Source organism: Ursus americanus, chromosome 12 (genome assembly GCF_024610735.1).
Source record: "Ursus americanus isolate L20-20 chromosome 12, mUrsAme1.1.p, whole genome shotgun sequence".
NCBI lineage: Eukaryota > Metazoa > Chordata > Mammalia > Carnivora > Ursidae > Ursus > Ursus americanus.
In genome coordinates, this window is record NC_142138.1 from 11323223 (window position 1) to 11439736 (window position 116514).

A 116514-nucleotide genomic window follows, 5' to 3' on the forward strand; every position below is an offset into this window, starting at 1 on the left:
AGGAAATCAATAGAGAAAATCAAGGGAGTCAAAATCCAGAGGTTTATTGATAAACCTCTAGCCATGCTAACTAAGAAAAAAGGAGAGAAGACACAAATTTCTAGTATCAGAAATGAAAGATGGGACATTACTGCAGATCCCACGGACATTAAAGGAATACTATAAATGGCTCTATGCCCACACATGTGATAACCAACATAAAATGGGCTAGTTCTTTGAAAGACACAATGTGTGAAAACTCATACCAGAAGAAATAAACAACCTGAATAGATTTATATCTATTAAAGACATTAAATCTATAATTAATAACTTTTCAAAACAGAAAAAGCCCCAGGCCCAAATGGGTTCCTTGGTGAATTCTACCAAACGTTTAAGGAAGAAATTATACTGATTCTCTACAATCTTGTCTATAAATTAGAAGCAGGGGGACTAAGTCCTAATTCATTCTATGAAGCCAACATCACCCTAATACCAAAAACCGACTAAGACTTTACAAAAAAAGAAAATTACAGACCAATATTTTTCTTAAATAGAAATGCAAAAATCCTCAACAAAATATTAGCAAGTTGACTCCAACAATGTATAAAGAGAATTACACCCCATGACCAAGTGAGATTTATTCCAGATATATAAGACTGGTTCGGTATTCAAAAATGAATTAATGCACTCCATCACATCAGCAGACTGAAGAAAAATCACATGATTATAGCAATACATGCAGAAAAAGCATTTGACAAAAATCTAACACCCACTAATGATAAAAACGCTCAGCAAACTAGAAATAGAAGAAACTTCTTCAATTTGATAAAGAACATCTACAAAAAACCTGAAGCTAACATCATACTTAAATGGTGAGAAACTAGATGCTTTCCCACTAAGATCCAGAACAAGTCAAGGATGTACCTTGTTGGTTTACAACCTGGCCCTTTCACAGAGGGCAAGAAGAGACTGAAGAAAGAAGCAGACTATTCTAGTTTGGTAGGTGGCGGTTTCATTAAGCAAGGGAACTTACTTACGAGGCTTGTTTTGTCCAACCACAGGAGAAGTAGATCTCTATACCTGCCCACCAGAATCTTAAAACTTTGCATAGAGGCCTTAACTGGGTTCAGTCACGTATACCATCCAGATGGTCTCAAAAGCACATTACTATCTCAAGGCTGTGTCCTTGGGCAGCTTCGAGCACAGGAAAGGCAAATGGCACCCACATTCCAAGGATAGAGGAGGTGGTAAGGAGCTTCTGATTGCCCAGACCCAGCTCGTGGGTCAACTGGCAGTCATATCCTCCCAATAACCTCTGCCAGTGTCCCTTCAAACACCACTCTTTTTCAACATCATACTGGAAGTCCTAGAGATGCAATAAGACAAGGAAAGGAAATAAAAGGTATACAGATTGGGAGGGAAGAAATAAAACTGCCTTTGTTCACAGATTGCATGATTGTTTATGTAGAAAATCTGAATGAATTGGCCAAAAAACTCCTGGTACTAGTAAGTGATTATAGCAAGGTCATAGAATACAAGGTTAATACACAAAAGTCAATTGCTTTTCTATATAACAGCAATGAACAATTGGAATCTGAAATTAAAATCATAATACCATTTACGTTAGCAGCCCTCAAAATGAAATACTTAGGTATAAATCTAACAAAATATGTAAAAAACCTATACAAAGAAAACTCTGGTTAAATAAATCAAGGAAGAACTTTAAAAATGGAGAGATATTCCATGTTCATGAACAGGAAGATTCAATATTGTCAAGACGTCAGTTTTTCCCAACTTAATCTATAGATTCAACACAGTCCCAATGCAAATCCCAGGAAGTTATTTTGTGGGTGTCAACAAACAGATTCCAAAGTTTATACGGAGAGACAAAAGACCCAGAATAGCTAATGCACTATTGAAAGAGAAGAACGAAGTTGGAAGACTGACACTACCTAACTTCAAGACTCACTATAAAGATACAGTAATCAAGACAGTGCGATATTAACAGGAGACTAGACAAATAGATCAATGCAACAGAAAAGAGTGCCCAGAAATAGACCCACAGAAATAGAATCAACTGATCTTTGAGAAGGAACAAAGACAATGCAAAGGAGAAAAGACAGTCTTCAAAAAATGGTGCTGTAATGACTGGACTTCCACGTGTAAAAAAAAATGAATCTAGGCACAGACCTTACACATGTCATGGAAATTAACTCAAAATGGAACTTAGAACTAGATGTAAAACACAAAACTATAAAACTCCTAGAATATAACATAGGAGAAAACCTAGATGACTTTGGGTTTGGCAGTGACTTTTTAGATACAACACCAAAGGCACAATCTGTGAAAGGAAGACTTAATAGGCTGGACTTCATTAAAATTAAAAAGCTCTGCAAAAGGTATTGTCAGGAGACTGAGAAGACAAACCACAGACTGGGAGAAAATATTCACAAAAGACGTAGCTGATGAAGAGCTATTGTCTATAACAAAGAACTCTTAAAACTCAAGGACAGAAAAAAATGAACAAACTGATTTTAAAATTAGCAAAAAATTGGAACAGACACCTCAGCAAAGAAGATATATGGGTGGCAAATAGGTATCTTAAAAGATGCTCAGTATCATGTCATTAGGGAATTGCAAACTAAAACAGGAGTGAGATACCATTACACACCGATCAGAACGGCCGAAATTCAGACCACAAACACCAGATGCTGGGGAGGACATGGAACAACAGTAATTCTCATTCACTGCTGGTGGGAATGCAAAATAGTGCATCCACTTTAGAAAAGAGTTTAGCAATTTCTTTCAAAACTAACTGTATTCGTACCATAAAATCCAGCCATTGTGCTCCTTGGTATTTACCCAAGTGGGTTGAAAACTTACGTGCACATAAAAACTTGCACACAGTTGTTTATGGCAGCTGTCTTAACCCATTCCTGCTGCTGTAACAGAGTACCGCACCGGGTGCACCACAGACAACAGACATTTATTTCTCACAGTTCGGGAGGCTGCAAAGTGCGAGATTAAGGCACCAGCAGATTTGGTATCTAGTGAGGGCTCACTTCCTGTGTCTTCACACGGAGGAAGGGGTGAAGGAGCTCTGACCCATTCATTAGGGCTCCATCCTGATTACCTAATCACTTCACAAAGGCATCACAAAAAACCAAATACCATCACTCTGGGGATTAGGTTTCAACATATGAATTCGGGGCAGGGGCAGGGACACAAACATTCAGTCTATGGCAGCAGATTTACTCATAATTGCCCAAACTTGGAAGGAACCAAATAGATAAACTGTGGTACAGCCAGACAATGGACTATTATCCAATGCTAAAACAAAAGTGAGTTATCAAGTTCCGGAAAGACAGTGGGGGGTTCTTAAATGCATATTACTAGGTGAAAGATGTCAAACTGAAGAGGCTCCGTGCTATGTGATTCCAACTATACCATGTTCTGGGAAAGGTAAAACTATGGACACACTAGAAGATTAATGGTGCCAAGGGTTCGGGGAGAGGTAGGAATGAATTGGAGGAGTACAGAGGATAGAGGATTTTAGGGCATCAAAACTATTCTTCATGATACCATAATGGTAGATACTTAATATTTGTCAAAACCCACAGACTGTCCAATACCAAGAGTGCAGTCTAACCTATGGACTTTGGGATAATGATTTGTTAACACAGCCTCATCAGTTGTAACACCTGCACCACTGTGGTGAGATATGGATGGTTGGGGAGGCTGTGCGTATATGGAGATGGGGCGGGGGCGGTATTTGGGGACTCCCTGTGCTTTTGGCTTAATTTGGCTGTAAATCTAAGACTGCTTGAAAAAATACAGTCTATTTAAAAAAAACAAACAAAAATACTTTGTATGGCAAAATGCTATATATACGTGAGGCGTTCTTACTACTTAAAGAGGCAGGTGCTGTACTTTGGGGGCACGGCTTGGCGTTTACCGGGAGATGCTTAGAAACAGAAATCTTTTGGAGCTGTTTTTTTCTTCTCTGAATAAAGTTAGTGTACTAGAGGCCAAGGTTAACACGTTTATGACCGGCAGCCAGCTTTCCTGTGTTCCTTCCCTCTGCCCTAACACACAGGTATGCAATGCATCCAGGAGGGGTAAACTTGAAGCTAATTCCTGAGAGATTAGTTAACTGCAGTACTGGTCTTCAACCACTTCTCCTCTCTGGGCTTCAATTTCCCTGCTTGAAAGGAATGACATTTTAGATGTTTTCTAAAACACTTTCCAGCTCTGAGCTTCTATGAGTCTTCTTTTAATTTTTCCAGGGGCCCGTGCTTTCTCTGGCTTCAAGGCCTTTGGACATGCGGTTCCTTCCACTAGGACCACTGTCCCCACTTGCCTGGCTAACTGCTTGCTGTTCTGCCTTTCTGGTCTCAGCATAGGTAGCACTTTGGGGGAAGTCCTCTTGACCTCTCTACACAGAATTACTGCCCTTCTCCATGCTAGCAGACCCCCATTCATCCTCTGTTTCTGTGCTTAATATACTAAGTGATAACTTTCTGTCTACTTGTCTCTTCCCGGCTCTAGACCGCCACCCCGCTGAGTGCCGAGTGTTGTAGTTAGCACACACGCGTACAAACACACACACCACGGGAGTCTCAGGTCCAGATTTTCTTGGGGATGGCCCAGCTCCATCTCTTCCAGACTCAAATCCTCTGGGGAGGGCTATGGCTCCAGAAACACTCAACCACCAGCTAGAAGCTATGAGTGCGAAAAAACATCTTTCATTCACAGAGGAACGATTTACATTATTAAAAGAATCGTTACTGTTAGAACTTACTTGCAACAGAGCCTTTCTAAAGGACCACAGAGTCCCTTTAAGTGTGATCTTTTTACGTATTTGTTTATAAAAATTTATCAGAGGGAAGATTTAAGATCTGCAGTCTCCTAGTCCAAGCATCTCTCAAAGGTTAAGGCAAAGGATCAGAAATGATAATAATTAGAGCAGACCTTTGAGCACGTGGATTGGAATTTTCCATTGCATTGACAGGAAGGCAGACACCTTCTGCCCTGGCACCTTCTTGCTGTCCCGGGTTGGCTTCGTCCACCCTGCACCTTTGTTCAGCTCCGCCCAGCACCGCCTGGCTGTGGTCTGTCTGCCCGCTGGCCTCAGAGCCAGCTCTGGTTGTGCCGAGATGGGGCTGCCCAGGCCAGGGCTGTGGCTGAAGAGGCTCTGGGTCTTCTTGCAGGTGGCCATGCACGTGGCCGTGGGCAAAGTGCTCCTGATACTGTTTCCCGAGAGAGTCAAGCAACAAGTCTTGGCCATGAACCAGAAGAACCCCCACTTTTCCTATGACAACTGGCTCCCGACCTTCTACAGCATGCAGTATTTCTGGTTTGTCCTGAAGGTCCGATGGCAGCGACTAGAGGACAGGACTGAGCCCGGGGGTCTGGCCCCCAACTGCCCCGTGGTCCGGCTCTCAGGACAGAGATGCAACATTTGGGACTTCATGCAAGGTCAGGAGACTGTTACGAGCTTGAGATGTGCTTGGAATGGGGTTGCAGAGGTGGGTGGGGAGGTGGGTTGGAAAGTCCTGAATTCTCCTACTCTGGCTACTCCTTTTCTGGTTTCTTGTCCTCTTCTCACTTCCTGAAACTAGGACTTCTAGACTCTGTTCTTCTGAGAGGCATCACCACCTTCCGAGGCCCTTAATCCACAAGCCAGCCACACTGGCCTTCAGCTCCTACCACATGCTCTTCAGCTCTGCCTGGTCAGCCCCTGCTCATCCTTCAGACTGCTGCTCGGTGACACGTCCTACAACAAGCCAACCCTGGCTCCCCCAGGCTAGCTTAGCCCCTCGTCCAGGCTTAACGTCCTCAACTTCTCTTTTTCGCGCCTGGTAGGTCGTTACGTGTTGGGGTGTTTGGTTAATGTCTGCTGCCCTCACCGGCCTGCACGCTCTGTGCAGGGGAGCCCGTGGATGGAGCCCAGGCCCAGCCTTGTGCTCAAGGCCCTCCATGGACCAACTCCCGCTTCCCTTCCCAGTCTCACGTACAGGCTTCCCCTCAGCTCTAGCCTCCAGATGAACTCTTGAGCCCGGCACATCCCTTGTGCTCTCCCTTCTCTATCTATGTTGTTGGCTCTTCCCCTCTATCACCAACAGTCCAAAACCCCTCGTCAGCAGTGCCTGCTCTCATGCCTCCCCTTCCGCGAGGCCATCTTGGATCCCTACAGCTAGGCACGCGCTCTCTCTCCTGGGCTCATGGCTCTGCATCTGCCCCTCTCCTCGGACCCTGATTCTTCCCACCCGGCATCTGGCTGCCAAACACAAGGCTTTTCTTCCCGCCCGATAGGGAGCCTCGTGACAGAACTGTGACTGATTCATCTCTGAATTCCCAGGACCTAGACCCAGCAGATAGAGTAGAGAAGGTCCCTGAGGCAAGTCAGCTAACCTAGTGTTTTTCGAAGCATGTTCTTTGGAAGCCAAATCCCACAGACACGCTTTACCACATTGAGTTTCCTGGCTGAAGTAGTTTGGGAAACCCTGCACACCGTACCCTCCTCCTGGGAATTCATAGAGCACCCGAATATTTAAAAAGCTCCAAGAAGCCCTGAAGCTTAAAAACACACAAAACTTGAAAAAACTGACCAAACACTGACTGATCTTCCTAACACACAACCCCTGACTACTCTCCACCTGAGGAAATGCCCGGCATCATCACCCAGGTTCCAAAGAACACCTTTTGGGAAACGGCCTAATCCAGTCCTCTCTCTCTTCAGAGGGGAGATGGCCACTGAGAGGCAGAGGTAACAGCCGGTGAGAGACTCAGTCAGACCCAGAATCTGGACTTCCTCATCTCGTTCTTTCTAGCACACCTCAGCACACATTCCTGAGCACCCCCTCTGTCCCCAGCCCCCAGCTAGTTGCCAGGGACTCGGAGTTAGGTAAGAGCTTGCTCCTTCGCTCGAGGAGTTTATGGTTTCAGATAGATGTCATAAACAACTCCTCACAGTTCTGTGAGACGGGGGAGGCTGTAAAGGTATAAAGTTTGCCTGCAGGGCTTGGAAGGTTTCCTGGAGGAGGTGGTTTTGGAACGAGGCCTTGAAAAATGAGAAAGATTTTTGTAGGGTTGGAAGGGAAAAGTGTTTTGAGCAGAGGGAAGGGCAAGGGCTTTTAGCTCATGACTTTACAATTGCAGTACACAAATGACCTCCTTTTATTCAACATCCACTGAGTGACCATTGATAATAAGGGCAATGAGAATAACTGCTAACTTTTATTGAGCGTCTACTATGGGCCAAGCGCTGTGCTAGAACCAGGCCAGTTTGCCGAATATCCATCATCTAGTGACCAGTCCCATGAAAGCCAACTTGCCCCGTGGCAGTTCACAGAATGTACTTGCTTCTTTTAGTGGTTCACTGTTAGTGGACCGGTTTACGTTTTAAAGACTGTTCTATTTGTGCCTGCTCTCTGCTGTTGCACTTGAGACTGAAGAATGGAGAGAGAGGGAGACCAAGAGACAAAAGAAAACTCTTCCTGTGAAACAGAGTTGGCTTTTGGCACATTGACCCAGAAGTAATGGTACTGAATGGTCCTGAAATGATAGGCACTATACCACCAGTACCTGGTCTCTGCTCTGGAAGATCTCATAGCCTGGATGGGGATATGGTGTAGTGAGAGAGGGAACCAGAGGGTTCTGGAAGAAGTGGGATAGGGTAGGGAGGTGGTCAGAGGAAGGCTTCTTGGAGAAGAGGATGGTGAGTCGATTGTCTAGGCACAGTGAAGTCTTGGGATGGGTAGGGAGGAGGGGAGTGGGGAGCAGAACGGGCCAGAGGAGAGGAGCCACAGAGGACTGAGACATGGAGGAGTGTCGGTCAGTTTTGGTAGAAGTGGGGCTGTGGGAGGCATGAAGCTGGTGAAGGATGAGGCTGGACACGTCATCAGGGACCAGCGTTTGAGGGATCTTATGTGTCTTACTGAAGAGGGTAGACTTCCTCCTGAAGGTATTGGTGAATTCTAGAAGGATTTTCAAGGAGGGTGTTAACAATGACCAGATCTCCTTAATAGAAAGAGATCCTTTAACTGCTTTGGAAGCCCACCAGCCACTAAAAAGCTCTGATGTGGGCTTTGGGTATAAATCCGAACTCATTTTATAGCCGCAGACCAGAAGGTCTAGAAGGCTCTACGGATAATCTAGAGCAGTTCTTTCGTTTTTCACATGCAGAGGCCCAGAGAGGTAAATTACTTGCTCAGAGTCAGTCGTATGGCGAGTTCTCGTACAGCCTGAACTAGAATTTGTGGCTTCTGACTCTCAGCTGGTGGGACTTTTTGTTGTTGGATAAGACGACAGAGGCTCAGAGGAATTCCCGGCCACCTCCTATCCTCTGCGTGTTCACACACATGTACACACATGATGTACACACACTCCCAGACACACACCCAGAGCAAAACACTGATTTACTGGCGTGCTGTGGGAGAAGGCAAGTCCGGATCATTTATTTTCTAGGTACTTGGGAGTTAACAGGAAACCGGATTTATTTCAGCCCGTTGACGATCTTCTAAAATCCCTCCGAGTGTATTCAGGAGGTGTCAGCTAGTAACGATAAATGCGCTTTCTCTGCTGAGAGAGCCTGGTATGGGGGTTAATTTACTGGCTTGGAGGTCATGGTGGGGGTTCAAGTCCAGCTGCTACAGAGCTGTTTCCCCATTTCTACAGACAACTTGGACTTGACAGCACTAGCCCGATGTCTAGAATGGTGTTCTCTGCCCCGTGGCTTGTGCACATAGGCAGAGCGCCAGTCCTCTGTCCCGTCACCCCCTAGCACCCATCCTTCCTCTCTGCTATCAGGAAGGCAGGGAACGAAGTTTAAACTTTGCCCTCCATACTGATCACTGCACCCAACCACACTATAAATAATTAAACACATGGCTCTGTCTCTCCCAGTTTCCTAATCAGTGAGTGTTGAATGTTTTTTCCAATTAAAAACAAAATTCCAGATAGCTAATATTTAGCACTGGTCCTGACCTTAAGTCTTCAGGGGTTCTTATCTAAAGCATGACTCTCTGGGGTCATTGGAGGCTAATGGCTGGTCACTTGGCCTTGACTTGCCTCTGAGCCTACCCTGATGAGGCCTGGGCAGCCCTGTCACATGGGTGAGGACTTGTGTAATCATCCAAAAGGGACTGCGCCCCCCCTCAGTGCCCCGTAGGGCATCCTAAGAGAAAATCTATGAGCCAAGGACAAGGAGAGCTTTGTATCTCCCAGCCAGCTTTCTCCTCATGTACTGAAAAATGAAGACTCTATAATCAATTATTTCTCTCTCTACTTGGCCACCAGGAAACTCAGTCAAATATTAGTTCACTTATAATGAATACATGGGACCTTAAGACTGCTTTATTTGTTTTCTGTCTTTCCCTCCTGTTCTGTGCCTCCCAGAAGGGCAAGATTTTTTTTATTAAAAATATTTTACTATGTGTATAAGCTGCTTCAAACCCATTGCACAACGAGGTGAGGGTATAACTAACGAAATACACTAACAGCAAGTTAAGATGCCCTCGGTTCCCCTCCATCAGCAAGTCCTGTCACTTTCATCTTTCACCTTCTCCGCTGCCCACACCCTAGCCCAGGCTCCTATCATCTCTCACATGCATTTCTCTGATGCCCCTTGACTGGATCCTCCCCACTTCCACCCCATCCTCAGGCCTTTCTCCATAGCGTGATCTTCAGGTATAAATCCGTTCATGTTTCATTATACATCCGAACTGTTAAGAGTCAGGGTTCTGGCTTGCCAGCCACAGAAACGCACTCCAGTTTTCTTAGTCACACATATACGTATACAAAATAACGTATTAAGAACAAGCTGCAAGATCCCCAGAATCAACCACAGCTGGGGCACTGGGCCTAGACTGTCTTTTAGCATCAAAAGTCAGGCCTGGATCCTGCTGTCACTGTGGTTGCCTTGGGAACAGACTCCTTGCCCCCCAGGACTCCACCATCCCTGACAGCAGCACTACCACTGGGCCATGGATGAATTCAGCCGTCTCAGCAACTGCAGGATCTAAGATCTCTGTGGGAGGGTCCAATCAGCCCAGGCTGGGTCACTGCTTGTGCCTTGGCTGCTTGGGACAGAGAACAGACCTGGCCCCTCTTCCTCCATAGAGGCGTACTCTTGCATTAATAGCATACAAAATAGGGAATTCCAACTAGGAAGGACGGTTAGGAACTGGGCAGCCAAAACTGCAACAAATATCCACCATCCTTGCTTTATATCTCCATGATGTTCCATCGTACCTGGAATAAAATCCGGATTTTTCACCAAGGCATAGTAGAGCCTGCCTCCCCTGGCTCATACCTGCCTCTCCAGTCCTGCCTCTCATGACCCACCCTCCCCCACCTCCCACTCCCTCCCCAGACCTGGCTCTGGTCATAGCGGCTTGCAGGTCCTTGAACACACCAAGCTCCGTCCTGCCTCAGGGTCTTTGTACAGGATAGAGTCCTTTTGTCTGGAATGCCCTCCTCCTCCCTTTGCCCATGGCTGACTCTTTCTTAGCCTTCATTTCTCAGATTAAATGGCATGTCCTCAGAGGCCTTTCCTCCCACCTGTCTAAAGTAGGTCAGTCCTTTATAGACTGTTTCGTAACACTTATCACAAGTTGAAATTGCCACATTTATGTGTTTACTTGTTTTGTGCCATTGAATAGACCTCAAATTGCATGTGGGCAGAGCCTGGCTGGCCTTGTTCTCTGCTGAGCCCCCCCCCCCCCCGCCCAGTGTGCGGCAGAGAGCCTTGCACACTGTAAGTGCTGTGTAAATGCTTGTAGGTGGAATGAGAGTGTGCTTGGGGACATTGAGGGTGAATGAGGAGCAGGCCCTGCCCTCAAGGGACAACAGGTAGCCTAGGGACCCAACTCTCAAACGGGCCACGTCACGGTGCAACACCTGCCGTGTGCTGACAGATGTGAGGCGAGGGTTCAACGGTGTCCGCTCTGGCCACAGGGATCCCCCGGGCACTGGCAGCTCCCAAAAGCTACTCGCCGTCGAAGGTGGGGGAGTAGCAGAAGGCTCCCACCCAGGGCTGGTTTCATGGGTGTGGGACCAGTGAATCACACAGGGAAAGGCCCTGTGCTTGGGGTTTAAAGTTCTGCATTAGCTGTCTTGAAATCCTTAATCATTTTATCTTAGAATTTGCATTTTGTAAGTGAAGCCCGATGGGGTAATGGAACCTGCCAAGGGACCTGGAGCCTTGGCTCGTACAGGATCTGGCCTCCCATAGCCTTCTTGCTCCCGGGGACATGTCCTCCACGACCCGCTCTTCCACCCTCAGACGCAGGGCTCGTCCAGCCTCCTTCCCACTCCTACCCATGACTGCCGCCACCTTCTGATCCCAGAGAGAGCCTGGACACAGGTACAGGAGAGGCTGGGTCAGGTGCGTGCCTCCTGCGGCATCTCGTGGCAGGGCCTGGAGGCGGCCGTCCGCATCCTGGGCCACAGCGCCACGGTGCAGTGTGTCCGGTGACTGGGGTAAGGTGATGGAAGAAGCCTCTTGCCCGCCTCCCCTCCCCCATCAAGGAGCCTAGTGGCAGTTGTGCTACCCTGTGGGGGGGGGCATGTGGGGAGGGTAAATGTCGAGCTCAATTTCTGCGCTCCTGGCCGGGCATCGTGTGTTGTCTGCTGGCTGGAGGGAGAGGAAGGCTGGTAGCGGGTGGCCACAGTCACACAGGCATGTGCACACTGAGTTTTGGGGTTCCTGGGTGACTGCGAGGGGCCGCATTCGCCCTATGAATATCCCTATGGCTGTGAGAGCGAGACATTAAATAGTAGCTAGAAAATACGCTGCCAGCGCAAGAGAGAGACCACAGAAGCAAATCCTCTCATTTTCATAGAGTTAGTGGCACTTTTCCCCCCATTTTGTGACCAAGGGGCCCAGCATTTCATTTTGCACTGAGCCAGCAAATTATATGGCCAGTCATGCCCCCACGCTTCATTCCCCTTTGTGGCATCCCCTTTGCTGCCTGTCCCACTGCCTAGCTCGGGGGCGAGATAGCTGATAACAGCTTACATCTGTTGAGTACCTACTATGCGCCAAGCACCGTTTTAAGCCCTTATCTGTACTCCTTTATCTGTCCTACCTGTAATCCTCATAACAATCCTATAAGGTAAGTATTACTATTATGTCCATTTGTGAAGGAGGAAACAGGTGATCTGAATGAGAAGAGCTCTGAATTGAGAGTCTAGAAGCCAGAGTATTAATTTTAGCTCCACCCTTGACCTGCTATGTGACCCAGAGTAAGTCTGTAAACAAGGAGAAAAATTGCCTACCTTGCAGAATTCTAATCTCATCACATGAGAAAACAGATCTGTACCTGCCTTATAAACTGCCTGAGAGGGACTCTCATTATTTTAATTACCACCTAGTGGCTGCAGGTGGTCCACTGAGACCCCCTGATAAAATCCCCTCCTTGCGGAGAAGAGGAAACTGGCTCCAGCCCATGCTAAGTCATGCTCTGTAGGCTTCAGCCCTGGCACCCCACCCCTACCCCCCACCCTCCCTCCCCCGTGGCCTGGCTCCATCTTCGAGGGAAAAATAAAAGTAATAGAAGTGAGAGCATCTGGAGTGAAGATGGTGCTGACGAAGCGATGCTGTGTGTCGAGGATTGGTCGTTGATGATTCCATTGCTGTTTCAGGCAACAGGCCATTGGTGCTGAATTTTGGAAGTTGTACCTGACCTTCATTTCTTTTCAAATTTGACCAATTCAAGAGACTTGTTGAAGACTTTTGCTCCACAGCAGACTTTCTCATCATTTACATCGAAGAAGCACACGCATCAGGTACAGAGAGACTCCCTGCCCCTGACTCTTCCTCCCTTCTCTTTTCTCCCCCACTTCCCCCCAAGACTGGCTCAAGGTTGGGGAGGGGGAGGAAGAGGAGTGAGGGAAAGAGCTGCTACTCACTGAGTACCTGCCATCTTTCAGCCCCTGCTGTGTTTACCCACCACCTGCTAACTCCAGTCTGTGCTTTCAGCCCGGCACACAGAGCAGAAAACCTGGAGGGGGCGCCTGGGTGGCTCAGTCGGTTGAGCGTCTGACTTCGGCTCAGGTCATGATCTTGGGGCCCTGGCATCGAGCCCAGAGTCAGACTTCCTGCTCATCAGGGAGTCTGTTTCCTCCTCTCCCTCCGCCTCCCTCCCCCTGCTCCTTCTCTCCCTCTCTCTCTCAAATAAATAAAATCTTAGGGAAAAACAACAACAGCAACCTGGAGGGATGGGTCCAGTTGGCAGAGCACCAAGCATTTTGAATGGATACATAGGGAAATCAAGGGAGAGGAGCTAATAGGAGGAATTTAGACCTGAAATGTCGCAAGTGAAATGACCACTCTATAGCTGGGTGTGAGATCCCTCCTAAGACTCTCCAAGCTCAAAGGGACACTGTGGTTCATCTCAGTCGATGGTTCCCAAGCTTTAGTGAGCATCGGAAGCACCCAGAAGGCTTGTTATAACGGACTGCTGGACCCTGACCCCAGAGTTCCTCAGTTAGTTCTGGGGTGGGGCCTGAGAATTCACATTTCCGACAGGCTCCGGGTGACGCTGAGGCTGCTGGCCTGGGGACCACACTTGAAGACCCCTGCCCCAGGCTAGCTTTTGTCGGGGACAGGCATTCTTTCTTCACCCCGACAGGCGGTCACACATTTTCATTACTTCACGGGAAATCTTATTCCTTTGCTGGACAGCTCTGTCCCGGAGAGCTCTCCCTGAAACTCCTACAGCTTGTGGTCTAAGCCCCTTGAACTTAACGAAATGGTCAGACACAAACCTCTCTCCCCGGTTTTCAAGGGGATTGAACCCATGCGAGTGGCCCAACTCTCAAACCCAAAGACTGAAGAAGGCAGGAAGTCATGACTGAGTGGGACAAGTGTCATTTACTTGACCATCTCCCACACGGTTTGTCTGTCTCCCAGCACCTGGCAGAGCCCATGTCCCAGAATCAGAGCTCAGTGAAAGTTGGACGAGTGGGTTTAGGCCAGTATTGTATCAGGCTCGCTGGTTTATCCGCGTGTTAAGTGTAGGTTGCTATTCATTGTCAGCAAAGTTGGTCCAGCAGTGCTTTTCCAGTATGGTCCCCGGATCCCTGACGTCAGAGCCACAAGGTGGCTTGTTAAAAACGCATATTCCAGGGCCCCACCCCAGGCCCATTGCATCCTGATTTATTGCACCCAAAGGTTGGAGACCTTCTTTCAACTTAACACTGTGCTCACGTCACTGGCAGCTTCTATCCTCATGAAGACTCCGGGGGCCACTGAAACATTAGCATCGGGTACTAGGTACACAGAGGTTCATGATACTGTTCTCTCTACCTTCATGAACTTTAAAATTTTTCCATAATATGAAACAGCACAGGCAGCAGGAGCGCAGACGCAAGCACAGTGTATCCCTGGGGCAGACGGCCCTTCGGGAGAGCAGCCGCCATGAGTTACAGAAAGAGGGTTGGGTACCTTCAGGTGTCTGTGGTCATCATGGCTGAGAAGAGACGATGCCTTGAGGTCGTCACAGATGCCAGCATTTCTCCAACTCTAATGTGTGCTTTAATGACCTTGGGGGACCTTACTCTGGCTCAGCAGGGCGGTGGGGCAGCTCCCCAGGTGATGCTGAGGCTGCCGGCGCAGGGTCGCACTGGGAGTCACAAAATCCAGCTCTAATCTCTAAAGGAACGAGCTGTAAACTGTAACCAGAGGGGTGGATCATCACAGACAGTGTTTCTGTCCTGGTATCTGTCTCCTGACTCCTGGAGTCAGCCCAGGATGAAGCTTTCCACGATCCAGGGCTGACTACCTCAAGCCAATGAGGAAAGACTTCCTGACCCCGTTCTGACACAGACCAGTTCCTTGCCTCTGTGCTTTGCCAGTCCTGGTTCGGGCGTTTCTTCCTCCTCCCCACCTCCTTCCACAGGGTACTTGTTTCTGTCAATCAGACGAAGGTGGGCATGGCCTGGCCCACCCAATTCGAATGCACAGAGCTAGGGTCCCCCAATCCCACAAGGTCTGGGGCCTGCAGCCCAAACCTGGTTCCCACACGCCACGTTTGTCCAGGTAAATTATGGGGAGGGACGAGGCAGGATGGGAAGAACACGGACTTCGGGGTTTCCGACCTGAGTATGGGTCCTAGCTCCAACAGGTGCCGAACACGTGACCGTGGGCAACTTCCCTTCCATGCTCACTTTTGCGACAGTGAAATAGGATGACAACACCAACCTCACAGAATCCTCATTCGACAATACTTGACGAGTACCTGCTATGTGCCAGCCCTGTGCGGGGCCTAGGGATATTGAGACAAAAGATACACACAGTTCCTGTCCCTCGGGAGCTCACAGTTAAAGCTGGGGCAGTGAGCCACTGCTTCTCTCCGGCCCTCCGTGTCCTCAGCTGCAGGATGAGGGGGAGAATCCCAGCTTGGCCTCCCCCAGGAGGTCGTTGTGAAGCTCCAAGGAGCTAACGAGACGCCTAACAGGAAACAGGTCAGCAGGTGTTATTGTCATCTACAGAGCTTGGATGTCTTGGGGCAGGTGACAGTTACTTTACACTGTGGCCAGACCCTTGTATCTTGGCGTGAATTTCTCCCGAGAGCTGGCTTTTCTTGGAGGAAGCTTCCTGAGCAGGGGACTTTGAAGCCCCGAGGAGATGAAGCCATTTCTGCTGCTAGACTTAACCAACTTCTGCTACCCTGGGAGGCAGCTATTACTGTAAACACAGACCACGTGGCTTCCGAATGATCCCATGACCACGTTACCTGGGTCCCAGGCTCCCCAGAAATGGGACAAGTAGAAGGGCAAGGCCAGAGCACTTCGTGGTTATTTTTTTCAGCCCATTAACAGGAGTATCACTTCCTGTAAGTAGGAAGAAGGGCACCTTGGCAAATGAGGCCATTTGAAAATCCCCTTCCATTTAAACTTAAGCAGCCTTAAGTGGGTTTGGTTTTGGGGAATCTCCAGAGCAAAGTAGCAGAATACCTGTGGTATAGAAGAAAAACTGGGGGCGCCTGGGTAGTACAGTCGTTAAGCGTCTGCCTTTGGCTCAGGGCGTGATCCCGGCGTTCCGGGATCGAGTCCCACATCGGGGTCCTCCACTGGGAGCCTGTTCCTTCCTCTCCCACTCCCCCTGCTGTGTTCCCTCTCTCGCTGGCTGTCTCTCTCTCTGTCAAATAAATAAATAAATAAATAAATAAATAAATAGAATCTTTTTAAAAAAATTAAAAAAAAAGAAAAACTGGGTTCTTTCCTACCTGTGTGTTATTTGGGGGAGTCAGGCAAAATAAACCAGTATTTTTGAAGCAGCTTCCATGAATCAGGCAGAGTCCTGGGGATTCTGTACAAGTTACCTCACAACAGGTGCAACACTGGTCCTATTAATCCCGTAACAGATGGGGAAACTGAGAATTTAAAGGGATTTCAAAGGCTTGCCCAATAACACACAGCTGAGTGTGTCAGGGAAGGCTTCCTGGAGGAGAGGGGGTTAGAGCTGTGGTTCTCAACGGAGGGTGATTTTTGTCCCCCAAGGGACATCTGGCAACGCCGGGAGATGTTTTTGGTTGTCAAAAACAAATTGAAGGGAGGGTGGGGTGCTGGCGCTACTGCCGTCTAGTGAGCAGAGGCCAAAGATGAGGCTCGACACCCTGTGACATGTAGCCCTGGGCAGAAGGCACGTAGAGAACTACTGCTCTAGACCCTTGCCTCGCAGAGCATGGTCCAGGGACCAAGCGGCCTTGGCCTCCCCGGCACCAGCTAGACCCTCAATGCCACCCTAGACAGACTGAATCAGAATCTGCCTTTAACAAGGTCCCCATGTGATTCAAATACACATTCAAGTCCGAGAAGCACTGGCCTAGTGGCCTCTCCCATGCTGAAGAGCCGAGGTCTGGGAGTCAGGAGCCCCAGGCTTCCATTTGGGATCAGTCAGTAACTCCCTATGTGATCTCGTGCATTCACCCATAATAGGAAACTGGGCCAAATCATGGCCAAGGGCTCCTCTATCTGGGACCCTCAGTTAAAGGGGGTGGGGATGGGGGTATTTAATCTGTAGGAAATACGTCTGTGCCCTGCCTGTGAGGCCCACTGCCCATATTTTCTTTTGTAGATGGCTGGGCTTTCAAGAACAATGTGAACATCAGGACTCACCGGAATCTCCAGGAGCGCCTGCAGGCCGCCCGCTTGCTGCTGGACAGGACCCCCCAGTGCCCCGTGGTGGTGGACACAATGGAGAACGAAAGCAGCCAGCGCTACGCAGCGCTGCCCGAGAGGCTCTACGTGCTCCGGGAGGGCAGGATCCTCTACAAGGTGACCGGGGCACGGGGCCCAGGGCCCAGGAAGGGCACGGGCAGAAAGGGCTTTGTAGCAGGCAGACCTGCCTTCAAGTCACTGCCCAGCCTTTTACCAGCCATGTGACCAGGGGCGAGTCCTCTCCTCTTGTGGTGTTTCAGTTTCCTCTTCTGCAAAAGGGAGGTGCTGCCCCCCCCCTCACAGGGGGTGAAATCACGCACAGGAAAGTCCCTAGCATTTGGACTGTGGCTGCAGCCTCGGGCCCAGCCCTAGTTCAGTTTGGAGCTGAATGACAGAAGGTTGTTTCCATATCATAAACAATGCTCGGAGAAGGACATTGACTTGCCCAAGGTCATGCTGCACAAGGCTCTGATTCCAATTCTAAATCCTTTGTATGGGGTGGGCCAGGAGTGGGAGGGTCTGAAGACGCTCATCTCTGAGGCAGGCCTGAACCTGGAGGGGGTTGTAAGAGTGAGAGCGGAACAAACCCTACAGTGAGCAGCCGGAGATGCTGAAGCAGGGACTCATTCAAGGCAGGAATTGAGTCCTGGCTTGCTTTCCACTGATTGTGCCCCCCCTTGGGGCTTCCAGCCTGGCCAGGGTGGGGGACAAAAGCACAGCTTCTGGCCACTTGGGCACTGCTGGCCTCCCCCGAGAGGGCAGAATGTTTTATAGCTGCCGAAGGGATTTCAAACCTTGGAGAGCCCGTGGAGCCCAACCACGCGTCTGCTCCTCTGCGCACGGGTCAAGCTGCTGGCCCTACTTCTGCAGTGAAATGCGCAACAGATGCAGCCCCGAGGTGCCAAGGGTCACAGCACAAGGATTCAGGTCCTTCTTCCCTTCTCCTCCCCAGAGACATGGCTCTTAGATGGCATGATGGAGGCCAGCAGGGTGAGGCCCCGCGCAAGTACTGGCCACACAGGAACGAATTGAAAATGGCCCACCCCTTACTTGGAGTCTGAGGGATAAGGAAGACACACACAGTGTGCTCCAGTGTCCCAAGTACTAGGAGACTCCAGAGCAGGGATCGGCAAACTTTTTCTGTAAAGGGCCTGATTGTAAATATTTTCGACTTTGTGGGCCAAATAACCCCTGGTCACGACAACTCAGTGCTGCTGTTACAGCACGAAATCCGCACAGACGAGATATAAAGGAGCATGAGGCATTAGGACAGACTTGGCTCTCAGACTGCCAATTTCCTGACCCCTGAGGAAGGATGGGCTCTGTAGAGGTGGTGACAATTACGCAGGCCTTAAAGGCTAGGAAGCCAGCCACGTGGGCAGGGTGAGTGAAAAGCATTGCAGATATAGGGAAGAAGGTGGGCAAGGGCACTGGGGCATGTTACAGCAGAGTGTGAATGGAGAATCGGGGGCATTTAGTGACAGCGGTCTCATTATGGACCAAGTTCAGCCTACCTCTTAGGACAAAGGAGAGCCATTGACAAGTTTTGAGCAGGAGGGAGGCATGATCGGATCTCTATTTTATTTTATTTTTTATTTTTGTAAAGACTTATTTATTAGACAGCATGTGTGCATGTGAGTGGGGGGAGGGGCAGGGGAGAGAATCCCAAGCAGACTCCCTACTGACCATGGAGCCCCATGCAGGGCTTAATCCCAGGACCCTGAGATCATGACCTGAGCTGATATCAAGAGTCAGACACTCAACTGACTGAGCCCCCCAGGTGCCCCTGGACCTGTATTTTAGAAAGATCACTGGCTCCTGGGTAGGCGTGGACTGGAGGGAGCAGGGACTGAGGACTGGGGATGGTCAGGAGGTGGGACGGCTGCCCAAGCAGGAGATGAAGAGGACTGAACTAGGGCATTGGGACTGGAGAGGCAGAGGTGGGTCTGATTTAGAATGGGTGGAACTTGCTGTGAGCGGTAGAGAAAATAAGGCCTGTCTGAAGATCTAATTATGGAAGAGCACCTTATTTGTATAGACCCCTTTCTCCTTTTGAAACTATTTACCTTACCCCCTGTGGTTTTTCTCGTACTTCTGGGTCCCAGTCTGCCCCGTTAAATGTTGGTACCATTCCACACCCTCTCCCTGGGTGATCTCATCCACCTTATGGGAGCCTCTGCCATTGACGACACCATCATGACAAAGTCCCACATAGCTAACACTAGCCCGGTTCTGTCAACCAAGCTCCAGACCCCCCTATTCCTGCAGGTTGGAAATCTGGAATGCCGATTCATTTCTCTTGCAGGGTAAATCTGGCCCTTGGAACTACCATCCAGAGGAAGTCCGTGCTGTTCTGGAAAAGCTCCACAGTTAGTCTGGAAAGATCCCCCAGTTCTAGGTGATCAGCAGGAGGGCTCCTCAAGTCTTGGCTCGCCTCCCAGCCCAGGTGGCTTTGACCTCTGGACTCCTGTCCCTGCTGAAACACTAGCTCAGATTGGTCTGATGCAACCAAACAATTGTAATCAGAAAACAAAGCAGCAAGTAAGCTGAATGTTAAAGGCCATACAACCCAACTCTGCCCCCACGGTGGAGACCACGTTCATCGCACGACATCGCCACGTGAGAGAGGCCCCACTCCGTGCTGAGGTGTGCTCTCTCCTTCCAGCCACTCTGGTACCAAGTGGTCAGATACGGCGGTCCTTATGTTAGGCAAATTCATTTTCCCCAACTGGCCATGTATGGACTTGATCACCTAAGACACTAAACTGGCTTTTAGAACCAAGCATGGGGAGAACGCCAGTTGTTCAGAGAAAGAGATGAGGAATTGAAAGCTGTTGTTCATTTATGCAGAAGCTTGCATTCGAAATTGTTTCTCTGATTTCTTTGCAAGTCTCCTAATGGTCATTTGTGTTAGATTACATCAGACTAATGGATAACCATTGGTATTCATCTGTTTTAACTCTGCTTCTTTCCATATTTGTCTATGACGGCCACAGCCTAAAGTACACACAGCTGTGACTTGATTTGAAAGAAAATGTTTTAAGATGCAGCAAGCTAATACAGAATGATCAAACTATCTCAGGCTATTTGAGATGGCTTCAGTGTGATCTCTACATTTTCTTTTCCAATTTGTGTCAGCCTATTTTATCTTGCCTTATAGTCAGTGTAATCTGATCAGCAAAAATACCATATGCTTGGAAGTGCCTCATTTGGTGGGAAGAACATTCATTCTCCGTGGGTTACATATCAAATGTCCCTTTGTCTTGTGAACTCTCGCTGAAGAATGTTTCACAGTGGAATCAAACTACCTTCACAACATGACATAAAAGAATGGGCTTGGGAGACATTTTTCTAACATGAAAACACATCCTCCTTGGCTCTGCCTTCGTGGCTACAATGTTAACACTATTCATGTTGCTATTTTATTCTTTTTCAAAAACTTATCATTAATCATCTACCAGGCACCCATGTTCAGATATGTTAAGTCATCTAATCTTTATACATTGCAAAGAGGAGATTATTATCCCCATTTTATAGATGGGAAATCAAGGCTCGGAGGGGGGGTTTGTGGAAGGTCTCAGAACTAGTAATAAGCCAAGATTCGAACCCCATCTCTAACTTCAGCTTGCTGTGCGACTTCGGCTCGGCTGCCTTGGTCTCTCGAACTATAAAATGCGATACGAGCAGTGCCTGCTGCATGGGGGATTTGTGAGGAACACACTCAGAACCCCGCCTGCCTTGGAGAAAATGCCACGGACAGGCTGACTATTATTATTATGAGTCGCTCCAAACTGCCTCCTTGGGCCCCCTTTTTAGGGAGTGGGAGAGGGTGCGAAGGCACACAGTAGGGACGCTGAATAAAAATTCCTCATCCTGCCAAAGCAACTCAGGCATGAGTTTGCGCGGGCACCCCGAGAGAGAGTAGCTGAGCACACAGTGGGACTGCAGCGCAGCCGGGCACGGTCCTTCTTAAGCCCCAATTCCATAAAAGGAGACAGCGGATAAGCCCATGGTCCTCTGAATCACTCCTCAGATGGTCCCCCGATTCATGCCTATAAATGCACACAAAGCTCCCAGTTTTTGGTGGACAATAGCAGCTGGAACTGAGGAGTTTTCAGAATGTTAAAATAGACCCGAAGCGTTCCAAGTCAATTCTGTTCAGTTGAATGCTTCAGACGTTCATTGAGCACGGATCCCTTACTGGGTGCTGAGTAATGCACAGATGGACAAGGTCCAGCTTACCCTCACGGGGGACTAGGCATCCATGGCAATGACCGTAATGCAAAGCGAGTATGATGGGGGACAGCTGAGATAAAGACTCACTGCTCAGGGAGGACGGAGGGAAGGGCACTCCCGTGGAGCTGGGTGGGCCTGGGAAAGCCTGGTGGAGGTGGTGGCGTTGGGCTGGGGCTTCGAGGAGGCCCAGGCCTTCCACAGTCTGCGATGGGAACCTGGAGAGCATGGGAAGGGAAAAGGACATTTGTGGGGAAACCCGCATGGCAGAGGTGGAACAGAACTGTGCAGGATGCTTCGAAGGTTTGGACTCTAATTCTGCCAAACTGGCCGCAGACGATTTCATTTCTGCTAAGCTGAGCCATGAAGTTCACAGGTGTGCGAACTAGGCAGCGTGCTTAGCTGTCAACTGAAGGATTCCGGATACCTATTCTGCCATATAGATGACATCATTGAAAGTCTCAAGTAGTTTTTTCAAGAAGGGCACATGGGGGCGCCTGGGTGGTATAGTCGGTTAACATCTGACTTGGTTTCTGCTCAGGATGCGATCTCAGGGTTTTGAGTTCGAGCCCCACGTTGGGCTCCGCACTCAGTGGGGAGTCTGCTTGAGATTCTCTCTCTCCCTCTCCCTCACCCTTGTTCTCTCTCTCTCTCTCTTATAAATAAATCTTAAAACCCAGAAGGGCACATGGATGCCGTGCTTCCTGACGTCTGACATGCTTGCACCCGCGAGTCTGTTGTCTGGAGCCCGCAGGATCCCTGGCTGGGATTCAGACTCTTCTGTTTCGGCCTCTTTACCTCAGAGATTCGCAGACATTGCTCTGTTGTTGTCTAGCAATTGTGAGAGGAGGAGTCTGAGGCCAGCCTGGGTGATTTCTTCAAGCTCTCGAATTGCTTTTGTTCTGCCTGGAGACCTGTCAGATTCTTTCTTCATACTTGAGATTCAGTACCTTCACCAAGACCTAGTCCCAGTGTTGACTGTTCTAATATCAACATTTCCTGTAATACTGCTGTAGTCTGAGTATTTGTGTCCCCTCAGATTCATATGCTGAATCCTGAAGCCCAGAGTGATAGTATTAGGGTAGGACCGGGAGGAACGTTGAATGGATCACCCACTGCGAGGGACCCCTTAGGAATGAGATTAGTGCTGTTACAAAAGAGGCCCCAGAGAGCTAGCTGGCCCCTTGCCACCGGCTGAGGATACAAAAAGTCTGCAAGCCCAGAAGACGGCCCTCACCTGACCTTGCTGACACCCTGATCTCAGCTTTCAGGCTCCAGAACCCTAAGAAATACATTTCTACTGTCTATATGCCAGCTAGTCTATGGCATTTTTGTTACGGTGGCTTGAACAATGAAGGCAAATACAATATCCTCTTCTGGTCCTAAGATTTAATTTTTTTTTTTTAATTTCAGGGACATTCTCTTCAGTTGCCTTGAACATCTTTTCTATTGTACTTTATCCTACTCTCTTACTCAGGAAGGAGAATTATGGGTATGTTGTATCCCCTGTTCTTCCACAGCTGTTACCTTCTCTATAACTATTTTTTATTTTTTAAAAACAAATTTAAAGATTTTTATTTATTTATTTGAGAGAGAGAGAACACTAGCAGGGTTAGGGGCAGAGGGAGAGGGAGAAGCAGACTCCTTGCTGAGCAGGGAGCCCGACATAGGGCTCCATCCCAGCACCCTGAAGGCAGACCCTTAACTGACTGAGCCACCCAGGTGCCCCTCGGTAATTATTTTTAAAAATCTGCGTTCTTTTCCATTTCATTTTGTGATTTTTCTCAAGCTCTCTCCTCTGACCCGGATTCTTCTGAAGCTGGGTTTATTACTGTGCCAGACACAGTTTGGCGGTTCTCACCCAGTCCCATTTGCCCACTGTCTCCTCTGGATTTGAGGGAGCTGGAAGCCAGCGGGAAGCAGTGGGAGCTTCTGGCTAGGTTCTGCCAGTGGGAGCGTAGAAGGTGGATGGAAGGGAGAAGCCATTTTTTTCTGCTTCCGGCTGGAGAGATTGCAGGGGACTGGGTCCTGTGGCTGTGCTGTCACCAGCCAAGGCAGGGGGTGGCTTCAGTTCAGAGACAGTGATGGTGACTCCACTGGTCAACAGCAGGTGTGGCTCACGGGTGCCAACTCTGGGTTACAGCCTCACCTCCTATTTGTTTTCCCAGCCTCTTCAACATTTTGTAACAAATTCCCTGCATTAGTTCCCTCTCTACTTTAAATACAGATCTCGAGCCAATGTAGTTTTCCTAATTGAATGCTGACTGCTACAATTACCAGCATCATCCCTTTGCTTCTAAGTGGCTTTACCTCTGAGACGGTTTTCTTTTTCACTTCCATTTCTCCGTGCTGGCAGCTCGCTGTTCATCTTCTGTGCCTTATCGGTTTTTCTTTAAATCCTTGTATCTCTTCTTGGAGCTCTTTTTGTCTTGTTAAGAGATAACCATGAGCTTCAATTCTTGTGTTCTCTCAGTTTCTCTTGCAACCTACGTTGTGTATCCACTTACTTTTCTGTTTTCTTTCCTCCACTTCTGTTAGTTGCCAGTTACAGTTCCCTACAGTACAGTGGTTCTCAAACTTCGGCATGCATCAAAACCACCTGGAGGGCTTGTGAAACTAGATCCGTGGGTCCCAACCTCAGTATTTCTGAGTCCACAGACCTGCGGGTGGAATAGGAACTGTGCGTTTCTAACAAGTTCTCAGGTAAGAGGCTGCCGTTTCAGGGAGCACACTCTGCGAAGCGCTTGCCAGAGCGGACGCTGTTGGTGGTCCACCCGGACCCCGCAACCAGGCCGATGCACCCAGCTGCCAGCTGCTCTGCGTGTTGGCTGCTAGTGGCTCACAGACGCCCTTTTCCTGAGAAGGTTCCTCAACAAGAGCTACGCTACCCAGAAATTCCTGAGAGATGATGTTCGCCTGAGGGTGACCATGACTGCTGCATTTGTCATACAGAGTCCTGGGCCCCTGCCTCGGGTGGGAGTACACCTCTCAGGTGCCATTCATGGTCCAGAGCACCCTACGGGGTCAGCCTGGCGCTTCAGCTGAAGCTACAGCTTTTTCTTTTTTTAAGATTTATTTATTTATTTTGGGGGGAAGGGGCAGAGGGAGAGAATCTTGAAGCGGACTTCCTACCGAGCGCGGAGCCCAGTGCGAAACTCCATCCCACGACCCTGAGATCACGACCTGAACGGAAACCAAGAGTTGGACGCTCAACTGACTGAGCCACCAAGGCGCCCCTGAAGCCGTATCTTTGATTAACTTTCTCCCCTTGCCTTATCCTGCTTCCTGAGAGCACTCACTCAATAAATCACTCTTACAAGAGTCCCTATTTCAGACTCTGTTTCTAGAGAAACTGACCCAAAGCAGTCCACTTCTGGGTCTTTTCTGATTACTCTTTAACGGGGCTTATTATTTGCTGGAACAGAGTGTGGAAGGATGAGGAGGAGTAAGCTGGGGCAATCTGCAACTTTCATTTAGACTGGCTGTCTTAAATACCCTCTTAAGTTTATTACCTCCTTTGCAATGGAGCTCCTAGAAATCCCCTTCAGTCACACTCTCTCTGCTTCAACTGCCTTCTCACCACCTGCTATGCACTGAATTCATATGTTGTACCCACAATGTGACTGTATATGGAGGCAGGGCCTGGAGCTGGTTATTAAGGTTAGATGAGGCCAGACTATGGCACTGATACAAGAGGATCTGTCCTTTTAAGTAAAGACACCAGAGAGGGGCGCCTGGGTGCTTCAGTCAGTTAAGTGGCTGACTTTGGCTCAGGTCATGATCTTGGGGTCCTGGGTTGGAGCCCTGGGTCAGGCTCCCAGTTTGGCGGGAAGTCTGCTTGTCCCTCTCCCTCTCCTCTGCCCCCCACCCCCACTGGCACTCACTCTCTCTCTCTCTCAAATGAACAAAATCTTTAAAGAAGAAGAAGAAGAAGGAGGAGGAGGAGGAGGAGGAGGAGGGGAAGGAGAAGAGGAAGAAGAAGTGACACCAGAGAGTTCTCTCTCCCGCTCTGTGAAGAGAAGAGGTCATGTGAGCACGTAGGGAGATGGCACTCATCTCCAAGCCAGGAAGAGAGGTCTCACGGGAAACTAACTACGCTGGCACCTTGATCTTGGCCTTTCAGTCTCCAGAACTGTGAGAAAATAAATGTCTGCTGTTCAGGCGTCATAGCCTGAGGTAATTTGTTTCAGCAGCTCGAGCTAAGACAGCCTCCTTCACCATGCTTCCCCCAGCAGTCTCCTTGGTGTATCCTGCCTGTCTCTCCTTCAGCTCTGTCTCCCCAGCCATTCTGGGTTATTAACCTCAGCCCTCTGGGGACATTCCCCCTCCTCTGAAGCTACCTGCAGGCTGAGATGGCTTCAGTCTAATAAAAAAATTGCTGAAGCAGCCTTTCGTGTCTGTGACATGTTCAAGAAAGTCTCTAGTTCTGGGAGAGCATGGCAGTTCTCAGCTTCCTTTTTACCAAAATCCTGATTTCACAGTAATTAGTGAAAATCCTTTCCAGTGAGAGGCTGTAACTATTTCCTTGAAGATGAAATTCTTTTTTTCTTTCTTTTTATAATTCTTTTGTTGTGAATAATGAGTTTTGAGAAAGGGGATGAAGTAAAAATCCCTTTACTCCACCATCTTTACCCAGAAGTATCCATCTTATATTTACATATGATTTATATCCCTTTATAAAGTATCATCTTTGCTGTCTGTATATATGCTTTTTTTTTTTTAAAGATTTTATTTATTTGACACAGAGAGACACAGGGAGAGAGGGAACACCAGCAGGGGGAGTTGGAGAAGGAGAAGCAGGCTCCCAGCTGAGCAGGGAGCCCGATGCGGGGCTCGATCCCAGAACCCTGGGATCATGACCTGAGCTGAAGGCAGATGCTTAATGACTGAGCCACCAGGCGCCCCTGTATATATGCTTTCTAGTGTATGGATGCATAGTTGTTTCCAGTTTCCTGTCCTGTAAATAGCATTGCTATCAATCTTTCTGCACTTGTCATTTATCTGATTATTAGAATATATTCCTAGAAATGCAATTTGTGTCAAAAGCTATGTGTGTGTTTAAAACTTTGCACACTGCCACATGTAATTTTTGAGAAGGTTCGCTATCAGCTACAAAGGGCTATTGGAGCATCACCTAGAAAGTGAAGCGCCCAAAGGATGCCCCTCATAGAGGGGCCTTCCTGAGACAGGAGTCATAACAGCAATACTTTAAAAAAGTCTGTATAAATGAGTGAGAGACACAAGAATTTTCATTTGTGCAATATTTCTTTGCCCTGTTTGAGCACATGGTTAAAATGTCATTAGATATTTACTTTTTAAAAAAGTAAAAAATTGGGGTGCCTGGTTGGCTCAGTCAGTTAAGCATCTGCCTTCGGCTCAGGTCATGATCCGGGTCCTGGAATGGAGCCCAGTGTTGGGCTCCCTGCTCAGCGGGGAGTCTGCTTCTCTCTCTCTGCCCCTACCACCCCCATTTGTGCTTTCTCTCTCAAATAAATAAAATCTTTAAAAAATAATAATAAAAAAACAAAAAAGTAAAAACTTGATACAAGGCACTGTGGTAGGCACTGGCCCACAGTAAGTGATCCAAAGGTGTATATTTTATTAGCTAGCTTTATGAAAAACTCCCCAAGGATGTTATAGTATAAAGAGATACAGTCAACACATTTTAATTGAAAATCTACTATGTGCCAGGCACTGTTCTAAGGCCTGAGGATACAGTCAAGCAAAAGCAACAAATATTCCCTGCCCTTGTGGAATTTACATTCTAGTGAGGGAAAGAGACAATAAACACGATATATATGATAAAGAAGAAAAAAAATATGTGTTAGCAATAAGCAGGGCCATCCCTGAAAGGTTGTGGTTGCCGAGGGCGATTCAATCATTTGAGCCCCTACCCAAGATATTCACACTTGAAAGCAGACTGCACTGCCCCCATCTTTCACAGCAGGCTTGGGATATGATTAAAGGGAAAAAAGCTCAGTTGAATTTTAGTGGTAGTGAGAAAAGACGAGTAAGGTACCAGATGCCCTGAAGCACAGGACCTAGGGCGGCTAGTCCCAGAACAAAGGAGACAAACAACCGGGAAGGAAGACTGAATGTGTTTATGTTGCAATGGTGTGTGTGGGTGCGGACCGGCAAGGGTGATGAGACGCTGTAATTGTAGATACCCGGGGCCAGGGAAGGCCTCGCTGAGGAGATTCTGTGTAAGGATCTGAAGTTCGTGAGGAAGCTAGCTGTACAGATAGCTAAGGAAAGAGCCCTCTGGGCAGAGGAGGCAAACTCAAAGGTCTCCCAGAGCACACAGCACGCTGGGAGTCAGGAGTCAGTGGGTAGGTGGAGGTAAATCCAAATAGGGGATGAAGGGGATCGAGGAAGCCAACTGGGGACAAATGAGACTTTAAAAAGATGATGGGGTTTAGCAGTGAAGAAAAAAGAAAAAAGATAAAGCCACATTTTATTATACCTATTGCTGAAACGTGGAGAGGTTTTTATAAGGTGAAGTGAATCTTTAAAGTCCAGGAAAACGAAGGTGAAAGAATGCTGTTTTTAAGGATCATAACATGGTATTACAAGCACTACACTGATAACTTGTTCTCTGCATCCACAGAAGACAGACACAGAGAAAGAAGACTTAGAGATACTTTACCAGGCCTGTGCCAAAGAGATCAATCAGACAACCCCTGGAGATCCCTTCAGGCAAGCGCGAGCCTCAGCACTGTTTCTTACACAAAGAATCACCGACATTTCAGTTTAGGAAGTTGGCCAAAAGAAAATCCTTAGCATTTCATTTTATTGAACATGAACACAATTGCTCCAAGTCACCTTCCTTCTCAAAAGCCTTAAATGGCTCCAGTGTTAAGGGAAGATATTTGAAAGCATTAAAAGCTCTCTGTGATCTGGCTGTAATGTATGGTGTTAGTCTTATTCTTTGCCCTAGTCAGACTTAAATATTCATCACCCCCAAATGTGTCTGAGGACAGAGTACTCCTCACATCTTCGATCACACCAACATTGCTCTTCAAATACGTTACTCTCCTCCATTTATCCAAAACCTACCTTTCTGAGAGTAAATTTGTGCAACAAATCTTGGTAAGTGGTTTACCAGGAAGTATTAAGAACCTTAAAACTGTTCCTAACTTTGACTAATTCCCTTCTGGGAATCTCCTCTAAGGAAATCATCTGAGACGCAGGCAAAGATTTTTTGCACAAAGATGCCCTCAGCAGCATTATTGATTTTTATTTTTCTATTACGAAGAATGTCAAGCATACACAGAGAGGTGCATGCAGTGAGGTCCCATATATCCACCAACCAGATTTAATCCTTTACTGCCATACTTGTTTCAACTAACACTTTTTCCCTTAAAAAATATGCGTAAGAATTTTAAAGCAAATCCCAGCTATCAGGGCATTTTACCCCTTTATACTTCGATATACATGTCTGAAAAAATATGAGCATTTTCTTACCTAAGCTTAATGCCAGTAACACAGCTAGCAAAATGAACAGTAACACCCAATCCATAAGCATATTCCCTCAAATATGCTTGTTTTGCTCAAATCAGCAGCCAAATAACATCCGCACATGGCATGTGGCTTTGGGGGCTCTTATGTCTTTTTGAATCTAGAGTGGACCCCTTCCTTAATTAAATACCATTTTTCATGCCACTGATTTATGGAAGAAACCAGGTCACTTGTTCCGTAGGATAAGCCACATTCCAGATTTGTCTGTGAATCAGTCGGGATAGGCCAGGTTATAGTCCTAATTTCACTGGCTTAAAACAATGAAGCTTTATTTTTCCTTCTGTATGTCCAACTCACACTGAGACGTCTGCTCCCTGCTATCGCCAGCTCACTTCCAGACCCAGACTGGTGAAGCAGTTACTTTGCAGAACATCTTGCTGGCCGTTGTGACAGAGAAAGAAAAGAGCTTTGAAGCGTCTCATGCAGGCCTCGCTACCACTTTCCCCTCATCTCATTGCCCACAACTGGTCACATGGCCCTACCCAAACGAAGAAGGCCAGGAGGTCTATCTCACCACGTGCAGGAAAGGCACAGATCTGGGCATTTCGGTGAGCTACAAAATGGCTACTAGTCTGTTTGCTGCCCTGTGGTGTCATTTTACTTGCTTTTCCATCCCCAGTATTTCCCGAAAAATAGAAGTTAACTCTAGAACTTGATTCAATTCAGGCTCAGTAATTTTGGCAAAAGGACTTCAGAGGTTGGCCTGTGTGCCTGATATCGCATCACATCAGGGGCACAGAGTAATAACTGTAGCGGATTATAGCAGCAACAGCCACTGCCCCCTGCCTCCCACCGTATATATGCATATGCGAAGACCATGAGAGAGAGGCAAGAGTGAGAGAGATTGAGTTTAAGAAATTGCTCCTATGATTATGAAGTCTGGCAAGTCCAAAATCTGTAGGGTTGGCTGACAGGCTGAAGAGCTGTTGTTGCACAAGTCTGAGCGCCGTCTACTGGTAGAATTCCTTCTTGTCCAGGAAAGGCCAATCTTTGGTCTATTAAGGTCTTCAACTGATAGGATGGAGGGCAATCTGCTTTACTCAAAGTCCACCGATTTAAATGTTAATCTCATCCCAAAAATACCCCACATATAAACATTCAGAATGTTTGAACAAACATCTGGGCATTGTGACCAGTCTATGACACACATAAAATTAACTATCACAAACATATTTCACTAAGATTATGGTATGGGTTGAACTATATCTCCGAAAAGACATGTTGAAGTCTTAATCCCTGGTACCCGTGAATGGGACCTTACTTGAAAATATGACTGTTACAGATGTAATTAGTTATGATGAGGTCATACTGGAATAGGGTGGGCCCTAATTCAATATGACTGATGTCCTTAAAAGAAGAGGAGAAGATACACAGAAACAGGTACACACAGAGGGAAGATGATGTGAAGACACACAGAACGCCATATGATGATAGAGGCAGAAATTGGAGCTACAGTGCCACAAGCCAAGGAATGCCAAGGAATGCCAGAAACTAAGAGAGAGGCATGGAACAGATTCTCCTTCGGAACCTCCAGTAGGAACAAACCCGGTCAATACCTTGATTTCTGACTTCTAGCCTCTAAAACTGCGAGACAATAAATTTCTATTACTGTAAGCCACCAAGTTTGTAGTACATTATTATGGCAGCCTTAGGAAACTAAAATGAACGACATACACAAAATACTATGTTCTAATGTCACTGTTTCTTTTGTGTTTATCAACCTGTGATAAAGTTAGGTTCGTACATTTCTGTTTGTTTTCAAAATTCTGGACTTTCTTTTTTGTTTTAATGTTTGGCTACATTAGTTACTTATGTTTTCAAAAGTCAAGCTATATAATAAAGCATATTCAGAAAAGTTTTTTATTTCCCTCTAATCTGTCCTATCCTGTTCCATACTTCCCCAACATATACAAAAAATCAACTAATATCAATAATGGTTGTCTGTGGGAAGTCAGATTATGTTTTTCCTAATTCTTCTTTGAGATTTTCAAATCAGGGCAAAAATAAAATTAAAAGAAAAAAATAAAATTATTTGTACAAGGCCCAGCTCAAGTCCCATGGCCTCCACGAAACCTTTCCATAAGTACTTTCTCTTTTCTGAACTCATATATTTACTGTCTATATTGCTCACTTAGCTCTTTTCATCAGTCCAATCAATGAATTAAAAAATTAATGCACTGAACCTAAAAAAATTCATGCACTGAGATCTGACAGGCACTCTGTGAGATGCCGTGAGGACACAATGTATTATCAGTGAAGTTTTCATATATAGTCATTTCCTTCATTAAGTTGTATATCGAAGTGAGAGCTTTCTTATAGCCCACATGGTGGCCATCACTCCTGACTAATGAACCAAATTCCTTTGCACAAAATGTTGAAGAGAAAATAAAAACTAAAACAGATTGATACAAATCCTTTTAATAAAGCATACCAATGACAGCTTCATGTTTAAATAAATATATTGTTAAAAAATCATGCAAGAGCATTTTGTTATAATTACTAAGAAAGATTTGAGACTGCTAGTCCCTCTGCAGAAACACTATGCACAGATGCAAAATGATCAAAGGCTGATATAATAATGAATCTCAAGTAAGTGGCGTGGCCATCTCGTGTCTGCAAAGGAAAAATCAATATGGAAGCTTTTAGCAATTCTAGTTAACTGTTAAATAGCAGTTAGCAGAAGAAAGGGTTTGATGCAAAAATGATATCCTAAATATGTAATAATATATGAGATATAATATTCAGAGGAGAAGCCAGCTGCATATAACAGTACCGCTGCTCTTCTGTATCATCAGGCAAATATCAGCATTGGTTTGATGCAAAAATAGCAGGTGGAACTAAAAATCACCACTTTACATTTCTGAATAATTTTTTTAAAGTGTCTTTCTAAAGTATTTTTCATGTTAGGAGACTTCCTTTGTTTGATGATTCCTCTGACTATACTACCCTGACTATACTACATTTTATATTTTTACATTTATATAATTTCTCTGGAAAGCAATATGGCAATATATAAAAGCAGCTATAAATAAGTCTACACTGATGGATCCAGTAATTTCAATCCTTGGAATTTAATCTTAGAGAATAATTTAAAAGGTGAAGATCATGGTAGTGAGAACATGCGTAAGATGTCCCCTGTAGGATTACTTACAATGACAGAGGGAGGAAAAATGAAATTAGTGAACATTTGCTTATTTTCATACATTCATTTTAAAATTACAATTATGAAACTTGTAATATAATATTGTTTAAAAAGATACAAAGTTCTTCATTTTTACTATTATAACTATGTGACGCACATTGACAACTAGAAGAAAATAAGTGTAATAAAAGCTCTTGTGGCAGGATACTAAAATCATGGGTGACTTCCAGCTGCCCACTCCCCCTTACTACTTTCCAAATGTTCTATAATGTTGCAACGCTCCTTGATTCACAGTGAGTCCTGAAACAAAATACTTAGCAGAGGCTTACTAATCATAACCCATTAGTAAAGATGGAGAAAAACAGGCAGATAAAATTCAGTCTAATTAATCATTTTTCTGGCCCCCACTGGCCTCTCCAGTCGTTGGGCACATTTGGGTGGTGGGGAAGATAATTAATAGCATTCAAAAACTTCCTACAGAATCTTTTGAAGCACGGATTTCATAGCAGCACCCAGTAAGTTGTGAAGAAGGAAACTTAATGGACTAGGTTTCTCTTTCAGCCTCATTTAGAGAAACTTTAATTAAACAAACACTACCACCTAAAAAAAAAAAAAAAAGCCCACACATTCAGTTGTTTCACTTTTTTGTGTTTGTCTAAACCCAGGGCCTGATAAACTAGCAGGAACAGAGAAACTCCTGATGAGGCAGCAGCTTCCTCATCAACGGGCATTCATTCCACTTGACAAGCAAAGCCCAATGGAATGTTGTCGAAAAATGCTGGTTCTCTTTCCACCTCGTCTCTCTTTGGCTTATTTGTTGCTGATCCTATGCTCCAGTTCCCCTTATGTGAATCTCCCTTGTCCTTTCATGCTTAAATTAACATCCGATTTTGGCATCTCAACCTTTTTTGATTCCTATTCTAAAAGGCCTACAGAATCAAATGAAAGAAAGCAAAGCAAGTAAATACTTCAAAATGAACAAAATAAAAACAAATAAGTGAATTGTTTTATCCTTGTTGAATATCCTGTTATTCAATGGCAGATAAAAGCCTAGTTTATGCATGCTTTATTTAGAGTATAATATTGTTGAGAACGACCTTCTCTTTTGGTTGATTAGGTATAGAACCTATAATACATTAACTTTGTGACTAAGGAGATAGATTTAAAATGTAAATACATCGTGCTGGCTAAAGATAATGTTTATCTCTACAAAGTATTATCAACTTACCATAATTTCTTCATTTTGAAGCTGTCCCTCTGTGTGGACTAGATCTAAAAACACAAATTTAACAGAAATGAGTTAGGGTTCAAAACACATGAGGATAGCTACTGAAATTTATGTTCAGCAAAACACGCTGTCTGGTAAACTATAGTTAGATCAGACATACCAGGGTTTGGGGGTTAAAATTCAATATCAAAATAGGAATATTTGATATAAAAGGCATGAAAGATAAACTGTGGGCTCTAAAACATCTCTAGCGAGGATAAACTAAAGGAAATGTAAATCAGAGTAAGGGAATATAAAGTAAGGAATTGATAAAATGTGAACATCCCTTTTAAGGATCAAGCCACTCCCACTTATTAGAGGCCTGAAAGGAGCCATCTTATTGCCACTCTCATGGGTAATGACTACAGCTCAGTTTCTCACGCTGAATTTTTACTGTGATGTTGAATTATGTTGCCCGTGAATTGATCTTTTTTGGTATCCAACTTTAGAAAACCTTTACTTATATAATTTTAAAACAGATTAACTAAAAAACAAAAAACAAAAGCAGATTAGCTTAGTTGGTCACGAGTTAATCATATCAAACATTCTTTTGGAAACATGAATATTTGATTGATATAATAATAAATACTGACATTATTTAGAAATTAATTTTATTTGTATCAGAATAGTTAGTGCACATAATTTTTAAAGGCACATACACAAAAAGGGTGGTCTCTGGGAAGTAAGATGGTGCATGACTGTTTCCTAACCTCTCTCTGAGGTAATGAATAGCAATCCCCTGCTTGACCCTTTCTTTCTCTTCCAGTCCTGCTCCTGAGAGGCAAATGTTTTCAACTCCTTCAGCCTTTTTTCCTTAGAATTGTAACATGCTTATATTCCTTTTCTCGATTTATCAATGTTTTACAGACTTTATATTATGGTAGAGGAAAATTTAGGTCTCTTACATCAATATCTTCTTCCTCTTCCTACAACATTTCCCTCCTACCATCCTCTCAGTTTTGAAATTGGATTACATATTGCCTATGTAAATGTTATTTATGCTGAGATAAGTATTGATTATGATCCCATTTTCTTTCTTATACAACTCCTCCTCTACCAGGAGTTAATAATAACCTCTTGTTTCATTGCTTAGTTTTTTAATTATGAAAAATTAGAAAATCTCACTTACATCAAAGAAGACACAATATAATTCCTGTATATACCCATCATCTTGATTTTATAATTACTAACATTTCACTATACTTTCACTGATTTATGGATTTTTTTTTTTTGCTAAAGTATTTTATTTTTTTAAAGATTTTATTTATTTATTTGAGAGAGACAGAGAGTGAGCATGAGCAGGGCGGAGGGGCAGAGGGGGAGAGAGAAGCAGATTCCTTGTTAAGCAGGGAGCCCAACGTGGGGCTCGATCCCAGGACCCTGAGATCATGACCTGAGCTGAAGGCAGGCGCTTAACCAACTGAGCCACCCAGGCATCCCTTGCTAAAGTATTTAAAAGAAAATCTAAGACAACGTGACTTTTCACCTCCAAATATCTGATTATCCATTTCTCAATAATAAGGATATTTTCTTACATAACCATAATACTATTACCATACTAACATTAAAAATACTTTAATATCATATAATACCCAGTCCACATTCAGATTTCCCACTTGTCCCCAAAACATCTTTTTATAGTTGGTTTATTCACATCAGAATTAAGTCTCCTTTAATCTTGAACTGCTTTCTCTCCCCCACACACATTTTTTCCCATGTCACTGACTTATTGAAGAGACCAGGTCAGTTTTTCTGTAGAATGTCCCACATTTTGTCATCTTGCCTCTTCATGGTTTCATTACATTTATTCCTCTATCCTTTGTTTCCTATATACTGGAATTAGAGCTAAAGGCTTAATTATATTCAGGGTTTGAGGCCTTCATCAAATGTCTGGTGATCTTTGGCTATCTTTTGTTACTTATAAATAAATCATTTGAAAACTGTGTGCATGAACCAGGCTCACTGACTAGGACTTCAATAGAGTGACCAGGAATGAGCTAGCCTTTGTCAGTATCCATATATCTTTTTTTCTGGAGCCATTCGGTTTCTCCAAAAATATTTAGTCTCCTGGCCAGGGCTATATTCTTGAGTGCTGTCATAAATAGTAGAGCACAGAAGAGTTCTCGCCATTCAGTATGCAGGCTTCCACTTAAATACCCTGTTTTCAACTCCACATCTCACTTACCTTCTCTACTACGTCTGGTCTCCCTGAGTTCTGAGCCTCAACATTCAGTGTTCCTCGTTATCCCCTGCAGGTCGTTTCTGGGAGGAAGGAGGAGTCATCTAGCTTTGTGGGACAGGAGAACTTACCCTAGGGTCAAACACTCTGTATATAGATGTTCAACCAATCACTCTTGTTTTCTGGTCCATGTCTCACTCGCACTTTCCATGGTACCTCTGCCTTCAAATTCTAGACCTTCCTGAGGCTTTTTGGGCAAACTGGCTTGCTTTACATTGATATTCTCCTTGGAGGGCACTTAGGTTGTAACCTACCCCATTTAGCTACATTAGCTACTTCTCTTCCATCTGTGTTCTCTCTTCCATAATATAGATTAACCTCTCACATCCTCTTTGGTCTCCTGTTTTTTGTTTGTTTGTTTGTTTTTAGTTTTTGTCCTTGTAGGTTTATGCCTCCTTTTATTCCTTTACTATTATTTTCACGGTATTTTGGGAAGGAAAGGAAATAGACACGCGAAGACAACATGTTGTGTTTAATTGGAGGCAATTCTGCTGATGATATTTAAGTAGTACCATTAGGAAGGAAGGAAAGACAAGAAACTAACATTTATTGTCTACCATATATAGTAAAGTAGATACTATGGTCACAAAAACCTTAAATGGTAGGTTACTGTCCCATTTTTCAGATAAGGATTCTGAAACTCAGAAAAATTAAGTACTAACATGCTAACAGTTACATAATCAGTAAGTGAAGAAGCAGTCCTGTATTCAAACCTGGGTTTTTCTAGGCTCTTCATAAGTCACAAGAGTCATCTTTTTTCACCAAAATGCCCCTCAACTGGAGACACAGAATCAAAGGACAATTCTCTACTCCCTCATGCCCAGAACAATGCTGGTAAAAAAGCACATACCTCTTTCAATCCATGGCTCAAAATCAACTGGCTCTTTAGATGTGCTCTTTTCAATCCTCAAGGTCCTCACTGACATTGTAAGTAAACAAAATAAAGTGTTAATTACCTACCTGATTTTATGTTGCTGTCCCTATATTCCTTTTTTTCTCTGTCTGAAAGGGTCAAGCACTGGTGGGACTGCACAAAGTACTGGGATCAGAAGCACATGCTCTGAAAATCATTTACATGTTCTGTTTTTCTATAGGGCCCCGTGGTAAAATGCAGTCTTGTGGCACTGTAATCTTATACATGTTTGCAAAGCGCACAATACAAAATTAGTAGAGTCTTTTCGAATTTGGTATCATCCAGAGTTTTTTGTGTACTGGTAATAGTAATAATAAAAATAATAATAATTATAATTATACTGTTAGTGATCTTGGTCATAAACCTTTATGGAGAAACTACTGTGAGTCAGGCATATTTACTCGTTCACTCTTGACTATAATCTTCTAAGAAAAAGTATTACTAATCCACTTTACTGATGAGGAAACAGGCTTAGAGAAGTCAGGCAAAGTGTTCAATGATATAGAGCCATTAAAGGCCAGAGGTGAATTCAAACTGTAGGTGTGTCTGACTCCAGAGCCTCTACAATTAATGACAAAAGAGAGACTTAACCAGGATGCAGGCATCTTCCTTCTGCATTGTTTTTTCTCTCTTACCCCTAACCCAGATCCTGCTACCCCAGAGCCATTATTCTCTTCTCTGTTCTGTACCCCGGCGGGGGCGGGGGAGAGGGGGAGGACCCCTGTGGATTGCAGCACTGGCTACTGGTCGGATTTGGCCAATGAGAGCCACTGGGAGGAAATTGGAGGGCAGTGGTGAAGTGAGATCAGGTTATTTTTTCCCCACTCCCTTCCTGCTTCCATGCGCTGTCTTTGACTGTGGTTGGGTCCCTTCATGATTACATCTGCTGCCAGGCAGGCCCTTTGCCACAGACTCCAGCTCTCACCAGGCTCTGGTAACACAATTTCTGTCCCTTTTCCCAGGGGTGGTAATGGCTTATTGCTGTGGCCAGTTTAGGGCGTTCTCACCATCCCTGGTTTGTTCCCTTAGCCAGACCATAATTTTGTAAGTAATCCCTATCAATAAAGTCTTTTCATTTGAACCATCTGGGATGTATTCTTTCCTGCCATGATTTTGTCTGAAATACTTTATCCTTAAATAAACACAAGACAGGATTAGAATGATGTTCCAATGGGAGAGACTCCTCCTAAATCCCTCAGAAAATGCCATTATTAATAGAAGAATAAAAATTATCCAATGCAAATAATCAAGGTTATCAGATTTTCAGAAAGAATTTGACAGAGAATCCCAAGCCAAATGAATCTGGAATAAAGATGTTGAAGAACCTAGTGTTCTGGCAAGCTGGCTTCTTATGTTCATAGTAGGGTTTTTTGCCAAAGATTTTCACAAAGTAAATTGCATGGAAATTATTATGCACTTTGGAAGGGCTTCAAATTTGCAATTTTAGAGACGTTAACTGTGCTCCAGGCAGTTAACCCATACTCCCCACCCTCCCACCCCAGTCATAAAACTGGATTCCATGCTACAAAAAAAGTTAGTGTTTTGCCAAAGATTACATATGTGCTCTCTGCCTATGGGAAAATTAAAAGATGATGAATATTAATATATGATTTGCTTACCAAAGTAACTTTGGATTACAAGCCTTTCAATCCTCACATGTTTGTGAAAACAAATAATGAACTCTTGGGGAAACATTCCTGTTGTGGTCCAAAATGTTTCTGGATTCCTATTGTTAATTTTAAAGAAAAAGAAAAATGAAGAGCCAAATAAAAATATTTAATCACAAAATTCTAGGGGATAAGTATTTTAAATAAACGACCCTGGATTCTTGAAATCCCCTTCTATCTCTTCCTTCTGCCTCTAATCTCTCCCCAACTTTAATAATTCTTCTTTACTACTAGCAGATACATTTTTTAAAAACATAGAAATGGAATTGATATCACTCTTGTCTAAAAGCCTTCAGTGGCCCCTTATCACCTATAAATCTGCCGGTGTAGAATGGCATTTTACGACTCTGTACAATCTGGTCCCATTATTAAAGTGTCTCCCGTCATGGTATCCTCTCCCGTTACTGCAGTCACATTGGGCCAATTAAGATTCTGCAAACATGTCATGCAGGCTCATGTTCCTGTGTCTTACTTAGTTCATGAGGTTCTCTTGACCCCAAAGTCTTTCTCCCGTTAGGAGTTTATTCGCTCTTTGGTCCCATCCCTCAACCCCAACTAGTCAGAATCTCTTCCTCAGGCCTCCTTTGCACTCAGTGTCCATTTTTGCATTGGTACTTACCTCTTCTGCTTTTATGACTCCTGCTAGATGCTGAGTTTTCTGAGTCCAACCACCTTCTCTTAATTATCTTTATAACCCAGCAACTATCACCATGGCTGACCCATAGTAGATGCACAGATGTGTGTTGAAAAAAAAATGCATTCAATTTTATGTCATATATATAGTTAAATATATATGTAATATATATGGTACCGTCCACAGAAATAACCATTTCTATTTTAACTATACAATCTCCTTCTTTCTTTTTTGGAGGTAAAATTTTACCTACAGTGAAAGTTATTTTAAATATATAATTCAATGAATTTTGACAAATGTATATAACTTATGTAACCAATATGCTAGGGCAACCAATACCCCCAATCAAGATATGTAACATTTCCATTACTCCAGAAACTTTTCTTCTCTTTCCTTCTAGACAATTCTTACCTCCCTTAGGCAACTATTGCTCTGATTTCTGTGATCATAGACTATGCCACAATTTGGTTATTCATTCTTTTGTTTGATTATTTTGTTGGATATTTGGATGCTTCCAGCTTTTTAGTATTATGAATAGGTTGTTATGAACATTCTTCTACAAGTGTTTTTGGGACATATTTTCATTTCTCTTGGGCAATTATTGGGAGTAGAATTGCTGGGTCATACGGCAGAGATTTGTTTAACTTTACAAGAAGCTGCCAGATTCTCAAAGTGATTGTACTATTTTACATTCCTACCAGCAATGTAAGAGAGTTCTAGTTGCTCCACAGCCTTTCCAACACTTGCCTTTGTCAGCCTTTTTAATTTTAGGCATTCTAGTGGATATAAAATGGTATCCTACAATGATATTAATTTGCATTTCCCTGATAATAAATGATGCTAAGCACTTTTTTTCATATATATATTTATATACAAATATCAGAAGCTTTACTGACAACATAATACATATTTTATATATGTATTATACACAGTATTCTTACAATAAAGTAAGCTAGAGTAAAGAAAATGTTAAGAAAATCTGAAGGAAGAGAAAATATTTACACCTCTGAAAGCATATTTATTGAAAAAAATCCCATGCAGTTCAAACCCATGTTGTTCAAGGGTCAACTGTACTTTCCTATTTTTATTATTTGTTTCTTTTCTATTTTGTTTCTTAATGATTTTTATGTCTAAGAAATCTTTGCCTACCTCACTGTTACAAATGTACTTTCTGATGTTTTCTTCTTGAAGTTTAGTAATTTCAGCTCTGAGTGGAGATCTATGATCCATCCTGAATTAACTTTTGGGTTTGGTATGAGGTAGGGGTGGAGGTTCTTTTTTATCAGTATGTTTATTCAGGTGTTCTAGCACCATTTATTAAAAGATTTGCCTTTTCTTATTGAACTGCCTTGGTGTCTTTGCCTAAAATTAATGGACTATATATGGGTAGATCTGTCCCCTTCATTTTTTCCCATTGATCTGTTTCTATATCCTTAGCCTTCTGTTGAAAATTAACTGACCTTGTATATGTGGGTCTATTTCTCAGCTTTCTATTCTGTTCCATTGGTATATATATCTACCTTTACAAAAATGCCACACTATTTTGATTACTGTAAGTTATTTTTAAGTCTTGAAATCAGATAATGTAGGTGTTCAAACTTTCTTCTTTTCCAGATTACTTTGACTAGACTAGGCCTTTGCATTTCCATATATATTTCAGAATCAACTTGTGTTTTACATAAAAGTCAATTGAGATTTTGATCAACACTGTACTGAATCAACAGGTTATTTTAGGAAGAAATTGCCACCTTAACAATATTGAGTTTTCCAATCATGAATCTTTTCATCTACTTAGTTATTTAATTTTTCTCTGCAACATTTTATGGTTTTCACTGTAAAGGCCTTGCATATCTTGTTAAATTTATTCTTTTTTTTTTTTTTTAAGATTTTATTCATTTATGCGACAGAGAGACAGCCAGCAAGAGAGGGAACACAGCAGGGGGAGTGGGAGAGGAAGAAGCAGGCTCCCAGCGGAGGAGCCCGATGTGGGACTCGATCCCGGAACGCCGGGATCACGCACTGAGCCGAAGGCAGACGCTTAACGACTGCGCCACCCAGGTGCCCCATATCTTGTTAAATTTATTCTTAACTCTTTTATGTTTTGACTGCTATTGGAAATGAAATTTTTTTAAACTTCAATTTCCAACTATTTCCTGCTATTATACAGTAATACAACTGATTTTTGCATATTGACCTTGCTAAATCTGCTTATTAGATCTAGGAGGTTTTTTAATAGATTCCTTGTTTTTTGTAGATTCCTATGAAACATTAATATAATCTGTGAACAAAGACAATTTCATTCTTTTTTTTTTTTAATTTATTTGACAGAGAGAGAGAGAGACCACAAGCAGGGGGAGTGGCAGGCAGACAGAAAAGCAGGCTCCCCACTGAGCAGGGAGCCCGATGTGGCACTGGATCCCAGGACCTTGGGATCATGACCTGAGCCGAAGGCAGAAGCTTAATCTACTGAGCTACCCAGGCACCCCAATTTCACTCTTTCTAATCCTTATGCCTTTTATGTCTTTTTTGGCCTTATTGATGGGCTAAAACCTCCAAAACAATGCTGAATAGGAACAGTGAGAGCAAACATCCTTGCTCCGTTTCCAGGAGAAAAGCATTTATTATTTCACCACTAAGCTGAACATGTTTAGTAAATGCCTTTATCAGATTCAGGATGTTCCCTTCTCTTCCTTGTTTGCTAAGAATTGTTATCATGAATGAATGTTGAATTTTGTCAAATGCTTTTTCTTCATCTATTGGGATGATCATATGATTTTTCTCCCTTGTTCTGGCAATGTGGTGAATTACACTCAACCTTGTATTCCTGTGATAACATGATAAATATGCCAACCTTGCTTTCCCAGGATTAATTTCATTTGCTGGATTCAATTTATAAGGATTTTTGTGTCTATGTTCATAAAGGATATTGGTCTTTAACTTTCCTTTCTTATTTCCATTATTTTTTCCTTCCCTTCCCCTCCCTTCCCTTCACTTCCCCTCCCCTCCCCTCCTCTCCCTTCCCCTTCCCCTTCCCCTTTCCTTGTAATGTCTTTGTCAGGTTTTGGTATCAGGGCCACGCTGTTCTCATAAAAAACAATTTGAGAAATGTCTCCTGCTCTGTCTTTGAAAGATTTATATTATTTTTTCGTCTAAATATTTGATAAAATTTAATTTATACAATAGATACATGGCTATTCAAATTTTCTATTTCATCTTTTGTCATTTTTATAGGTAGAGGTTTTTAAGAAATCTGTCCACTTAAATTGTCAAATGTATTAGCCTAAATTTGTTCTCTTTTTAAATTAAAAACATTTTAAAATTGAGGTATAATTGACATATAACATATTAGTTTCAGGTATACAACATAATGGTTTGATATCCTAAATTTGTCCTCGATAGTGACTTATTAATCTTTTAGAAACTAGTGATATTGCTTCTTTCATTGCTGGTACTGTTGATTTATATTTTCTCTATTCTTTCTTGGTCAATCTTCCTAGAGGTTTATAACTTTTAATAATCCTTTCAGATAATCAATTTTGGTTTTGTTAATTTTTTCTAATTGTCTATTTTCTATTTTATTGATTTCTGCTCTTACCTTTTATTTATTTTCTTCTACTTTCTTTGGGTATAATTTGCTCTTCTTTATCTAGCTTCCTACAGTGGAAATTTAATTACTGGTTTTTAAAAATTATTTTTAAGATAAAATATTTATGCTAAAAAAAATTTCCCTGGAAGCATCACTTTAGCTGCATCCACAAATGTGGATATATTGTGCTTTCATTATCATTTGGTTAGGAATATTTTCTAATACACCTTGTATATTTGACCAATGGGTTATTTAGAAGCGCCATGTTTAATTTCTAAGTTTCAGAGATATTTTTCCAGATGCCTTTTCAAAATTTACTTGTAATTTAATTACATAGTGGTCAGAGAACAAATTCTTTTTTCTCCAGCTTTAGTGCAATATAATCAACATACAACACCGTGCAAGTTGAAGGTAAACAACATGATGATTTATTTACATATATGTTGTGAAATCCTGATCATAATCACATTAATTAACACATCCATCATTTCACATGTACCATTTTTTTGAATACATATTCCCTAAGGTTTCAATCTTCTGAAATTTATTGACTTTATGGCCCAGCACATTTCAGTGAATGTTTAGTATACTTCTTCCATGTGCCATTGTTGATTATAATGTTTTATAAATGTCAATTCAGTCAAGGTGACTAACAGTGTTGTGCAGATCATCCTACCTTTAAAATGTCTTTACTATCTGTATCTTTAGATTCTTTGTCTGGCTGCTTTATCATTACTGAAAGAAAGGTATTAAAATCTCCAACTATGATTATGGGTTTGTTTATTTCTCTCGTTCATCTGTCAGTTTTTATTTTATGTATTTGGAAGATTATGCGGTCAGTTTACATTTAGGATTATTATTTCTTCCTGATGAAAGAATGCTCAAACATTATAAAACGTGCCCTTTACCTCTGGTAATTCTCCTTATCTTACATTCTACTTTGTCTGATAGGAATATAGCCACAGCCACTGTCTTATGTTTAGTGTTTATAGGATACATTTTTTTCATCCTTTTATTTTCAACCTATTTGTGACTTTATATTTAAAGTACATCTCTTGCAGACAGAATAAACCAGTGTGTTGTATTTTTACCCAGTCTGACAATTTCTGTCAATTTCTATCATTAATTGAAGTGTTTAGCCCATTGGCATTTAATATAATTATTGATATGGCTGGGTTTAAGTCTACCATCTTACTATTCATTTTCTATTTGTCCCTCTCATCTATTTTTTTCTTTCTTTTTTAAAATTTTTTTTTATTATATTATGTTAGTCACCATACAGTACATCCCTGGTTTTTGATGTAAAGTTCGATGTTTCATTAGTTGCGTATAACACCCAGTGCACCATGCAATACGTGCCCTCCTTACTACCCATCACCAGTCTATCCCATTCCCCCACCCCCTCCCCTCTGAAGCCCTCAGTTTGTTTCTCAGAGTCCATAGTCTCTCATGCTTCATTCCCCCTTCTGATTACCCCCCTTTCTTTATCCCTTTCTTCCCCTACCGATCTTCCTAGTTCTTATGTTCCATAAATGAGAGAAATCATATAATTGTCTTTCTCTGCTTGACTTATTTCACTTAGCATTATCTCCTCCAGTGCCGTCCACGTTGCAACAAATGTTGAGAACTCGTTCTTCCTGATAGCTGAGTAATATTCCATTGTATATATGGACCACAACTTCCTTTTTTTTTTTTCGAAGATTTTATTTATTTATATGACACAGAGAGATAGCCAGCAAGAGAGGGAACACAAGCAGGGGGAGTGGGAGAGGAAGAAGCAGGCTCCTAGCAGAGGAGCCTGATGTGGGGCTCGATCCCAGAATGCTGGGATCACGCCCTGAGCCGAAGGCAGACGCTTAACGACTGTGCCACCCAGGTGCCCCGGACCACAACTTCCTAATCCAGCCATCTGTTGAAGGGCATCTTGGTTCCTTCCACGATTTAGCCATTGTGGACAATGCTGCTATGAACATTGGGGTGCATATGGCCCCTCTCTTCACTACGTCTGTATCTTTGGGGTAAATACCCAGTAGTGCAATGGCTGGGTCATACGGTAGCTCAATTTTTAACTTTTTAAGGGACCTTCACACTGTTTTGCAGAGTGGCTGTACCAACTTGCATTCCCACCAACAATGTAGGAGGGATCCCCTTTCTCCACATCCTCTCCAGCAATTGTTGTTTCTTGCCTTGTCAATTTTGGCCATTCTAACTGGCATAAGGTAGTATCTTACTATGGTTTTGATTTGAATTTCCCTGATGGCTAATGACTTTGAACATTTTTTCATGTGTCTGTTAGCCATTTGTATGTCATCATTGGAAAAGTGTCTGTTCATATCTTCTACCCATTTTATGATTTGTTTATTTGTTTCTCGCGTATTGAGTTTGAGAAGTTCTTTGTAGATCTTGGATACCAGTCTTTTATCTGTAGCATCATTTGCAAATACATTCTCAAATTCCGTGGGCTGCCTCTTAGTTTTTTTGACTGTTTCCTTGGCTGTGCAGAAGATTTTTATCTTGATGAAGTCCCACAAGTTCATTTTATCTTTTGTTTCTCTTGCCTTTGGAGATGTGTCATGAAAAAGGTTGCTTTGGCCGATGTCGTAGAGGTTGCTGCCTATGTTCTCCTCTAGGATTTTGATGGATTCCTGTCTCACATCAAGGTCTTTCATCCATTTGGAGTTTATCTTTGTGTATGGTGTGAGAGAGTGGTCACTTTTCATTCTTTTGCATGTAGCTGTCCAATTTTCCCAGCACCATTTATTGAAGAGACTGTCTTTTTTCCACTGGATGTTTTTTCCTGCTTTATCAAAGATTAGTTGCCCAAAGAGCCGAGGGTCCATTTCTGGGCTCTCTATTCTGTTCCATTGGTCTATGTGTCTGTTTTTGTGCCAGTACCATGCTGTCTTTGTGATCACAACTTTGTAGTACAGTTCGAAATCCGGCATTGTGATGTCCCCGGTTTTGTTTTTCCTTTTCAATGGTTCCTTGGCGATTCGGGGCCTTTTCTGGTTCCATACAAATTTAAGGACTATTTGTTCCAGTTCTTTGAAAAATGTCATTGGTATTTTGATCAGGATAGCATTGAAAGTGTAGATTGTTCTGGGTAGCATGGACATATTAACTATGTTAATTCTTCTGATCCATGAGCATGGAATATTTTTCCATCTTTTTGTGTCTTCTTCAATGTCCTTCAAGAGTAATTTATAGTTTCTAGAATATAGGTCCTTTACGTCTCTGGTTAAGTTAATTCCAAGGTAACGTATGGTTTTTGGTGCTATTGTAAATGGGATGGATTCCCTAATTTCTCTTTCTTCAGACTCATTATTCGTGTATAGAAATGCAACTGATTTCTGAGCATTGATTTTGTATCCCACCACATTACTGAATTGCTCTATAACTTCTAATAGTTTGGGAGTGGATTCTTTTGGGTTTTCCATATAGAGTATCACGTCACCTGTGAAGACAGTTTGACTTCTTCTTTGCCGATTTGGATACCTTTTATCCCTTTTTGTTGTCTGATTGCTGTTGCAAGGACTTCTAGTACTATGTTGAATAATAGTGGCGAGAGTGGGCATCCTTGTTGTGTTCCTGATCTTAAGGGAAAGGCTTCCAGCTTTTTCCCATTGAGAATGATATTTGCTGTAGGCTTTTCATAGATGGTTTTTATGAGATTGAGGAATGTACCCTCTATCCCTACATTCCGAAGGGTTTTAATCAGGAAAGGATGCTGTATTTTATCAAATGCTTTTTCTGCATCTATTGAGAAAATCATATGATTTTTGAATTTTTCTTTCTGGATAAAATCTATGACATTGATTGATTTGCAAATGTTGAACCACCCTTGCATCCCAGGGATGAATCCCACTTGGTCATGATGGATAATCCTTTTAATGTACAGTTGAATTCTATTAGCCAGGATCTTGTTGAGGATTTTGGCATCCATGTTCATTAGGGAAATCGGTCTGTAATTCTCCTTTTTGATGGGGTCTTTGCCTGGTTTGGGGATCAAGGTAATATTGGCCTCATAGAATGAGTTTGGTAGCTTTCCTTCTGTTTTTATTTTTTGAAATAGATTTAGGAGAATAGGTATTATTTCTTCTTTGAATGTTTGGTAGAATTCCCCAGGAAAACCATCCGGGCCTGGAGTTTTGTTTTTTGGAAGGTTGTTTATCACTGTTTCAATCTCTTCATAATTAATTGGCCTGTTTAAAAAATCAATTTCTTCCTGTTTCAGTCTTGGTAGTTTATAGGTTTCCAGGAAGTCCTTCATCTCTTCCAGATTGCTTAATTTATTGGCATAAAGCTGTTGATAAAAGTTTCTAATAATCATTCCAATTTCATTGGTGTTGGTTGTGACCTCTCCTTTTTCATTCATAATTTTATTAATTTGGGTCCTTTCTCTATTCTTTTGGACAAGTCTTTCCAGTGGTCTGTCAATTTTATTAATTCTCTCAAAGAACCAGCTTCTAGTTCTGTTGATCTGCTCCACTGTACTCCTGGTTTCTAATTCATTGATTTCTGCTCTAATCTTGGTCAATTGCTTCCTTGTGTGTGGATTAGGCCTGTCCCTCTGTTGCTGTTCCAGCTTCTTGAGGTGAGAATATAAAAACTGCATTTTAGATTTTTCTATTCTTTTGAGTGAGGCTTGGATGGCTATGTATTTTCCCCTGCCTTTGCAGTTTCCCATAGGTTTTGGACCGTTGTGTTTTCATTCTCGTTGGTCTCCATAAATTGTTTAAATTGATTTTTGATTTCCTGGTTTATCGAATCATTCCTGAGCAGGATGGTTCTTAGTCTCCAAGTGTTTGAGTTTCTTCCAAATTTTTCCTTGTGGTTGAGTTCCAATTTCAAAGTGTCGTGGTCTGAGAATATGCAGGGAATAATTTCAGTCTTTTGGTATCGGTTGAGACCTGTTTTGTGACCCAGAACATGGTCTATTCTTGAAAATGTTCCATGGGCTTTAGAATAGAATGAGTATTCTTTGGTTCTGGGTGTAGTGTTCTATATATATCTGTGAGGTCCAACTCGTCAAGTACATTTACCATTTCCAATGCACTTAATTTCTTGCTGTAGGTTTGAATTTCCATCTAGCATTATTAACACTTCAACATGCAGGACTTCCTTTAACATTTCCTGGATACAGGTCTACTCGTGGTGAATAAAATGTCTCTATTTCACCCTCATTTTTGAAGGATATATTAGCTAGATACAGAATTCTGAGTTGACAGGGTTTTTTTGTTGTTTATTTTTTCAGCATTTAAGATATTATTCCATTGTCACCTGTATTCCACTGTTTTGTGATGCAAAGTCAGCTGTCACTGGTACTATGGTTCCCCTGTAGTTAATGTATTGTTTTCTGCAGCTATTTAAAAATTTTTTTCTTTATTTTTCAGCAGATTACAGTATGGTCTCTTTGTATGTATCCTGCTTGGGGTTTGCTGAGTTTCTTGGATTTATAAATTGGCATTTTTTAATAAGACTGGAGAACATTCAGCCGAAAAGTAGAAACAACCTGAATATCCATCAGCTATCCTGAATGGATAAATAAAATGTGCTATATCCATAAAATGGAATATTATTTGGCAATAAAAAGGAACGAAGCACTGATATGTGCTATAACATGGGTGAACCCTGAAAACATGTAAGTGAAAGAAGGTAGTCACGAAAGACCATATATATGATTCCATTTATATGAAATCTCTGAACAGGCAAATCTATAGAGATATAAAATAGATTAGTGAGTGCCTAAGGCTGGTGGTGATAGGGGAAATATAAGGTGACTGCAATGGGTTGCAAGGTTTTTTGGAGGGTAATGAAATGCCCTAAAATTGATTGTGGAGATGACTGCATAACTCTGAATATGCTGGAAACCAATAAATTGTACATTTTAAATGGGTGAATTGCACACTACGTGAATTATCTGTCAATAAAGCTGTTACCAAAAACAAAACAAAACAGTACATGTCCAACTTACAATTTTGGATTTTTTATATTATGCTTACTATTTTACAATTTATTTTTTATTTATATTTATATGGTTTTAAGTTTTATTTATTTAAATGACTTTTAACTGCCCTCTGTTTCTCAGGTGATTTTAATGAACATGACCAATATAACAACCTCAAATAGTATGTAGAGATGTACTGGTTTTAAAAATGACATAGGGGCAGGGGCAGCCTGGGTGGCTCAGTCGGTTAAGCATCTGACACTTGATTTGGGCTCAGGTGATGATCACAGGGTGGTGAGATCAAGCCCCACATCAGGCTCTGTGCTCAGTGTGGAGTCTGCTTGAGATTCTCACTCTCTCTCTGCCTCTGCTCCCCTCCTCGTCACACACTCTCTCTCTCAAAATAAATAAATAAAATCTTTTTAAAAATGACATATATGAGTATACAGTCAATTAATCTATGACAAAAAAAGGCAAGAATACACAATGGGAAAGAGAGTCTCTTCAACAAATGGTGCTGGGAAAACTGGTCAGCTAAATGCTAAAGAATGAAACTGGATCACTTGATTACACCAAACCCAAAAATAAACTCAAAATGGGTTAAAGACCTGAATGTGAGACCTGAAACCATAACATTCCTAGAAGAAAACATAGGCAGTAATGTTTTAACATCTACGGTAGAAACATTTTTCTAGATATATCCTCTCTGGCAAGGGAACAAAAGCAAAACTAAACTATTAGGACTACACCAAAATAAAAAGCTTTTACAGTGAAGAAAACCATCAACAAAATAAAAAGACAACCCACTGAGTGGGAGAAGATATCTGCAAATGATATATCCAATAAGAGGTTAATATCCAAAATATAGAAAGAACTTATACAACTCAACAGCAAAAAACCCCACAAATAATCCAATTAAAAATGGGCAGAAGACATGAACAGACATTTCTCCAAAGACATACAGATAACCTAACAGACACATGAAAAGATGCCCAACATCGGTAATCATCAGGGAAATGCAAATCAAAACCACAATGAGATATCACTTCATACCTGTCAGGATGGCTAAAATCAACAACAAAAGAAACAAGAGGTGTTGGCAAGGGTGTGGAGAAAAAGGAACGCTCGTGCACTGTTGCTGGGAATGCAAACTGGCACAGCCACTGTAGAAAACAGTATGGAGGTTGCTCAAAAGACTAAAAATAGAATCACCATACGATTCAGTAATTCCATCACAGGGTATTTACCCCCAAAAAATGAAAACACAAATTCGAAAAGATATATGCACCTCCATGTTTATTGCAGCATTATTTACAATAGCCAAGATATGGAAACAACCAAAGTGTCCATCTATAGATGAATGGATAAAGAAGATGTGGTATACATACAGTGGAATAATACTCAGCCATAAAAAAGAATGAAATCTTGTCATTTGCAACACATGGATGGAACTAGGGAGTATAATACTAAGTGAAATAAGTCAGTCAGAGGAAGACAAATACCATATGATTTCACTCAAATGTGGAATTTAAGAAACTAAGCAAATACAAAAAAACCCCCAGACTCGGAGCGCCGGGTGGCTCAGTCGTTAAGCGTCTGCCTTCGGCTCAGGGAGTGATCCTGGTGTTCTGGGATCGAGCCCCACATCAGGCTCCTCTGCTGGGAGCCTGCTTCTTCCTCTCCCACTTCCCCTGCTTGTGTTCCCTCTCTCACTGGCTGTCTCTCTCTCTGTCAAATAAATAAAATAAAATCTTAAAAAAAAAAACAAACCCAGACTCAAATATAGAGAACAAACTGGTAGTTGCCAGAGAGAAGGTCAGTGGGAAGATTGGTGAAATACGTTCAGGGGATTAAGAATATACTTGTGATGAGCGCTGAGTAATGTATAGAATTGTTGAATCATTATATTTTACACCTGAAACTAAAATAACACTGTATGTTATTATACTGGAATTTAAAAAATAAGTAAATAAATAAAATTTTAAATGACATATAACTGAATTCTCATAGGTATAAAGAACTCATAAAAATGGTAGTTTTCTTTTAAAGATTTATTTAATTATTTTAGAGAGAGCACACATATGAGAGCGTGGGGATTGGGAAAGGGGCAGAGGGAGAGGGAGAGTTTCAAGCATACTCTGCACTAAGCATGGAACCCAATGCAGGGCTTGATCTCATGACTCTGAGATCACAACCTGAGACAAAATCGAGCGTCCGATGCTTAAGCCACTGTACCACCCAGGAGCCCCAGTTTTTTTTTAAATAAGGCTTTACAAATAACAACTGTTTAGCATCTATTATCTCATGTGATTTTTTTCAAAACTCTGAGGTAGTCAGGGAAGGTGGTGTTATGCCATTTTTTAGATCAGAAAAGTGAGGTTCAAAGAGTAACACATATGTTTTTAGTCTAAGGTAATATATATAGTTCACTTAACCAGGAATTTTAACTGTAAATCTAGTATTCTACACTATGCTGAAAGGACTAATTCTCTCTTCTACTTTTTCTCTTAAATCATTTTTTTTCTAGGATTGAACTTCCTTTCTCCTTTTTCATTGACATATTAAAAACCTGTGGGCAAAAGTAGAGTCAAAGGCAAGTAGAAATATAATCACTTTCTTTAACTCTTATTTCTCAGGAAATTGAGAGTTGGGAGAACCATCTACTGGGGGCAATTTGTATGGCACTGTTTTCTCCAAATAATTCTATGGTTACTTCCGTTTAGACAAACCAACTTATGAGGACTGATTAATTTTTAATACCTACTAAATAAAGTCTAATTGTACTTGTTGGAAATGATATACATTAAAAGTCTATGATATGTTCTGTTATCAGGTCAGTAACTACTTTTATTCTATCTAGTTTTCTATACTAAGGGTTTTGTCTAATCTAAATGTTAGTCCTTAACTCATTCATTAATATGGACTGATCTTTGGAAAGATCTCTATTTCTTTTTTTCTTTTTTAAGAAGTTTTTAAGAAGATTTTATTTATTTGGGAGAGAGAGACAGAGAGAGAGAAAGCATGAGTTGGGGGAGGGACAGAGGGACAAGCAAATTGCCCACTGAGTCTGGAGCCCAACACGGGGCTTGATTCCAGGACCCTGAGATCATGACCTGAGCCGAAGTCAGACACTTTACCGACTGAGCCACCCAGGTGTCCTGAAAGATCTCTACTTCTAAAAATAACTTAAGGTAAATCTCATTATACCTGTGTACCATCACAGCAATTCCCACATTAATTTCTCTACTCTGAAGCAGAGTGGGATAAATAGCTATTACCTGAATTTCAGGAAGTTTCAGGAACAAACTAAAAAGGATTAAGAGGCACAGGTGAAAAAACAGACGTTAACTTTGGGTTCAAATCTAAAGTTTGAGTTATCATACTATAGTACAAAGAACCCCAAACTGGGAGTTAGAAGACATGAGTGTTAATCTTGATTCCACCACTTGGTTATCTGTGTAATTTTGAAAGAGTCATCTTTACCTCTGATTATCCTTTTCCTCATCTTTACAATAAGGTTGAGAATACATTTTAAAAATATTTTGCCTGTTGGGGCACCTGGGTGGCTCAGTTGGTTAAGCGACTGCCTTCAGCTCAGGTCATGATCCTGGAGTCCCGGGATCAAGTCCCACATCAGGCTCCCTGCTCAGCGGGGAGTCTGCTTCTCCCTCTGACCCTCCCTCCTCTCATGTTCTCTCTCTCTCTCAAATAAATGAAAAATCTTTAAAAAAAAATATTTTGCCTCTTATTTCCCAAGCTTGTGGTGAGGGTCAAATGACATAACATCTATGAAACTATAAAGCCCTATGCAAATATAAAATAATACACACACACACACGTCTAACACACGCGAGTGTGTGTGTGTGTGTGTGTGTGTATACTCAGCTACTTTCCAATATTAATTGAATTTGACTGATATTTGATGATCTGATTCAACAAGATACTCAACAACTATCTTAAGACATTCTGGAGGCAAAGATGAGTAAGTCATAGTCTCTAACTTCTAGGAATTCATAGTTAAGAGAGGCTATAAAAAGGTAAACTAATCTTACATGAGGCCAAAGGGACAGATATCAGAGAGGAGATAACAAGTAGGCTTAAAGGAAGAGGTTGAGTTGCTAGAATTTCATCCAGGTACAAGGAATTCACAATAGAACACAAAAATACCACAAGATCTGTGTTAAAACTGGCTCTGCCTTCAGTAGTTAAAACTAGTATTTGACCTCTTTAGAGCTCTCTTACCACAACTCTAAAATGAAAGGTTTAGATAAGATAAATTCTTAAGTCCTTCCAGCTCTAAAATTATATCATTCTATGAGTCAGACTCTGGTCATTGTACAGACCAAGAAAGAGAAATCAAGACAGTAATAAAATAGTCACAACTATTAAAAAAGGAGTTTTTCCATTAACTACTTTTTCTTGGAATTTAAAAGCCCAAGAATGATATTTATCTCTACCTTGAATAAGCTCTAACACAGTAAAGAGAGGAAATTGGAATGAAATCAAGAAGCTGAGAACTAAACAATGCAGGTAGACAGCAGGAAGTCAAGACTTCAGTTCAGCGAAGATGTTGCTTAGATCACTAAGGAAAAAGGCAATAATGAGAAGTTATAATGTTTTTATACCTACTTACTAGAAAAACTTGGAATAAAATCACAACCAGATATTACAATGTACTGTTCATTGAGGTAGTTGTTGTTTAAAGTCTTGCCTTGTTAAGAAACAACAATTGTTGGAGAGGATATGGAGAAAGGGGATCCTTCCTACATTGTTGGTGGGAATGCAAGTTGGTACAGCCACTCTGGAAAACAGTGTGGAGGTCCCTTAAAAAGTTAAAAATTGAGCTACCCTATGACCCAGCCATTGCACTACTGGGTATTTACCCCAAAGATACAGACGTAGTGAAGAGAAGGGCCATATGCACCCCAATGTTCATAGCAGCATTGTCCACAATAGCTAAATCGTGGAAGGAACTGAGATGCCCTTCAACAGATGAGTGCATTAAGAAGCTGTGGTCCATATATACAATGGAATATTACTCAGCTATCAAAAAGAACGATTTCTCAACATTTGCTGCAACACGGACGGCACTGGAGGAGATAATGCTAAGTGAAATAAGTCAAGCAGAGAAAGACAATTATCATATGGTTTCTCTCATCTATGGAACATAAGAACTAGGAAGATCGATAGAAGAAAGGGATAAAGAAAGGGGGGGTAATCAGAAGGGGGAATGAAGCATGAGAGACTATGGACTCTGAGAAACAAACTGAGGGCTTCAGAGGGGAGGGGGGTGGGGGAATGGGATAGGCTGGTGATGGGTAGTAAGGAGGGCACGTATTGCATGGTGCACTGGGTGTTATGCGCAACTAATGAATCATCGAACTTCACATAAAAAAAAAAAAGTCTTGCCTTGTTAAACCACTTCTTAAAAAACTACTTCTATAAATAGGTCGGTTTAAAAATTATAAAGAAAAGGATCAAAAACCTAAATATACACAACTGAATTTGTTTCAGAAATGGTACCAAAGACAGATATTGTCAAGTAATGTACTTCATCAAACATTTATTAAACTATGTTTAAAAGTTCTAGTTGTTGTATAGTCCCAGTACTCAAGGGGTTCACTGATCTAATATCAAGACTTTAAGGAAGTAAAAATAGTAACTCTTACCCATCAATCATATTTTCAGGTGGGTGTTTTTCATCACTTGATGTAGCCAAAATCACTTCAGCCCCCTCAGAGCTCAAACACAGATCAATTTTTCTCATCTTCAAGTATTTAACCTACAAATAAAACAATAATGAACAGAAGCAAATTCTTGATTCTCTGAACTTTATCTGAGAAAAGGGAGAGAGAAAGCCTGTTGCCTAGCACACAGCTTAACAACCAAGCTATTCAACAAGTGGGAGGGACTCTAACATGTTTATTTATGTAAGTAAACTTCTAACCTCTCCCAGGAATAATCTGTAAGATAATGATTATTTCCACTATTCTACTCAACAAAACAAGACCCTGACTACTCTAACTGATATCATTTTTCTTTTCTTTTTTTTTTTTTTAAAGATTTTATTTATTTATTCGACAGAGATAGAGACAGCCAGCGAGAGAGGGAACACAAGCAGGGGGAGTGGGAGAGGAAGAAGCAGGCTCATAGCGGAAGAGCCTGATGTGGGGCTCGATCCCATAACGCCGGGATCACGCCCTGAGCCGAAGGCAGACGCTTAACCGCTGTGCCACCCAGGCGCCCCTGACATCATTTTTCTGATTCTAAAATTAAAAGTCCTCAATAATGATACAGAAATAGTTAACAGAAAGGGGGGGTAATCAGAAGGGGGAATGAAACATGAGAGACTATGGACTATGAGAAACAAACTGAGGGCTACAGAGGGGAGGGGGGTGGGGGAATGGGATAGACCGGTGATGGGTAGTAAGGAGGGCACATATTGCATGGTGCACTGGGTGTTATACACAACTAATGAATCATCGAGCCTTACATCGAAAACCGGGGATGTACTGTATGGTGACTAACATAATATAATAAAAAATCATTATTTAAAAAAAAAAAAAAAGAAATAGTTAACAGGCTAAGGTAACATGAATTAATGGATAAATTTTCAAAAATTATATCGTTATATTTCTGAAATTTAAAAAAATCTGGAGCATAAAAACATGTTTTCATGACTGTTTTTTTTTTTTTTTTTTTTTTAATTAGGCTTCACTGTCCAGCACAGAGCCCAACTCAGGGCTTGAAACCATGACTGTGAAATCAAGAGTCAGATGCTCAACCAACTGAGCCACCCAGGCCCCCCAAGTGACTGTTTATCTGTACATTTGTTTTTTATTTTATTTTTTAAATTTTTTTATGTTATGTTAGTCACCATACAGTACATCATTAGTTTTTGATGTAGTGTTCCATGATTCATTGTTTGCATATAACACCCAGTGCTCCATGCAATACGTGCCCACCTTAATACCCATCACCGGGCTAGCCCATCCCCCCACCACCCTCCCCTCTGAAACCCTCAGTTTCTTTCCCAGAGTCCATAGTCTGTTGTGATTCATTCCCCCTTCTGTTTACTCCCCCCTTCATTATTCCCTTCCTTCTCCTACCAATGTCCCTGCTATTCCTTATGTTCCACAAATGAGTTAAACCATATGATAACTGTCTTTCTCTGCTTGACTTATTTCACTTAGCATAATCTCCTCCAGTCCCGTCCATGTTGCTGCAAATATTAGGTAATCATTCTTTCTGATGGCTGAGTAATATTCCATTGTATATATCCATATATTTCTCAACCGAAGTAGCAAATAATATTATTCACATGTAAAAATATCTTACCATCATTATTTTTGGGGGCAGAATGTAAAATAAGAGAGAAGACAAATTTTTGCTTATTTTTAAATTCTAGATCAGTTACTTGGTCATGGATTTAAAGACATTTCTATTGTATGGTAATATTTTACGTTTAATAAAAGTATCCTGAAAAGGTAAGGACCTTGGTGGATTAAACAAAGAAGGGGAGAGAAGATTCTATCAGATTTTACTCACCCTCCTCCTTGATCTGGTGGTGACAGGGCACAAACCAATATATAGATGCAAAGTGACCGTGAAAGCTGTATCTATAAAGAATTAAAAGACAAAAAGTGTTTGGAAAAAGGAGGAAGGCTTCCAATACCCTTCATACCCTGGCCTCCGGCTGACTTTTTAAAAAAATGAAACTATTTCAAATAAATAATCAACAAGTACAGAGATTATCATATATATTAAACAACTATGTACCCACTGCCTAGATTTAATAAATGTTAACGTTTTTGCCCATTTCCTTCCTTGTCCAGAGGTAATAGCTATTCCGAAGTTGATGAATATCTCTCCTTACTATATTTTATACTTTTATCATAAACATATCCATAAACAACATGTGCTGTCCTTTAAAACTTAGATGCTTTCTCAGTATATATATCCTTATACTACTTGCTTTTTTCATTCAGTATTATGTTTTCAAGTTTTTATCATGTTGATGCATGCAAATCTACTTTATTCACTTTAACTGCTATCAGGTATTTCTCCATTTCTCTAATGATGAATATTTAGGTGTTTCTAATTTTTTGCTATTATAAATAAATTTGAAGTGTGTATCTTTTTGTATATATCCTTAGCATATGTGGCTGAAAGTCTTTATGATAAGAGTATCCTTCTTTACAGAAGTAAAATTGTAGAAACTTAGAATCAGCATATCTTCAAGTCAGTAATTGATCAATTTGATCTAGAAATTTTAACAATTTACACTACTGGGGCGCCTGGGTAGTGCAGTCGTTAAAGCGTCTGCCTTCGGCTCAGGGCGTGATCCTGGCGTACCGGGATCAAGTCCCACATCAGGCTCCTCCGCTATGAGCCTGCTTCTTCCTCTCCCACTCCCCCTGCTGTGTTCCCTCTCTCGCTGGCTGTCTCTCTGTCACATAAATAAATAAAATCTTTAAAAAAAAAAAAAAAAAAACAATTTACACTACTATCTGCAGTGTTTGAGAGTTTCTGTTTCCTCAAATTCTCACCAACTTGGTATTATTAGATATTTTGGCTTTAGCCCAAATGAATGTGAAATGGTATCCCAGTAAGGTTATAATTTGTATTTCCATGATTATTAGTGAGGTTGAATACTGTTTCATAGAACTATGAGCCATTCAGGCCTCTTTTTCTGTTATTTGATTTTCCTCATCCTTTGCTCATTTTGCTATTGGGGTGCTTTTTAAAAATTTTGTTGTCGTTTTCTTTTTGATTTGTAGGAATTTTTAAAAATAAAACATTCTGGATACAAATCCTTTGTTATATGTGTTGTAAATATCTTCTCCTACTCTGTAGCTTGACTTCTCTGGGGTTTTTTGTATATTTTCCCACAGCACGCACTTTTTTTTAATTACTAAACTATAACATACATAAAGAAGAGAACACAAATCAGAAGTATATAGAGCGATAAATTTTCACAAAGTTAACACACCCAGGTAATCACCACCCAGGGTAAAGAAATCGAATATTACCAGCACTTGAGAAGCCCTCTGCATGCCCCCTCCCAATCACTTCCCTCCCTCCTTCCCAAGAAAAGCATGGTCCTTATTTCTAACAGATTAATTTTGCCTGAAACTTATATATATAGAATCATACAGCTTGTACTCATTTGTATCTGGTTTCTTTCATCATTGTGTTTTGAGACTTAGCCATATTGCTGTGTCACAGAGTTAAGGTGCAACTAAGTAAAGTAAAATTACAACCCAGCCCCAAACCATCTCAACACCTAATAAGACCAAAGAAACCATCCCGTAAGTGGAGGTTCATAGGAAACTGGGTGTATGAACTGAAAAGCAAAGAAAGATTTCTGCGCTCTTGGGTACTTAGATCCCAAAGCCCTGATGCAGGGAACTGATCTCACTCCCAAATATCTGAAATCAGAGGTAAACTGAAACTATTTAAATAAAGCTATAACTCAGTCTGATCCCTAGGTGGACTGAAGTGATATGTCCCTTATTCAGGCGGTGGGGCAAAGAAAATGGTGTGTTGTCTCTGAGAAAAGGCATTATCTACTTCAGTGTCTATTATTCTTTTAAACACAACATCCAACGTATAAAATCACTTCAGATCTATAGATGATCCAAGTATTGGAATTAGCAAAGATAGCTACTATGAATCTGTTAGATAATTTAGTGAAAAGATGGACAAAATGGGTGAATAGAAAGGGAATTTTAGCAGAGAAATGGAACCCTAAAAAAGAACAAAATGAAAATTCCAGAACTGAAAAGTATAGTATCTCAAATAAAGAATTCATTAGATGGGTTTAGCATCAGACTGGACTCAACATAAGAATGGGTCAGTGAACTTAAACATAGGTCAACAGAAATGATCCAAAATGAAATACAGAGAAAAAATGAAAGTAGCAGAACAGAGCATCAGATACCTATGAAACACTATCAAACTATTCAGAAACACATGCAATACATGTAATACATAAGGAGAAGAGCTTAGGAGAAAAATCTGAACAGATAGAGCTGAAATTTTTCCAAAATTTATGAAAGACATAAACCCAAGATCCAAGAAGCTCTTGAACCCTAAGCTGGATAAACACTACAAAGAAAACCCCACTTAGACACATCTTAGTCAATCGCCGAAAATTAAAGAAAAGATAAAAAATTAAAAGTAGTCAAAGTAAAAAACACATTACATTTAGGAGAACAAGAATAAAAATTGTCCTCTCATCAGAAACAATGTAAGCCAAAAGACAGTGGAATGACATCTTTAAAGTGCTAACAGACAAAATATAGAATTCTACACCCAGCAAAAATATCCTTTGAAAGTGAAAGCAAAATAAAGACATTTTCAGGTGAACAAAAGCTGAAAGTGTTTGTTATCAGTAAACACACACTCTAAAAAATATTGAAGTTCTACAGGCTGAAAGGAAATGATTCCAGGTTTAATCCTGGATATGTGGAAAAGTAGAGCACTGAAAATAGTACATACATTGGTAACATAAAAGACTATTTTAAAAATGGCAATGAATGGTAGGGATTTAATAGATGTAGAAATAATAAATACAACAATACAAAAAGCAAAAGGACAAATGAGATTGTACTTTTTGTAGAGTCCTTTTATAAAGTTCTTATGTTGAACATTAAGTGATATACTATTAATTCAAAGTAGACTAGGATGTTAAGGATGCATGTTGTAATCCTAGGATTAGAATAAATTCACCACTAAAAGCCATAAAACAAAAAGAAAGGAGAAAGAAGGCCAACAGAAAAGAAGAAATGGAATATCATAAAAATACCTAATAAATCTGAAAGAAGGCCAAAAAGGAGGAGAAGAATAAAGACAAATAGAAAATAAATGGCAAGAAGATAGTTTTAAACACAAATACATTATTCCACTAAATGTTAATAAAACTAAACACTACGTTTTCAGACTGAATTTAAATAAACCCAGTAGATCCTCTTTTCAGGAGACACACTGTAAATATAACGGTAGACTGAACATAAAAGGATAGAATGTCTTAATATCTGATTAAATTCCTCTACTTAATTTTCAAAATTCTATGCTTTGTACCTTAATTATTAGATTTTTAAGGTACAGAAAAAAATTTTTGAGATGTTGCTTGTAATTCAATTCCATTTATAGATTAATTTGAAGAGAATATCATGTTTATAATAATGAGTCTTCAAATACATGGATCTTCATTTATTCATTTATCTTCATATCTCTTCATTCATTTTAGATTTCTTTTAAGTCCTGAAATTATTCTCTAGTTTTCTCCAAACATATCTTCACCTCTTTTGTTGGATTTTTAGATGTCTTGAGGTTTCTATTGCTATTGTAAATGGGATATTTTTAAAAATAACATTGTTTTTAAAAAGTCTTATTCTTGAGGCGCCTGGGTGGTTCAATCAGTTAAGCGTCTGCCTTTGGCTCGCATCATGATCCTGGGGTCCTGGGATCCAGTCGGGCATCCAGCTCCCTGGTCAGCGGGAAGCCTGTTTCTCCTTCTCACTCTGCCCCTCCCCCAGCTCATGCTCATGTGTGCATGTGTGTGAGCGTGCACACGCTCTCTCTAATAAATAAATCTTTGAAAAGTAAAATAATAATAAAGTCTTATTCTTTACTATACAAGGAATATTTTTAACATTTCACCATTAAATGTGATGTTCACTGAAGGTTTTGTTAGACACTGTTCATCAGATTATAGACATTTCCGTCTCTATGGCTTCTCGGCCTTTTGGCTAAGATCAAGTGTAGAAATTTCCTTCTCTTTTTATGTGTTAGGTTTTATTTTTCCACAAATAAACACTGAATTTTATCAAATGTTCATCTAACATTTCCTAAGATGATCATGTAGATTTTTCTACAGGTTGATAATGTGATAAATCAAGATTTTCTATTGTCATAGTATCCCCAGTTCCTAGCATAAACTCTACCTACATGGCCAAGGTATATTATCCTTTTCATCCATTGTTGGGTTCAGTTTGCTAAAATTTTATTTAGAATTTTTACAAATATATTTCTAAGCAAGATTGGCTTATAATTTTTCTTTGTTATTCAGTCCCTATCTGGTTTGTTTAAGGTTTTACTTATCTATTCATTTGAGAGAGAGAGAAAGGCATGGGGAAGAGGGTGCAGAGGGAAAGAGACAAGCAGACTCCAAGTTGAGCACGGGGCCGATGAGGCGTCTTGATCTCACAACCCTGAGATCATGACCTGAGCAGAAATCAAGAGTTGGATGCTCAACAGACTGAGCCACCAAGGTGCTCCCATATCTGGTTTTATAATCGAGATTGTACTCCCAACATAAATAAGTTAGAGCTTCCTTCTTTTCTAGTTGTTGGAGCAATTCATATAAGACAGAGGTTATTTGATCCTGTAAGCCTGGTAAAATCTTTGTAAGTAGATTTTTTTTTTTTTTACTATTTCAAATTCAACTGTTCTTTTCAGGTTTTCCAAACCACCTTGAGTCAATCTTGAAATTTATATTTTGTAGAAATGTTACCTATTTCTTCTTAATTTTTATATTTATTAACATAAAGTTCATTTTTTATTGTAATTTAAAAATCTAGTATGATAGTGTTAAAAGCCATGGTAAGACTGGTCAAGAAAAAAGGCATGTGTTCTAACATTTTCTATTTGTGCCTCTTTTCTCGGCTTTTTTCTTGCATTTAATACTATTAGAGAGTATAACACAAGAGAACTAGTGTTAGATGAACATTGTTAGCACTTAGTCTGAAGAAAGACGGTAAATTCCTAGAAATACAGATTGATGAACTTGGATGTCAATTCTCAACAAAATTCTAAAACTATTAAATTTCATTATTAAAATGATAGCCCTGAAAATGAAAACAAGAGAGTATGAGTACAATAGAAAGCAGCAGTAACATTAGTTCACAAAGGTTATACCAAACCTATACATTTCTTTTTGCTTGTTTGATAGAGTTAGTACCAATTAGGGACATGATCTGAATATTTCAAAACTTCAGATAAAACTTCTCAAGATTCCATATGGACCAGATGGAGAAATGTAGGTTGGGTGACAGGCAGTAATTTAGGTAAATTTTTATAACCCTTTGAATGGCTATGCTCAGAGAACGATGATTAATGGAACAAATGAGCTGTGGAAGACCTCTGTCCTTATGCCATTTGATATTTTTATTAATTAAAGACAGAAAAAGTATTCTTTCAATTTTGCAGATGACACAAAGCTGGGATGTCAGCTAATATGCTAGATGACAGAATTAGCACACAAAAAGATCTGAGCAAGAAAGAAAGATGGGATATGATGAATAATATATTTAATAAGGATAGCAATAAAAGCCTATACTCAGGCTTAAAAAGTCAGTCACACAAGGACTGGTCTTGACTGGGGTTAGCAAACTACTGTTTATGAGCTAAATCTAGCTTGCCACCTGTTTTTGTATGGCCCATGAGTTAAGAATGTCATTTATTTATTTATTTATTTATTTATTTATTTATTTATTTATTTATTTGACAGAGAGAGAGAGAGGCAGCGAGAGAGGGAACACGAGCAGGGGGAGTGGGAGAGGAAGAAGCAGGTTCCCAGCGGAGAAGCCTGAAGTGGGGCTTGATCCCAGAACTCCGGGATCACGCCCTGAGCCGAAGGCAGATGCTTAACGACTGAGCCACCCAGGCGCCCCAGAATGTCTTTTCTTTTAAAATACTTTGTTAAATTAAAATGTTCTGTGACACATGAAGATTATATGAAATTTTATGAAATCCATACTTCAGTATCCATGAATAGTTTTATTGGAACTTGGCCATGGTCATCCATTTATACATTGTCAATGGCTACTTTTGTGTTACAGTGACATAGTAGCTGCGATAGAGACTACTAGGCTCATAAAGTCTAAAATATTTATTATCTGGCCCTTTACAGAAAAAGTTTGCTGACCCTTGAACTAAAGGTGTAAAACATACAGGTTTGGTTCATTACAAAGTCATGCTATCAGGCAAGAGTGTGCTGTATTTTCACCCAAAGGTAAAGGAATACAATCTTAGATTATATTAACAGAGTTAAGGAGGAAATACACCCATCAAAATTTTTAGATATGGGGGCACCTGGATGACTCAGTCGGTTAAGCATCTGCCTTTGGCTCAGGTCATGATCCCAGGGTCCTGGGATGGAGTCCTACATCAGGCTCCCTGCTCAGCGGGGAGTCTTCTCACTCTCCTTCTGCTGTTTCCCCTGCTTGTGCTCTCTCTCCCTCTCTCAAATAAATAAATAAATAAAATCTTAAAAACTTTTTTTTTTTAGATACCAAGGACCAGGCACTGTGCTTGCTAGTAATGCAAAGATGACTACAACCTAAGACAAAATGGTGATTAAGACTTAGTTCTCGCCTTCAAGCTTGGAGTCAAGGAAGATGGACAAGCATGCAGCTAATATTATAATGTTATGTGCTAATAGAGTGATCTACATCCACATACTGCATCAGTTCTGGGTAGTACATATTACGTAGGACATTGTCAGGTTTGAAATTGTCAGAGGAAAATAAAAAGTTCATGATGATCTTTAAATCATCACATGGAGAAAGTTCAAAGAATTAGCTGAAATATTTCAAAAGAGAGAAATGTGATTAATATCACAAGTGTTCAAAAATGGAAAAAGGATTAGAATTTTTCTTTTACAATTCCAAGAGGGAGAACTGGACTCAACAAATACAAATTTTAAGCAGAAAGACATCACAGATAAAAGAATTTAGTGGCAAAGTAAAAAGACTCTTCCATCCCTGAAAGTGTCCAAGAACAGTAGGTGATGATTTATGGAGAAAATTAAAGAAAGGATTCCTGCATTGGTGGTTCTTTTAGACTGGATCAAGTTCTAGGAAAGACAGATTGAAAACAGATAATGAAGGATCTTAGAAGCCAAGTTAAACACAATGGGTTCTGTCCTGTGGTTTTCAACATGACTGGGGGTGATTTTGCCCCCAAGGAACATTTGACAATTTTGACAGTTTGGCTATCACAACTTGGGGGGAGGGGTGTGATGTTATTGGCATCTAGTGGGCATTTCAGGAGGCTTTTAAATATCCCCATGCACAGGACAATCCCCCACAACAAATAATTATTTAGCCCAAAATGTGAATACAGAGGTGGAAAAACCCTATGGTAATATATTTGGGGGTGCAAATGTGGGGGTTGGAAACTTAGGGAAAGAACTTGCTTTTAATAAGTTATATTTTAGGGAAAAATATCTAGCATTGATGTGTGGTATAAGAATAAGGAAAAGAAGATACTTTCTAAATGTTCAGTTCTTTCCTTGCCTCACATTCTTATCTAAATTGTCTGAGGTAAGCCAACATGTACTTTAACACAAAACTCATTTCACACCTCCTCTATACATCAGTATCTTTCCTATTTCCTGTGTTGGGTGTAATTATTTAATAGCAGAAGTTGAGTTCTCTTTAAGGTTCCTTGGTTGTGGTTAATGAGAAAGAGGCAAACCAGCCCCAAAGAAACCCACAAAGAAATGTTGCTTCCACAACTCCAAAGTGCAGGTTTGCGTGGTAGTCTAACCCCCCACCCTAGAATAACTTTCTCTAAATAAACACACACGTATTCCCTCAGGGCCTAGATTACTAAAGGGGGTGCACTCTGGGGTGCCCTCCTCTGCATTTTTCAAGGTCCCTGACCCTGGACTTCCCTGTACCAGGGCCAATGAGCAACCCTTTCATCTCCAGGTCACATGCCTCTTCCGAAAATCTCGAGGGATCAAGTCCGCACTTCACTCTATCCCTGACTTGCTACTCTCCACAGGACTGATGGGGAACTTTTGTGTAAATTAGAAAACGGCCACCCTCTGTCTCCCAGGGCCAGGGCCTACGGCTTGGTATCTCACTAGGAGGGCAAACCAGCTCTGACACCACGTCCTCGCCTCCATCCCAAACCCTTCTCGGTCCAAGGCCATTCATTTCAACACCTCCGACAGTCCTAAGCACTCAGGCTTGTGGATTCCCCACCCCAAATTACATAAAATGCATTAAGTGAACCCACATCCTACAGTAACTATACTTCATAATATATGGGTTATGTAGCAGTTGAAAGGTTAGTTTGGTAGACTTATTAATTTCAATTTGCAATTGTTTTTCCCTTTCGGGAGTGAAAACATTATTTCAGGGCTCAAAAAAGTTCGTGGACTGGCACTGGCGTCTCCAGGGCTGAGGGGAGAAAACAGATCTGCGTCAGAGTTCCCCCACTCCTGTCCCCTCACGAGCCGCCCCCTCAGCGCCCTCCCGCCGTCCGCCTCCTCACAACCCTCTCCACCAGCTCCCGGCTCCGTCGTCCTGCCAGGCTCCCCTCCGCCCCCCCGCCCCCGGCGCAGGCCCAATCCGCCTCGCCCCACCGTCCCACCACCCCGCCACCCCGTCACCCCATCACCCCGCTCGCCTGCGCCTCCCGTTAGCTCCACGCGCGCGGATCTTCCGGGATTGGGCTCTCCCTTTCGCTCCGCTCCGCCCCGCCCCGCGCAGCGTGCCCTGGACCCTAGCCCCGCCCCCTCCCCCGGCCTTCGAGGAGTTCCTTGGGGGCGCGCACCTCTCCGCTCAGGCTTTTCACTTCACCCCACCCGCCGGCCCCGCCCCGCGCAGCCCCTCCCGGCCCTCAGCCCAGCCCCCCGGGCCTGCGCCTATCCCGACTCCCGGCTCTTCACTCCTCCCCGCCCGCGGGCCCCGCCCGCCCCTCAGCTCCGCCCCCGAAGCGCGCGCACCTCTCGACTCCTGGTTCTTTGCCCCACCTCTCCCGCAAGCCCCGCCCCCGCGCTCCCCTTTACTTGGAGGGTTGAGCGGCGCAGCCCCACCCTAGAGCCTTTCCCCAAGCAAGTGCCTGAGCGCGCACCGTCTACCCTCCCCCACTCAGCTCAATCCCAGGGGCTTGCAGGACCCAGGGGACCCGCCCCCGCACGAGCACGCACGCGCAGTCCCCACCTCTCCTGGATCCGGGCCCTCGGCCCTCAGGTCTCCTGCCCAGGGCCCGCCCCGCCTCCAGCCCGGCCCCGCCCCTCATGCCGGGTCCCGCGCACGCGCATCTCCCCGGCCCAGCCTTTCCCCCGCCCCCCCTCCCCGCCCCTTGCCAGCCCCGCGGTCCCAAGGCACCAGGTCGCCCCCAGCCCCCTCCCTCCTCCCAACCTCTCTCGGTCCCACCCTCCCTAGCTTTGTGCCCGCGGCGCCGAGCCGCTTCCCCCATCAGCCGCTCCGCGGGAGGAGGGAGCCGCCACCGAGAAGCTGCCGCTCGCAGCCCCGGGCAGGGGCACAGGTAGGTGGCGGCCGCGGGCTGGGCCGCTCACGCAGCCCGGGGCTGCTAGTGGGGGCGGGGGCGGGGTGTGAGGGAGGGGCTGAGTGGGGGAGGGGTAGACCTGGAGGAACGGGGTTGGGGTGTGGTTTGGGTGAGAGATGTGAGGATGAGGATATAGGGGTGTAGGAGATGGGTTTAAGGGTGGGGTCGGGGTGCCGCGTAGAGTAATTGGGGGTAAGGTGGGAGACGGGAGCAGGGTTAGTTTGGGCGGGCTCGGGGAGGGGCATGCGTGGGAATTGAGGAAGGGATGGAGAATTGCAGTACTGGGGAAGGGGAAAACGGAGTGGGATTTGAGAAGTGTAAGAAGGAAAGGATCCAGGATTGGAATAGAAGGGGTGGGGTCTTGGGGGTAGGGAAGAAAAGTTGGGGCTGTGGGTTGTGAAGTTGGGCATCGTGAGGCGTGAAGGAAGCGGATTTTGAAGGTTATAGACAGAAGACAAGAAAAGGGGTGGGAAGATTGGAGTCCTAGGAGAGGGAATCCCAGAGACTGGGAGGAAGGGAAAAATACTTGGTGAAGGACAGAGGAAGAGTGCCTGGGGGTGGAACCGATGGGGGTGGAACTAGTGAGGGAAGGAAGGAGAAGCAGGTGGAGGTGGGATTGGGTGTTGGGGACCAGGAACCTCATTTCAGAAGGGCCTTGGTAGCATTGGAAGGGCCTGAGGTGTGAGAGGTGGGGCCAGGGATGCTGGGACTGGGTGAAGGGAGGGGAGTTAGGATTTGGGGTGTAGAGATTGGGTTTTATGTTAAAAATTATAGAGTTGGCAGGTAGAAGAAGTGTAGGAGTGTCAGGATGTAGGAGAATTGGCATGCTCCTGGAGGGAAGTCGGGGGCTGGGTATGGTGTGGCCCTCTGGAGCTTTGGGGAAGGAAAGGGTATGGGTGAGAAGGCGGGTAGGAAAGGCACTCTCTAGGGAAAAAATAATGAGAGGAGTGGAACATTGAATAGTGGTGGTGACGCAGAACACCCATGGTAAGATCATTAATTGGTTATTGGTGGTTTGGAACTAGTTTCTGTTAAGTTTTTGTGTAGAAATTTTCTCAAGAATACAGCATTTTCAAATAAACCAAAGGTGTCTGAAGCCTTGGGATGAAGGCCATGGCTTGACAGATGTTTTCCTGGAGTGTGGATGTGGGTAATTTCTGCCCTGGCAGAGGGAGGAAGGGAGGCCTCAGTGTAGCTCTGTCCTGGCTCTGTTCCCACCAGTTCTTTCCTCAGATGTCCACTGGTTTTTTTTATCTCCTACCCCCAACTTAAGCCAGTGAATACCAGAGGGATCAAACAGGTGGGTGAGATTAATTTTTAACATCTTTTTTTAATCCTTCAGGCTGATGTCATATTTTTATTCTTGAGAGACAGCATCATGCAGTGGAAAGAGCTTAAGCTTTGGAGTAATACAGCCTTGAGATGGAATTCTGGCTCTGCCACTTACTAGCTCTGTTCCTTAAGTTACTTTACTTCTCTGAGCCTCTTGACCTGTTAAATGGCAATCTGACCTCATAGGATTGTTGAGGGTTATATGAGATCACTTAATTGAGTACCAAACACAATGCTTGGCAACTGGCAGGTGCTTAATAAATGGTAGCTATCACACCCGGTATCATTGTCATCATCACCGTCATTACTATGATTTATTTTAAGGGATTTGTTACTTTGCCTACTAAAGTTAGGTGCTTTTTTTTTTTCTTCCTTCAAATTAGAGAGCCATATAGACTTGGCTCACAGTTTTCATCCTGTGGCCTCTGTCTCTGTTCCCTCCCTCCAGTCCAGTTGATTGGGATGGTCCTGCTTCTTGCTTGGTAAACTGGCTTCAAGATCTAAAAAGTTGTTATGTTTCGTTATCAATTATTTTATTTTGCCTCTTATTCAGAGAGGCTATAGAGAACTGAGTTCTTAATGTAGTAAGATGAAATGATATGCTTTGTGGCAACTTCGGCTCATTTGTGGTGGCTGAATGCTAGAACGTGCACCATGTAATAATTTTCTGTGGGGTTGTATGGTTTACAAAACCGCCTCTCTGGAGACAGGCTGGGAGACCAGCAGAATGCCCTGTGACTCTGTTGATCTAATATAAAATATAGTTAATGCAGATCTAAACTGGACATTCTTGCAGATACTAATTATTTTAATTTTTCAGTTTGTAGGGGGGTTTTGCTGTGGTGTAGAACAGGCCCTGTCGCCTGAGGGCCCATTTAGAATAGACCGCCGTACAACAGCCAGGCGGAAGCAAAGCCGCGTCAAGAAGCTGTATGTGGAATTCTCTTGCCTTTATGGTTCTTTTTTTTTTTTTTTTTTAAGATTTTATTTATTTATTTGACAGAGAGAGACAGCCAGCGAGAGAGGGAACACAAGCAGGGGGAGTGGGAGAGGAAGAAGCAGGCTCCCAGCGGAGGAGCCTAATGTGGGGCTCGATCCCAGAACGCCGGGATCACACCCTGAGCCGAACGAAGGCAGACGCTTAACGACTGCGCCACCCAGGCGCCCCTGCCTTTATGGTTTTTAACTTTGAAAGGTTTAAACACTGATTTAATTCTTAGCTTATTTTATAGTACCTCACAAACTCTCAGGAAGCTTTTTATTGAGAGAATGCAAAATGTACAAATTTAGTAGTGGAAATCAAAAGTTACCAGGATTTCCTGAACCAAGGTTATTCCTCAAGTACCTTCATTGAAGAGCAGAGGAGCCTTGGGGCTTCTGGACAGAGAATGTGGATTTTACTCTTCAGGAAATACTGGATTTTTTTTTTTCACCATTTAGAAAGACAACTAGCATTTGGTGAGTAATTTAGAAGTAAAAAATAGCCAGAACTGTGCCTTTTTTGAAAGTGATCCATGCAAAGAGAAGCTGCCAGGATTTGGGGCAGCCTGGGTTAGCGTCCTTACTCTGGTCCCAGGCTGCTTATGCCCTCTGCTGGATGGAATCAGACTTTTCTGATTTTACCTCAAGTGGTCATTTATCTATTTGTCCATTTGATGGACAAAGTCTGTGGAACACACTATTGCGGAACACACTACTGGGGTGAGGGTTAGGAGTAATACAGATGGACAGACCCTGTTTCATTGTCAGGGAGCTTAGAGTGTGCTGACCCATTATCATATGTACTCTTCATAGAATCTGGCTTTCTATTATTACAATCAAGTTATTCCTTTTTAGGGCTATGCCTGGTGACTAATTTCTCATCCACAGGTAGAGTAGGGCTCTGAATGTCCAAATCCAGGGATAAAGACTGTGGGGATCTGCTTTATCTCCTCATTGAGATTAAAGTCTGCGAGGTAGAAGGGGCCAAATGCTTACCTCTGTTGGAAGAAGAGCTTAGAATAAGTGAGGCATCTCCTTAGCAGCAGTCACTGAATACTGGCAAGAGTATGGGTTATAAGAGCTGCCACCATGACAGGAGTTTTTTGTCTGGGTTTTAGGTTTTTTTTTTCCGCCTGGTAGTACCAGTAGCAGTATCCTCCCATCATTTGCTTTGCTTCTACCACCTGCAGAAGGGTCTGGCAAGTGGGGGAGGAGCCTGCAGCTGTTGCCTAGAAGAGGAGCTGGCTCCTAGCAACAGTATCAGTAGGCCCTGCAGCTCAGAGCACTAAGTCTGTCCCTTTGAGGTCTCACCCTTCCTCATTCAATTCAGCCCGTATCTGTTGAGGGCTTACTCAGTCCTAGGCACTGTGTTGGGCCTAGGAAAAAGAGATGAATCAAGTCAAATAAGTGCCTTACCTTCAAAGAGCTCACAGCTTTGGGAACATTAGCAAGTGACCATAGGACACAGTGCTAAGTGCTATATATAGAGGAGACACTGGTGCTCTGGGAAAACCAGACAGGCATGCACTGGTGCAGGGTTAGTGAAGATTTCCCAGGAGAGGAATGGTGGTTGAACTGAGTTCTAATGATGAATATAGATTAGCTACGTCAGGAAAGCAGAGAAGGACGTTCCAGCCAAAGGGAGCAGAATAGGCAAAGACCAGTGGGACAAGAGAGCACAGCCCACTTACCTGATACGTCATGGCCGAAGAGTAGGGCATAAGAAGCTGAGCAGGAAAGGGTGAGGCTGTCAGACTAGGCAGGGCCCTTCTTTCTGATGTGCTTTTACACACATAATTATCCTCGGGAGAAACAGGGATCGTACTGCTGCCCACAAACAGGATCACTGTTTGATCTCCAGAGACTCAGCATTTTTGATCACTGACTTGATTGTTTGCTGACACTTCTACGTGGCATCAGAGCTGTATCGCAGCCCTGCACTGATGCAGAAGAAGCTGGGTTAGTTCACTCTAGAAGTCAGAGTGTTTAAAGATAGTGGCAGCTGTTTGACATATATAGAATTTTAGCTCTCACCTCTCTTTACATTGTTGTGGAAATGATAATTAAATACTTCCATTTAACATAGGAATTTCTCATGTACTTTTGAGATTTCAGTTTCTCAGGAAAACAAATATTTATTCCAATTAATGCTTGAGCACAAAATGTCACCCATAGGATTGCATAAATGCCCACTGTTTTTGGTGTTTTCAGTTACTTAAAAAGTGTCCTAATAGAGCCTTAAGAAATATGATGTTTCCAAGGGGTAGAATAGCTTTTTTTTTTTCCCCCAGCTCTTTTGATAGAGGTCTTTCTTTGTAGATCCAGGAAACCTTATTGCTGGTGGTCTATGCAAGGCTTAGCAAACGAGTAAACTTTAGTTCCACAAATACCCACTCAGGGTCTGTTATATGCCAGAGCACTATGTTAGGGAGTCTGGATGAATTAAACATGGTCCCTCTCCTCAAGGGGCTCAAGGCAGTGGAACACAGGCCCAGAAGTAAATCAGCAGCAGAATACTGAGCCAACAAAGACGTGGAAGGTGCAAAGGTAGCAAGGAGGTTACTAGTTTCTGGTCTTCATTCTGTGCGTAGTTAATGTTTTTAAAAACAAACAGTAAATTCTATATGTACTGTTTGTAACTTGAAATCAATAAAAATTTTATGGTTTTAATGGCTGCATAACATTCCATGGTAGGGATGTATCATGATTTATTTGATAACACCCCTGTTGTTGGACATTTAGGTTGTTTCCAGTTGTTTTGCGGTTATCAACTGTGCTGCCATGATTTTCCCTGTAGATGACTCTGTGTACTTCTGTAACTTCCCCAGGGTGAATTTTAGAAATGAAATTTGAGCTGGCTTTTGAAAGGTGAGTAGGAGTGCACCAAATACAAAGAAAAGGGGGAAAGTAGAAGACAGCATTTCAGATACAGGTAGTAGAGGCAGTCCGCAGTGTCTGAGTTCACAGGCGGCTGGGAGCTTCGTTTCCCCGAACCAACCAAAGGGCCTTCCTGGTAGGCTCGTAAAGCTCTGGGCACAGCAAGATGAGGTTACGTGTTACAAATGGCGTGTTCATTGGATCTGCTTCCTTTGTGCCTTGCTTTTACAGTTGCAACCAAGGCAATGTCTTACTACCTCAACTCAGAAAACCACCTGGACCCAGGACCCATCTATGTACGAGAAAATGGTCAGCTGCACATGGTCAATCTGGCCTTGGATGGTGTCAGGAGTAGCCTGCAGAAGCCAAGGCCTTTCAGACTGTTTCCCAAAGGCTTCTCTGTGGAGCTTTGTATGAATAGGGAAGATGATACTGCACAGAAAGAGAAGACTGATCATTTCATCTTCACATATACCCGGGAGGGGAATCTTCGGTACTCTGCCAAATCTCTCTTCAGCCTCGTCCTGGGCTTTATCTCCGACAATGTTGATCACATTGATTCCCTTATTGGCTTTCCTGAGCAGATTGCCGAAAAGCTGTTCTCTGCTGCAGAAGCCAGACAGAAATTCACTGAGCCAGGTGCGGGGCTAAGGGCTTTACAGAAATTCACAGAAGCCTATGGAAGTCTAGTACTTTGCTCCCTGTGTTTGCGAAACAGGTGGGTATTCTGATTAGGATATTGAGTATTTTATTGGGTGTATTCATTCTGTCTAGTTCTGGGGCTTAGTGGGCTTGGGAGCTTCCCCCATCAAATAGCACTTCAATTTAAAACTCCCAAAGTGGTGGGCCATTTTGAGAAAAATCACTGTCTTTCTCCCTACTTACCCCCCCCACCAGAAAACACAGCTTTATTTTGAAACCATTTCGCCACTGCTTGATTGCCACCACTCCTCCATTCAGTAAAAAAAATACTCTTCTACCAACTTTTCTAGTATGAGAAAATAGAAATGACAAGATATGATCTGCCGAATATCTCTTGGTGTGCTCTTGGAGGTGTGAAGATTAGTAACCAGAGTTGCCCTGTTCCAATGATCAGACCTCTAGATATCGAGCATTAGATAAAAAAGCAACTTTTAAAGAGTGATTAAAATTTCAGGTATCCTAAACTTTGGAAATTTTCAAATAAGGTCTGTTCACTTTAAAAATAGAAACTGCCAGTTATTTTATTACCGGCAGAAGATGGGTTTATTCAGGAATAAAAGAGAATTGGTATCTGGGACAATCAAGCTATGGCAAAACCACAGGCAAGTCTGGGGGAACAAAGGAGAGGCATTACTTTTTTAAGGAGAAAAGAGGGACGTTTGTTACAAAGTAAAAGTCCATTGGAGTAAACCAGGAGTTTGAAGTGTCGTGGTTTTTTATTAATGAAGCTATTGCCAGGAGAGATGAGGAAAGCGATTCTTCCTTTGGGAATGGTAGAGTAGTATGCATGTGAAAAGTCAAGTCCATGTAGGGTCAAGTCGGGCTCTTCCTGTTGGGTCTAGGGCGTGAGAGCTCCCCCTGCTGAATCCTCACGACTCCCATTTTAGTGAGGCTTCCCCACGATTCATTTTGACAGGTCCCAACACCAAGGTCTGTTTTCTAGCAGAGCAAATGTTTTCTCTTGTGACTTGCCTTTGCTCATATACTTTGATTGACTTATTTAAAGGTTTTAGGGGCACCTGGGCAGTTTAGTTGGTTGAGCATCCTGGACTCTTGTCCTCAGCTCAGGTCTTGATTTGGGGGTCATGAGTTAAAGCCCCGCTGTGGGCTCCATGTAAAAAAATAAAAGTTTTTATTCCGCCATCACGTAAAATGACTTTTAAAGCATCTACTAATAAAAAAAACAAAACAAAACTTTAGGGGCACCTGGGTGGCTTAGTAGGTTAAGCATCCAACTCTTGGTCTCAGCCCAGGTCTTAATCTCAGGGTTGTGAGTTCAAGCTCCGTGTTGGGCTCTACTCCGGGCATGGAGCCTACTTTAAAAAAAAAAAAAAAAAAAAAAACTTCTAAAAATTGTGGAAAATTTTAAAAATAGAAACTGCCATGGAAAATAATTCAAGCACAAAAAGGTGTAAAATGAAATATAGCCTCCCTCCCATTTATTTCTTCAGAGGCAGCTACTGTTCGCAATTTCTTTAATGTCATTCCAGAGACATCTTGTACATATATGTGCATCTATAGCTCCCCCCTTTGTTATACAAGTGGTAGCAAACTGCTTAACACTATTATGCACCTTGCTTTCTTTATATATTTTGAAAATCATTTGCCGTCAATACCTGTAGATTTTAAGAATAACTGTGTAGTATGCCATCATGTGAACTTTTTTTATTAGAAAATGTGAAACATAGCTTACTATTAAGATGCACCATCAATATGACCATTAAAACAAGGCTAAAAAAGTAGCATGGAAGAGGAGAAAGTCATACCAGAAAGCATAAGCTAAATTCATATGCTTTAAAAAACAAAAAAGAGGGGCACCTGGGTGGCTCAGTTGGTTAAATGTCTGCCTTTGGCTCAGGTCATGATCTCGAGGTCCTGGTGTCAGCCTGTCCATCAGGCTCCACGCTCAGTGGGGAGTCTGCTGCTCCCTCTTCCTCTGTCCCTCCCCCCACTCATGCTCTCTTTCTCAAAAAAAAAAAAAAAAAAGGCTTTAAAAAACAAAAAGAAGCAATCTTTATTTTATTGGCTCATAGAATTAATGGTTTCACCCCAATCCAAATGTTGTACTTTAAAAAGACAAGGCGTGAACGCATGCAGACAAGCATAGCCGTGGACTTAGGAACTGAGCAGGTACCTTCTAGAAGCTCTGTCTCTATGCTGTGGTTAGTCGTGGCTAAGCCTGGAGCTGCTGCCAGTAGAAAAAAGAATTACCTTGCCTAAATGAAAAAGCCAAGCAATATTTCATTGTAGCACATATATTTAAAATACATTTTATTTCTTCATGTTTTGTTTCATGTTATTTACGTTGATTGTAGAAAAAATAGAACAATGAAAAGTAGAATTATGATAGATATCTTGTTTTAAAATTATAAAGGCAGTACATATTTGGGAAATATATAAAGCTGTAATTTTAAGAAATTCATAATCCCACTATTCATGATAATCATTTTCAAATATATACCTTTATACATTTGGGAATATCCTCTATGTACAACTTGTATTCTGTTTTTCCGCCATCTACCATTCTAGCTTAAGTATTTCTCATGATATTGAAAATGCTTTTTATTCATTTGTGATGTCTGTATACCACTCCAGTGGTCAGTTTGGATGAGAATAGCACTTTCATTCACGTTTGAGAAGCACATAAATTAGTAGCATTTCTGGAAAGCAGCTTAGCCCCATGCATCAAGAGCCTTAAAAATATCTGTACCATCTGATTGACCCATTAATTCCATCTATTGGGAATTTATCCTAATTTTTAATGTAATACTCAGACACGGGAACAAATACTTTCGTATAAGGGTGTTCATTATAACACTGTTTGTAATAGCGAAAACCTGAAAGCTGAATATCCAACAATAGGAAATGAGTTAAGCCAATTATGGTACATTCATATGGAGAAATAGTGTATAGCTATTAAGATAATATTGAAAGGTCATTTAAAATGGTGTGAAATGTTCATATATGACACATTTAAAAGGGTTAAAATTGCATATACTATATGATCCAATTTTTTTTAATCAGGAATTTTTATGTGTATTGCATATATAGAAAGAAAAAAGTTTTTCAAAATATAATCTAGATAGTGGGATTGTAATTTGTTTTAATTGTCTTTATAATTTTTCACATTTTCTTAATTTGTTCTACAATGAATGTGTATTTTATAATCAGAAAAATAGAAGAAACGTCTTTAATGTGATCTTTTGGCTCATAGTTTATTGCAACAATTCTAAACTTCGCTGTCTTGTTCAGATCCAAGATCAAGATTTTCACTTGTGGGGGCACCGGGCTGGCTCAGTCGGAAGAGCCTGGGACTCTTGATCTTGGGGTCATGAATTCGAGCCTCACGTTGGGTGTAGAGATGACTTAAAAATAAAATCTTAAAAAAAAAAAAGAAAGATTTTCAACTGTGATCCCGAACTTCCCTTCTCCTCTTGAATCCCCAGAGGAAAATGGGAAGAGGACAGGAGATTGGGTTTGCATTTATAATCCAGGGCTGATGCTGTAGCAGCAAAGGTTTTAACAGCACAAAGGGTTCAGGTCAAAGGGAAAGAGATTGAGAAAATTATTGAAAATAAGATAATTGGGGAGGTTCAGGCACTTACTGTGTTAGTAGGGTAGGTCGCAAAGCTGCTTGTCAGAAGGAGAAGCGGTGTCTTTGCAACTGATTTCCAACCCTATAAAAACTATTTCCTTCCTGTGCTGAAAGCCCAGTGATTTTTAATCCGACTAGTGGTACTGGGAGGCCTTACATTCCACCCTGTGTAATGAAGTGATTATGATAACTACCATGAAATGAGGTTCTATAAGATGCCATGTACTTTTGGAATATCGTTTATCGTTTTCTTAGTAATCCTTAAAAGAAGTAATCATTTGCCCCATTTGCAGCTGGAGAAATTGAGGATCAGAGAGGTTAAGTAACTTTTTACGGTCGTACAAGTAATTAGGATTGTTACAATCCAAACTTAGGTATATCTGACACTAAAATATGTCTGTGTTCTATTACTTCTCCATTACACTATTCTGAACTCGTTAAGGGACAAATTGGAAGACCAGGGTTGAGCAAGACCCTAGAGCTTTGATCATGTCCTGGATAAGCATCTAGTAGTGTCTGTGGCTTTGCATGTTGGTTTCTCAGCCTTGATTTTTGTAATGTTTGTTAATCACATTATACATTGTTATGTCCTTCGCAGCTAACACTTGTTTCAGAATTACTAAAAATCTTTTGGTTAATTGATCAAAGGATGTGTGTTTTCCTTTCTCTGATTGCCAGTAATCCCCCAAATCCCCATTAACCCACTTCAACTCTGTGATTGGAAGATGGAAAACAGCAGCTTTATTTACAGTGCAATTAAACTATGTCTGAGTAAATAAGGCTCAATTGTGTACCCAGCTGAGCTCTGTCACCAGGCAGCTTAGAGAGGGTGTCAGTGCCCCAGGCCATCTGTACCTAGCAGTCAGGCCAGTGATCAGCTTCAGTACATCTTATTTTGATTGGAGGTAGGGAGAAAAGAGATCTGACTTTCCTCTTGTCCTCACCTTATTCCATCTTGTTTTTGGTAATTATGCTCTGTTGACAGAAGAAAGAAGTGAACACTTTTAAGTGTAACTCCACAGATCCTAGCGTACCGTTTTGCTATGGAAACTTCTGGACACCTATGAGGAAAGTGGATGAGAAACGCATGCTCTTTCCACAAGTCAGTTTTCCTGTTCTCTTAGGATCCTCTCCTCTCTATTTCCTGTCACACCTAATCCCTTTTCATTTTTTTCTCACTGACATCATCTGAAATAGATGAACAACTAGAAGGCAGGGTGGAGGCCCCAGCTTGGGCTGCGGAATGCCCTTTTGATCTCCTTTTCCTTTCCAGAGCCTCCCTGATGCTTCCTGATGACAGTTTGGCAAGGTGCTCCAGGGTAATTAAACTGTTTGTGCTCACACGTTTGTCTTAACCATCTAGATGAGACGGAGTCCTCGTAGTCTGTCATACTGCACGTACTTTGAGAGTAAAGTTACCAGGCGCAGTGGAGTGGGCAGCTACTGAAACACGTGTTTGAATAGAAATGACAAAACGTGGTCTGCCACGTATCTCTTGATATATTCTGGGGGATGTGTAGAGATTAGAGCCCAGAGTTCCAGGCACTGTTCCAGTTTTCAAACCAGTAGATACTGAGCATAAGATAAAAGGCAACTTCAAGGGGCACCCGGGTGGCTCAGTCAGTTACGCATCCGCCTTTAACTCAGGTCCTGATCCCAGAGGCGCCCTGCTCAGTGGGAAGTCTGCTTCTCCCTCTCCCTCTCCTTCTGCCCCTCTTCCTGTGCGCTCTCTCTCTCTTTCTTGCTCACTCTCAAAATAAATAAATAGAATCTTAAAAAAAAAAAAAAAGCGACTTCAAAAGAACGAATGATTAAGTTTTTGAGAATCCTAAAGTTTGGAAATTCTCCCATAAGGTCCCAACACCAAGGTCTGTCTTCTGACAAAGCAGATGTTTTCTTTTGTGTCTTGCCTTTGAGTGTATATTCTTATTTGAAAGTTATTCCTCCACCATCATCTAAAAAGACTCAAGGCATTCACTAATTAAAAAATTCAACCTGTGCCTACATAGAAATTGGTAAAGTCTGCTTATTACATTGTTCTTTGTCCTGATGGAATGTCGACTATATCCCAAAGCCACAAATGGTAATGTTTTAAAAGAAGGAAAAGAAAAGCTATTGATTGCTCTCCATGCTCCACAGATATCTGGTGATTTCAGAAAAACTTGAGGAAATTAAGTCTTTCCGGGAGCTGACCTGCTTGGATCTCTCCTGCTGCAAGCTCGGAGATGAGCATGAACTTCTAGAACATCTCACCAACGAGGCACTGTCTAGGTATTCACCTGCCACCAGATGAATTGTTTTGTGTGTGGTTCTTTTTAAAGGATGATCCAGTGGGCTCACTTTGAAGAATGCGGATTACTTTCCAATCCTGTGTTTATTTGCTAATTTTTTTTTCTTTCCTAAAACATTTTCAATCTCCTTTACTGGACACAAGCAATATAGACTGAACAGTTTGTAGGAAAGTCAGTCAGTTGGTTCATCTTCTAAATAACCTTGATTTCAACATGTAATACATGAAACTATCTGGGGTGAAAATGATTTTGCCCTTAGTTTGTGCAGTCCTAGTTTATTCTAACAAGAGATACTTATACAGTTGTCTATAATCATTCTTTTCTATTTTAACTATCAAAGAACTATAAATTATTTAATAAGTAAACTATTAAAAACCGTCTAATTCTCTTCAAGAACCATAATTTAAAGAAATCGCCCAGTACCATTCACAAATAGTCCAACTGATCTCCAGTTGCTCAGTCTGGCCAGCAGACAGGAGGCCAGACGGATTCCTTTGTGGTTTCATAAACAGCCAGAAGCATAACAGCATGACAAACTCAAGTCTAACCAGCTTCCTGGGGCCTGCCTCAGACAGCGACACCTACACACTGCCCCCATACAAAGGTATTTTTGTGTGAGGTTTAGTAAAGTTTCAGATGTCTTGTGTGTGGGACAGTGGAGCAAATTAATACACTAATTTCAAGTTAGCTCGATGGACTGGGTTATGGGTGTACCTAAAAACCAATCTGAAAATCTAGATTTATAAAGCTAGTTAAAATTAGAGGATTGCTTTGCAAGAAGAATTTTCACAGGAGTTCTTTAGTAGACTTTCCTGACATACTTAGAGTGTTTTTGGTTTTCGCATAGGATTTGTCATGAATGCAGCTTTTGTGTTAAGCAAGGTATATCTATCCCTTTAATGAAGTCCCTGTTTACCTCGTTTGACCATGTACTCTCAGTGCCCTCTGCCATCTGAGATTAGTACTACATGACACTTCGATCCCTAAATTAGCCCTCAGTTAGTAAATAGCACCAAAAGGTTTATAACTCTGTTAAATGCCCTGGGTGTGAAATAACAGGCTGGTGAAGATATTGTGTGTTCTTAGATGAAATTTATGAAAGCCTGTTCTTGTATGTAGGCTTTCTCAAACTCTATGTGATGTACTTACGGACTTTGTTTCCCTAGTGTAACTCAGCTCCACCTGAAGGATAATTGTTTATCTGATGCCGGTGTGCGGAAAATGACAGCACCAGTTCGAGTGATGAAAAGAGGCCTTGAAAATCTAACATTATTAGACTTATCTTGTAAGTTTCATTAGAAATTATAGTTCTTAATGTTGGAAGACTGGCATTAGAAATCACCTAGTTTTTCCCCGTCATTTTAGAGGTGATGAGATTAAGGGTGGTGACTTTCCTAGGACCCACAGCCAGTTAGTGGCAGAGCGGGAGGTTCTTGACACCTGACCACATACCTTTCCTGGTCGGCTGCCATCTCTTTAGGGTAGGAAGAGCCTTGCCACATTCACCTGGGCCACTCACTGTGTGCAGACAGGGCAGCCTCTCATCACAGTCATGGCATGTATAAAGGACACTTGGCTCCCTTTTAACCTCCTTTGAGTTGCTATCCATAGTGTCTGTCAGTTGGGTCTTTCAGTCAATACTTGATGAAAATCTGGGTGAAGTCACAGTTGTGATAACTTAAATCAGGATTAACCCGATGTTGACTTCAGTGGTAGAAAGTTGATAGAGATCATTTACGATTGAACTGAGCATCTATTCAGTAGGTGACAGGGTGGTATGCTGTCAAAGAATGAAAGGAACAGGGGTTGAAGGTCAGAGGATACTCCTTGCTCTGCTTTTTTTTTTTTTTAACAGCTGTGTACCCTTGAGCAAGTTAGTTAACCTCTCTGAGTCTTGACTTCTGTAAAATGAAGACAGTAGTGACTGTCCAGCCTCCCTCCCAGGAAAGTGTATTTATTCAGCAAATATTTTTTGAGCATCTTGAATGTGCCAGGCATCGTACTCATCGCTTTGAGGACTCAACGCTAAATGTAGTACTGTCTGATTTGGGAAGGTAATTATGTATGAAAGATTTCTGAGAACAGTGCAAGTTAGTAAGAGTAGTAATAGTCTCTGTGTCTAAATACCTTTGAAAATCTCTTAAAAGTATTTTTACTTTGGAGGTGAAATAGCCATGGGCAAAGTCCGATAAACCATTTTAAGACATGTTTATGTGTGCCGTTTTCATAAGGCTCCAAATTAAACCCTTTGGGATAACTTCCTGGCTTGTTTATTTTTCTGCTAATCCCCACCTCCTAGAAAGTTAGAGCTTTATATAAAGGATCTTAAGGGTCATCTAGTGTGGCTGTTCCAAAGTACAGGCAGGATGAAGATAAGATTCTCATATTAGTTTTCACTGAAAAGTTTGCTCGCTCAATACTTTGTATTTTATCATTGGCCTTTTTTCTGAGCTTACTGTTGGCGCTCAGCGGTAGCTCTAGTGTACACTGTTATACAGCCTGTGTTTTTGACATCTAGGTAACCCTGAGATCACAGACGCGGGAATTGGATACCTCTTCTCTTTTAGAAAACTAAACTGCTTAGATATTTCTGGGACAGGGCTCAAGGTAAGACATTTGTTCCCTTCTCTTATTCCTCCAGACTCACGATTAGATATTTTTTGCTCCTGCTAATTGGTGTTCAGAAAGGACTGTGGTATTTGTATTTGTGGTATTTGTGATAGTGTTTATTTCCAACTGAAAGCAAGCAAGAACTGACCAGATGTGTGTGCATTCTTGTTCTTTCCCTCGCAGGACATTAAAGCCGTCAAACACAAGCTCCAGACCCACATAGGCCTTGTCCACTCCAAAGTGCCTTTGAAGGAATTTGATCACAGTAACTGTAAGACAGAGGGCTGGGCTGACCAGGTACTGCAGATTTTTCTTTTTCACAGTGCATATGGCTTTTCATTTTAAGTCACCAGCTGCCTTAGTCAACACTTGGAACAAACATTAATCTTCCGGGTAGTCTGGCTGAATTACCATCTTCACGTCATATCGAAGACACTGAGGGCCCATACCTGACCCAGCTACTTAAGGCAAGGTGTCAGATGCCAGTCCTTAGATCTCATGCTCTGATCTCTAGATCGGGCCTCATCCTTATTCACCCTAGGAGAAAATGCCGTCTTATAAAGACTCAGAAAATAAGCGAATTCTGGCTCACTATGCAAAAAAGCAATACGTACAACCGCAGAAGGACACATTCTCTTAGCAGCGTGTGGATGCTGGAAAGAGAATAAGTCACACTGATAAGGGTTCAAATCTGACTCTTCCCCTTAGTTTGGACAAATTTCTTACCTCTTAGAGCTTCAGTGAGGAAATGTCTTTTTTTGTCTTCTCACTGAGCAAACCCTCCCATTTTCAGCTTCTTGGACGACTTTCCTTTGATTCTCCCTTGTCTTCTTGGTAGTCTTCCTCAACTTAGTAAAGTATAGACCTAAGAATGAAGTCAGAAGGTAACCAAGTAGTAGGGGACCAGTAGGTGGCAGCTTGCCTATGGCTGGTGCCTTTCTTCTTCAGACACTTTGATGTTTCTAGAAGACTCACCAAACTGTTTTGTTCTGGGTTCCTCCTTGGTTCCACTGCAATGTATGACGGTGGACCTGTCCAAGTGCCTAACTGCAGCATCACCTCCCTGTAAGTCAGTATTTCAGGAGCACTTTGATGTTTGTGCACGTGCATGCGTGCTGAAATCATGGTAACAGCTGTAGCATTGGATGAATCCTGCAGATACGCAGTGGACTGGGGGCAGGTGTGGGATGGTCATACAAAGGCTGAAACCAGGATCTCTCTTACAGAGCTTAGTAAGGATGAAGTAAAATACCTAGCACCTGGCCTGAAAGTACAGGTGTACCATGGAGATATTGTGGGTCTGGTTCCAGACCACCTCAATGTAGCGAATATTGTAAATAAAACAAATATTGGAGGGCGCCTGGGTGGCTCAGTCGGTCAAGTGACAGACTCTTGATTTCGGCTCAGGTCATGATCTCAGGGTCCTGGGATTGAGCCCCACATTAGGCTCCATGCTCAGCAGGGAGTCAGTGCTTAAGATTCTCTGTCTTCCTCTGCCCCTCCCCACCATGCCCCCCCTTTCTCTCTCAAATAAATAAATAAATTTTTTTAAAAATACAAAGATTGCAATAAAGCAAGTCAAATGAATTTTTTGGTTTCCCAGTGCATATAAAATTTTTGTATATACTATAGTCTGTTAAGTGTATAATAGCATTATGTCTAAAAAAAAATGTACTCACGTTAATTAAAAATATTTCATTGCTAAAAAATGTTAGCCATCACCTGAGCTTTCAGTGAGTTATCACTAATGACCATAAGACATGTAATGATAATGAAAAAATTTGAAACGTTATGAGCATTTCCAAAATGTGACACAGAGACATGCAGTGAGCACCTGCTATTAAAAAAATGGTGCCGACAGACTCACTTCACACAGGGTCGCCACAAACCTTCCATTCATAAAAAACGCAGTATCTGCTAAGTGTAATAGAGCCAAGCTCCGAGGTGTGCCTTTAAGTTGACAGGGCTCCTTCATCCATGCAGCTTCATACCACACACCCTGCGCGCACCCCTAGAGCGTGGCAGCGGCATTTGCGCCATCTCTTGCTGATCCCCTGTTGAAATGTTTCAGGCTGACTCCAGTCTCCTCCTGCCCCGCTCTCTGCAGGAGACACAGGAAAATGAGGCCAACTAAAAGGAGTCCCCTCACTTCCCTATCTCTGTCTCAGAGTGTCTCCCATTTCTTCAGCCATGTCCTGCTTCCCTCCTGTCCAGGGGGTCAGGTGTGCCACGTGATTCCAGGGATGAGCACTTGAGGGTTTGTTTTTCGGTTAGTCTCTGAGATCTCCAGCTTTCTCCGGGATATTTCGTTCAAAGTGATTTCCCTCTGCTGCCCCACCTTCAGTCTTCAGTCTCACGCTTTGTTGGCTGCTTGCTTTCTGTGTATAAACATGATTAACTCTTTTTCTGACATGTTCTTCATCCCCCCAGTGCAGCTGCGAAGTGGTTTCTAGGATCTTGCCCACCTCCCCACTGCCCACTCAGTTGTTAATCCCTTGTAATCTAGGTCTGGCCTCCACGGCTCTTCGGTGGGTGTTTTCTTGAAGGTGGTGTGTGATCTCATTGTCCACCTTCCTGGGCTTTTCTGCACTGCTGGTATGAACACGCCTGCCTTACGCTTTCATCTCCTGGCCTTTCTCCTTACGCCCCTCTCACTTCTCCCTCCAGCTCCTGCTGATTCCTCACTTCTTCCTCTCCTCCTCTGTCTTCTCTTACTCTCCTGGTGATCCTAACTGTTCTAAGAGCCTTAACTGTCCCTGCAGGGAAGATTTTGCCCTCTCTGACACATCAGACCCATTCCTAAATACTGTCCATCAATCTCTACTGGCACCCCAGATTCAGTGTGTCCACAACCAAGCTTATTTTCCCCTTCCCTCTCCCCAAGCAGCTCTTCCTATTGACATTCTTATTTCTGTTAGTGGAAGAACTGTTTTCCGTATTGCTCACTGAGTCACCAGGTTTGGTTTATGCTGGCATTCTCTTAGAGCTGACCCATTCCCCAAGTCAGGGAAGTACCATACAAGGGATGACACCTAGTATTTACTGGGTGCTCTCTGTGTGCCAGACACCGCTAAACCCCTCATTTAGTCCTCACAGCAGGCCGGTGGGGGGTGAGCTGTGTACTATTATTACTGCTATTTTACAGATGAAAATATTGAGCCTAAAAAATGAAATCACTTGCAAGGATACCCTGGCTAGTAGGTGGTGGCGCTAAGCCTGGAACTGTTTTTGTATTCTGCGTCGTCCCCTCTCTGTGTCCTGAAGTGTTCTTCATGATCATTGTATTGCATACTGTAATGAGAAATATTAAGTTAAAAGTTCTTGTGAAATAATCACTGTCTTTACTCATGTATAGTTTATACTCAGCCAAATTTCCAAAAGAATTTGTAGTAGCTTACAATAGAAATACTTTTGTAACAGTTTTGGGAAATGGAAACTGATCATGAAATGTCACGAAAACATGGAAATGTGGGCATTTTATACACATACAAGAGTTTGAATAATATTTGCCATATTTTCAGGCATGAAAGTGAGTCTAAGATGAAGTGTGAAAAGTATTATGACTAAGGTTTTACATTTTATTATTTAATGTAAGGATATACACTTTTTTCTAACTTGCAATAGAGATGAAAACAGGGAATCTGCTTTATAGAGTTTTCCCGAGTCATGCAAATGCATATATCCAACGTGTTTGTATTCTGATCAACTCCTGCGCTGAAACAGAAAATCCAGGCTTGACTTAGTTACTCTTACCACCACCTGTCATCTGAAGTGAGAGTACCACAAAGATTTGTGTTTATGGAAAGGGAGCTGGGGGGGGAACAAGGAAAGCTTGAGGTTAAAAGCTTGAGATTTTGTTCAGATTCAAATCTTTCCAAATACATTTTAGATTGTTCTGCAGTGGGAACGTGTGACTTCAGAAGCTGTGAAGCCACGAGAAACCGGGGAGCCTCGAACAGCAGCTCAGCACTTCTGTGAGAAATTCCCTTGTCTTTGCAATTTTTGCTGTTAGGTTATTTGCACCCTTAGAGCAGTGAGGCCATTTTCACCCCGTGGGAAAAGTAATTATGATAGTATTGATTTAAATAGGTCCTCACGACTTGTATTCTCCCAGCATGCTACAGTGTAAGTTCACACTTCGCTTTGAGCACCGTCACCAGGAACATAGTTAAGTGTGTGTGTGTATGTATATCCCATCTTGTTCCAGAAAAGATTTGCAGTAGCACAAAAGTAGATAGAGTACAGAACATTAAAAAAGGAATTAAGTCTAGCCAAAGGATAGAAGCATCTCAGGAATCCATCAAAAGATGAATGGATGGATAGTGACGCTCAGCTGGCTCATCCGTGGAGCGCGCCCACTCTTGATCTTGGGGTTGTGAGTTCAAGTCCCGTGTTGGGTGTAGAGATTAAATAAAAATAAAATCTTGAAAAAAAGAAAAAAATATGGATGGATGAACAACATGTAGTATTTCCATACAATGGAATATGCAGGAAGGAAATTTTGGGGCGCCCGGGTGGCTCAGGTGGTTGAGCCTCTGCCTTCGACTCCGGTCATGATCCCAGGGTTCTGGGATCGAGCCCCAAGTTGGGCTGTCTGCTCAGCGGGGAGCCTGCTTCTCCCTCACCCTCTGCCTGCCGCTCCTCCTGCTTGTCCTCTTGCTCTCTCTCTGTCAAATAAATAAATAAAATCTTAAAAAAGAGAGAGAGAGAAGGAAATTTTGACATAGTGTTGTAACATAGATGAAATTTGAAAAAATTATGCTAAGTGAAATAAGCCAGTCAAAAAGAAACATGTTTTGCGATTCGTCTTATAAGAAGTTCCTAAAATAGTCAAGTTTATAGAGACAGAAAATAGAGTGGTGGGTGTCAGGGACTGGGGGGAGGGGAAAGGGAGTTACCATTTAACAGGTACAGTGATTCCATTTTGCACGAAGTGAAAGTTCTGGAGAAAGATGGTGGTGATGTTTGCACAACAGTGTGAATGTACACAGTGCCACAGAGCTATACACTTAAAAATGATTAAATCAAGTGGTAAATTTATGTATATTTTACCATAATTTTTTAAAGGAGTCAAGCAATAAAATCAAAGTGGAGGAAAAATAAAAGTAGCAAAATAAGAGTACATGGCATACCAAAACCATAGGGTAAAGTGGTATCATCTGCTAGGGTTGTGCCCCAGATGTGGCCCTTGTTTAGAAGACAAAGTCCAGATTTTGAATAATAATAGGTAACATTTTCTAAGCTTTTACTGTGTGCCAGACATTGTGCTGAGTCACATCATGCTTATGAAATCGGTTTTATATCCTTATAAAGATGAGAAAACAGAATCCCAGAGAAGTTACTTGCCCAAGGCCACTTATCCAGGAAATGGTAGATCTGGGATTTGGATCCAAATCTGCCACCCTCCCACGTGAGTACATGCCTTCAGCCTATGCTGGGGCATATGCCACTGTTAGTCGACAGGGCACTCAGAAGGGGATAGAATGAACCCAAGCTTCTCCCTGTTTGGGCCTTTGTCGTCTTCCTCGCATCATCTTTCTGGACTCGCGCAGGCATTCGCACAGCCCCGTGGTCAACTCATTGCCCCTCCCTTCTGTCACTCTTGCAGATGGCAAGCGGGCTCGAACAGAAGTCCCTGTGAAGTGTCCCCTGGCAGACACCCACGTGAACTCTTCTGAGAAACTCCAGTTCTATAAAGAGAAGGCCCCAGACTGCCATGGGCCATTGTTAAAGCGCGAAGCTGTCTCAAGCCAGGAGTCAAAGAAGAGCAAGAAGAGAGCTTTTGAGGAGCCAGAGAAGGAACAGAGCAACTCTTCACAGTCTGCAAAGCAGACGTACGTGTGTCTTGCTGTGGAAGACTGGGACTTGTTAAATTCCTACTGATTGGTAGACAGGCGTTGACCTCTTTCCCCCTGACTCTAATGTATGAGGAAAGGGGGCTGATGGTGTTTTCCTTTTTGTTTGACTTTACCTATGGCATTAGCATAGCAAGCGGATATTTCTACTTTTGTGGTGGGGGAGGGGAATGCTATGGAAGTATGTAATAATTTCTAATGTATATTTTCAATACATAGTAATTTTTTCAAATAAATGTTTTTGCTGTCCTTAAGTTCCGTTTGTGAAATGTAGACTGGAGCCACAGGAAGTAACACTTTGGTTTGGTATGGAAAGCCATGTGAATTAACAAGGCAGCTTAGCATGACTTGTTACAACAGGGTGGCTCAGCCAAGAAGGGGTGTGTGTGTGTGTGTGTGTGTGTGTGTGTGTGTGTGTGTGTGTGTATAGCTACCATTTTTGAATGCCTCTTGTGTCACAAGCCACACCCTGTCCTCACAACAACAATGGAAGACAGATATTAGCCCCACTTTTGAGTTAAGAAAACTCAGCCTCAGGGGGCACCTGGGTGGCTCAGTTGGTTAAGTATCTGACTCTTGATTTCAGCTCAGGTCTTGATCTCAGGGTAGTGGGCTCGAGCCCTACACAGGGCTCTGCACTCCACACTCAGCGGGGAGTCTGCTTGAGGATCTCTCTCCCTCTCCCTCTGCCCCTCCCTCCGCTTGTGTTCTCTCTCTCTCTTGCAAATAAATAAATCTTAAAAAAAAAAAAACAGCCTCACATTAAGGGAGTTGATTAAGGTTACAGAGCTCATAAATGACAGAACCAGAATTTAAATTCTGTCCTAAAGCCCACTCTTACATTGCCTGCTTAAATAATAGCTACCGTTTATTAAAATCCCAACTATTAAATCTGTGAAGTAAACCACCAAGAATCTTCACATAGTCTGCAGAGTCAGATTATCACCTCTATTTGACAGAAGAGGAACCGGAGACCAAAAACTTGCCTGAGACCAGTGCTTAAGCTTTATCGTGCATGCGGATTACCTGGGGATCATGTTAAAATGCAGATTCTGGTCAGTAGATCTGGAGTAGGGCCTGAGTTGCAACATTTCTAACAAGTTTCCAGAAGACACTAGTGCTTCTAATTTGTGGACCACTTAAAAGAGCAAGGCTCAAGACCTTCCCTGTCCGATACAGTAGCCCCTAGTTGACACGTGGCTGTTGAGCACTTGAAATGGCGCTAGTCCCAAATTGAGATGTGCTGTAAAATACACACTGGATAGCCTATCGATGCGCAAAGAAGTATGAATGAAAAAAAAAATCCCATTTTTAAGTATTGATTGCATGTTAAAATGGTAATGTGGGGGTTAAAATATTCATTTCACCTGTTTTTGTATCTAATATAACTACTATAAAGTTTACCTGTCTCACATCTATGATTTGCATTATATTTCCGTTGGACAGTGCTGCTGTTGACCATATTCCATCCTTACGGAGAGCTTAACGCAAGACTTAACTGGCAAGTAAAACGAAGGGAGTGAAACCTCGAGGAATTAATACATTGGCATGACGTACAGCCGCGTGACAGGTTTGACATTTGGAAATGCTCTGCAGTTCAACCAGGATTTTAATAAAGGCGGATCTTGGGTCTGAAGCATGTTTTGTTTGCTAGGCAAGCTGCTATGTTATGTCCGTAAAGGCCTATTGCCCCAGATCATATGGAAAGTTCTGATTCTGAAATTTGTAAAATGAAAAAAGCAGATGAGGTTGCAGATCGCTTTTCTTTGTGGAAGTAGAGTTTTGAAATGTCATTTGGGTGGACAGTAACACACCTTGCCAGATTCCTAGTGCAAACATACAGCCTTCCTTGTCAAACTTAGCGTATATCGTTAGTCCAACTGGAGTCTCATTTGACGGTCACCCCAACCCCCGTCCCCATTGTTGCCGTGAGGCAACACTGTCAGGGGCATCTGGAAGCGCTCTTCAAACAGCCTCCTGTTATCGTTTTGGAGGGCAGATCTTCAAAGCCACTTCTGATTACTTCTCTTTCATAAACACAGTGTACTTTTGAAGTGGACGTTTCATTTTCTTTCATCCTTTTTTTCTTTCAAGGATCTCATTTTCCTCTGCTGGTGATGACTTTAAACAGATATTTCTTGTTTGATCTGGACAATTCGCTGTAGTCATTCAGATGGAGTTATGAACGTTATGAACAGGATCGAGGCCAAGAATTTAGGACTAGCGTAAAACAGTTGGGGTGATTTGCGTGTGTGTTTAGCTCATCTGCGAGGATTAGCTATTTTTTAATTAGAATTTCTTGTTTCTTCTTCGGATTCACTTGCTCGCTCTTCGTGAACTTTAGACAAGTGGGTTAATTCTGCTAATCTTCAATTTAACACTAGGCCATCCACCTAGCAGTGCCTGTAAGAACGAATAAATCAGTATTCTCAGAAGTATGGTCCTTGGACCCTTGCTGCAGCATTTCAGGGCGGAGGGCGGGGGGCGGGGGACAGTATTGTTAAAATGAGAATTCCTGTGCCACAGCCATATTTGCTGAATCAGAATTTTTTAGTTTGTTAGAATTGTATAAAAATATGACATGAGGCCAACTTTTCTTCTCATACATTCATATTTTTTAAAATGCCAAGTACTCGTTAATTCACTTGGAAAGTTATGTTGAACGTTTAACATGTGCCACATGCTGGGGATTCAGTAGTGAGCAAGACAAGGTTTGCTTTCAAGGAGACAAAGTAGGACGGACAGTACGTCAACAAGCTAGGTTCAGGTGGAGATAAGTACCCTAAAGAAAGTGGAACAGGGTAATGGGGAGCGTTGATTTAGACTTTAGGGATTTAGAAGAGGCCTCTCTGAGGAAGTGACAGACTGAGAAGTATGACAAGGAGCTAATCATGCAAAGGTCCGGGTGAAGAGGGTCTCGGGGAAAAAGAACAAGTTCCAAATTCCAAATTCTCAGGTGCTAAGTGCTTACTCGGCACATTCTAAGGACAGAAAGAAGAAAAAATAAAGGCTAGATGGCTAGTGCACAGTGAGTAAGTGGTCAAAGACAAGTTTAGGAGAGGCAAGTGGAAGATCACCTGGGCCTTGAGGGTCGCGGAATTTGAATTTTATTGCAATGTAACAGGAAGCTGCCAATTAAGCCTATAACACGTTTCATCTGAGATACATATATGTGTATTTACATATATATGATTATGTATTTGAGAGAGTGCGCGGTGGGGAGGGCCAAAGGGAGAGTGAGAGAGAAACTCAAGCAGACTCCCGGCTGAGCGCAGAGCCAGATTTTGGTGGGGGGGGGGGGTGCACTCATGGTTCTGAGATCATGACCTGAGCCAAAACCAAGAGTTGGACGCTTAACCGACTGAGCCACCCAAGTGCCCCTGATTTATATTTTGAATAAGTAACTCTTGCTGCTCGGTGGGCCCCGTATGTGGAGCCTGGGTCATGGCGGGGACACCAGTGGAGCAGGGAGTCCCATCGGGCGTCCTACAGAAGTCTGGGTGAGAGATGATGGCAGCCACAACGCGGGCGGGAACACTGACAATGGGAATAGGCTGGATTCAGGGGTTATTTTGGAAGAGGAGCTGATAATCATGTTGATGAAGTTGGTGTCAAGAAGGAAAGGAACAGAAAGAGCAAAATCAACACTGACTCCCTCCTAAGGTGTTGCCTGAACAACAGAGTGAGTCCTGGTGCCATTCACTAAGATCGGACAACGCCGGAGAAGGACAGGTTCAGGGTGGGTGGGAATCAAGAATTCTGTCTCAGATGAACGACCGATGCCTGGGGGGATGCGCAAGCGGGCAGGCACCCGGGCGAGGGTCTGGAGCTTAGGGGATAAGTCAAGTTGGGGTTCAAGAGTGTAGAGCTGATAGAGCCCCTGACTGCATGAGATCACCTAGAGTGAGTGTAGACAGAATCGGGAAGAGGGCTGAGACATAGCGTGGGGCCTTCCCACACTTAAGATCAAGCTGAAGACAAATGGGCGTTGAGGTCAGGGTAAAACCAGGAGAGTGTAGAATGGAAGCCTACAGTGGGAATGTTTAGACAAGAAGGGGGTAGTGCACTGTGATAACGCTCTGAGAGGTCAGGTTGGATGAGAACAGATAATTTGGCAAGCTGAAGATTGTGGCCTCGATTGGGTTGGGGGGAAAGGTCAATGTTAAAAAGCCAAATGGAATAGATTAAAGAGAACGGGAGGTGAGGAAGCAGAGATAAGAACCAAACAGAAATTCAAGAAGTTGTACTCAGTAAAGGAGTATAAGTTCCAAATTTTGATGGTAACTGGGGTCTTGGGGTCAAAGAAGTGTTTTCTTTCATCATTTTTGATTCAAGACTATTTAAAAGAGAGAATAGAACAAACTCCCATGGGGCGCCTGAGTGGCGCAGTCATTGGGCGTCTGCCTTCGGCTCAGGGCGTGATCCCAGCGTTATGGGATCGAGCCCCACATCAGGCTCCTCCACTAGGAGCCTGCTTCTTCCTCTCCCACTCCCCCTGCTTGTGTTCCCTCTCTCGCTGGCTGTCTCTGTCAAATAAATAAATAAAATCTTTAAAAAAAAAAAAAAAGAACAAACTCCCATGTACCCATTATCCATTGTGGTAGGCTGAATGATGTCCCCCAAAGATGTCCAGATCATAACCCCTAGTACTTGCAAATATGTAATGGGGACTTTACAGATGTGATTACATTAAGGATCCTGAGATAGGGAGAGGATTCTGGAGCATCCGAGTGGGCCCCATGTAATCACAAGGGTCCTTCTAAGAGTGAGGCAGGAGGCTCAGGGAAGCAAGAGGTTGGAGTGCTACAGGGAAGGGACCACAAACACAGGAACACAGGCGGCCTCTGGAGGCTGCAACAGGCAGGGAGACCGAGTCTGCCCTGAAGCATCAGGCAGAGAGAAAATACAGGAAAATGAGAAAGCCTGAGAAGTGTTAAAGAAAGGGCAAGCACTTAGCCCTCCCAGCCCCGGAAGTGCGTGGGCCATCAGCGCTGCAGAGTTAGCTTTCAGGTTTTCCCGGGTCTTGAGCTTCTCTCCAGCCTTTTCCGTGTCCAACTTAGCTTTGATCTTCTGGAATCCTGTCAGTAAGCAAAGCTAATACCAAGTCAGAATAAATACAACATGGTACCGTAGGGCCTTCCTTTCTTTCTAGTCCTCCTGAAGTTCTCTTTGTACCTTTGATCTGGGAATAACACAAAGGCTTAGCTTTGGAATAGGTTTTATAAGAGAATATTCTGGCAACATGAAATGTTACACATCTTCTGGCAAATAAAGAACCGTGACCAGCTTTTCTGGCCACCTTTAACATGCATCTTTCATCGTCTTTACTTGTTGAAATTTGTTTAAATCCCAAGTTAGTAGTTTTTAATACATCAGGTGTTGAGCTCTGGCTATACCCGTCCTCTCTCAGTTGGAGAAGAGAAATTACATTCTGGAAGTCCTAGACTGTCCTCACCAGGCTGATTTTGACATCCGACCATCATGGTCTTACTCTGAGTTTCTATAGTGAAATTTTCCCCTCTGCTCCTGCTTCAGCCTCTCCTTCCTGGCACCCTCCTGTCTTTCGACTGTCACAGATGGTTCTTTGGGCAGTGAAGAATCAGCTCTAGACTAGGAGTCAGAAAACCCAGGCTTCGGTCGAATCTTTGCCTCTCTCTGGGCCTTGATTTCCTCATCTGTAGAAAGAATACAGTAGCTAATTTGCTGAATAGGATTATTGTAGGGATTAAATCATATAATGGGAGTGAAAGTGCTTTAAACTAGAAAGCCTAATCCAGATGTTATCTAATTATCATGATTTCTAGAATCCTAGAACATTATTACAGCTCTTTATTTTATAGGTGGGGAAGCTGAAGCTCAGAGAGAAGAATTTTCTTCATTATGGTGGTTAATTTTATGTGTCACGTTGGCTAGGCTATGGTGCCCAGGGGTTTGGTCAAAAGCCAGTCTAGGTGTTGCTGTGAAAGTATTTTATATATGTGAGTAATAGTTAAACCAGTAGGTTTTAAATAAAAGAGATTACTCTTTGTAATGTGGGTGAACCTCATCTAATCAGATGTAGGCCTAAGAGAAAAGCCTGAGATACCCAGAATAAAGCTCTCCGCCCCTTCTCTGTGTGTACGCGCGCGCACGCACACACACACACACACACACACACACACACACACACCCGATTTGTTTTTTCTTTGTAGACCACTTACTAATACGTTCATCCTTTCAATCATATGGCAAACAATTATTGGGCACCTACTGTGGGATCTGTTAGGCAGAACAGATGAAACAGGGTCCCTATTCTCAAGTAGGAGACAGAACACGTGACTTCCCAAGTACAGCTTTGTGTGATCAGTACTGTGATTTGGGGATGCTTGGGGAGCTTTGGGACCACAGTGAAGGAATGCTAAAACGGGTAACCAAGAGCTGCAAGGCCCAAGATGCTTCCTAAAAGATGATGAGACTCGAGTGACTTTTGAAGGGTGAACGTGAGTTAGCAAATCAAAGAGGGGGCCGGGCATTTCCAGCTCTATGGAGTGTGGGAAAGAGTGGCAGCATTTGCAAGGATGAGGCTTTCCTGAGTTCTGGGGCAAGAGGCACAGGGAGCTGGAGAGAGCTGAGAGATGAAGGGGGAGCCGTCAGCCAGGACCACTCTAAGGGAAGGCCTTTATCCTGAAAATCACAGGGAGCCACACAGGGGAGGAAAGCAGGGATGACAGAAACCCGTGGCTTGGAAAGACACCTCAGGCTTCTCCGTGGAAGCTGCCCAAGACGGGGAGTCCAGCGAGGAGCCAAGGGAGGCCTGAGGGAAGGCACGGAGATGCAGCCGAGGGACCGGCAGCGGGACATCTTCGTTCACTCCCACGGTATGCGCGTGTTGGACATCTGGACGCGCCCAGCATCCGCCCGGCGACGGGGAGCCATGGCCAACACAGACCTTGCCGCTGTGCAGCCTGGTGGGGGACCTGGAAGGATTTGGTGTTGATCTATGGGAGAGGGAAAGGGAGTGCTCAAAGACGACACCAAGGTCTCTAGACTGAGGTCGGTAACCACCCAGATGGGGAGTCCTGGAGAAGGAACAAGTTTGGGGCCCAGAGAAGTTCAGTTTGGGGCCTGTGAAGTTTGAGGTGGGACAACCAGATGGCACTGACCAGGAGATCACTGATCCGTGAGTCGGAGGGGCCAGGGAGTTATGCGCCTGGAAGAGAGACTGGGAAGAAGCCAGGGGTGGGGGGACGAGATCAGGCAGGAAGGACAGGCTTCAGGCTAAGAACCCGGAATTGCATGCAAAATGTTCTGTGTTTGGATCAGTGTGGGGTTCCCCCCACCCTACAGTGTGGCTGCACAGCCATTATCACCTTCTCTTGGGGGAGAAAAGGCACCCCACCAAACTTATGAGCTGCTGAGATAAAATGGGGTGGGTGGGGGCGCCTGGGTGGCTCAGTCAGTTAAGCATCTGCCTTCAGCTCAGGTCATGATCTTGGGATCGAGCCCCACATGGGGCCCCCCACTCAGCGGGGAGCCAGCTTCTCCCTCTGCCGCTCCCCCCCGCTTGTGCTCTCTCTCTCTCTCTGTTAGATAAATAAAATCTTCAAAAAAAATGGCATGGGCGGGTGGCTAATGAGGAGAACTTGGGAGTGGCAGCATTTAAAGGGAAGCAGAGGAAGAGTCAACGGAGCAGAAAGGGTCAAAGGAGGAGGAAACTCAAAACAGTGCCCCATGATGGAGGCCACGAGAGAAGAGCGTTTCCCTGGGGCAGAGAGGGCAGGGAAGACACAGGCGAGCAGTGGCCTGGGAGCGGAGAAGGGAGCCCGAGGAGGACCTGGCATAGAAGCAGGCTGTCTTGCGATCAGACAGACTGAGACGCGCCACGGGCTGACGCACAAGGAGCAATCCAGCAGAGGAGGGGAGCCGTCTGCGGCGTCAGTCCCCCCCTCGGGAAAGCAGTGGCCCGGCTGGCACAACAGTGGCTCCACAGAGCCAGGGGAAGCCAAGTGACAGGCCGGCGAAGGCGGCCCTGTGCAGCTCTGCTAGCAGGCGTGTTCAGGAGACCGAAACCCTTGACCTTGGAGGAACCACCGACGACTGGGGGTTGTGCCGCCTGAGAGGCCTGGGGGGCAATGGTTAACTGTTTTCAGGGGAAGGGCTTTCCTGCAACAGAGGGAACAGATCTGTCTTCTGGATCCAGAACTAATGAAAGAGAGAGATTTGAGTCAGTAACGGAAGAAAATTTCTAAACTCACAGCTACGAGAGGTAGCAAGCTCCTCATCGTCGGAAGTATGCAAACAGAAGCCAGGTGATCATTTGGCAAGGCTGGTGCAGAGCCAGTCCACAGACTACCAGGTGGGGGGTTGGACTGATGACCTTGAAAGTCCCCGCTAGGCTTGGCGATTTCTAACGCTTGTCCAATTTCCGTGGTCATCTCAAAGTTTTTGGTGAAATGGTAAAAAGACGATTTTGATTCATCTTATTAAAGAAAATTCATGCCACACAACGCTCGTGAGGTTAGAAGCAGAAAGGGATGACATAACTTAACAAGAGAACACATCTAGTAAATGTGGTAGTTCCTGGGGAGAAAATCACTGGCTTAGGGTTTGGATCAGTGATTCCTAGAAGTTTCCAAAGGTCACTTGAGGACTCTGTTTAAAAAAAAAAAGTGCAGATAAGCTCCACCACTCCATTCTGATTCGGGATCGCCGGTTGGTCCCAGGAACTTGCATTTTAATTAATTAATTTATTTATTTATTTATAATGATCGATTTATTTAGTTTAGAGAGAGAGCGTGTGTGTACAAGCAGGGGGAGAGGCTGAAGGAGAGAGAGAAGCAGACTCTGTGCTGAGCATGGAACCAGACTCGGGGCTTGATCCCAGGAACTGAGATCAGGACCTGATCCCAGATCAAGAATCTGACAGACGCCAAGCCACCCAGGCACTCCAGAACCTGCATTTTAATCAGGCAGCATCCCCCTGCCCCCAGAATCTGAGGTGGCAGATCCCAGGACTCCTCTCTGGGAAACTGAATGAAGATAATGGCACGAGAACAAGGATCCTCTAAGTGAAATGCTCTGTAAATCTCAGTGTGCTGCACAGATGGGAAACTAGTCTCAGCCGGCTGTGCGGGGGTGGGGGGCTTGCTGGGCAAGTCCGGGTGTTCTCTTGGACTGACTCTCAGGTCCAGGATTTCCCCACCGCACTGAGCAGGCTAAGTGGGGAATTTTGCGGGCCTCCATCTCATCCATTCCCGCCACTCCCTGCTGTGGAGGCTAGGAGGCTGGAGCCAGTTGCCTCAGTCTCCCAGCCTATAAAAGGAAATAGCGATGGTTGGACCCTGGCTTCTTGATGAATGAGGTAGAACGAATCTGCAAGTAGGTGGGGCTGGAAAACTCTGGGAATGTGCCTCCTTCGGCCTTGCTCAAAGGATTCAGAATGTAGCCAAGATGTAATAATGGGACCAGCTTTGTCTTCCGGCCTGGAACAAACCAAAAACCAGGCAGAATACATGAAACAACAATTTGAAGACACTGGACATCAGGCAGTGAAGGGTAGTAATCCGGAGACTGAATGCTTTCTCCTCACGATCAGGAACAAGGCAAGTATGTCTCCTCTCACCACTTCTATTCAACATTGTAAATGGCCACTGAAATCCGAGAAAAAATAAAAGCCGTCCAGATTGGAAAGAGAAAACTGTCTTTATTCACAGATGATATGATTAACTATATGGAAAATCTGATGGAATCTACAGAAAACATATAGAACTAAGAGAGTTTAGCAAGGTATCTAATACATGATTGATGTACAGAAAATTAACTATCTTTGTATACTAGCAGTGAAAAATCAGAAATTAAAAATTTTAAATGCCACTTGCCGTCAAAAGTAGGAAATACTTAGGGATATATCAGACAAAGGATGTACAAACCTGTACACTGAAAACCATACAACATGACTGAGAAAAAGTAAAGGAGAACTAATAGAGAGAGAGACAATGTAATCACGGGTGGGAACACTCAGCAACGTTAAGATGTCGATTCTCCCCAAAACTGGTCTGTAGTTTCAATGCTATTTCAATCAAAATTCCAGTAGAACTTTCCTATACAAATTGGCAAACTGATTCTAACATTCACATGGAAATGGAAAGGACCTAGATAGAATAGCCAGAAAACACCTTTGAAAAAGAACGAAGTACGAGGACTCATACTGCCTGATTTCAGGGCTTCTTAGAAAGCAACAAGAATCAAGACGGTATGGTATTGGGGCGCCTGGGTGGCACAGCGGTTAAGCGTCTGTCTTCGGCTCAGGGCGTGATCCCGGCGTTATGGGATCGAACCCCACATCAGCCTCCTCCGCTAGGAGCCTGCTTCTTCCTCTCCCACTCCCCCTGCTTGTGTTCCCTCTCTCGCTGGCTGTCTCTATCTCTGTCGAATAAATAAATAAAAATCTTTAAAAAAAAAAAAAAGACAGTATGGTATTGGCATCAAGGCAAACAAATAGATCAGTGCAACAAACAGACCACAAATATATAGATTACCAATTTTGGACAGAGACACAAAGGCAATTCAGTAGAGAAAGGATTGTCTTTCCCGCAAATCGGCATTGGAACAATACCATGTGCAAAAATGAAACAGAAAGAGTGTTGATTCATTCCTTGCAGTATGTACAAAAATTAACTCAAAGAGGATCATAGACCTAATTAGAAAACTAGAAATCTTCCAGGAGAACACATAGGATAAAAATCTTTGTCACCTAGGGCTAGGCAATTATTTCATATATACGACACCAAAAGCATGACCTATAACAGAAAAAAATCTGATAAATTGGACTTCATCGAAACAAAAAATGTCTGCTCTTGGAAAGCACACATCTGATGAAGGATGTGTATTCAGAGTATATAAAAAACTATCAAACCCAGTAACGAAAAAATAAGCAATCAAATAAAATAAAATGGGTAAGAGATCTGGACGAACCCTTTACTAAGGAAGAAATATATGTGGCAAAGATGCATGTGAAAAGATGCTCAACATCATTAGTCGTTAAGGAAATGCAACGTAAAATCACATTGCGATACTACCACACATGTATTAGAATAGTTAAAGTGAGGGGCACCTGGTGGGCTCAGTCGAAGGAGTGTACAACTCGTGATCTTGGGGTCGTGAGTTCGAGCCCCACATTGGGTGTACAGATTACTTAAATAAATAAAAAAATTTTAAAAAAGGAATAGCTAAAATGAAAAAGGCCGATCATAGCAAGAGTTGGCCAAGATACAGAGCAATAGAATTCTCATATTGCAAGGTGGGAATGTAAAGTGATACACCCGCTTTGGAAAACAGGGCGTTTCATAAAAAGATAAACACATACCGATTGTATCCAGCCATTTTACTCCTAGGTATTACCCCAAGATAAGTGAAAATATTTTGTCCATATAAAGATTTGTACATAAATGATGGTAGCCGCCTTATTTGCAGTAGTCAAAATTGGGAATAATCCAAAATCCATTAGCAGAAGAATGCATACGTGAAAGGTGCCTCAACTGTGGTGTAATCACACAGGGGATACTAGTCGACAATAAAAAGGAAGAGCTATCAGGCATGCTACCACATGGGGAAGTCTCATAATAGTTACTCGGAGGGAAAGAAGCCAGCCAGACCAAAAGTATGATTTTATTCATATAATATTCTAAAGAAGTACAGATTACACTGAAGAAAAAAATCACTGGCTGCCTGCGTATGAGGTGGAGGATCGGGGAGGGGTGAGGCTGAAGGGTTACAGAGGGGCACAAGGGCACCTGAGGGTGGATGAGTATGTCCACTATACTAACTGTCATAGTTCCGTGGGTGTATACATGTGTCAAACTTACGAAAGTGTATACCGAAAGTATGTGTAACTTACTGTATGTCAATTAGACTTCAATAAAGTTGTTTTTAGAAACTCATGGCACTTAAGTGGCACCTGGGTGGCTCAGTCGGCTAGGCGTCCGACTCTTGGTTTCGGCTCAGGTCATAATCTCATGGGTCGTGGGATCGAGCCCTGTGCCCGGATCCCCACTCAACGGGGAGTCCGCTTTGGATTCTCTTCCCCTGCCCCTCTCCCTGCACACGTGTGTTCTCTCTCGCTCGCTCTCTCTCTAGAATAAATAAATAAATCTTTTAAAAAACCTCATTGAACTTAAGAACTTTACATATACTTAAGATCTATGCAATTACTGTATGTAAAATATACCTTAACAAATTATTTTTTTAAAAGAGGATTCAGAGAAATCTCTTCTACCTTGACCTGGAGTTGCTGGGTGGCCCTCAGAATCCCAGTGATGGCCACTAGACAGTGCCACTTTGACCGGTCCCAGCGTCCTCTTGTCGAAAGCCTGGCTGGGCTATGAGCTTCTCCTAGGTTCCAGCATCTGTGGTTCGGTGAGTCTAAGGATGAATGGAGAGTCCTAAGCAAACAGTGACCTCAGAAGGTTAAATCAGGCCAGATTTCTAGTCCAAACCCTGGGGCGGAGGCTGAGCCTCTTTAAATTCCATTCAACTACCCCCGCGTGTTTGCACAGCAAAGAACCTTGTGCTCGAGTACTGATCTCAGAGCAGGGGCGGGGAAGCTGGGAGATGGCAAATATTGACGCTGGCTGCTGGGTTCCCCATGCAGGCTGCGGCGCTCTATCCCCCCCACCCCCGCTCTGCTGATGCAAGCCAGGGGAGGGGCCTGGCTGGCTGCCCTGGGCTCGGTATCTTTCTGGGCCCGGCTTATGGAGTATTGTTCAGGAGGTTGCTGGGGCACCCGGTTCTTTCTGAAAGGAAAACCAGTAAACAAGAAAAGAACAAACTCGCTTCTGCCCATGCCAGCCACCTCCTGTTCACAGGCTGGCCTGTGGATTCCAGGGAATCCTGGCTGAGACAGAGGGAGACCTCAAGGAGGGGATGTGGCCGTCTCTGGATTTGGACCTGTCCAGGTTTGATCCTGGCTCTGTGATCTCAGGCAAGCAACTTCGCCTCCCTAGGCCTCCGTCAATGTGACTAACCAGACCAGGTGCCTGGGAGAGCTGTGTCTACTAGGGAAAGTGAGACACAAGAGACAAGGCGTATATGCGTTTGTGATAGTGGCATGTACTCAGTGCTGGCTAAATACTGCCTTTTAATACTCACTAAAGCCCCTGGCACAGTGCTCGGCACCCCCCTGTCTTCTGCTTAAAGCTTTAATGTGTCCAAGTGGTGTTCACATGCTGGATCTCACATTTTCTTCTCAATAAGCCTGCAAGATAGTTTGACGATGACATCATTCTTCCTGACAGAAGCAAGCCTTCTTTGCAGCCCTTCCTCAGAAGGAAGAATCAAAAGTGTTCCTCCTGCGGAAGACCTCTGCCAGCCTCACGTAGCTGTAGCGGGCAGTCAAGTTCACTCCCTGCAGCCCGGGGTCAGAGGCTCTTCCCCACCCTGCAGCCACGGGTACTGTTTCACTTAACCGCGGCTCCCGGCTGCCCTCTTCAGCCTGGGCCGACCTGGGCCTGCTTCCCACTGGGCCCGTCGTGGCCCTGCGCGGGCATCACCAGCACCAGAAGCTTCCCAGACCTCCCGATACATAGCGTCCAACAGCCGACTAATGCAGCTGAGTCCCCAGACTCCTGCTCTGCCCCCAGCCGGTCCGCACACTTCAGAAGGTGCTGGCCTCTCTGTGTGTGCAAACAGTACCCCCCTCGGAGCGCTGTTTCGAGAATGGAAGGTAAAGGTAAGCTCTTACTTAGCGCTGTGCCTAGGGATACCCCTAGGGGCCTGTGAGGGGGTTTGGTTGGGAGGGGAGGGTAAAGTGACGGGCGACCAGTGGCCCTGGTGCCTCTGGCCCATAGAGGCCCCTGAAGAAGCCCAGGACTGGAGGACCGCTGGGGCCAGTGGCCTCTCCCCGGTAGGGCCCATCCGGGGCACCAGCAGGAAGCGCTTTCCTGGCGGGAACCGGGCACTCTCCTGCTGCCCGAACCACTGAGGCTGAGCGGTAGGAGCACAGCCTCCTCCCAGCAACCCCGTTTTCAACAACCAGCGCTCCGGGCATGGGGAACGTGCTCCATCCAGTGCCTCTGGACCTTTTCTTGTTCTTTAGGGACCGGCTCAACCCTCTCTTGCCCTGGAGACTGGCATCCATAGGAGAAGGCGCGCCCAGGGAGCGAGGACTGGTGCTCCTTCTCAGGTCTGGACTCCTCCACCACCCCCTTCCCCTCTTCCCTCCCCTCCCTCTGCTCCCTGAGGTCCCTGTGTTCCACCAGTAAGTAGCCCTTGACTACCCCCTCTGCCCACTTGGTCCGGGTGCCGGCTTCTCTTTCTTAGACTAGTGTCATGAAAGGTCATTGTAGGTCCGGAATGCTTCCTTGCCTATCGCCCCTGATGACGCCCATGGCCTTAGGAGGAAGTGTGACAGGCTGTGCCCTGCAGGATCACACCCCTGTTCGCCTCCTCACCTCATCTCCTACTGTCTCCTACCCCCAGCAGATGCTTTGGCCACTCTGGCCTGCTGGGCATTCCTGGGGTGAGCTATACCTGGTCACACCCCATACCTGCATTCACACTGGCCCCTCAGTGGGGAATGCCCTTCTCCTCCACCTCTACGGCTGGAAATTCTACCCTCCGGAGCCAGCCCAAGGCTTCAGAACTGAGGTGTCCCGAGCGAGCCCCAAGTGCCTCACTTGGGCTGCGTTTGGAGGGAAGCTTAGTCAAGGGTGACTGTCCCTCAGCCAGGATCCCTGAGGCACCTTGTCTCAGGAGCTGGTCCACAGGTCATCAGGCTCAGGGACGGGATTGTGTCCTCGCTCCCCTCAGTGGCCTCAGCCCAGCATTTCCCGCTGCCCCACCCATCCTCTATGTGTGAGGGGCCTCCTCCACGAGCCCCCGTGCTCCTGGTGTGCTGGGATCCAGGTCTCTTCACCCCTGGGTGCCTGGCATTGCCTTGGCCCAGAGCGGGTGCACGGAGGCTGCTCAGTGAGGAAAAGAATGAACTCAACGGTTTCTCAGATGCCCACGTTCAGTTCAAAACTCACAAAGAACTGCTATATAAAACCAATTTTATGAATTTTCGATGGGGATACATCTGTCTTCCTCAATGGGAACTCTCCTGTTGGCCAGATTCCAAATTCCAAGTCTCTCTTTTGGAAGAGGGGTGGGCCACATTCTGACCTTCAAATTACCTTTTTATTTTTATTTTTTAAAGATTTATTTCTTTGAGGGGGAGGGGGAGGGGCAGAGGGAGAGAGAGACTCCCAAGCTGACTCCACGCTCAGCTCAGAGCCCAGCGCAGGCCTCAATCTCACCACCCTGAGATCATGGCCTGAGTCGAAATCAAGAGTCGGATGCTCAACCCACCCAGGCACCCCCAAATTACCTTTTTAAAATACCCCACAGAGATTCTGTCCCTGGCCAAGGTATGATTCCATTGAGAGCAGAAAATGCTTCGGAGCTGGGACACCAGAGACGGTGCTCGAGTTTCAGTTCCAGCACTGACTTTGCTAGATGACCTGGGCAAGTCGTTTCTTCCTCTGGGCCTCAGTTTCCTCAACTGTTTAATGGGGACACCCATCTTTGCCTGTCTGGCTATTGTGAAGCCGGAAAGTATTCAGAGAAACGACTCATTCACTCGGGCTTCCAGGACCAAAATACAATCCTTCCCTCAGGAAATCTGGGCTGGTTGGCTGGGCAGCTGGGCACGGGGTGGGGGTGGGGGGGTGGCAGAGGGAAGAATGGGACAGACAGAAGGGCAGGGGGGGCTCCTCAAGCTGCTCTTTCTCCTGAACGTCATTCTCCAGCTCCGAGCCTCCCGGGTTGGCTTCCCACGGGCAGGATGGCGGGTACCCTGCCTCGTGTGCCATCTCCTGTGACCGGTCAGCCGGGCCTGCCAGGATCACCGAGGGGAGAAAAATGCGAAGGCTTCATGTGGGCCCAGCAATGTCTGTCTTAGGCACCCAAGGGGGCAGAAAGTGGCATCCACTTCACATACGTGTGCCGTCCGTAAGAGCTGAACTCCTCGGCTTGGCTTTATCTTCTTTCTAAGGGGTGACAGGGTCAGGATCTGCGAGCCTGTCTGGGGGCAGAGGAACAGATTTCTGCTGTGTGGCCCAGAGACATGCCTAAAATCATGAAAGCGGATCGCCTTCATTTGTGTCCAGGAGCGGTCTGACCTGGTAGTGAGCCCCTGCCCCCGGAGGCATTCAAGGAGAGGCTGAACAACTTGAAAGCAGGAGGGGCAATTCTTATTCAGAGACAATGGTGCGCGATCCCACTAGATGATCTGGAAGCCTCCTTGCTGCCCTCATGTTCTTGCATTTGATGCTTCGATGAAGGCTTACTGGAGCCTTTCGAACCGGCCTCCCACTCTGGCCTGGGGGGCCGCTCAGGGTCCAGGACAGGAGTACTCATCAGACCAGTCGGAGCAGTGCTGCGTGTGGTCGCGGCAGAGGCTCCTGGGGACGCAGCCGCAGTACCCGAAGACAGTCGAGGGGCAGGGCCACCAGCCCGGGCCACAGGGCGGGCATGCCGTCACTGCGGGCACAGCAGAGGAGCAGCTGCTGCGTGCCGGAGCTCCCCTGGCTCCCCACAGCCCCACCCCGTCAGACACGGCTGGGCGGTATTCCTTATTCCCCTGTGGCAGAGAGAACCTAGTCTCCCCAGATCACAGGCTGTGTGGCCGCAAGCAAGTCTCTCACCCTGTCTGGGTCTCGGTTTCCTCATCGGCTCAAGATTGTTATTAAGGGAGATAAGCAAAGGACAGGCACACGGTCAGTGTTGGGATGTTAATGGGAGCATATGTTCTGCCCCAGCCCCATCCTCCCTCCCTCACCCTGACTCAGCCACACCAGCCTCCCCGAGGATGCCTCACAGACTTCCCTCCTCTGCCCTGCACCCCGGGCCTCTAGTGTGCTTCCCTGCATGCTCAGCTTCTGCCTGCTGAAACCTGTCCACTCTCTAAGGCCTGCTTGAATACCGCCTCTTCTGAGAAGTCTCCCTTGGTTCTTACCTGCACCCCTATCCCACCGAAATACCCCTCTCTAGGTCCCCAGCAAGTCCTTTTGGCCTCAGCACGATGTTAGTCCTGGGGGTAGGACACATGTTTGACTTCTGACTACCCCCCAGCAGAAGCTGGCCCAGGCCCAGCCACTACCAGTGCTCGGCACATGTTTGCTGATTGAACAATGGGGAAGAAATTGAAAGGACAGTCTGGGGCAGTGAAAGAGTTCCAGACTTGGAGTCAGGAGGCCTGGGCTTACATCCCTGCTCCTTTGCTATCACTTCTTCTATGAAGTCCCTTCTCTGCTCTGGCCTCAGTTTACCTACCTAGAAGTTTGGGGCCAGTGATTCCTGCCCTGCTTTCCTAACAGGGTGGTTGGGAGGTGCAGAGGAGAGGGGGGAAACTCATGCTGAAATCCCACTTCGGCCTTATGTACTCCTTGCATGACCCCCCCCCCCGGGCCCATTTCCTCATCTGTGCCCTTGAAGGTAGGGACCCCACCACAGAAGAGTAAGCCTCCAGAAGAAGCTACTTGGAGTGGTAGTGAGCACTCCACCACTGGAGGCATTCAAGCAGGGGTGGAGAACTTCTTCATGGTATGCAAGAAGGGGAGGCAGGAGAAACCTCTGAGAGTCTCTGGTCAAGCTCTGCCCTTTGGCCACTGCCTGGCCCCCAGCCCCAGCCTAGCCTATGCCCAGACCCCTCCCTACCTGGGCTCAATTCATCTGAGCAGTCCCCGCAGTTGTTGGCCCCATCACACTTTTGGTCTGAGTAGATCCAGAAAGACGGGTCTCCACAGCGGGCCACGAGGAAGCTGGGGAGGTTCTGGGGCATATCCCCTACAGTGGGACAGATGAAGCAGGGGGACATCCACACGTGGCCTCCAGACGTCTATCTGGAGTTGGATTGTCCTGGCCACCCTCGCTGTTGCCAAACTCAGGCTCATGAGGGTAAGGGCACAGGAGAAGGTTTCCTGGGGAGGAGGTCAAGTCAAGGGGAGGAGTATTCTTTCCCTGTCTGCCCAACAAGATGGCCAGAGAGAGGCATCTCCCTCGTTCATTCCCGGCTTAGCTCTGGGGCACGCCCGCCTCACACCATTGCTTGCACTATTCCTGCCTCTAGCAATGTCCTTTCTGACACCTCTCCAAACACTTCCAAGGCCAAACTCAAGTTCCTTCATCCCCAGGAAACCTCCTCCAACAGGAACGTAACCAGAACAAACGTGAAGACTTGCGCTTGGGTGCCAGAATGTAGAGGATGTGGGTTCACGTACTTTGTGAGAGGGGGAGTCAGAGCACCGTTCTCGAGTGGGTTCTGTGTTAGGCAGCGGTGTGAAGGGGCTACCAAAAATGAACACAAACACAAACTCAGGCCACATGAGGCCTTTGGGAGGGGAAAAGCCTTTCTTTGTCCTTTGGACTAGCCAGGGCCGGCCAGAAATGTTACAGATGCTTCTGGAGCCTGACCAAGGAGGGGGACAAGGGCAGCTGGTATGTGTCCTATGGTGTGCTGGTGGAGTGGAGAAAACCAGCCATGAGGGGGATGACTGTAGGAGCGTGGAGTGTGGCCCTCGGAAGAGGACAGTCACGGCGGGCAAGAAAACAATCTTCAAACCCGTGCCGTGCCGCCATCATGGGAGAGAGATTCAAATGTGGTTCAGATGAGGGAACAGAGTTGGAACCAATCAAGGATGCTACAGCGGGGAGCTCTAAACTCAGTCCAAGGAAGACATTTCCATGGAAACGATGTGATGAAGGAGGGGAGCAGCTGCCTCAGGCTGTGGTGAGCCTCCCATCCCAGGAGTATGCAAGGAGAGGCTAGGTGGCCTCTACTGGGTTTGTTGGGAGAGGATTTGGGGATGAGCTCTGACATGGACTAGATGACCTTTGACGTCTCTTCTAGTCTAGAGGGTCCATGATGCAGTGAGCCTTTCCCTATCCATTCCCCCTCCCCACCCGCTCCAGCTCACCAGACTGTCCCTCCTACACGGAAAGCGCCTAGGCCCCGTAGCCATGGCTCTCCTCTCCTGGGCACTGTCAGGTCTCTAAGGTCTGGGACTCGTTCATTCACTCATTTATTCATTCGCTTGTTCCATCATCCATTCAGGAAATCTTCCCAGATACTCCTCTGCCAGGCACAGAGGCCCCCAGGTCAAGCAGACCAGGCCAGCCCTTGAGGGGTTCACAGTCAGATGGGGCTGGCAAATGTGCCAGTGTGAGTCGGGCTGGGACACAGGGAAGCAGGGGGGCTATGGGAGCCCAGAGGAGGGACCTTAACCTACTGTGAGAGGGCAGGCTTCCCGGTGGAGTGAAGCCTTGAACTCTGCCTTGAAAGATGGGTACAGGTTCTCTGGGAGTGGAGATGCGCAGGGTGAAGGCCTTCCCAGCGTGGGCACGGACGTGTGCCTGTGCCTGGGGGGTGAGGACACGTGTTCCTCGCTGAGGGGCCGTGCAGCACACGCCTGGGGACGGGAAGGCGCCCGGTCTGTTTGGGGACGCTAGAGCGTTAGTGTGGCTGCAGGGAGAACTGGAGCTGGGGGCAACCGTGACCAGGCCCTGGAGGGGCCCCGTGGGGCAGGGCAGGCCTAAGCAGGTACTCACGGCACATGGCCTCGTCCTCATCCTCGCCGTGGGCACAGGTGCGGACGCCGTCACAGACCCTGCTGGCGGGGATGCAGCTCCTCCGGTCGTGGCACAGGAAGCCCGTCCTGTTCGTCGCTGTCACACAGGTCTGCGCCCCTGAGTTGGCCGGGGGAGACCTCAGAGGGTCAAGAGTGGTGCCACAAGGGCATCCCAAGTTCCCGCAACTCAGCCCCACGCTGAGCCGGCCCGAGGGGCTGGGGCCGGCAGGAGGATACTGGGCTGGGTGGCGACGGAGAGGAGGTCCAAGCCCCCACTCTACCGTTTGCCAGCTGTGTGACCTTGGGCCGATGACTCGACTTCTCTGGGGCTCAGATTCCTTGTTTGTACAATGGGACCAAAGCACACACCCTATGGGACTGCTGAGGAGATTAGATACAAGCTCTCGTCTGGATGACCCTAGAACACAGAAGGTGCAGAGCAACTCACGGCTCCCTCCTTTACTGAGAGCTTTCTGACGGTCTCTCAGAAGCGCCTGAGGACAGGGCTCTAGTCAACGAAGTGGTTTTGATGGTGGAGCTCCTGGTGCCGGGTCAGGTTGTCGGAAGCAATCTATTGGGGCTGGCTGGGGACCATGGTGCCACCGTCCCTGACATCTGGGGACAACTTCACGGGCTGCAGAGCACTTTGCCATTTGTATTCTATTGTTTCTCCAAAAAGCTCTGTGAAGTGTCATCTTTAGCCCCGCTTTATAGATGAGAAAAGTAAGGCTCAGAGAGGTGCCAGGCCCAGTCACACAGCTGATAGCCGGGCCCGCTGCCCGTGCTCTTTCCCGAGGCTGGGGCTGGCTCCCCAGTGTCCAGGCATGGTGGGCAGCTGAGAATCTTCCCTTCCATCCGGGAGATGGCCCCCCAGCCGTGCATGTGTGTATATACACGTGCATGCCGGCTGGAACGGGCTCGGGTCTGCGCATGTGTGTTTGGGCACCCATGAACCGCCTCTCACCTCCCGGAGAAGCCTCGGCTAGTGCGGGGGGCTGAGTCTCAGAGACATTCCCACTGTCACACATACATACACACACTGACACGCATGCACACACACAGATGTGTGCACACACACTGACACGCAGACACACATGTGTACACATGGGCACATGAGTGCAATTCCTCACATGTCCACTTCTACTCGGTGCCCATGTTCTTGCACAGTGGTGTAAGGTACTGTGGATTTTACCCCTTCCCCCCTGTCCCCTTCTAGCCCCCCCCTTGCTACAGAGCCATCTCTCAGAAATGACACCCCACCCCCAGCTGAAGCCCTGCCCATGGCGCTCTGGATGGCGACCCGTCCCCAGTACACACTTTGAGGCCCTAGGCACCCGCCCTGCCCACTGCTCGGGCCCTCGGAGCCCACCGGCCTCCTGCTGTCCCCTTCTCCTCACGTTTCCTCCCACCCCCAGGACTCTGCACCTGGTGTCCCCTGTGCCCGGGAGGCTTTTCCTGCCACCCCCTCCACTAACCATTTCCCACCTTTTCTTCATGGCCCCGCTCCCTTTCACTTCTCAAGCTGCCCACCCGACTCCCAGCCCGGGTCAGAGCCCCTGTTCCAGACTCGCAGAGCCCCATCAACACCGCCTTAATGGGCTCCTTTGATTAATGTCCATGAATCTCCGAACTATATCTCCGTGAGGCAGGGCTGCAGGTCTGCACCAGACACGGCCCTGTCCTCGGTGCTGGAGGCAGACGCATAGTTGGACGGCACCACCCAGGAAATGCGGGGGCCGTGGGGCCCAAGGCTCGTGGCCCAGCCCAGGGGTCAGGGAAGGGTTCCTGAGGAAGGTGACGTCAGAGCTGGTCCTCTCAATAACTCATATCCCAGATGTGCAAATGGCAGCTCAGAGTCCTGTATGTGTCCATCATGGAGAAGCCAGCCACGTTAGGGCTTCTCATCACTCTGCCGTCCCCAGCCCCTCCTAGCCAGTCCGGCCCACCCTCTCTGGACCACACTGACCTGGTGTGCGCGGTGGGAGTCCAAGGATGGCGACCAGGGCGATCAGGGCTGCGAGAGTCACCAGCAGGAGCAGCAAGAAGGCCGAGAGGCAGGCACCCTGGCGCGAGCAGCAGAGGGGACCGCAGCCTACGTGTGGGGTGGGAAACCAGTGGCGGATCCCCCTTGCCTGCCCAGGCCACCCCCACCTGCAGGGCTGGGGGCAGGGAGGGCTCCTTGGTGGAGGGGGCTCCGGAGGCTGCCATGATGCTCCTGGTCCTGTCTGTGGGCCCACCTCCACCAAGCGCCCGTCCCCCGCCCCGGCCAGTGGCTGGTGAGCACCAGTTGAGATGAGCGTTCGGGTCTCTGCTCCACAGCCCGCATCCCGCTGTCCTCTTTGGAGGACTTCTCCTTGGGAGGCTGGGAGAATCGGACACCTGTTTAGTGAGCCGCTGCCTGGGGAAAAGCTAACGCAGGCCCTTCGTAGCGATTACTTCCATTTTTCAAAAACCTTTATTTTATAGTTGAGGAAACTGAGGCTCAGGGAGGAAAAGGTCCAGGTCACCTCGCGCAGAGCTGGGACGCGAGTCGAAGCCAAAACCTGGGCCCTTTGAACGATGCCAACGGACCGTCCCTTCTGGAACCAGCCAGGATGCTGGTTGGACTCTGAGCTGGACCACACTGAGAAGGCACTTTACTTCTCTATGCCTGTTTCCTCACGTGGAAAAGGGGGGGTCATAATATCGACCTTAGGGTTGTTGAGAGGTTAAACTAAGCTAGGTAACCGTGGTTGGCACATAGTGCTCTAAAGGTTTTAGCTATTATTCGTGTTTATTGAGGACCTACTATGTGCCTGGCTGTATCCTAAGCACCGTGGAAATAACAATGAGAGGAGACGTCTGCTCCTTTAACTTACCTTGCTCCTTTAATTTTTGCCTGCTCGCAAAAATAATGAAAGAAAGCTTTATGAAGGACCTATGAGGCATCATGCTGTGCAGAGGACAGAAGGACAGTCACAGCGCTGGTCCCTACCCCCTGGACGCTTGCTGTTGCCCTTAGAGGACAAGGCATGGACGGGGAAAGGGAGAGTGTGGGCGCCACTGCTGTCTTCGTTTATCTTAGAGGAAGGGGCGGCCGGGTCTCAGGCGTCTGTGGGTCTCCAGGGTCCGGCCCAGAGGCAGGGCCCCCAGTAGGTGTTTTGTGACTACCGTGACCCAGATATCCAGGAGACATGGGAAGGCGCCCAGTTCAGGTGAGTCCAGGGCAGTCCCTCCGATCCGCTCCCGTGTGCAGAGCTGCCCTCTCTGCTTGGCTGCCCGGCAGACCCGCACCTGGACACCAGCAGCTCCGTCCCGGTGCGAGTGTCAAGAAAGCGTGAGCGAGATGCCACGGGTGCCGGAAGGAGGGGTGTCGCAGCGCGGGCGGGATTTCCAGAGGCAGGGGAGGGAGGGTGCCGGGGAAGCGAAGGCCTGGCGCCAGGCGCGTGGGGGACTGAGCTGGAAACCCCCCCCCCCCCACGGTGCCGGTCGGTGGCTCCCTGGTCCTCACGGGCAGACAGAGGGCCGGCTCAGGTAACCCGGGAGACGGCGCGGGCATTCCCGCAGCAGCTGCTCCAGTGTGCGCAGCGCAGGCTGTGGGCGGGGTGTCCCAGGAGGGACCTGAGACGGGACTGGCGGCGCCAGGGCACTTCGGAGCTCAGAGGCCCTTGGGCGCCGGCCCTCCCTGGACAGATGGGGGAAGGGGGCCATTTGCGCCCGACCACACCCAGCAGGAGCCGGACTGGGAAATCAAGGAGAGCGCCCGCGGAGCAAGGAACGAAGGCACAGGGCTTTGCCAGCGTGGAACCCCGACTTGAATTTGAACTCCATCCACCTCTCCCACCTCCCAGCTGTGCGGGATCCCAGTTTGGCCAAGCTCCCCAAACTCCCTGAGCCTCAGCTGCCTCATCTGTTATTGTCCCCAAACAGGACCCCTTCTCAGAGCCGTCCTGGGATTAAAAGAGGCCACACGCTGCCAGGCACAGACTAGGGCAGGGTGGGGGGTGATCCTTTATAGCTATTATTATTGTTATCTACCTCTGGTTCTGTTCCTTATGGACAAATGTGGACCACGACAGGGCATACAGTAGATGCTCAATAAATGTGCGTGAAGGCAGAGCGGGCTGTCCTAGGTGCATGGTGAGTCAGTGGCACACTGCAGGTGGTAACTAAGAATGTGTGACCCTGCCTACTTTATACCGCAGAGGTCCAGAGAATGGCCCAGGGCACCCACTGAGTCAGGGATTTGGCTCCGGGGCTCTTTAGGTCACTGTGGGCACCGTATGTGGTGCAGGGTGTGCGGCTGGCAGCACGAATGGGCACTCAACAAATGCATGGAGAGAAAGAACAGGCCTCTTAAGCAGTGACTGCCAGCCCGGCGGCCGGGAAGCTGGGAGCAGACGATGTCAGTGTGGGGCAGAAGTCTGAGGGACACTGGGGGCCTTAGGGAGCCCTGTTCATGCCTCTGTGGCAGCGGCCCAGCCTCCAGGAGCCCCACCTGGGAGCTCCGTCCTTTACCTTCCCCTCCGGGCAGGCCTTTGGCTCCAGCAGCATTGTCATTGCCGTCTCCCTGCCCAAGAGAACAGAGTGAGGGGTGCGCTTAGGTGGGCTGAGGGCCAGCCTCTGGGAGCCAGACGGAAGGGGCTTTCAAAAGAGTCAAGGAGAGCCTTGCGTGGGATCATGGGCTCCACACATGCCGGTTTGCTGAGCGTCTCAACCCCATCACGCCCGCTTCGTGATTCCACCCCTTCGCCTGGACCGTGCCCTCTCCCCGCAATGCCCTTCTCCTCACTGTCCGCTTGGCAAACATTCATCCTTCAAACGTGCTCAGGCTCGTCCTTGGAGGGGCTTTCCTTGATGCCCCCTCCCGTAATGCTGACTGCTCCCTCCCCTGGCCTCCTGTCCACCTGGCTCCTCTGTCCCCCTTCCAGCGCTCACCACCCGGACTGTGCTGCTGGTTCACCTGCTGGGACCCCTACAACCTTGGAGGGAGCCTCCAGAGCAAGGGAGACCTGGGCCACCTCAGTGCCTCCCCTCTTTACCTAAGCCCACTCTTCACCCCGGGATTGGTTCCCCCAGGCCCGGAGCCATTTAAATCAGCTCTTACCTGGGGGAAGATTTTGTTCATGTCTCCGGCCTCCAACTGCCAGCTCCAGCCGCCTGGCACTGGGCCCCGTGCAGAGAACTCAGCACAGGTTCCTGCCCCGTCTCCAGGGGCAGCCTGGCGGAGGGAGGACGTGAGGCCTGGCCTGGCCACACCCTCCCTGCGGACAGTCCCCTCCCAGCACCAGCCTGGCCCTTCCCTCTGCCCTCTGATGGAACACTCCAAGGTTGGAATCCTCGGGCCCACATTACCGACAAAGAGCCTGAGGTTCAGAGAGGAAGAAACTGCCCCCAGGTCACACAGTAGGGAGGGGGAAGCAGCGTTCGGACCTGCATTTTTCCTCCCCATCAGTAGTGAGACTGGGGGATCTCAGGCCCCTCAGCTGCATGAAGATCCAGGCAGAAATATCCAGAATTAATGTCCTAGTGGCTAAAAAACAGGAATCATTTTCTTATTGTTCTATTCAATTTAATAGGTAATCTATGTGGAGGGAATATGCCTTTTCCACTAAGATGATAAAGCAAATAAAAATTTAAATTATTTTCTTTTCAGAAGTGGCCAGGTGCCTTTTCATCTTTCAGGAGGTGGTGCCCGTGATGGGGGAGGGCGGGCGGGTTGCTCCCCTGTATAACCCTTGCTGCCCACCCCACAGGCTACAGCCTCATCCCACTGCTGAGGAGACCAAGGCCCTGGGAGCCCAAGGGACTGGGTGGGGGACCACAGGAGGAGAGGTGTCCACCTCAGAACTGAGCGCGGGGCCTCCAGGGAGGGTCCCTCTGCAGCCTGCCTCTGAGGCCAGGAGTTGTCTACCCTGTGACTGGCCTTCTGTGTCGCGTTGGGATATGAACTACTGGATCCGCTGAGGTGGGGGCGGGATGGGTCGATGCAGGAGCAGCCGTCCCCCCACCCCCACCCCAGGCAGCAGCCCTGGGAAGAGCTCAACCCTCGGCCGAGAGAACGGGTTCTTCCCAGGGCCCTGCCGCTGGCGCAGGGGTGGGCAAGTTCCTCTCCTTCTGTGAGCCTTGATTCCCTCGTCCATAAAATGGAAGTCTTAGACTAGATGAAGGGGGCGTCTTGGGGACTCCTATAATCGGACCATAAGAGCAGATTGGGAGTAGGTTTAATTGGGAGTGATCCCTCGAAATGCCCGCTGGGGTGTGAGGGACGTGAGATCGGGAAGGGAAGGACCCCATAACAGGCATGGGATCAAGCACATTCCCGTGATGCCCACATGGAACCTTCTCCTGCCAAGGAATTCGAGGAGCCAGGGGAGAAGACACGCCTCCGAATTACCCCACCTGAAGGTGAGGGCACGGGGGTATCTGCTTGCCAACTCTTTCTAGTCACCGGCTGAGAACCGCCGGCGGCATTACCTGCGGGCTCCGCTGGCCTGTCGTAGGCGAAGAGCTGCCAGTGTCGGCAGAGGCAAGACGGGCTGATGTGCCCTGAAGTGGAACGGGTTGAGGAGTGTGGGCAGGACAGCCCCAGCATCTGCCAAAGATGCTACCTAGATTTCAGCTTGTACGTTAGCGGCAATCGATGGAACACGGGGTTCGGGATTCTGAGATCAGGACTCGGGGTTTTGTGATTGACTAGAGATGTCTACCATGGGTTCCCTTGGGCAACCCTGCTGAGCTGCCTTGGCCTTGGCTGGGGCGTGCTCGAGCCACAGCCAGGTACACTTCTAGCAAGAGCGGGACCTTTGGTGCTGATAGTCCTAAGGGTCCCCCACCGCTAGCTCTGTGACCTCTGAGCTATAACCTCTCTGAGCTTCAGCTTTCTCTTCTGCTCTCTAAACTTCTTTTCTGTTCGTTCCTGGAGAAAGGCGGTGCCCCAATAAAAGGCCCTCTCTGTTCTCCCTCACTCAATACCCAACCCCATGCCAGGTCTCCTCTGCCTATTTGCTCTAACCTCTCCCTTCTTCCCTTCTTTCCTCCCCTGGAAAAAAAAAAAAAAGTCCCCAAAACTTATTACGGAAAAGTAGGAAGAATCAGGTAACAGATAATCATGTATCTACCCTCCAGAGTTAACAAATGTTAAGATTTAGTCACTTTTGCTTTAGACTTTTTTCCTATTAAGTTTAGCAAAATCTCCCCAGTTGTATTCCCTTCCTTCTCTCCCCAGAGTCAGCCAGTTTCCCGAAAATGCCGTGGACGCTTCCAGGAGCTGCTGCTCTCTCTAGACACACAGACACACACAGAGTCACATGGTAGGGGAGCCTGGATTGTGGCAGGATTTGCCACGCCGCCCTGCCGGGTGGCCATACCAATCTGCACTCACATTAGCAGTGTGTGAGAGCTTCTGTCTTCCACGTCCCCAGCCTGAAAGTGGTCAGACTGACACCTGCGTCTGTCTGGTAGGTGCGAAATGGCGTCTTCGGGTGCGGGTGGTTTCATTTGTACGTCTCTAGTAATTACTATTGCTACCACCAATCACTGACGATGATTGAACACTTACTTTTACCATATGCTTAATGTTTGTTAACTCCTTTAGTCCTCCCAGCCACTGGATATGGGGACTATACTCTTCATTTTACAGATGAGAAAACTGAGGCACAGAGACATTAAGTTACTTGCCCAAGGTTCCCAGTTGAAGAGGCAGAGCCAGGGTACAGATCTGGCTGGCTGAGAAGTTCACACCCTACCTGTACCTACACCTTACTTCTCTAGTATGTTCCTCACGCCAGCAGCGTCTGCATCATCTGAGAGCAGGGCAGACCTGGGGTCTCGAACCCGCATCTTGACAAGATCCTCAGGAGATTCAAATGGAGAGCCTTGCTCGACCCCGTGCTATTGTGCTGCCCTTTTGTATATATTGGTCTAAATCCATCTTTTGTGCCCAGAACCAGGTAAAAATCTCACTCGTGAAGCCTTGACTCTCCCTCCCTCCCCGGATTTGCCTTTCCCTATGTGCCTTACCGTCTGGGGCTCTGTCTTGGCCCGGCTGTGGCTAGGGGAGACCCTCTGGACATGAGATCTGCCAACCTCAGCTTGTCAGATGGACCTGGGTCTTCATCCCAACTCTGCCAAATCAGTATTAATTTAAGGGGGCAAGTCACAGCCTCTTGACATCCATGTCCTCATCTGGAGAACGAAGACAAGAACACTCGCCTCAGAGCCCTATGGTTAGAATGAAGTAAGTGCACGTATGTGAAAATGTTCTGCTCCCTTTGGGGGCGCAATATTGTTTCTGGAGGCCTTGGTTTGTTTACAATTACAGAGAGCTGCTAGGATGCTTCTTAGTCCGGGGCCCAACGCTGGGTTAGAGAATGCTAACGGGCACCACCATTAGATGGACCCAGGGACCTCCTTCCAGACCTGCCTGGGGGTGAGGCCTGTCCCTGCCTCAGCACTTATGCCTCCTCCCCTAGGCCTCCCAGAACGTGGGGAGCCCTGACTGGTGCCTCTACTCTCTCAGACTGTCGGCTCAACTCTAGAATGGAGATGGTGGGTCCCAGCCCGCTTTCCTAAAGGAATGTTCTAAGTGCCCATTTAAGGGGATGGTGAGACTGCTCTAAAGGGCTTGGCGGAGGGCACGGACAAACACCATCACGACAGATCTAAGCAGACGCTTTTACAAGATAGCATTACAATACTGTTTAACGCAGATGATCCAGATTTTATTGACGTTCACAGACTTATGCGTTATGAATCAACAGATGCAGGGCTCCGGCAATGACTGCATGACAGTATATCTTGAGGTAACATCATCCAGCTTTTGTTGTCTTATTAATCAGTTGCTGATTTCTTTCCACCCAAGCCTTCAATTATTGCTGTCCCAATGTTGCAGAACAATTCAAGTATAAAAAGCACACAGGAAACAGTAACCAAAAAAAACAAAGGCCCAAATAATTTAGAATTGAACAAGCAAACAAAAATACTTTGCTCCTAAGATGACAAAGTAAAACTGTTTGTGAACTAACTGGAATTGAAATAAAAACTTAAAAAAAAATGACAAAAGTTAGACAACCTCTAGATGAGGGGTTTAGTGTACTTGGATGGGAAAAAATAAATCTTTATATTCACTACCTTCTAACTGAAATGCAGCATTTCCTTCAACTGTGCATGTAGGCCACAATCGACAGTCTAGGAGCAGAACCGGCGACTTTGTCACCAGTAGAAACCACAGAGATTCAGACATCACATTACAACTGTTGCAGGTATTTCGAAATAACAACTTGAAATCACTTTGGAATTACAGAGGTTCTAGAACTATCACTAGACCTTAATTTATGTGTTAATGAAGAAATACATATATACGCAACCACTACATTTAAGAGATATCTTAATAACTCTATTTTAACATAATTAGTCTCCTCTTCAGTCCTTCACATCTAGTGTTATGCATCTGAACACATGATTCTGAGGAGTCCACAGGCTTCACCAGATTGCCAAAAAGGTCCATGGTGGGAAAAAGGTTATGAACACCTGCTCTCAACAAGTCCTCAACATCACAGGAAGAGAACACTAAATCGTGAAGTACGTGGAGATGACTTCAACAATCACGAATTTGAGAAAAGGTATATAAACTGCTTCCCAATCTAATTATTGCAAGGAGTCGGAAAATCCGGATTGTACAAGCTAGCTTCTCACAGAAGCCTGCATTTTCCACTATTTCACTCTTTTATCCCTATTACTGTACATACTTCCACCCCCGGACTCTAGTTTGGAACAAGTAGTCAAGGAAAGAAAGATTAAAAAGGTCGCTCAGATGTTGATGATACGCAAGCGTAAACATGACAATCTTAGCAACCAGACACCCGGTGGGCAGGGCTCAGGAGACACTGGCTTCGTAGAGGCTGGGCTGGCAAACCTGGAATTTGAGCATGGTGATAAGCTGACCGAGCACTGTGGTGTAAAAATTTAGCCCCACATAAATCTGGTAAGAAACTTGATCTCCACAGAACAGCCTTCCCAGTCTGCTTGGCAACACTAAGATCGTGACCAGGACCCAGAGACAAGTCCTGGGATTTACCATCCAAACAGTAATGTGGAGGGATAGAGACACTTATAGATAAGGGCTCAGAAATACATGTGAAGTAAAATGAAACAGTATTGGGCATTAAAAACAAAAGAAGTCTGGGAAGGGAATGGAGTTTCCCATTTCAGTGTGGCTGGAGAAGTATATACTTTAATAGATCCTAGAGGTTACTACGGAACTGAGATCTTCGGCTTCTGAACTTGCCCTTCTGGTCTATCCTCCACCCTGCTGTCAAGTGAATGGTTCTAAGACACTGTAACTCTCTTGCTTAAAACCTTCCTATGGCTTCCGCTGTGCTCAGATCAAGTGCAGGGTTTATAAGGGCCTCTATTCCCCTGCGTGCCCAGCCACATCCGTCGCTATGCTTTTACGCGCTCCATCGCAACCTGCTTACGATTTGCTGCGCCCACCGTCGAGCATCTAGCCTGCGAGCACGCTGCTCCCACTGCCTGCAGTACGTCTTTGACTCCCCCGCTCCTCCAGGTTTAAGCTTGGCTACTACTTCCTCCTATAGGTCCTCCCATGGCACTCTATGCTTATCTGGTCATGGGCCCTATCACATTAATAGTCTGTCTCCTTCCCCAGATTTTGAGCCACCAGTCTTGTTTGTTGCTGAAGTTCTATCACCCAGCACGGGGCCTGAGACTCAGGCTATCAAGCGGTTGTTGGATAGACTGTGAATCTGGAACACAATATGTGCGCAAACTCCCCGCCATGGTGGTATGGGGACTCAGGCGAAATTTGTTTTATAGTTTGCTCCAAAAGTGAGGGGGAGGCTAGTTGGTTAATTTTATCAGAAAAGGTTTAGAAACCTCTAGATCAATAATTCCCAATATGTGTCCTAAGGTACTTAAGAGCCCATAAAAATCGTTAACAGCTATTTTATATATTTCAGAAATAAAATGGAAATGGCACATATATCTAAGGCAAAGCCACACCAGGAACAAAGTTGTTTGCATTTGCTGGGCTATCAGAGTAACAAAGGTTTCACATGACCAGCAGTTCAGGTTGGCCGATA

The 116514-nt window shown here is 44.7% G+C and overlaps 4 protein-coding genes across 12 annotated transcripts; 2 read left to right on the forward strand and 2 right to left on the reverse strand.

The window, feature by feature from the left end:
* Positions 1–5069: 5069 nt before the first annotated feature.
* DIO1 (iodothyronine deiodinase 1) lies at positions 5070–20224 on the forward strand. Its single transcript, XM_045799498.2, has 4 exons — positions 5070–5457; positions 12628–12771; positions 17066–17265; positions 19454–20224. Exons 1-4 carry the CDS (start codon positions 5136–5138, stop codon positions 19520–19522), a joined length of 735 nt encoding a protein of 244 aa, XP_045655454.1. The 5' UTR covers positions 5070–5135; the 3' UTR covers positions 19523–20224.
* Positions 19989–65323, reverse strand: IFT25 (intraflagellar transport 25). 5 transcript variants are annotated; one of them, XM_087865895.1, is made up of 7 exons: positions 64723–64782; positions 55843–55913; positions 53964–54076; positions 38080–38186; positions 36398–36466; positions 33270–33313; positions 19989–24041 (listed from the first exon to the last, which is right to left on the reverse strand). In XM_087865895.1, exons 3-7 carry the CDS (start codon positions 54059–54061, stop codon positions 23937–23939), a joined length of 423 nt encoding a protein of 140 aa, XP_087722021.1. In that variant the 5' UTR covers positions 54062–54076; positions 55843–55913; positions 64723–64782; the 3' UTR covers positions 19989–23936. The 5 variants fall into 5 exon arrangements, with proteins under 5 accessions (XP_087722021.1, XP_087722022.1, XP_087722023.1 ...); XM_087865896.1 differs by lacking the exons at positions 19989–24041; positions 64723–64782 and adding exons at positions 26091–29910; positions 65259–65323; XM_087865897.1 differs by lacking the exons at positions 19989–24041; positions 64723–64782 and adding exons at positions 26091–29910; positions 64870–64889.
* Positions 65324–65395: 72 nt separating this feature from the next.
* Positions 65396–88297, forward strand: LRRC42 (leucine rich repeat containing 42). Of its 3 annotated transcripts, XM_045799493.2 has the most exons (9): positions 65396–65586; positions 71029–71515; positions 77234–77365; positions 78552–78670; positions 79904–79992; positions 80179–80292; positions 83885–83969; positions 85604–85829; positions 87297–88297. In XM_045799493.2, the coding sequence occupies exons 2-9, from the start codon at positions 71043–71045 to the stop codon at positions 87334–87336; spliced, it is 1278 nt and encodes a 425-aa protein (XP_045655449.1). In that variant the 5' UTR covers positions 65396–65586; positions 71029–71042; the 3' UTR covers positions 87337–88297. The 3 variants fall into 3 exon arrangements, with proteins under 3 accessions (XP_045655449.1, XP_045655448.1, XP_087722024.1); XM_045799492.2 differs by lacking the exon at positions 87297–88297 and having other exon boundaries at positions 85604–86104; XM_087865898.1 differs by lacking the exons at positions 65396–65586; positions 87297–88297 and adding an exon at positions 66332–66594 and having other exon boundaries at positions 85604–86104.
* Positions 88298–100062: 11765 nt separating this feature from the next.
* On the reverse strand, positions 100063–110626 carry LDLRAD1 (low density lipoprotein receptor class A domain containing 1). 3 transcript variants are annotated; one of them, XM_045799490.2, is made up of 6 exons: positions 110520–110626; positions 109931–109982; positions 107400–107525; positions 105414–105551; positions 103524–103652; positions 100063–101889 (listed from the first exon to the last, which is right to left on the reverse strand). In XM_045799490.2, the coding sequence occupies exons 1-6, from the start codon at positions 110538–110540 to the stop codon at positions 101855–101857; spliced, it is 501 nt and encodes a 166-aa protein (XP_045655446.2). In that variant the 5' UTR covers positions 110541–110626; the 3' UTR covers positions 100063–101854. The 3 variants fall into 3 exon arrangements, with proteins under 3 accessions (XP_045655446.2, XP_045655445.2, XP_045655444.2); XM_045799489.2 differs by lacking the exon at positions 100063–101889 and adding an exon at positions 102037–102347; XM_045799488.2 differs by lacking the exons at positions 100063–101889; positions 103524–103652 and adding an exon at positions 104765–105274.
* Positions 110627–116514: the final 5888 nt, after the last annotated feature.

Bases quoted from the DNA above. Each gene is read 5' to 3' on its own strand.
- IFT25 (XM_087865896.1), bottom strand. From the start codon at position 54,061: ATGAGAAAAATTGATCTGTGTTTGAGCTCTGAGGGGGCTGAAGTGATT. The intron at 36,467-38,079 runs GTAAGCAAATCA...TTACAATGTCAG, and splicing joins TGTAATCCAAAGTTACTTTG to TGAGGACCTTGAGGATTGAA. The intron at 33,314-36,397 runs GTATGTGCTTTT...TTGTGTTTTTAG, and splicing joins TGAGCCATGGATTGAAAGAG to ATCTAGTCCACACAGAGGGA.
- LDLRAD1 (XM_045799488.2), bottom strand. From the start codon at position 110,540: ATGAACAAAATCTTCCCCCAG. The intron at 107,526-109,930 runs GTAAAGGACGGA...CCCCACACGTAG, and splicing joins AGGCCTGCCCGGAGGGGAAG to GCTGCGGTCCCCTCTGCTGC. The intron at 105,552-107,399 runs GTCAGTGTGGTC...CGGCCAACTCAG, and splicing joins ACTCCCACCGCGCACACCAG to GGGCGCAGACCTGTGTGACA.
- LRRC42 (XM_045799492.2), top strand. From the start codon at position 71,043: ATGTCTTACTACCTCAACTCAGAAAACCACCTGGACCCAGGACCCATC. The intron at 71,516-77,233 runs GTGGGTATTCTG...CATGCTCCACAG, and splicing joins TCCCTGTGTTTGCGAAACAG to ATATCTGGTGATTTCAGAAA. The intron at 78,671-79,903 runs GTAAGTTTCATT...TTTGACATCTAG, and splicing joins AACATTATTAGACTTATCTT to GTAACCCTGAGATCACAGAC.